The sequence below is a fragment of the Achroia grisella genome, unplaced genomic scaffold, assembly GCF_030625045.1.
Source record: "Achroia grisella isolate CSIRO2021 unplaced genomic scaffold, CSIRO_AGI_Agris_v1 utg540, whole genome shotgun sequence".
Lineage (NCBI taxonomy): Eukaryota > Metazoa > Arthropoda > Insecta > Lepidoptera > Pyralidae > Achroia > Achroia grisella.
In genome coordinates, this window is record NW_026712925.1 from 1,695,203 (window position 1) to 1,821,930 (window position 126,728).

Genomic DNA, 126,728 nt, shown 5'->3' on the forward strand with positions numbered 1-126,728 from the left:
ATACTAACTGCAAGTTGCTTGGATAAACAAGTTTTGCACTCGGTGTCGTTTGATGACTACATGTACTTACATTAAATAAATATAAAACCACAAAAGCGAATCGCTGCGATATTTATGTCTTACACATTTTGTTACACTATTGTAAGACTGTTCGCCGTAGGTGGTCTTTACAGCCTCGCCGGATGAAAATGGTCGCTATAAAACGTTAGATTATTTTAATATATATATTTACATTTGTTTTAGTTTACATTTGTTTCGCGTCTGTTATTTCTCATTGTATATGTACCTATATTATTGGATTTTTCTACTTTAGCCGCGAATTGATAGGTTGAAAGATAAGAAATAGCAATGATATTTCCGAGTATAGAGCATGACATTTTCTTCTTCCCAAAATGACAACGCATGTGTGATACTAAGTGTGTCCTGGCGATGATGATACTCACGTATATAGGCTAATTACCATCAGATAGTCCGTAAACTTGTTCGCTCGCTCGTTTCTTATTACATAAAAAAATACATTTTATATACCTATAGTTAGTTTAAGATAATGAAACACAGATGCTTTTAGTACTTCGTTTTAATACGTAACAGAGGTACACCATACAAAATGCTCAAACTAATGATATGAAATAGAAAGGAATAGAACTTCTTTACGTCACGTATGATAATCAACTTTAATGAACCATGAACAATCATGGTGTTCAAATAAACTAAATTCTACACCAAATTGGTGAGGTATTTGCCGTAGAATTTAGTAGGATTGCGAATAGAAGGGAGTCTAATTAAGTATGCTAGTAGAACCCTTCATTCTTGACACCCTTCTAAATGAATTCAAATTAACTGAAGTAATTCAAAGTCAGAATCATTTATCTTCTTCTTCTTAGTCGGTACACTCTTGCCAGAGTGGTCGTGGCCAACATTTTGAATCACGATGAGTGAGGTTTTTGGTAATACGGCGCCATTCGTCGCGGACTGTAGCTTTCCGGGTACATTCGTAAACTGAGCACTTAGTTGCGGCCTTGATCTGGTCTGTCCATCTCATTGGTGATCTACCACGTGGCCTGGTGCCTTCCACTTTTCCCTGCACTACGAGACGCTCTATGGAGTCATTACCACCTCGAGATACGTGGCCGAAGAAGGTCAGAATGCGTGATTGCACTGTGGTTGATAGGCGCTGTCTGATGCAGAGTTCTTTTAATATGGAATCATTTGTACGAAACTTTGTCCACGATATTCCTAGCATCCGTCTCCAGCACCACATCTCTAACGCATCAACTTTTTTCTTCTTCGTTTCACGAAGAGTCCATGTCTCCGACGCATATAGGAAAATGGGGAATATTAGGCAATAAACAAGTCTAGTTTTCGTTGCCTTGGTAATGTTCCTATTACGCCAGATCTTTTTCATTTTATTCATAGCAGACCTAGTGATCGCCATACGCCACTTGATTTCGTCTATGCACCCGCCTTCATTGGATATTAACGCCCCAAGGTAAATGTATGATCGTATAACCTCGCAATTCCCTATGTGTGTGATCCCTGGTAAGTTGTTATTGGCGCGGTCAACAATTATCATTTTGGTTTTAGAGCGATTTATTTTCAATCCATATTCACGGCTTATAGCCTCCATCTTATGCAGCAGATCTTCCATGTGACGAGCACTAGTTGCGAATAAGGTCGTGTCATCCGCGTATCGTAAGTTGGAGATTCTACCGCCAATTACTACTCCGTCCGTCCAATCCTCCAAGGCAACTCTCATTATCATCTCTGTATAGATGTTGAACAGTAGGGGTGAGATTATGCAACCTTGGCGTACTCCTGCATCAGGATGAAAATCATTCGACAGTGTTTCATCTGTTCTGACTGATGCTGATCCGCTCTCGTATAGACGCCTGAGTAAGTGCACAAGGTGTTTCGGCGTGCCTAGATCCAGCACAGATCTCCATAAGACTGGCCATTTCACCGAGTCGAACGCTTTCGAGAAATCAACAAAGCAAATGTACGTAGGCTTATTGAACTCTCGCGCTTTCTCGATGATCTGTCGTACAGTAAATATTTGCTCGCGGGTGCCTTTTCCTTTTACAAAACCTGCCTGTTCAGGGGCAATTTCTTTCGAGAGGAAGGTCTTAAGGCGCTCATTCAGAATGTGAAGCAGTATTTTACTTGCGTGGGATATTAAAGCAATGAGTCTATAATTACTGCACACTTTTGTGGAACCTTTCTTATGAATGGGTATGAAGATTGTATGAACCCATTCTTTTGGCCATGTACCGGTCTGCCAGATTTTATTGCATGTTGTATGAAATATGTGGACACCGTGATCTCCAGCAGCCTTTATTACTTCTATCGGGATGACATCTATACCAGTAGCTTTTCCAATTTTTAGGTGTTTGATAGCGGCACGTACCTCTTCTTTAAGAATGTCTGGTTCTAATTCATTCCCTGGTTCCGTTGATGGAAATTCACGTGAGTTTGGAACTTGAAACAAAGCCTTACAGTAAGTCCTCCATCTTTCAGATATCTTGTCTATTTCCGTAACCAGTTCCCCGTTAAGATTTTCTATAGCCCAGATCTTCGATGAAAGAGCCCTTGTTAATGACCGGATCTTCCGATGGAGGTCTCTGGTTTCGTATTTGTCTGCATGGACTTCAAGTTCTGCATAGATGTTTCGCAGGTTATTATTTAGATCTCGCCTGCATGCTGCTTGGATTTTAGCAGAGAGGTTATTCAATTTTTTGATGTTAGCACCCATCGCTTTAAGTCTTCGTCTCTCCTCAACAAGCCCCAGAGTTTCATCGCTCATCCAGTGTTGCCGCTTTAAAGACGTCGAAGTTGCATCACACTCCCTAACTGCGCTGTCCAAAAGGATTTTTGAACTGATCCACAGTTGATCTGAACTGTGCCCAGCCGACTCCGTACCAATCCATTGAACCCAATTTTTCTCAAGCGCCGTTATAAATTTAGTGTTGTCCTTCACCTCTATTCTACGTTGTTTATTTATTTTTCTAGCTGCTTTAAGTTTAAGCTGCATCCTTGAGACCAGCAGCTGGTGATCTGATCCGCAGTCGGCCCCGGGAAAAGTATGAGCATTTTTTATAGAAGTCTTCCACCTTGCTCTGATGAGGATATAATCTATTTGATTCTTATAATTACCGTCTGGTGATACCCAGGTGTATAATCTTCGTGGATGGTGACGGAAGAAGCTGTTTGCGATCATCAAGTTATTTTCGGCTGCAAATTGTATTAAGCGTTCCCCCCTCTCATTACGCTTGCCCAATCCATATGGACCCACGACATGGCTAAGAGTTTGAGCATTTTCACCAATTTTGGCGTTTAGATCTCCAATTATCGTAAGCATTTCCCTGTTTGGAATTTTTGAGATGGTTTTTTCCAGGTCTGAATAGAAACTTTCCAACATATCATTACTAGAAGAGCTCGTTGGTGCATAAACCTGTATATGTTTAGGTTTATGGGCATAGCCTTTAATTTTATGCTCAGTATTCTGTCACTCACTGGTTCATAACCCAGAATGCAATGTCTTAAAGAATTCGGTAGCAAAAAAGCGACTCCGTTTATGCTTTCAGTATCATTTCCAGAGAAATAGATGGTGTTCTTATCAGTGAGGAAGTGGCCATGACCTTTCCAGTGGATCTCACTAAGGCCGCAGATTTCGACACCACATCTAAGTATCTCTTCCTCCAAGATTTTAAGCTTTCCAGCCATGAGTAAGCCGCGCACATTCCATGTTTCTATCCTCTTGTTTTTTCGCAGTTTAATAAATTTTCCAGTAGCAGAATTTCCCTGCGATGCCTGGTCTACCACAGCCGCATGGCCGGTAACAAATTTCCCACCGTCTGCCCCGGACGCAGTACGGCGCCGGTTGCTAGGCGGATCACATAGCGATCTCTTATTCTTCTCTTGTGAAACTTTCATGATGACTTTCTATGGGAATTTAGTGCAGTAGTTTCCCCTTGCTTTCTGCACCAGACATTTTTGACGTTATTTAGACTTCAAGGTTGCTGCAGCCTCTTCCGCCCAGTCGCCCGGACAGGTGTATGGTTATACCGCCATTTCTCGGTCGCCAGAGCCTCGTCTGTTATCTAGCAGGGAGCGCCACGGTAGCTACTAGGGAACTAGAACTACCGTCGTTGGCTATTCATACGAACCACCGACGCGGGCAGGTGAGGTTGACAGTTGGGCCGACAAGATGGTTTGCGTCGTTATCCCTTTACTCCCCTTTTATACACAGAATCATTTATACACAGAATATAAAAGTATTTTTTTTACTATCTACTATCCCTACCATCCAATTTTTTTTTTCAAGAAACTTAATTCGGAAATTTTTTATTTAATCAGAATGTTCACCAGGCCATTAAACTTTTATCAAAGATCTCCTTGATTGCGTTTTAACAACTTAAGAAAACGGTTTTCTATAACCGTAACAAAATTAGTATGGTCGTGATCTTGTCAAAAAAATTATCATGATAAATATCCCGTTATACAATGTCTAAATATGTAAATAACCACGAAAAAGCAACTGTGAAATATTTTAAAACAAAGTTTATACATTTATTGACAGCAATTGTAGAGTCTGAAGGTTTACGGAGGCTGCTGTCAATTTTGATGTGTTGTCACATTTATTTTTGTGTAGCGAAACAGCCTTTCTTGACGTGTGACAATCTTAATTATATCGATGAGTGTTACGTTAAAGAAAGGACGATTTCATTGTGGTCAAGAACAATTAGTAATCGGTGAGACAACTTGAAAGAGTAATTAGTACAAATAAACATACTCATTAATATTGCTAATATTATAAATACGAAAGCGTGTCTTTCTCTCTCTTTGTTTATCTAATTAGTACCTTTTTACAATTAAACAGCCAAACTAATCTTAATTAAACTTGCTCTAAGATAGATTATACCGCGACCACGGGAACAAGGTATATGTTACCTCAAAAACAAACGAAGTGGCAGATAATAGAGTACTAACATCACAAAAACATCACAAAACATCACAATTAACATCACAATAAATATTTTTGTGATGTCCGTGGTGCTATTGAGTATTTGACAGTATTTTATGATAAAAAATAATTTCTATTGAATACTAAAATTTCCACTTCTGACCTTATATATTAAGTGAAGATTGTTTTTAAGAGATTGTAAACAAAATATGACTACAATTTTGTTTGTAAAATCTGTCACTCATCCATTTTTTCTTTTGTTTCCTTCAGATAGATCAACGGTATTGCAAATCTTAGAATTACATTAAACGATATTTCAATTTCGCCAATCAAGGTTATTGTTTTTTGACTGGTTTCTCTTTAATGTTTTGTCACATTTATAAATAGGTATTTAATAAAATAATGTGTATATTTTGTAATTTAAAATAATAGTAGTTGTCTAATTCATTACAAATGTACAGTACTCTGTATGCTTTACTCAGCCAACGGTAGTGGGTACTAAAATATGTTTCATGCTTTTTTATCTTTAAATGTATTAAATAAAATTATTTTTTAATACTTACAATACCCACAGTTTCCATCCTGTTTTACAGAGATAACACTAATGTTTTATAAAAAAATATTTAAATAAACCAGTGAAATATAAAATAGATGTATTAAATCCAAGTTGATTTCACAATATAAATTACTATGCATTTTCTATCGGTAATAATCTCTTTATAAAATTTATACAAAACGAATAAAATATAATTTTATTAATATTACAAAAAGGTGCACCAATGTCTAGCGTATGAGTTTTAAGGCTTTGCACTTCGTGCAGGCTGCGCTGGAGTGGATCAAGTCATAGAGTGTCGCCGGCCGGCAGCAACGCGCATAGTACACCCGCGTCGCTCTTTGTCGGCGCACGCGCACGTAGCTGATACGCGAGCCGTATATAAGGACATGCACCCTTCGCCTAGTCCATTTTACTTCTTCTACTTCTGAAGAAAAGTGTCAGAAGTTACATAAAAAAATAAGTGAAAAATGTCTGTAGAAAATATACTCTTGGATGATCGTCACCATCATGATGACACAGAAGGTGTGGTGCTGGCTAAAGGAATTTCTATGCTGGTACTGTTTATCGCCTCCATGATATGTGGCCTGGCTCCTCTGGTGCTGTCGAAGAAATTCAATTGGATCACAGCAGACGAGGCCGGCAATTTGAAGTCCACTAACAGAGTGGTCATGACTCTCCTGTCCTTTGGTGGTGGCGTCCTTTTATCTACCACATTCCTGCATCTGATGCCTGAAGTTCATGAAAACGTCGAATATTTACAAAGTGAGTGATATTATAAAAACTAGACTAATATATGTACATGATTCACTGTTTATTTCTTCTGTTATAAGTAGGTTCTATAAATTTATTACTAATAGACAATTTAATTGATTACTAAAGAAAAAATGTTTCTTTATTTAATATATTTAATTAACTTCTTAAATATTTAAGAGATAAAAGGTTATTGGCATAGGTATCATTATATCATAAGCATCCTTTTATTAATCATAGCTCATATTTTGTTCGTTTGCCCTAAAGTATCAATGAAAAACGTATACTTTTATTGAATTAAAAACTTTGCTCTATTATTTCGTAGTCGTAAAAAAAATATATTTGATTAAACCATAGATGTTTATACAAAATAAAACAGAGATTTCTTTATTAAGAAATCTAAAATTATGATTTAGTTACTTAATATATACAAGTAACTAAATCATAATTTATGTTTGATTAATACATTTAAGTCGATGTTTCTGTATAGAATACAGTAGATACGATCACGGAATACAAGAAGAATTAAAAGTATTGCATGCATGCAATGAAATCTCGATTACCTTGATGTTGTAGCGGTATTAAGCCATTCATTCGACCTCTCCTACAATTTACGATCACGTACGAACTTACGAAGAGATTTTTAAACGAGAAACAGGTGTCGTAACAACTCGCTAATGACTGAAAGGAAATAAATGAACACCGATACAAAAGCTGGTGTAATGATCTTTTGTAAAATGGCATGCAAAGATTGTAAAGTACCTATATAATATATTTAGGTACTAATAAAAAGTAATTCAGTATTTTTCCCAATTAGTAGTATAAAATATATAAAGTATTAAATTTGTTTTTTTTAATAATTCAAATTACGCCAATGGTGGAACTGCTAGTATCATCCGAGGCTAGTGACAAAATCACAGGATGGTTCTCTACTTTGATTTAAAACATACAATTTATGAAAATGCAGCACATTGTGGTTTCTTAAATTGATTAAAGTAAACAATTTTTTAGTAAATTATGCAACATATATATATATATATACCTATGTATATTATAAATATAAGTTAGATTCTTCCTGTGTCTGTGGTTTGATCCTGCAAAACACCAGTGGTATTTGGCCGGTTCTGCCACCCTATTGTTCCGTCATTACATTCATCACATTATGCACTTTCAATACGTATTTGATTTTACTGTAGAAAGAATCTTTATTATCATCATTATTTATTTGTAGATTATATATGTTATTTTAATAACAGTTTAAAGTTTATAAATAGTTTAAAACTTTAACATTGTATACAAACATTTTATTGAGACGACAGGTAAAATCTATTAAGCACAATAATTAACTATTCACAATTATGTAAATTATACTACACGTGTTAATTATTTCATTGTAATAGCCGTCAAGTTTTCTGGCTGTTGAAATAAGCGTATAATTTATACGCATAAGTAAAATGTAAGGAGATTATCTTTCATTTAATTCTGCGGAAACATCTGGCGGATTATCCGAGTTTGCTAATGGGAACAAGTTATATTGAACCTGTATGTGAACTTTGAAATATCTGTTGAATTATTCATCCCATCAGCCTCTGTGAACCCTTATAAATTAGGACACATATTGACTTGGTTTTAATTTATGAAAGTATCCAATATGCCTCGAGGGTAAATATCTTAAACAACAAATATCTAAATCTATGTACATATCCAAAAATGTTATTTACTTTTTATATTTTTTTATGTTATTGGAATAACAAACGAGCTGACGATCCAACTGATGAAACGTACGTCTATCCTATTTACATAAACAGCACTGTCACAGAAAAAGTATTAATATTCTATGGCACCACATACATTAGACAAATTATGAATCACCTTTTCTATAAAACTAAGTATAATCTAAATAGCATAGAAAACAAGCATACAATATATAATCACAGATCATACGTTTCCTATAGTTTAAAATTAAGAACTGAATATTTTTAATGTTCAATTGTTTTGATGAGAATATTATCTATTAAATTACGGCACGATTGTACGAGTATGTATTATACCAATGCTGAGTAATATTATATTATCGAATGCGCCGCCCACGGTACATATCATATCACCAGAGGCAGACAGAGACAGATATGATGACGTGTAAATAACTACAACAAATTGTATGAATACTTGACGAGTAGTCTAGCACTTTATAGGACGTTATGCCTTTATTGCTAGTGCTCCTCTGATCGTCCCCGGTCTAATTCAAACGCGAATCGAAATTATGTACTATGTCCTAAGCTTAGGTTCCAACTTCTAGCGGTGCCCTCAGACTAAAGTCGTATCCGTTAGATAGGAGTTGGCTCTCAGCCGCTGCATAATTCCTTCCGCGGGTTTGGAGCCATCTGCACTCATTCTCTATCACATAATGAAGCTGTAAGAGTCACACAATTTGAAGATTATTATATATTAAATAGGATAGTCATCGTTAACAGTCGACGTAAATTGAAACATTTGATTGTCATTTTTATATAAATGCTATGGCAAACAAGCTGAGAAACCGACTACTAGTACTGTCAACAAAATATTGTTGGTGTCTGACAGATTCGATACGCTACGCTCTCTACCTAATCATTAGAACTAAGTAATACTAACTATAAACTACTATAGTAATTTCATAACACATCCATATACCCATAGGTATATGGATGTGTTATGAAATTTTGTAATGGTAAAAATAAATAACAAGTCCATAAATGTCAATTACCATGTGTAATAGATACAACATTTAGGTCAATATGCATACTGTTTACGATCATTTTACGCAATCACAGGACTACATTATTAGCTTTACTAAATGACAAGTTTGTTTATATGGCATCTTCAGATGAGAAACACTAAAACTGTAGGTATCTAGTAGGTACAGAATATAAATGAGTGTATACATATCACTACAACCTGCGACTTCATCTGCGTTTTTTTGATACGTAATATATTAGTTCTAAGTCTGTCCTTGGAGTCCGTCATTATCTACGTTCATGTCAAATTTCATTACAACCCGTTCAACTGATTAGTCGTTAAAATCTAGCAGACAGACTGACAGACACACTTTCATATTTATAGCATTGTTGACTGTCGACTATGACTGTCTGCATTTTTTAAGATAAAAGATATCTTCATGCTAAACATTAAGAGACCCATTAAACCGATTAGGCGTGATTCGTGAATCCAATTAGTGACGGAGATATATATTTATTGACAGAAAAACATAACTCGCATTTATAACATTTTATATATATTATGGATATAGTAACCATAAACACAACTTTTATTTCATGTATTTTCAATTTCAAATCCATTATATTTCTATTTTTTTATTACCTACACATGTCTATTAACAGTCATATATGTATATATCACTGTATCCCATATACTTTGTATTATGTATAGTGTGATAACGGAAGAACAACTAATTGTTATTAGAAATAAACGATCTGGCAGACAAGACAAGATTCAGAGAAGACAGCGACTTACATAGATCTATTGTGCTCGCCTTTTTTCAGAGTTCGCTGCCTAGACCCATCAGGGACAAGAAGGATATTCTTAGGAACGATGGTTTTTATCTCCTCGGGGAAGGAGTAAACTTTCCAAAGGATATATTTCGTTTATGCATGAGTAGGCTACAACAACATAGAATGTGTAGTGGCGTTTCCTCTTCAGTTTGGCAAAATCTGCAGATTTTTGTTGTGCGTACGCCTAGTTTTGCCATATGCTTGTAGGTATACAGTTGGTTTGTTTTGCTATTAGATATCTATTTAATTGTATATTACATTAATGACACACCGGAGGAACCGGAGCTTAATGTTGAAATCCATCATATAACATTTGAGTAAATTTACAAATACATATAGGTACTTCATTGAAATAATGTTTTTATGGAAAAATACCACAGACTGTAATGAATTTCGTGTTTCTGTGGTCTCTGTATCTTTTCAATAACGATTTGTAATCGGTATTTTAATATTTATTTATTACAAACAATAATATTATTCATTTTATTCATGTTTAATATTTTTGTAACTATGTATTTCCTTCTATTCCATTCATGCGTCATCACAACACTTCTTGACACCTACTATTTTCCCCCTCTAGGTATCCAAAGATGTCTATAAAATATAATTTAAAAGTATATTATGTTCATTTTAATATATTTTATTTTTTCGAACTATTAAAATATTTAAATTAAAGAAATATTGTTATCATATTACTATTGCCACAGTTTTTTTTTTCAAAAGGTTAATCAGTCGATTTTTTCTTTCTCTATCTTATCTCTATATTAATATATTTCAGTGCTGCTTAATCCTAGATTGTTCTTGCCCTGTGCAATTTGTTTGTCTAGTCTGAATTCACTCGTGCTGTACGCATTTGATTGCGTCCTTGTGATTTTAAGCAACAGTATCGGATAATAATATTGTCTATTTCAATAACATCTTGTTATATTTAGCCAGTTCTGTCCACTATTGTTTTATCATACATTTTGCACTACTACAAGTATTATCCCGAGTACTATTTTCTATTCAGTATTCGGAGAAATTAGTATTGTAGTACTAAATTGAAAAGTAGTACTTTGAATAAATTTAATGAAGCTTCCTTCATTACTTTTATTTACAGTTCATTGATTATGTAACTGCATTGATAAAATAAAAATAAAACATAAAAGCTTCTCTATAGAGGTTTTACATAAAACGTAAACGTTTTAATTAAAATGTTCTCCAGATAATATAATCTTATGTTTCATAAGGATCTGCAACACACTCGTCATACCCCTGTATGCTACAGTGAACAGGATGCGTTCACTATCAGATTTAACCACAGATAACATAATATTACATAGATTTAACACAAGAATAGTTATGATGAATAATAGTTGTGATGATGAAAAATTCACAAATTCATTAACTATCGACCTATTTTATAATATGTATTACAGCAGCATTATACTGTAATCATTAGCAGGCGTTATATATGAGTAGTTATCATAGGATCAGTACCGTTTTCCGTAGTGCCCGTTGCAGTAATTTATCGATATCGATGTTATATTGATTTATAATCGATTAGAATATCGAATTATAGAGTTTCGTTACAAACTTTCCTAAAAACGTCATTCCGTGGCACCGGACGTAGGTGGGAACAATTAACTTATTACCAATTCAATGAAGGGAAACACCACAATCGGGGCACGGCACGCGTGGTGCATTGCAAGTCTATTCCCTGAGTGACTCATATTCGTATTTATCGTATCGATAAATACGTCAAATTGTGATTGTAGTCGCATTTTGTTTGTTAACTTCATATCTAGATATAATATTAATTAAATAATGTAATCTTAACATGCTTTTATGTAGTGTTACTAACAAAACCTGAGTCATTGTTAGACGAATGAATAAAATTCTTTTATTCATTTATTCTTTGGTTTCATTTGGGTTTATCCTTTAAAGAATATATTTATTTATGTAAATTAATTAGATATCACTTGCAATTCTGATTTATTATGTGTGGTGAAATAGTAACCAACATAAGAATAAACCGCATCGATTGCTAAATAATTATATATACTATAAAATTAGTATGTACTGATGATTAGTGAAGATATTGAAGTATATCAACTCAAACTAATACAGGCGAATCAGGAATCTTTTATGTTAAGTAATAATAGTCAGCTAGCCCTTTAAATTTATATTAAAAAAAGTATAAATAAAAACAGGTCTAAGAAGAGTATTTGTGTTGGGTACATAATTACTTAATATACCGCAACTTTAAGTAGGTACTTAATGTACTATGATTTTACACCTCGGTAAATAATAAGTGTAATTAATAGTTTAGGAAACTAACATGTTAAGTTACGAAGATGCAATTACCAACTGTGTGTACTGTCACTTACGGTATCAATTAAACAGTTTAATACTACATACGAGTACATTGTAACCAGGGATGCCAACTCTACGAAGATGAAAAAATACAATTATTAGTACAAGTGGGAGATTTTTATAATCCTCGTAATACATTAGTACCGTATTTTTGCCATTCGTTACGAAGACATTTTCATCTTAGTTAAAATTTGTACGAGATTTTCACGGTCAAAATACAATGATGTACGAGATTAAATAAGAAGTGAGTCTTTATCTGATTTTTTATTTAACAACCCTGATTATGACTCAGCAACATTCCATATATAATCTACAATTTTCCCCATAAACTAGAGTTTTAATAATTACCTGTGGGGTACATAAGTACTGGTTATGCTTTTTGCCTGTAACTTGGACGAATTGAAAATTATTAATTATATATTAATAAATACTAGATGTATGATGCTTACAATATATGTTCACTTATTACTTGAAAGTAGATATTACAACATAATATTATTATTAATATTTCTCATCAAAATATAAATAATTTTGGTTACATGCTAGGTTAAAAAATTCTAAAGTGATATTGCAACATACAAAGGCGTACCGTACCCCATATTCCATGAATAGTGGAGGTCAAACATTCTCTTTTTATTTACTTATGTAAAGGACAACCAACAAAGCGTACACTTCTATCACTTCGTCCCCTATTTACAAATACATATTTGGAATGACAATACTTTTATTTCATTCATGATATACGTACAAAGTTATGCAAAGCTGTCTCAATTATAAAAAAAACACAATGTACCTACATCGCAAAAACATATGATTTTAACATAGATATAAATTACCACGTTCTTTTCGCCCGTTTAAATACCACCAAATGAGTAGTAGTAATCTAAGTACGATCTTTTCTCTTTCTATTCCTATGAAATATATTATAAAATCACAATTGAGCCGTGTCTGAACATCTTGATCGTGATCTTAAAAAACAAGAATTAATTTGTACCCACTGAAAAATTTTTTTTTGTAAATTAGTCCGTGCGTTTATCTACGCTAACTCAGCAACGACCTAACTGATTTGACTGTGGTTTTCGTTGCTGTATTATAATATATATAATATTTCAGGACAATTCACATAGGGCCATCTTGTCCCAAGCTAGGCAGAGCTTGTATTATGGTTAGTAGACAACTGTTATAAATACATAGGTATATATATTTTTGTAAATACATACTAAATATGTATATAAAACACCCAGACCGATAAAAACAATCATAATCATGAATACAAATGTTTGTACCTTGCGAGGAATCGAACCCGCAACAATCGGACCTCGCACGGTAGCGTTGTGCTGAACCAGTAGTCCACCGAGGTCAACAATTGTATTGTAGCACATCCTGTTACATTTAGTGTTATATTATTCCAATTCGTTGACAAATAAAATAGTTGTAACCTATTGTTTTACCAAATACCTGCCATGTGTTCAAAGTCGAGGGCACAGTTAGTGGCTAATAAAGTATACATTTACATGACGTTATACGAATAGTATTCGAATTAACAATAGGTTATAACTTTCTGATTTAACTTAGCAATTTATATTATAGATACAAGATTTAATGACCCATAACATATGTATTTAAAACTTTTTAGCAAAATTGTTTTCAATAATTTTCTATTGCCAATATTGCTTATCCGTTTTATAACCACATAATATTGAAAGTTGCCGTTGGAAGTGGTTGTGAAAGGCGAAATCAGGAAGACGTTCGTATTAGAAATAAAGTATTGTAATATCTTAGTTCATTCAAATAATTAGTTTACTTAATTTATTTCTGTTTCCCTTTTTAAAAACTTGTTAATACAATTTGCTGTTAGTAAAGAAAAAGTAGTCATAATATTTATTTTATACTAAAATTGCGATCTCGTACTTTTATACAAAACTTTAGTTCTCAGTGATGGTAAATGAAAACTGATATCATAGGCAGCACAGTATATGTCCTTTATAACAGCATTGTCATGCAAATCTGGACTTAATAACCATTGAGAAGATTTTTGGGATTCTCTTTTAAAAGCGGGATATACTAGAAAATATATATGGTCTTCAGGGTCGCAATATTATCTCATAATTTTCGAAAAACGGGACTGGGCTTCTCCCACGCGGTTTATTAAGTTTAATCTAAAAAAAACTGCCGCGTCCACGCTATGTGCTTCCACAAAGCATACATTTGTACGCGTTTCATCATCATCATCATCATCGCAGCCCGAAAGACGTCCACTGCTGGACATAGGCCTCCCCCAAAGATCTCCACGACGATCGGTCCTGCGCTGCTCGCATCGCTGTTCACGTTTACCTAATTTGAATTAGAGGCACCAATAGAATATTATAGGCAGTTGTAATACAGAAGTACTACGTGAACAAAGTTCGATGTCCGCTTGTAGAACCATGAATATGATTAGAGTATACAAGTACTCAACATAACTTTTTATGTGTGCACTGATTTACGCTACTATTGAAAAAAAATATTGGCTGTAAGGGTGATATGACAAATGTCAATCTTATGTTTATTTATCACCTCATCCTTGGGCCTCTGCCATATAGAATAACTATATATATCTACAAACAAACGAATAAATAAAAATATATATTCACCTCTCTTATTCCATCCTCAAATATTCCTTTTGTTTTTTTACCGTAAAAATGATTTTAAATTAAATTCAGTTTAGATTATACAATTTATTATAATTCGCATAATCTCAGCTAAAACAGGTGTAAATTTATCGCTATAAAAACTTTTTTATTCAATCTTACAGCATTATAATGTTTATTAATTTCCAATAACAAAAATGACAAAGTTTGATTACTCATTCCTCTTGTAATATTTGTTTTTTTCAACTTTGACAAAGTGGATGATATTGTGTAATGAAAAGGTAACAATCCCATTCAGTGCTTAATGTACGAAGCTGTATTGCTAGCTTTCATTATGAATATGACTCGGAATAAGAAAAATAATTAATTCTGCATATTATCGTAATTATATATACCATACATATATATAAATTACGTTATCAGGTGGATTGATTCTCAAGCTTATTGATTCTTAAGTGTAATTTTAATAATAAAGTATCGCATAAATAATTGATTAGCTGTAGAAAGAACTGCACTTCTAAGTATTTATTAATAGATATCGATTAATGAACATATTCCTTTGCTCTTGATATATTAATATTGCCTCAAGGTGTTAAGTCCGCCATATAGGTACACCTTTATTTTTGTATTTGTGTATTGAAGTTTTCATAAAAATCAATAAATATCTGTTTAACACACATTGGAACAAAAGTTTCAAAAGATAAAGTAACATACAATATATTGACTAAATATTGAACATAGAGCAATAACATTTGTTTGACCAAATTCAAATTTTTTGCGTCATATTTGTAAGCTTTAATAGTGTTGCAAATAAAAACTTTTTTGTCAGTTCTATAGTAAAACGAGTACTTGTGCGGTTATTTAGAATTGCCCGAGGATGCGGGAGATACCGATTCAGCGTAGAAAATGCGGAATTTCCTTATTGTATCGTACTTGTAGAATTAAAGTAATTCTATATATTTATATTCAATACTGAATTTTATTACCTACGTAACTATTTTTCTTGCAATCATTATGGCCTAGTGGTTACTTCCTCAACTTTCGCTGAAAGGTCGCGAGTACGAGTCTGGGTGATCAAAACAAAAATGTAACAGTTACAGTACTTTTTAAACCAAATGATAGAATTTCTTCCCTAATTCAAGATAATTCTACGGCTTTAAAGTAATCCAAGTCCTATGTACATATTTGACAGTGTAATATAACTCTCAGTAAGGATAGAGTTTAATTATTTACATCACGTACACTAACTAGGTACTCGTATGTACCTGTGACACGTTCTTACTTATTTGTGACGCACGTTTATTCGAGTACATTATTGGGACGATTAACGGAACTGCACTTTCTTGTGGCTATAAAACATGTCATAAATGTTTATAAAGTTAAAATGGGATTATATAAACGTACATGCCAAAAATCCGGATGTTATTTTACGGATTTAAGGATTTCTGTTAGTGCAATATAGAATGTATCATAAAAATATATATTTTATTTATTTTAACATTATGCTAATTAGGTAAATTATTAGTTCAGCTAATAAAAATTATAAAAGAGAACAATTGAACTTGAGTTTAAAAGGGTTTTGATAAACATAACGTAAATATTTGACATAATTTTACCATATAGCAATCATGCTTTACGTTTCAAAATATCTTATGGCAAAGAATTCGGCGCCTCCCTGGCAACACCGGCCCACGTACTAGCAACGGACCTCCTAAAATAGACTTAATATCTAATCTAATTGTAATCTATTAATTTAACCATATAGAAGTTCACTTGTACGGAAGAAAGCATGGAATATCTATAGTTTATAACACAATAATCTCTTGTAAAGAACTCACAAATAACATAGTCTGAGATACGATATTACAACTTTATGTTCTGACAGTTCAGTTATGTTGCTCATAATAATTGCTCATCATCTTTTAATTAATTTTATTTTGTTTGTATATTATTATATGTACCTATTTATTATACATAGATATATAAATGCCTTATTTGTTTATAAAGTGACAACAGCAACAGAAAGATATTCAAAATAAAATTTGAACTAAAACGTATATGGTTATGGCATCCTTATTTTTATATTCTTATTAGAATGTAAGCAGTAATGACATAATGAGTGTTATGTCAAGAATGCAAGTGCCAAGTTAAATATAACGATATAAATTCATATATCTGTGCATAAAACCTTGTCAGTTTTGGGTACATACTCCCTATTTGAATAGAGAATGTATGGTATATGTATAAAAAAGACATAACACAATGGGTCACGTAACCAAAATGTAATTGCCAGTAATTGGTTATGCATCAGTACGTCTCCCTGGAACAATGGGTATAAATGAAAAATGCATGACGATTTATAAACGTTGTCTAGTCATTATAGTAAGGAAAACTTACAATGCAGTAAGTACTATAGTACTATGTGTTACGTACGGTGTGGCGCGTACGTCACAATGGTGAAACCTTTTTTGTATATTTTTTTTTTAATGCCATATATTATACTTTAAATTTAGAATGTAGCATATTAACATTGTCCTAATTTTAGATAACATTTGTTTTAGAATATATTAAGGTCCTTATTCCATAACCGTAACTACTAGAATTTTAACATGCTTCCCTCGAGCATTCTATCTGGATCCACGACATGATGCGTTTTGCTGTGTATTCATTGTTCTGTCCCTATATTTTACAATAAATACTGTTAACAGAAATATAGGATTAAAGAAAAGCCGATATTATTATACTAAGAACATTTTATTAGACACCGATAATAGAAAATACCCTAATAATAACCTACTAAACTTACGCACGTTATTGAATTTATTAAAAGTCACGATTAGTATTTATCCAGATACTCGTGGAACACTAATAAACATTAATGGAATATTTGATCGACAATGTATAATAATAACTGATTTTAAATCACACCTTATGTGTAGTATATATATATATAAGGTATGTTGTGTTATATAGGTAAATATGTATTAATACTAAATTTTATACATGTATGTATATACAACTTCAATTCTTTTGGTTATTGTCTACACTTCTTTAAGTACTGCACTGATATTCTATATACCTACTGTTCATCCCAAAATTTGAATACTTCGATCAATACGTCTGATCCTTTTTCAATGTTTTGTTATGTCAAGAAAGTTATTTAAATATGTATGTTAGTTATGAAACGAAAAATTAAAACTTATGTCATAAGTGAACTGTTCAATTTCCGTCAATCAGATCAAGGGGTCGCTTTGAGCTACAAACAGTCATTTAAAAGGAGATTTTTAGTCATGCTTTACAATGCGTGAACGTTAGACGATGTCCTCGCTAATGCTGAACGTATTTCGATATTTCTTTTTGCAATTGATAAGGATTCCATAATATTTTTGTATTGGTCGGTATTTTTGATTAGGATAATATATCTATTATGATTACATCATGTACTCGTAATACTTAGATATTAGTATTGTTTACCTTACATTTACGCATTTATTTCCTGTTTACCTTTTTATATTTTACTTTACGTATATTTTATTATAAAATTGAACAAAAACAATTATTAATTAAATTAATTACCAAAACGATATGGTTCAAATGTGCAAAAAATTTACTAACATCCGTAAATTTTTTGCACGATACTTGTTGTTGTTGTGTCAAGATGTTTTTATTTTCATTCAATTATCATTATTATAAATTAAATTTATATTATATTATTGTATAGACATTAACAAAAGCTAGTTTTCTTATAAATCTAGAATGTTACTGGCGCTGCATTTGATAGTACCTAATTGCACTTTATTTATTTCATAAACAATGTATTTGTGACCTTTTTGGTATTAGATCGCGTGTTGAATACAATTTATATAATTATTCTAAGCAGATTAAAGATAATTGTATACTTACTGCCGTTGGTTGCTGTTGTACTTATACTATGAAGGTATATATATAAACAGATACTTTAAGCCTATAAGACTATATTAGCCTTATATCAACAATATCGTTCAAGTGTCATTTATAAAAAGAGGTATCAATAAAACCACTCTCGCTACTCTTCTCGGAAATGGGACAAAAAACTCAACAACTAAAATATTTTTTTCGGTAATTTGACGTTTTTGTGAACAATCCCCTTTTAGTCCTATTGTTGTAGATTTAAGAATAATTTAATTTACTACAATAGAACTAAAAAAAATAAAAAATATTGTCTTTGTTTTTATGTATAACTTTTAACAATTGCGACTAAACAATTGTTAAACAAGATGGGCTTAAGTATTCATTTTTTAGAAAGTTGATTTGCCTACATGCTTAAATATATTCTATTATTTTTATATAATAATGCAACCTAAACCGAGCAGTTTATGTTGTTTGTGCATTTAACAAGCGTTGAAAACATTAACACTTGGCATACATTCATGATGGTTGGCAGACAGTTATGTAACTTTGTCACAGTGACATTATTGACAAGTTCTGGGTAGCATTTGACGTATTAGCATAAGTTGTGAATAGGACAAGGTACAAAAGAGCGCTGTGCAATCAGACAAATGACTCGACCCTAAATTGAGAATATATTCCAAACGATCCCATTTTATCTAATAAAATTAACTCGCGGGGAGATGTATTTTTTTAAATATATATATATAATAATATTTGCAAAGTATCCATCATCAGAGTCCCATTTTATAAGTTCTAGCTTTCATGTTGCAGTTGGCAGTTGGAAGGCAAAAAATTAGAGATGTGAAGTCACGAAACAGTCTAGTCAGCAGACTAGTAATCAGAATTGTGTAGAATCGGAAACAAGAATATGTTATATCTTGTTATATCTCTGTCGAAAAAAGTTAAGGCACATATGGTATATGCAATAGGCATTAAAATATGTTTTTTGCTGCTTAAATATGTATATAACGTAAAGTTATATTCCAAAGATAATAAATATTTTGAAGAACTGCTTAATTAATCATATTGCCTTCATTATTTTTTACCTTCTGTGTCATTTTTTTTTAACTTGGTAAGAGTAGTCTTGGTATAGAGAGTTTGTTGCATTAGGTATACAGTGTGTATACCTAATGCAACAAACTTTTTTAGCACTTTCCTATAAAAGTTAATAGTAATAATAATAAAAATGTTTATTATGCATATTAGGTTTACATATTTTTTCGTATAGGCCACGGTCCTGGTATTCACAGCAATTTTTTTTATTGCTGGGAGTAGTAGAGGCCCGGCCTATACTATATACAAATATTACGTCATTATATTGTATTTTATGTTGGTATATCCACCATTAACATATAAACCGCTTAGTGTCTATTCACGTCCCAAATAGTCTTCCATAAAGAACGGCCCTGAGTTACATTCACAGTTTATTTAAAGTATGCAAATATTTTATACATAATAGAGACGCACGTTTTATTAATAACTTCCTAATGTGTGAATAATTGTAGTACAAGCATAAGAAAAAGAATTTGTTTTCCTTATATTTGTATATAAAGACAAACAAAATTATTGTCTATTTGTAATTTCAAATTGACAGCTTTTCACTAAATGCATCTGAAAGTATACAGTATGTACATCAAAATATTAATTTAAAAAATATTCGTCTGTCTGTCTGTCCATTTGTTCTTGTCTCTCGTCTGTTTGACTTTCACTTGTAGATTTACAGTATTACATTGGGTATCTGCGAATCGTTTTAAATCTACGTTTCTAGAAGTAGATTAGAGTTACAATAGGTTTAATTCTAGCTTGCTAGTTGCGATTCTGTACATATTTATAAAACCAACATAATAATATAACGTTGCGGTTTTCTACATCATTATGGTAATCTGTTGTGAAAATTGTCAAATGAACAACTAATGTTTGAATAATATTTTTCTGGAAATCATCAAACACCCAACAAAACAGATTGCTAATTGATTGAAAATACATAGCATTTTCTTATTATTTTACTCCCATATTTTTTTTCATTCATTTCATTTTTTTCATATAATATATGTAATATGTATTTAAAAAAATCTTTTGAAAATTCAAAATTTGTGTTGTATCATGAACTTGATTTCTTTTAGTTTTATGCAAAGTTATTGTTTTGCACTATTAAAATTGAAACAGTTTGCAATGCAAATTGCTTAGCCGTAAAAAAATTACACTCCACTAACTACACATTTTAGTAGGAATTTTTGAAAATCGAATTATTCATTAATTGCTTATGTAACTATTTAAAATGTTATGTTTTCTTTCTTCCTTTCTGGTTTGTTGTTTTTCTGTCTTCGTAATAATTTTTAAATTACCAAATATTTAAAATAAACAAATTACATATAGATGACGATATTTGCTGACCATAATAACTAAGATTACGTAATATTAGCTATATCATTTATTGCGATATCAACAATAGTTTAGCGAGCGATTGCCATAGGATTAATTGTAAACTTAACAAAACAAAATCAGTGTTTGTCAGCCTTTTTTATTACTTCGTATTTTAGTTTTTGCTATATATTGCGGTTATACTTTGAAAACATTCGTGTATAAATCCCGAATGTATTTCTAAGAAAAATACAATCATTGATTCTTGCTATAGATAATTGAATTAAAGGTTATACCTATAATAGGTAAATAAAAAACAGTTCTAATGAAAAAAATAAACAAAATGGATATCATGTATATAAAGGATTCATGGCTCGTATGATGGTAAATTTCATCATCGTCTTGCATTTTTTGTACATACTATAAGTAGTTTTATTAATGAATAAAATAAAAGCCTGTAAGGTTGTTAAATTATTGAAGCGTTTAAGATGAACATCTGTAGAAATTTTGTTTGAAGTAACCAACCAAAATTTATGTACACAATAAAGTAAATAATACGTCATTCAATAAGAATGTAAATCGTTATGATAGTCTTTTCTAATTAGAATCAAATTAGGTACGTACTTAATTTTTGTTCAGTTCATATTTGTTGATTGATATTCAATTATTTCCTAATATCCGATTGAGTAACTGCTTTAACTCGACCTACTTCCGCAATGTCACGCACCTCTCACATCTTACTTGAAAACATTTGTACTCGTACTAGTTGTGACACGTGGTTTCACCTGCCATCTCATTCGAAGTAATAGCTTAGTTACTGAGATTAACACGTTTAAACAAACAAATTCTTCAGCTTTGTATCTAATTTACTTATAGGTAAGTACTGAATATTTCTAGACAGGTTTCTAGACGACTTTCTTGACGGTGCATAATTTTATATAGCCCAACAAAGCAAATAGGAGGCCGTGATGTAATAATGTCTCGCTTAGGTAAATGCTTGAACGAATGAAGCATAGAAATTAAGCTGTACTACATCTTAAAATTCTATTGTTGATCTTCTAAATGTGTGTCGGTTTTCAACAGCGTCGCTTATCTAATAGAAATACATACATTTACAGCTGAAAAAATTTAAGAGGTCTATAAAAAAAATTATCTATCTATTATAAAAAAAAAGAATTCTAGTCTCTTCAAAAAGAAATTTTTCATTTTGTTTCTTCGTTTCTTAGTGTGTGTATAAGTTATTACGTCTATTATTATACTCGGAATGTTCTAAAAATAAAAATGCTATTGTTATTAGAGATAACAAAACCACATTTACACAATTATACCTTTTCTTTTATCCGACTGTCCAAAATTGAAAATTCTCATTGCAACATAACGTCTGAAAGTTCTCAAACAATATCTTTGATATAACCAGACAAATTATATTATTTTTGCAATAGGTAGAGCTGTAACACTCTCAGTGTTCAGAATTGGACTTCTATTTATTTTATTGTTGAAATAAATGCAGTGCTGTACATTTCTTTTATTTTTATGTTATATTATTAGAATGGTAAACAGGTTAACTATTGCTGCTATTCATATCGCTAAACATCAGGTAGGCGATGTTTAGCGATATGAATAGCAACATGAATATAACGTATAATGTGACACTTGTGATACCAGTCATGCGTTGCCATTCCAGAGGTTTAAGATGTCATATCTCTTATCTTGTATTTTTTTGAACTGATACCTTATGTTTATCAAGCCAAAGAGACAGAACTCCACCTACCATGCCTCACAGGTTTTGAAAGGTTGACTGGAAAAAATCCCTCTTATGAGATAAGTCCGCCATTGTAGAAATTTATTACATAAGTTTATTGCAATCTTTTGTATTAATTTTTACTGTACAATAAAGTATTACGAAAAAAATATCGTTGTGGGATAAAAACTATTTCCTAATTCAGTAAAAGGACTATAAATAGTATAATAATTTAGTTGTACCGACTATAAAGTTCTAGTGAAAGATTTCCTTGTACCGGCGCGGCGGCGAGGCAGTTCCGGAGTTTACTTTGCCCATAACGAAATCCGCACTCAGTCTGTTTATACTATTAGTATAGTATACTTGTAGATAGAGAGATTTCCGCATAGAATAGAATTTATTAAGGCATATAATGTCTATGATAAGTCAATGATAAGATAAAACTGCCAAATTACCGAGTGATTACAATTTATTATCGCTACGTAATACCTATACAAAGGAAAGATTTCTTAAAAACTGCTAGCATTGTTTATTACTATGGTGATCAAAACAGAATGTATAGACAAATGGGTTTTGGGTATCTATAATTATATATATATATTTTTCATTTCAAAGTCTAAGTGTAGGTAGATCCATAATAGGCAATAAGACTCCTTTCCATCCATTGTGGTACTAACTATTTGAAACGGTCGACACTTTGACATCATGTGATCATAACGCCGCGCCGCGGCGCCGCCCTAAGCTAGGCAGTATTCTAGTGGCCGTAAATATCACAAAATATTTTATGCACTTATTTTTATTTAGGTATGACACTAACAATTCAATCGATATTAATTAAATTTACAATTCAATGGTTAATCTTAAATTATATATTTTTAAATAAAACAAATTTTTAAAATCTATTTATAAATAACATTAACTTTTTTGAAGTCTCTAAAAATAAATTAAATATTTAAGTTACATGTTTATTTTAATATAAGTTAAACAAAATTCGTCCCGCGTCTTCACAGTCTAATTACTCTGACTAACATGAATTAAATCCGTCCCCATAACATCTCAACCACAATTCCGATAACGTCGCCCCTTATAAAAAAAACTTTAAACAATAAAGTCGAGACGAATTCATGACTTTGCCAAGGCTGTAATTATGTATGTAGTTATGGGAACGACTAAATAGCGTGTTGATTTCAAGGCCAGCGTATGTCTTTCGTTGGTTGGCCAAAGTAGCACAATGCCGCGCCGCGCCGCGCCGCGCCGCGCCGCGCGCCGTCCTATATCGGTTAGCATTATATACAGCTGGTACAGGCGTGTTCCAGTAATTTGTAAATAAAGAGGTACCATCCATATTTAACATATATTATTGTCTCCATGTACAAATTTATTTGAAAAGAGATAAAGAAAAATTCCTTGGCCAGTTCTTCTAGGATCAAACTATATCCACATGTGGGTGGATTTAATTTAACTAATAAATAGTGTATGTAATAGACCTGCATGAGTTAAGTAATTTTGATTTTTAATATCGTACTTTTACGCTCATAACTTTGAATCCAGATAGGGCAGTCAGATGATATATATAGTTCAAGACTATTATATGTTTCCTTTGTGACTAATAAGACGCAAGCAAAAAATATTTATAGACATTGAGAAACTCTTCCTTTTATATACAACAGGTACGGAATGTACCAAATTTGTTTTATTAGTATAAGTATTATTTTATTGTCTCATTATTATTATACAATTAAAAGAATTGAATGTTAGTAAGTTTGTTCCCTGCGTTCCTAAACCATTCATCCAACTTTGATAAAACTTGACTAACTTAGATAAGTGCCCTGTTACTTCAGCGAAAGTATCTAGTAAAAGAAAGATTTATGTACGTTTATCATTTATGTTTTCCAAAATAAAAGCGACAATAATTAAAAAAATAATTACTCGCGTACAAAAGGTCACAAAAGTTTCATAAAAACAGTATGGAATTCTTCAAAACAAAAGTTAAAATTAAACTTTATGTGTAATTCATCTACTTATATGTCGGTATATATGTGTTTTACGGGCATTATGAGACATTACAATAACAATAATGAATTGTAATTAATTACCGTATTCAGTGCGCATCGCATATATATGTTTTATTAGCACAAACATACTTTATTTGCATATATGGGTATTGCTATCATAAATAAGTAGATACCACTATTGTTTTTAAACCAGCTTAACATATTTGCACAATTGATTTATGCTTTTTTGTCTAACAATTGCACACATTCATTCAACATACTTATGGAGAACAAAACAATATATAATATAATATCTATGGGAAATATACGTGTCAAATATTTACATTTATAATGGAAGTAAAATCTTTGTTTAAAAATAATTAATAACGATTTAGCACTACATAGAACATAAATTCTAGTACAGATGATCTTCACTATGAAAAAAAAAATACGGTATTTTTTAAATTATTTTAAACATATACATATAAGGTTATATATGTTTAACTGCACTAAGTAAAAATACTATCTACAAACACGTTTGATTAAAAAATAAATAATTTTCCTATACGATCGTAAGAAGTAGGATAAACGTGGATGGATAGGTTATGTTTATTTACTAATGTAAACTTGTAATATGACCTCTTGAACTGTGTTATTATGTAGCCGGGTATTTCCAATTAATCTTTAACCATGATCAATAAAATTATGATCACATACACATGATACCTAATCGCAAATTTTTATGTAGGTAATCATTCTATGTTGTCATTTTAAACTGTCATTTTTTCAACATTAAAAACCACAATTTATAAATTTTGATATGCTAGTCAATTTTCGCTAAGACTAAGAATGTTAGGGAATGCCGATGTCGAGTTCCTTTTTCGCGTTCTGTATTTATAAAATCTATATATACTATATAATATGGGACTGTTATACCAACGTGTTTTAGCTTTTTATATATTTTCTAATCATCATCATCATCATCATCGCAGCCCGGAAGACGTCCACTGCTGGACATATTTTCTAATAATCGTTTTAAATTGCATTTTGAAGGTTTATCCGCAATAAAAAAATATTTTATTTTATTTCTCTTTTTGGAAAAGGCATACAGCCGTTATTTTTAGATCTTTTTTACCCTTTTTTCTATATTAAAGCAATTTATCAATATACAATCTCTATAAGATGATGCATTGATTAATTGCTTTACTAGTTTCTTGATTATTTAATAGAGCCTGAATAGTGCGCGGGATATTCAGATCCTTTTCCATTAATTTGTCAATTACAGTTGAACGTAAATTAAATTTCTGTCAATCGAAAAGTAGTAGTCTCCAGTTGAGTAATTTTATATGCAGGTCTAGTCATTTTTATTCTGTTCAAGTATTCATTAAATCGTGCGTGTCCAATTATTAAGCGATTTAATGGCGTTTAAATTCTTCAAATTTTTCCTTAGTGAACCATTCGAGTTAAATATCCAGTGTTTTATTTATAAGTTATTATAGTAGATTCTTCCCAAAATGTAACACAAAGTTAGTGATTTTATCATTATAATATACACTAAGCGAAAACCTATGACATCCATATTATATCCAGGTAAAAATAGCACAATAAAATTTCATATGTAACAAGTCTCATAGTAGGTTTTGACGTGTTAAAGGTATTTAACTACCCTCTGACTACCCTTTACGCAAAAAACATTCAACAATTATTCACAGTATCGTATTATTGGGCAACATTGTCACTTAATACGTGAGTAAGTTATAGATGTGTCTTACATAATTATTTATCCCAATATTCCAACATATGAAAAATTTTCCACCGGTCTACGTAACCCTGTTTTGTAACCAATTGCAAAATGAGCTTTGATGGCTTCTTACATCGTAACCGAAACTACATACTTATTATAAAAGAGCAGCTCTATAATATTTGTAACATTTTGCAGCTTAATTAAATTCTAGTAACTAATTGAATTATATATCACTTAGGAGTTACATTATTAAAAAGACATAACAAAACAACACGATAACAAGGTAATCGTAAACATTCATCATTTAATTCAAATTTTATTTTAAATAGTCAATTACATCAATTATACTACTATTTGTATTGTACAATGCGTGGAAATTATTTGTACTCATCCTTATAATTTATACGGTATTATAAGTGTCCTATATTAAAAATAAATAAATTTTATATGCATTAACAACAATTTCCTTTTTGCGAATACAAACATTGTTCATTACTTTACAATTATTTGATTGACAATATTGTAAAACAACCTCACCAAGGCCTCTATCCGTATGTTCATGATAGGTAATCAGAAAAATGATGAAGCCGAGGTGGATTGGTAGTTGTTTTATAATTTAGGAACTTGAACAATGTTATTACATTCATTAGTATTAACTATCGCTTATCGCATAAAATAGTAATATAATGTACTTAATCGGGATAATCACATGCAAAATTATAAGCAGTGACGATGCTATAAATAAGTATACTGTATAGAAATTAAAAAATATATATATACAATATAATATATACTTGTATATAATATTTCATTGTGTGGAAACAATACAAGCTTTCTCTGTAATTAAACGTTGTTCTTTTCCTTATTTTTATTTGTTTAACTGTTTCTTTGGGGCCTTATCTCCTTACCGTATGTTGTTATTAAGTATATAAACTGCAATGGGTTTAAACATCAGTAAAGTAAGTAGACATGTATATGCAAATGTAGAAATAAAATGATTAGGCCTACCTTTTAAATTCTTTATATAGGAACAATGAAACAACCTGTTTTTCTTGTCAAATTTTAATTCACATAAATTATACTGTGAATAATTTTAAGGTTAAGGAATTTTTCAATTAGGTGCAGCGATTTCCTTGTTTACATTACGTATATTTGTTTATGAACTGGAAAATATGCTGACTGCACACCTGAAAAGATGAAAATTGCTAAACGTTGCCTAAAAGGGACAGTGCCATTTCCACTGACGACATAAAAGTTAAATTGTCTGTTGTAAGAGGACTAAGCTGTCATGCTTACGTACCCTGTATTTTTTTTAGCATATCTCATCCAGCATACTGTTATAAAGTAACCAGCTCTAAAGAGTTGATTTGACACAGTGTCTTCCGTGTACATAAACCTACAAATAACAACTACAAATAACATAAACATAAGTCTCTTTATATTAATAATCTAACGTCGTGGTTAATTACTTATTTTGCATAAATATTTCAAATCTTAATTAATTTAAGGTGCCCATAATACATAGAGCATGCATGCATTTAAAGTGATTGATAATAATAATGATTTCGTCAACACACTCAGTACCGACGAGGTAACGTTAAGTCGTATCGGCGACGGTCGTATGCGAAATCGCAGCATCTGTGATTGCTACATAGAACACTATATATCGATTAGGCGTACACACGTATAATTTTGAATGTCATATCGTGTGCTATATGTATATTGCCGATTGTCAAGTACATGATGTCGTAATTATACTGGGTATTTTGTTTTCTGATTTAAAAAAAATAGATATAATTCAACATCTGTGTATTATAATTGTATCTAGGTAGACTTTGTAAAAAGTTGTATGTGTATAGACTTGAATCTCACGCCTATTAGAGCGGCAAAAAGCTTGCTTTGAAAGCTGGATTTCAGTGGACGCTTGATTCACACGATAACGTGACATCCGTGCCGTGCTCATGTACATATATTGGGGATGGTAACCACTTACAACATCTTGTTCTGTTACCGATCAAACATTCGAAGATATCTTATTACGATTATTTCAATACATATGTACCTAGTTGTTTAATTTTTATGCTGAATCTAGAAAATCACTAGTCCGTTTTGATAATTCACTGTTAATTAGCATTTTAAATTACCTAGATAGAGTTTCTTAAATTATTCATATTATATGTAATATACTATAGTTAGTATGTGTGTATTGTATCAGTTGTCTAGTATCCATAACACGAGCTCTGCTTAGCTTGGAACTAAGGCTGTGTGTGAGTTGTCGTGGGTTATTACTATTATTACTACATAAGAATCATTATCAATAAGATCCTAAACTCCTTGTTCACAGGTACTGGCAGATTGAAAGAGTTCGATTTCGCATTGACGCCATTTCTGACATGCTGTGGTTTCTTTTTGATGTACTTGGTTGAGGAACTGGTACATGTATACATACATTACCGGGAGAAGGAGAGTAAGAATCAAAAATTAGTTCGCAACTTAAGTTTGCGAAGAAGTGGCCCGTCCCCTGCCGGGAACGGAGAAAAGAGCGTCACAAACTCTACCGCTGATCTAATTGAACCTGAGGCATTGAAGAGAGATAGGGTAGGTACACAGAGATGCAATTTGTCTGTTTATTTTTGCCTACTCCCCTACGTACGGAATACTTACTACTCTCTTATTTGATATTTGGTAAGAAAGAAAAGGATGTTTTATACATTTTTATGTAGGTAATATAAATGGTAAAAAATTTGATGCGCCATCTTATAGAAAGTGGCTACTGTTGCAGTATGTACTCGAACTATGACGACCATACTATATGCCTCACTCATTCCTGCTTTTGTTGTCGTGATTGTTTGATGTTGTCCTGACTGGCCCATGAAAAAAACCACTTCCTTTGCACAATTTCGAGTTGGTACAACCTACAAGTTGATCTTCAATATTTTTTAACAATAATAATAAAAATGGATCATTCTTCCACCACAAAGTTGTATTTGAGTGATTCGATATAGATGAAAAATTATTGTACAGATACGGAAAATTCAAACGATATTATGAAGGCTTACTACACAAAGGCAATAATATCGTACACAGAAAAATATATTTAAATTACTTAAATACTTTGAATTTACTATAAAATAATAACCTGACTAATTTACTATTTTTACAGGACCCAGAAATAAACGTTCGACATGCTCACTCACATCACCACAGTCACGCTCCGGTTGTAGAAGGGGAGGATGTGACGTCAGCTCTACGTGGGTTACTGATAGTGTTGGCCCTTTCCATTCATGAGCTGTTCGAAGGCCTGGCTGTTGGCCTAGAATCTAGTACTTCTCATGTTTGGTAAGTACTCATGTCCTATGAAAGTTACTCATATTACTGATGAACACAATAAGCAACATTATAAATCTGAAAACCGCCATCTATAGACGAGTAGTGAAACGATCTGAATTTAGTATTGTATGTGCTTGCTTTCATTTTGTCATCATACTGACGAACGATAGATGGCGTTTATGGTACATGAAAACTTCAGACTAAAAATTCCAATCTATAAATATATTACAGATTTCAAATAGAAATATATAATTTTGTATAAATTTTAATTAATATATAGACAGATATATGAATTAAATATATCTACGTATCTGTATATTAAAAGTTACTAACATAGTTTTATAAGTTTTTTACTAACACAATATGGATGTAATCCGAATTAAAATTAAAATAAATAAATATAGCATATGGCTTAACCAATCATCATAAAATTTAGTATTATTCTATCGTTTGGAATGGATAAGAAAAAAACTGCCCTTACTTATTACTATAGGTACTGTATATGTTCACATATATTTTTTACATATGTATGCTGTGGTAAATCGGCGAACTATAACATATTTTAAATGTTATTTTAGAATATCCTCATATTTGTAATAATTCTAAGTAGCTTCCTCTTGTGCTATTATTATTATTAATCAATATCCCTTATTCCGTGTTATATTAATTATAATGTAATATTTATTACTTGAAACTCGGCTTTGACACGCTACCGCGTGTCTAGATCATTTACTTATTTAGGTACTCAAAATACTTCGTTTTATTTACAGGTACATGTTAGGCGCGGTTGCCGCTCATAAACTAGTCATTGCCTTCTGTATCGGCGTGGAACTCATTGCCACTGGTACAAAAACTTGGCTAGCAGTTGTATATATAACTACTTTCGCCGTGGTTTCGCCCCTGGGTATCGGCATTGGCTTGATTCTGGTAGGAGGAGAGGGAGCTGCAGCTGCTGGAGTATACTCAGTTGTATTACAAGGCCTGGCTTCGGGCACACTACTTTATGTCATATTCTTCGAGATATGGAAAGGTGACAGAACGGGCATATCTCAGTATATAGCGTCAATCGTCGGATTTTTCCTTATGTTTGGACTAATGTTGCTAAGTGAGTATATTTCTTTCAAAGTGTTTCATAACCTTTTTCAGAGTAAAAACGCCGTTAAGAATATAAGTATAACTTTCAAAACTAATTAATAAAACTACACTTTGTAGTATTTATTGTCGTTAAATGGTCAAGTGATCAGCTATGATCTCCGTATATATGTAGAGTTTTGTTTTTAATCTATAGTCCAGAGCTTAAGACCACCAGACCAGAGTTTAAGAAATTATCTATATATTAATCATGTAATGTTATTAATCAATTTCAATGTAAATTGTTTAAAATTGAAAGGTTTGCTATTTTCTACTTATTTGAGAATTCCAAATGTTGGATTGGATAAGTTGTAGATACTGTTCACAATGAGAGCTGTTTTATGGTCAGTTTGAAATGATAATAGAACATCGTTATATAATGAAGACCCTGATATAAACTATAATGTTCTACTCTGAAATCAGAAAATTTTGCCCCTGATTTTAGTGTCATGCGTGTATATTCGTGCTAATAAAGCCACAGTAAACATGTATGTAGTTATGTTATATTTAGACAGAACATTCCTTAATTTGTATCTCGAGTCAAAGTATTTAGGTATTAATTATTATATTTATAACATTACTTATTATTGATATATATTTTTTGCAGCTGGCCACTCTCACAGCCATTCCCATGGAGGAGGGGATGACCACGACCACGGGCATTCTCACGACAAGTGAACTTCGGCAAAAACTAATTTAGTAATCTTAGTGATAATTATGTAGGTACTTAACCAAATTGTGATATTTGTATAGCTAGTATAGCGTAAATATAATGTTAAGGTACGCTTACACGGGTAATAAATTGCGCCATCTTTACAACATTGTTTTGTAAAGTATGACGTTATAACTTGGTCCACGATAATAATTTATAGCATGATGATACTGAGAATATTATAATACAGCATAATGACTGACATGCTGTCAATACAGAGCTGAAATATTATAATTATGGGTGCCTATTTTAATAACAGAACACAGAAAAAAAGAATTTAAATCTAGACTGATGCTAACTACGAATAATATACACCTAAAATCTTAGTTCTAAAACTTATTAATGTCATCCTGCGTACGTAGCTATAAGTACAGTTGCGAGCGAATGTATGTAAGCACTTTAATACTTTGTCACATTAACATTACGTATGACAACTACAATAATTTTTACACAATACCTATAAACTGTTGTGACAATTTATATAAGTTTGTAGGTACATATATTTCTCATAATTCTACATTGCATATATCTAACGTACTTTAAAAACACACGTACGAAAATGACGAGTATGATTAAGCAGTTAGATATGTAGATTAGACACTAAATATTTTATCAAAGGAGAAAGTGAAGATGAAGATTATAACTATCTAGTCATCATTATATTATACCACTTAGGTGTAAATATACACCTACGTTTAAGTATTAGAAAACATAATTTTACATGAGCAGTTGCAACTTGCGGCAAAATGGAGGTATAATATGTATTTACTTAGGGCGCTTTCTGACCGTGTCTGTGCATTTTCGTTACATGCTTATTGATCCCTCCGATTGATTGCACGTCCAATTAAAACGGGGATCGACATTACGACTGCCTGATCCGAGGTTCGAACCCCTAAAGGTGCCCGTCAGAAAGGTCAGATAAAAGTCGTATCCGTCACGCAGGAGTTGGCCTTCAGCTGCTCCATAAGTCCTTCCGTACGTTTGGACTTTGGATCTGCATTCACCCCTATCGTTCGGTGAAGCTGTAAAGACCACCTGCGGCGAACAGCATTAGAATAGTTCGAAAAAAAAAAATATCGTATAATGCTAATCGAAACGAAAGCGACTAAACTGGAAAGCACTTTACAGTTTATAGTATTACTGGGCACTGTATAAAAAATATTACTACTTACTAATATATTTTCTATGTTGTGTACAAAAGAAAATAATAGCTTATAATACCTAAAGGTCAAGCCAGAACGATATATAAGTAGAATCATTTTCAAATTTTCAATAGAGCACTCTGCATTTTGAATGTCAATGTTAAAAATAATGAAACAATTTTCTAATAAAACTGCAAATTTGTACAGACTGTCTTAACTCATTTTATAAATTAATGCAGACTTGGTAAACTTTGGTAGGAGTGATCCTAAACGAAATTTCATTATCGATTTTATATTTTATTAGATATATATACTTAGCGATTCATTATGTCTAAATGAATTTCTAAGTCTAAAGAACTAAATATAGTATTACAGAATGTTAATAATTATTACCTACTACTGATGTAAATAGTGGTATGTTCATGTATTATAATTATTTCATATAAACTAAGGCATATTGTATCAATAAATCGTATTGTATATTTGATTGGTATTGTTTTGTTTTTATATTGTATTATATTTACTTCTGATGATATTTACAATGCTGTCGGAAAGCGGAAGGTTAATTTTTGAGCTTGACAAACCCCGTGCAATTAAATAATGTTATAATTTTATGACAACACTCGTTGGACAAAGATGTTTAAAGTGTTGTAATTTAGAAATAAAGTGATGTTTCAATATATTCACCAGTACAATCATCCATCAGTACAACCTTTCTGATAAACTCTGAGTAAGGCATTTTTAAAAGTTTATGCTTACATTACATGTAAGCATAAACTTGTCGATATACGAGTATGTAGTATCTTGCCAGATATAGGCAAGAACAGTTTTTATTTTTCAGAATCGAGTGTCTTTCGCGAAAGTACATAAGGAAGTTTAAATATAACGCTATTATTAGTGACACTCAGACTTTGTCACTGTATAATGTTATGGTCTCACACATACCTACGTACTAACTGATAGCGGAATTAAACAAAATAATACTAATTCTATACTTGTACTCTTTCGTTTTCTGTAGTTATGTTTGAAGTGCAGTTTGCGCAGTTTAGAAAAAATACTTTCTTTATGCCACTAACATTTCTCTCCTTCATTTTTGTATATTTACTTTATCTATCTACTATACACATCTATAAATTATAGGCTACTTAATATTTCTAGTTGTAATCCGACAAAAGATTATATTACATTTTTAAACACCATGAATGATAATGTAATACCTACATACTTGTAATATTAAATGTGTCTGTGATAAAAAAAATGTAATTCACTTATTAATGGAAGTACAAAGTTATTGCACATTTTTATACTACAGGGTAGCGATTAGTTTGTGGGGGATGTTATTGACAAATTATGTAATGTAACAGTACTTAATTTATACACTATATATTTTTAAAGATTATTTTGTCAAAGGTAATTATAATTTTATCATATTCATAACTTCCTTTAAACTCAAAAGGATTATTTAATGAGACTTAAAATTTATAAGATATAAATATATAGTTATTAGTTTTTGTTATAATATGAACATTTGTAAATAAACTTATTACTTAACTATGTTTTGTACTTTTCTTTTTTACGATTTCTGGCAAGTCACCTCTTTATCGGATATGAGGGAATGGTACCTACCTACTTCCGCCGGCGCTAAAAATGTACTCACGCTAGGTGGGTAAGTATACACAGATAACATAATATTCTGGACATGTTTATACATGAAACTGATCACGTCTGTGCTAATTTGAATACTGGCGGCATATTACTCAAGAATGAAAACCTATTACAAAGCCTATTTACACAAATTTACCTACTATTGAGGCGGGAGAAAGATAGGGGGATGGCAATCCCAGCAATGACTTTCGAGCTCTTTAGAGTGTTATGTTATATTACTTACCGTCGAGTAACAATCATGTCCGCCTAGGTTGGACAGTGATTAAAGAACAGGGTCAACGAAGTGGGTTTAGAAATGTTGTTCAGTCATATAGACGGTTCAAAATGTAGGTAGCAAAACATTTCCAATAATGTGTCTGTCTTTAAATGAAACTAATTTGAAACTATTCAGTTCTAATTTACAAGTATAATTTAAAATTCGTTGTATTTCAATTAATATTAGGTACAGTATCGGTAATACAAAAATCATTCAAAAGGTAAAGAAAATAAACTGCAAATACTCTTGGTAGGTAATCATATTGGGGATGAGCCCTGTTAGTAACGTAGACTAGTGGCCCCATTGCCAGCAATATAGGTTAATTTAATCAATAAATAGGTTATTAAAGATCATAAAAATAATATTATAAATACTGAATACAATTGAATAATAATATAACTGAATAATATTATAAATATTGAATATAATATTATTTTTATGATCTTTAATAACCTATTTATTGATTAAATTAATTTATTTTTGTAAACACCTTAAAATGTATAGAAAAAAAAAATAGATGAAATGCCCGTGTCAGGTTGCATGAAAAAAGACTGTCTTTTAGAGTTAGAGAATGACACGTGTCATCACAATTGTTTTAACAATTTGAAATATTTGTCAATGATTCAAAAATACTTGAAACATGTCAATCAAAAGTTTGACTTATAATCTATTGATTGATAATGAATTTAAAGTACTTTAATAAGGTATTTATTTTTTATTTAGGTGTTTCATAATTGCCGCAAAAATTTCTAAACAGACCGTATTTATGGAACAGTATATTCAGTGTTCCACATCCCCCTCACATTCGATTTTCTAAGTTGTCCGTAATTATGAAACAGCAAAAAGTGGACAATATTTAGTTAATTTCGTGTTAATCATTGTTAATTAATTATAACAAAGCAATTTACGTTAGAACAGTTTATATTTCTAAAAATTTGCATTTAGATATGTACATAGATTGTAAAATTCTATGAAAATGAAAAACTAACCTCAAAAATGAATAAGCTGGATGATAAATATTGTTTTATATTAATTAAAACATATACTTCAGTGGAAAACCTGCCTGAAAAAATTAATAACACTTTATTTAATTCAAAATTTTTACGAAGCACCTACATATCACATTTTTATAGATGTTTTTAAATTAATAATTTTCGTAGGTAGATACATTTTTTTTATAGAATTTGATATCTTTATTCTATAGATTTATTTTATATTGTTATTTTTATTTTTGATTGTTTGGTATAATTTTTATAATTTGATATTGGTTGGTTTTCCTGAAATAAATAAACTAACTGTCAAAGAAGTGACGTTGGTAAATTTTAATTTTTAGAGAAAGAACAGAACAGTAAGAAAATAATTTGATTAATAATCAAGTCGAATGATAAAACTAATGATTACATGACACTTAACAATGATTGTCATTCTTCTAATAAATATTCTCCTCTGATAAATACCAGTACCCAGTCTCAACAAAGCAGCCATTCCTGAGGTAATTACTGTATGAAATTATAGTATATAATGAACCTTAGATATTGTTACTGAAGCTCATTCTGGTATTTATGAAAGTAGTAATTTAAATTGACTAAATTTAACTAATATTTTGAAGCGTAATGTTGGTGATGAATTAATATTTGAGTTGAATTTGAAGTCAAGAAAAAATGGATTAAAGTTGAGTCATCAGGTAAACTCAAACTACCTTCTGCTGGCACATATGATCAATGGATGCAATATGACTAAAAAAAAGAAACTGATCGTAAAACTAAAGAAGAAAAGCTACATAAAAGAAAACAATTACTAAATGAGAAAAAAGTGATAGCTGATGAACGGAAAAAGCTACTAGAGAACGCATTACTACAAAGGATCAAAGAAGAAATGAAATAGTTGAATTTTTGGTTTAATTTAATGTATATTTGGTTTTTATATCTTGTTTATTAATCCTAAGATTTGAAACTGTTTTTGTCATACTTACTTTGTAAGTGAATATTTATTTATTGCTTGTTTATTCGTATAATTTTTAAATCTAACTGTATTAATAATTAGTAATAAAACTATTGATACTATGAATAAATAAATTAGTAACTGAAAAATGTTTTTAATGCGAGTACTTCAGTTCATTTTGAGTTCCATAATTTGGGACATTCCCGATGGAACACCCGTACGTGTTGCTTTAGACTGTTTCATAAATACGGCCGTATGTACTTGTCTGTTATTTTATTCAATTTATTAGCATTTTCAACTAAAACTCACTTGATAATAATTATTATCACTTCAGTAGATATCAGGCAAACTATTAACTTAGAAAAATTCAATGTTTCAACTCTATTTTTTTTTAAACAATGTAAAATATTCAACTCCTACTCAAAAGGTGTTTCATACAATGGCCCTTTACCTTATGGTTCACCCGCCTGCGCTACTGGTTTACGCAGGCGGGGTACCAGTGGAGGATGATAGAATGAGAATGAGGTCAGGTCATTTAGCCCGTCGTGATAAATTCACCAGGAATTTATTTATTTTTATTTTATTTTAATAACTTTAATGCACGTCATACACAGGTAAAAATTACATATGGCGGACTTAACACCTAATGGCATTTTCTACCAGTCAACCATGAGTTTAACACGATGGTTTCCAGAGGGAACCGCGTGAAGGTCAACCTGACATGGTACTTTGCTAGCAATGGGGTCATTAGTCCACTTTACTAACAATTCCCTTCCCTCCTCTTCTCTTCCCCTATGGGTAACTGATCTAACTACCTGACTTCAGGTTCAACGTATTATCATCCACTAGTGCCTCGTGTATACCTATTGTTAGCCCGGGTGGGAGTTCCATTCCATATATTCATCCATAGAAACAATAGATCCGTAGAATTAGTATACTATTTTCTCTATGGGTTAAGCCCAAATGTTCAGTGAAATGTCAACTGCCAAAATCTGACAATCAGTCAAGATGACAATGTTGACAACAAAACTGATAAATAAAAAATGACAAATCGACGACAACGACTAGCGATCAAGTCCGATCAACGTTTACTTACTTGTTTATATTTATTTGATACAGTTTTTTCACTTTCACTTTATTTATTGTTTGCCGCAGTATATTAAAATTCGTTACTATAACATTGTCAACCTAGGTATGATATTAATTAGTCTCTAATTAAATGTAATCTTAAAAATCTATTGTAAAACCCGTATCTACGCAGGTATTATATTATCAATTTGATACGAGAATTCTCATAAATATTTACAAGTTGTTACGTGGTGTTATGTAAACACAAATACATATAGTTATAGACGTTATTTAATCCAAAAATGGTAATTCAATATCTAAAAAGTGAAATTGCGTGATGTAATGTAGTTGAAAGGTGAAATTGTGAGGTGGTTAACCTTCACACATTGCATTCGAGTAGACGCTGCTCTAATAGAAAGTCACGTCTACCATATATTTATTTTTATTTCATTAAATATTAAGTATATTTGTGGAATTCGTGTCGTATCAGTGCCATAATATAGTTCTCTGAAATGAATTTATTGCTTAATTCTTCAGTGTGTATAACAATGGTTCCTGAAGGCGAGTTAAATTTCAAATGTATCAGTAAATAGATTAGAAAATTATTAACAAATTATTATGTATTATAATAAATTATTATATTTTAACTTTAAACAACATAAGTAACTTATTTTTTTAGTATTGACCAATTTATGTATTTCATAATCCTCTGTAATTGTTCAAACAATTAAGTCATTAGAAGACTAAAAAAATGTCTAATGGCTTCTTAGATATCCTAATTATAAAGACAATTAACCAAACATTATTTGTAAATTCTAGAATAACTTTATGAACTCAACTAATGGTTTGTTATATTTAGAATACATAGTCTAAATAAATTTTAGAATGAGTCAGCACTAGCCTAGAATAGATTTTTTACTACAAAAACCTATTCTTAGGAATGATGCTTTGCTCTGACCATCTTGTACTGCATACTAGTAACATAGTTAAAGAATAAGTAATATTTATTTTTTTTATCATAACAATAAATGCATTTTAGTTCTTGTTATTTGTTACTCTTTCCGTATTGCTGTAAATGTTAACATATTTTTTTAACTCTGAACAGGTGCAACTCGTATAGTCCACAGAATGTCAGTCCCTGGCCTAACATCTGAAGCCCAACTTAGGTATATGCTGCAGTGGTTTGGGGAGTTCAGTGAACTTCAGCGTGAAGATTTTTTGCCAGTATTGGCTGCGGCACGAGGAGATAAACCAGATCAACTGGCAGCAACTCTGGCCAACCTCTCTTGTCAAGACAAGCCTGTCAGTTTGTTTCAATGCAGGGTATGATAAAATTATTCCGATATTTGAAGGAGTACCTTATTAACAATTTGTTATCAATCACATTTAGAAACTAGATTACATTTGAATTAGTTGTAGAAATTAATAATCCCTGGTCCAAGGTCTAACCTTTACTGCAATTATTCTCCTATAATTCTTATTTTGCTTTCATCATCATTGTGTTATTCTTAATAATTCATCTTCTTAATTCATACATATAAATCAATTTAGTCGAAACAAGATGTTAGTCTGGATTATTGGTGTTACAGATTAAACTGTTTAATGAATGGTACCCAACTTGGGCTGAGGAAGAACAAGATAGACTGATTAAAGGTGTATCAGATATGGATGGAGAATTTGGTGTAAAACTTCAAGATCTGATCATTAATGGGCCCCAACTGAATGGGGATACTAATGGTGTAGATGAAGCTCATCTTCCAGAAGATGAGAAAGTGAAGAATGAACCATATACAAATGGTGATCATGAAGAAAGTGTAGAGGCAAATGGTGAAGAACAAGGTGTCCCCCAAGATAATATTCCTGTTGAGATCGCAGCTGCTTCTTAAGTGTAGGTAAAGGTATATTGACAAGTTTTTGGAATCTCTTGTTTTTTAGTGTCATAACTAATCTATATTTATTACGAAGTATGCAATTATATAATTCATTATTGCATATGAATTTAGTTTGTATTTGAGATTTAAAGGTTATAAGTATTAGGTAATTGTGATATTTTCAAAAGTAAGTATGTAAATTTAATACCATACTTGCCAGAATATTCAAAGTATATATTACTGAGAAAGCTATTTAAATGTATTAGGTAAAAAGAATATGAGCCATTTGGACTAAAAATAAATAGGTAAAAAAGTGTCAAAGACATTCATACATATACATTTAATATTTAATATTCACAGCTTTGTAAATATTGCTAAAATATACATATTGTATTCATTGCTGAAACATTCCTTAATACATTCCAGAAATTTATTATCTTTAGTATCCTAATTATGTTCTTACTCACTTGCAATATTATTTTATTACTATTAATTTTGGCAAGGTTGTCTTTTGTACTTTTAGCTCTTTTTTTGATAATGCTGCTATTATATTTTAAGTAAACTTTTTGTCATATTAATTTAAGTAAGTTCTATACTTAAAATAGTATTTAAGTTTAATATTACATTATTTATTATTATTTCACTTATATCCCACAGTACCTTGTTTGAATCATCAATCAGAGTCTATAAAAACAGTATTATTTGTCAAAGTACATTGTTAATAATTTACGTTTTAATATGTCAGTACAAATCTGAGTATTACGTGCCAAGATACATTATATTTTTATAGGGTTTTAGAATCATCATAATATATTATTTATATTGATATTATATTAGGCAGTATGGATTCACTATATGCATTCCATAATAACAGTTATACAATATTAATCTTCTGTACTATAAAAATTACTACGAAAAACGTAAGTATCAAAATATGTTTCTAACTTTGAATTTATGATGATATCTATAAATCAGTTGTCAGTCATGTTGTGACTGGATGTTATGACTGATAGTACGACGTGCAGAGGTCCGTACTATCAGGAATAAATTTGAGCAGATGCCATTTTATCTGTACCTTAAATAAATCCTAAGAACTTTATAATAATATATTTACATATTTTTATTATTTTATTAAAAGTAAATTTTCAATATTTTCGTTTTATTATCGTAATTCTACAGGTACCCATTTATTTTAATAAAGTCACATGTTAATATAAAGACTTATACATCAAATTTATTTTTGTATGTCTATTGTCTATTTCATTAATATGTTACCCATTAAAATCCAAGATGGACATTATATATATATATATTGAAGTGACACTTTTAATGAAAATAAATCAATAACTGAATTAAATTGATTGTACTGATTGAATATAAATGTGATTTAGTGGTACTACCCAGAGTTGAACATACATACATAATGCCCATCATGCAAATATTTAAAAAAATCTAAATATTTGCTGTTTTTCTAGAGATTCTGTAAATTATATTAATTCTACTTTATAGAATTTCACGCATATTGTACACATTACTGTAAATTAAAAAAATAAATTATTTTGTTCGTCAGTAGAAAATGCAGTTGATCATAAATCGGAGAGAATTTCGTTATGTGCACAATGCATCAGTATTGTTGGTTTTTATCTTTCGTTGTGTATACTACGTTTTTTACATATCTATGAACCAATAATTTCAAACTTATTTAATTTCTGCAGATTTGACAATCAATCGTATGTTTTTTATACACAATTTTTTTTCGGAGACAGGATAGTATTAGTAATAAAGTAACTACTTACTCATAAAAATATTAACTAAGATTTAACACTTTATGTAAGGTGAGCATATTGAATATTTTATTTATTTGAGAAATATTTACCAACTAAATTGAGCGTCAATGCTCAATTTTCTTGGTAAGTATGTTGTAGCGGGTTTTTTTATTTGCACCTTTTCAGGGCTGTCAATACATATTTTTACTATTATTTACACTAACGAGTAATGTATCAGTGATAAGGACAAAATTATTTTTCTTATCAGATACTTTTATGCTATCCATAAAAGTAATCATTTTTTCTAGCAAATTAGAAATAACCGTCCTAAACTTATACATAATTTTATTTTCTATTCAACTATACTTCAATTATTGTTATTAGAAACATTCCTACGATAGCGACGTAAACAGTCTTAAAAGATTACAACATTCATAAAATGTTTACGTCGATATAAATTTATTTATGTTTTGGCAGCCCTATTGTTTACGTGACCATTTATATTTCAGTAAAAAGGTTTTAAATTCAGTCTCTTATACGTGCTAGTTTATTTTTGATCTTTGATCAGTCAATTGTTCTTAATATTTATGGGCGCAACTTCGAAAGAATCCAATCCATGTAAGCTCCAACTCTAGTGTACACTCCTGGCCAACCAGGCGTACCGCATGGCGAAGGACCGTATGACACAACACCGAAGGCTATCCAGTTGCTAACTTGTGCCACCTTTCCCATCAATGGTCCACCGGAGTCTCCGCGGCACGAGTCTTGACCGGAAACGCCGCCTGCGCACATTTGATTATTGGTGATTTCACGGCTCACTCTACTGAAAACGCGGGCGCAGTCGTTTGTGCTGACTACCGGCACGCGAACTTTTAACTTCACGTCCGATTCAGATCCTGAAAAAGAAAACATCATGATGAGTTGATGAATGCCACATGACTAGTAATAGTGGATTATATATGATATTAGATTATATCTAAACCTTGCAAGTCATATATTCAATAAGAGAGAAATTAATACTAATCTTATTAGAAAACAATGTTTTCCCAAGACAGGTACCTAAGTAGGTATAATTATTAATTATATTAAAACTTGTCTGTGAGTATAGATACGTAATTATAAAGATGTTTGTTTCTCACGCTAAGTCACTTGACTTGCAATTTATTACACGGGAAGACCATAATGTAGTCTAGGACTTGATTAAGAGTTGATTCAAGGAAATAGATTTAATATAGATTTGCATTCAAAAAAATACAGCAAATGTATTTTAGCTTAATTTACGCGGCAAAATCAAAAGGGTTAAATATATTACTCCTTTATGATTTTCCATATTCGAATGAAATATATTCGCTCCGCATAACGCGTAGGTTATGCTAGTCAGTAGCTGTGTAAGTAGTTAAAATAAATACATAGCTGTTTAGTCGATAGTTTAGTATACCCTTGTACCTATATATATATATTCCTCCCTCTTCATGTGGTTAGATTGCATGTAACTCAATTCTTATTACCAGTTTTCATTGGGAACTAAGGTTTCGGATATTTATATCCGTATATACTATTTGACAGTTACAATCGGATTTATATTGTATAACAATAATCGTTACTGTTAAATGGTAGGCACATTTATATCACATATAGTCGTAAAACCTGAGTATCAAATGAGAAATTGTAGCATTTAGTAGTAAGTTACACAATCTAACCCGCTGACCGTACTTAATGCATGCACTTCGCCTTCATGCATGTAATTTATTTCTTGTTGAGAGTGTTTGCTATCAGTTTCATAAAGAATGCATTGTCTGTCAATTTGCGGAAACCGTTGCGCAATTCGCAACAGTTACTTAAAAAGTATTTACTTTATTGGGTAACTGCGACATTATGTATTTACCCACTAGTAGGTAGGTATGAATATATGATCCCTCATTAAACCAATACTTATGGAAATATTTTCTGAGCAAAATAGTATTTGTACTACTGACTGATACTGACTATCAAAATGATTTTAAAACGTTGAATTGGTAGATTTATGTATAGTGTATACATATAATAAAAAAGTTAATGATCGCTCTCTGTACCTACATGAAATATATCGGGGAAAACCATTATTGTAGGTTAATTAACGTAATAGAAAACTAAGTAACGATTTTTAGAATTTATATCAGTTTCTCTAAGCGTTTGGTCGCGCTAGTCTTGTCTTGTGATTTGAGTGCGTTTCTTTTAGACACATATTGAAAACATATTACTTTTCTGTAGCAAAGGGTTTTAAGTTTGTAGTAAATACCGTAGCAGGTATGACCATGCAACACTGTAGGTATAGGTAACAGGGTCTTTTCACACGGCGCGACAGTAGCGGTTAATTTATCATGATCAAATTGAGTGGAACTACTTTAGAACACCATGGTGCCGTGTGAAAGAGTCCTTAATCTTTGCGATTGTCGAAATTGTTTTCAATCCCAATGCAAATAAATTGAAATGTGATTAAGCAGATTTTACTATTTTACTTTTTTTTTTTTTTTCATGCAATGTTCGAACGCACAATACTATTTATATATATAGTTCTAGATACCTATCGTTTCGTTTCATACTAATTTGTTATATCACAAGCAATATCCCAATAGCATTTTTCAAAGATGATAGTAAGACATCGCTTTATATAAAGTGGCGGCCAACCTGACTCCGGTAATGAATCTCTGAGAGCGCCACATTCTCCTTCTGTTAAATAACAGACTGACGTATTAATATTCTTATTGTCCTTTTTATTCTTATTGACGTATTATTGTTACCTATTACTTGTAAGAAGTTCAGGTATATAGTATTGACTAAATTACTGGTTGTTATGGCATGCGTAAATATTTACAGAGAATTAGAATTTAACTATTTAGGTACTTATTCTTGTTATCTTAATTTTCTTTTTATTTTATTTTACATATCCATCACAATTTGTTTACGACATCTGAGATGGCGGCCAGAATTACAAATCTCTGATCTAGTTTGGGGTCCAGTGAACTACAAATTTAATAGTATAATATTGCTGCTTAAATAAATATTTATTCATCCATTGAAATTTCAAAAAAGGAAATGCAGAATTCTAAATTTATTTTTATGTGTATTTTACACATATTTTACGCGATTGTTTAGTTTTTTTTTTGTCATTAGGTATAAACTAATTTAGTTGATTTTTTAACTCTAAAACTATTTTACTCCGGTGAAGTAGTACGAGAGAAGAGTACGGTTAAAAGAATTTTTTGTTGACAATTATTACTTAACTGAATTACATGACATCAAATTTATGTCCTATGTACTATGCTATAATTTTGATTGTTTTTTCTTAACTTACGTGATTCGGTCTTGCCCCATCCAGCCACTTCCATGTCATAGCCGACAAAACCAGAGTGTCTCAATTCATTGGAGATTGGCAAGCAAATGGGCTTCACAAAATCTGAAACGATAACAAATTTTCTTTATTTTCGTTAACACATAATACAGTACAGAGTTACTGTACTAATATTATTATAAAAACTATTCAATTGATTGACATCACCAAAGAAGCTAAGTACAGAACAGAATACATACATACATTTATGAAAATATTATGTATACAAGGAAAAACTTAGATAGTTTCAAGAAACTTAAAGACTGTACAAGTAGAAACTTACGCAATAAAAATAAGGTAATTTTACCTAAATGCCGTCTACACAAAGTTAGTAATTCATTTTATGGTAATTGCGTAAGATTCTATAATAAACTGCCAGAGTCTACGCTAAATCTTACAGAGCGGCAATTCAAATCTTATATTAAACAAATGTTATGTAAAAAAGCCTATTATAAGATAGATGAATTTATAGATGATAGCAATATATAGCAAGAATAAGTTTATTTGCGGACAACGTTATAATTTTAATTTTCATACTGCTTTCTTGATATATGATAGCGTAGCGGCTTTTGTATTGATTGCCGCATGCATCCTTATGTAAAGTGCGAATACTGTAACTACCATATAGTAATTTTTGTAGCTGTGACGTGGTCGTGTGGAATGAGTAGTCATGCTCACTAAAATGTCCAGACATGTGGCGGCGTGGTGGGCCGGGTCAATGGGCTCCCTAAAATATGGTCGAGCGCAGTGATGGCTGGCTCATCCGTCATACTCGTGAACGAGTGCTGCTTGTAGGGACTGGTCTGCTCTTATCACTACGACTGATTTAATCTTATTGCATGATTATATTTGACCCAAAAAATTAGTGCTTGTTGGTAGTTTGTATTCACACGTTTCGACTTGTAAATGTAAACTTACAAGGGTTATTTAAAAGAGCAACACACAAGTTTCTTGCTCGTTCTTCTTGTGATGAGACAGCTTTCCGAACGAGTGGTAGATAAAAAACAAATTGTTATGACTATTCAAAAGTGCTTAAATTAAGTTTATTTGAATAAATGATTTTCTATTCTATTCTAATAGGAAGTATTATATATGTATGACTAATGTAATAATTTTATAACTACGCTTATAACTAATGCTTGTTTTCTGGTCAGATTCTCAGAGTTTGAGGATACTGCAATAAAATTATTGAGAGTACGCCAGTGTAAATCTTATACCTAGGTGTCAAGAATTGCAACACATAAAGAAGACTAGGTCTCAAAATGCATTTTGTGGTCTCCAATACTGCATTCCATTACTGCGTTTCCACCAAATTACGTGATTGTTTGTTGGTAACATGGTAGACTTATTTATGTGGCAGAACGATACCATCAAACTGTTCTTTTATTAGCTGCAATCCGGCAGGCATGTTAAATAAAGTATGGTTAACGCATCAAGCGAATTGTTAGCTTGTTTGTCTTAATGCTCCGGAATGACGACGCATGAGTGCACCACTGACACGAGATTCACGTGATTACGTATCTGTGGTCCTGTTCATGTAAAATTTGACGCTTTCACTTACCATCATGTGGACTTGTTTGCCATTCCAATCGCATAAAAACGGTCTGTCAATGCGTTTAGTTCATATGCGTATTATTATATATTTAATTAAGGCTATAACATATAGGTTTTGCAGTCTTACCATTAAATTGTGCATTGCGTGACAACCTCAACAGCGCTATATCGTTTTGTTGGTCCTTATCAGACGGGTCATAGCCTTCGTGAGCGATAGTCTGCTCTATCGATATATCTTGTACTGGACCGCTGCAGTCATCACCCACACAGTCTACAGAGCTCGATGTGTTCCACTCACCGAGACGTACTTGAGATCTGTATAATATATTATTACATTATCTAGATGTTTCTAAATTAGTTCGAAGTTGTCACATACATCACATATACATTACCAGCGAGTTGGTCTTCTTTGGACATAGACTATATATTTTCACGCCTAATTTCATTAGGATCGGTTCAACAGTACAGCCGTTAAAGTAACAAACAAACATACTCTTACATTGAAATATCTACTATTCGTAATAATTTGGACTAGTTAATACCATTCTTAGCGCACCCAGGTAAATTAATAAATGTGTATAGTTAAATAAACTGACCCCATCAAATAGCAAATTCTTTATCTACAGCGATTTAAAATAATAAACGATCCCAAGAATTGCGCAGTTCATAAAATTATCTTCAACTTGTAAAAATACCTACTGTAGATGGAATAAAATCAACTCACAATCTCCAGTTAGTAGGAAGATCATCGCCTTTCACACAATGAGCTGCAGTCATGACGTATCTTGAAGAAATTAGGACTCCGCCACAGTAAAAACCCCACCCGTTAGCTATAGTATGGAGAAAATGAATGTTGAATTAATTTGATTAAAAATATGGGTGCTTATGAATTAAATTGAATAACTTTCGGATTATTTCGGATATAGTACTTTGTATTATTTTATTTTGAAACAAATATATCAGTATCATCGTCGTCATTATCACATTTCTTTCCTTAATTCAGATCGGTTAGAGTCGGCAGAAATATATAATGTAAGTATTTGCCATTCTTGTCAGTAATCTATCCTTTTCTCTCCATACCTATTATCTTTCATGCACTCCAGCTATCTCTTTTATTTGCATAGTACACTATATATAAATATATTAGATATAATACATTACGTTTATCATATCGCAATAGCACCATCCATGGATGTTCGTCAATATCCGCTTGAGTTCCTCCAACAATTTTATCTTCATTTTGTATGCCGCAGACGTTATACCCAGGTAAAAGAGATACAGGATCTTCATTTCTGCTAGAGATGCCACCAGACGGTTCCGCCCCAAATTCTGGGGGACAGCAAATCTGAAAAGCAAATTGGAATATATCACGTACAATCTTAAACACTGTTATTAAAATGTTGTAACAACGTCGATATATCGGAGGCTCAGAAATGATATTATCTCATACTATTTCATAAATAATGTGAGTTTATTTGTTATTTACGTAAGCACTAGTCAGTCTTTATGAAATTTGTTATGGTATATGAATTAACCACTAACTCTGGTGAGTTAAAAAACATTCAACTTGAGAGACCAATTTTTTTAATACATTAATTTTCAAGCAATTTTCAATAGTCAATTGGCTACCTACATGATGATATATTGCGCTTAAAACACTTGCTTACTTGATTATAATTTCATATCAATTTGATCTCTGCCCTCAAGTCTCGAAACTATAAAATATGAATACTTAGTCGCAATGATTTCCTACTATAAATAAGTACCTAGTTTATAGCTATAATTATTATATTTGTATATAAAAATATAGGTAGGTATATAATATTATATGTAGATGACTCGTTGTTTACCTTCGGGTTATCATATTCAAAACCGCAATGTAAAGTTCGCAGAAGCCTCGTTAGTTGTGGAGTGTTGCCTTGCTGCAGTTGATGGAACAGACCAGTACATTCTGACAGCAAAATGCATTGTACACCTCCATTACATCGCTCTGAAACATTGCAATTTGTAAAAATTAATTTAAGAGTAATTTTCGATTTCGTTTCATAAAAACAAACTACCCCAATTGTATTAAATGAATACCTATTCTAATAAAAATTTATTTGATTCATAACGTTATTCACACCTGTAGGCATTAAACTTTTACATATTTTCCCCGTTTTTGCGACATTTTCACTGAAGCTCCGTTTCTATAGGTTGCAGCGTGTTGTTATATGGATAGGAATTTTCAAAACAGTATAATTACTAGATACCGGAGATTACCATGAACATCTAAACTGACAAACTTTCATGATATTATCATATATGTATGTAGATGGTTTACAACATTCACAGTAGATTCCTAATTCTCTTTGTCTATGTTTTTAAATACACGCATAACATTAGCGTAAACAAGTTTATCTTGTTATTAAGCATGTGAGCGCTATATTTTTTCATAAGACCAGTGATGCGGAATATCAACCGTTATATTAAATGGTATTGGTAAATTATCGTCTTCATTATTATTTAAAAGGATATTCTTTGATTTTTCTAAATGGCATTATTTACATGGTAAACACTTATGGTAAAATGTTTCATAAAGTAAATATCTATATTGATATTACTTAATATTGATGTAACTTATTCCCATGAAAAATGGGAATGCATTTCAGAAAGTCTTCTTCTTTCAGTTAATATATTATATATGCAATTGCGAGTATCTAAAATTAACTTAATTTAATTTCATATTCTAAGTTATATAAATTTATTTATGTGTCTTTATAATGTAAGTTCTATAGGTAAGTTCTATATAGAATTTCATTAATCCTATCATTTATTATACACATGTGTTACATCTTTACAGAAATTAGAATAATTCGGCATTGTAATCCTAAAATAACAATTAATAAAACTAAGTTTATCTACCTACTTATTGTTACATCTAGTTCTAATATTTTATGTATAACAAAATAATATCAGTTTCGTCCTCTGTGCCATTTAATTTTTCTTATTTTGTACACTCTCGTTGTCAAGGATTTTACACGAAGTAGATCCATAAATATTGTAAAGGAAGTAAATCATCATACAAGTAACACAATTAATTTAACAGACAGTAAGTGAGTAGCAATGTAAATTACATTTACGTAAATGTAGGTACTGCAGTAGACTCGTATCTAAGTACCAAAGTAATTAATCGTAACAATTAATTATGAACAATCAAAACTATACTTAGACATATAAATAATTACTAAGGATCACACAATACCTCTTATTAATGAAATATCTACGAGTAACTCATTAAATAATGATACAAAACATAAAACATTACAGCACAAAATATAATGTAGTTTATCATTACCATCATTACTAAGAATGTTGTGATCATTATTTCGGGGATTTATTCTTATTTAAGTAATTGTACTAATATTATTGTAGAAAGAGTAAATTTATTTTCTTTATATATTTGTATTTTTATATCCTCTGATACTAGATCCTCTGAACTAGTTAGTTAAGTTTGTGTATTTTCTGTCTAATAACGGAGCAAGAATGCACAACACAAGGTTATCGCTTCCATTCATCCTCATGTCAGGATCTCGTAAGAGCTGATAACTTTCGTCCGCACGACGACCATAAATATATCTGTTTAATAAAACTATAAAGAAACGTGATATTGGGCTAAACCTTCCTTTAATTCTAATGAGGACAACCTGTGCCCAGAATATCTGGTATGTATTTGTGTTTCGAATAAAGACGGATGCAGTTTTTGTGCACGCGGGTTGTCTTACAAGATTTTCCTGCTTTAGCTATAATCGTGTACCGTTACCGAAGATCCCAGCCAGTGACCTCAGACGCTATATGTTGGTAAGTATTTCATATAGAAATTGTACGTATTAACATAATACGTAATAAAAAATACATTAGAATGTTAGCCAGCTATGAGCATTGGATAGATTGAATGAGGGTCTGTCAAAATCGAGAGAGATTTTAAAACCTGGGAGTTTAAAACCTGCATTTTAACAGAATTTATTTTGCAAAGAAAATGTATCATATTTTAATATTATATCCACAAGGTGAGCGGTGTATTAAACTCAACGGGTTAATATACAAAACAACGTCTACTATGAAAAGCGGCGTTTTAGTCATATGGAGAGGTGGCAAACCATTCAACTATTTTATAATGAAAATAGTATATAGTAACTTTACTTAGTTAGTTAGTTTATTAGTTAGTTTATAATAACTTGACTATAATTTTATAATTTACATATGTAAGTGTTGTTATTGTTTTTAAGCGAATGCTACAAGCAGGAGCTTCTCAATTTATAATTTAACATGTTACAGAAACTCTATATTTTTATGATTAGGTACAGCTGCAACATCAATATTTTATATTAGAATTGTAGATATCAAAATAATTATGATATGTATAAAATAGATGCAAAGACGTAGGTATACTTAACTCACAAAGCAATTAGGCAAACTATCCAAGTTCTATGACTGAATGTGAATGACATTATAATAATGACTTTGATCACTTCAATTGCTTACTTAGACTATAAAGATACTATAACAATATCTCTAACAGTATGCCATCACCTCAAAACAAACTTGCTTATTATTGGATTTAAGTATATTAATCAGATATTTTCTTATCTAAGTATTATGTTGAAAATTTCTAGAATAACTTACGAGCAACAGTTCCAGATAATGATATCACGAGTATTAAAGATACAGCGGCAATCTTCATGTACGTAAACTTCATCTTAGTGACTGAATTAAACAGAACGCTATTTAAAATAAGTGGTACTGTTGACCAGTGGGCGGCTCGCGGACGACTGATAGCTTCATTATCCGACCCTGACTTTGCCTTCGAGCATCTAACCTGAGGTTATCAACAATACAAATGTTTTTTTTAATATGGTCCCTCACTCTGCGGCCATTTCTGATTTTCTAATGACGTAGGTAGGTAGGTAGGTATATTTTGTAGTATTCACCCGTATGTCAAAACGAGGAAGTATATTGAATATATCCATTCAATAGTATATAGGTAATATATTTTGTAAGACGTTAAACGATATCTTCATTAAAACTAATCGGATACTGATGATTCTTTATGTAAATAATAATTTGCTCTGACATTGGTCTAACAGAATTGCAAGCACTTTTCAATGACTTCTTATGTGAGAATAAATATTATATTAACTGAATTGCCTCCACTTTAGCATATTACAAAAGTAGAAACGCCAAGTATTATGAAGTTGTGCCTATTCAGATAATTTTTGTATGTTTTGTTCATATAACTCATCTGTCTATATGCATACTATCTATTCCTATCATAATAGGTTTGAAATTAGTGTAACCGACACAAACAACTAAGTTAACTAAGATGATAAAAAAATATATTTATTTTAATTTTTGAAGTGTGCATATATTATAAATTCTATTTCATCCGCGTTTTGCTTTCGGTCTACACTCGCATTCAGCCAAATGCTGTCTGGCAGCACGTAGAAGTCTTAAAAATATAGAGTATATATAATATACAATAGAATATAAACAATACTTATTAGAATAAGAATGACCATGATTCAGCCAAAATCAGGCTTATTAAAGCAAATTCTACTGACCTAGACTTACAGACTACAGTTACAGATAGACGTCTGCGTAACCTATTTCAGCAGTCAAACGGCAAGCCGTCAAGATGAAGATATATAAGCTGTTTTTGCTGAGGGATGAGTGAGAGTTGGCAGAGAAGTTACGAGTCTTTCGTTTAGGGGGTAAAATATGACATGGCGGAGTAGTTACAGAGTACGGAAGCATTTTTAGTCCCAACGGAATGGCAACTCATAAATGATACCACTACAGTCGTCTCATGAAGATGTAATTTCCGTGGTCCTGATCATGTATATGGACGACGGTGACCACTTACCATCATATGGGCCATTAGCTTGTTTGCCATTGGAAATATTACATAAAATAACAATTGAGGTGACTGGCACGAAACTCAGTTACACTTAGCTTTTTTAAATAAATGTAGCGTACAATTATATATTTGTTTCTAATTGTGTGTTATAAAAATAATACAGATTTTTACGCAATACGGCAGCCCCGGTCGTCTTGGGGTTTAGCACATTACCCTACTACCGACGGTCACGGCTTCGATTACTCGAGCAACGCAAACATTTATTTTCATGACAATGACTGTTTATATTGATCTGGATGTTTTCTATTTATGTATGTATTAAAAAAACATTTTACGTATTTTTATCATTGATCTAGTATCCCTAAAGCTCTGCTTAGTGTCTAGATGGCGCAATGTGAATTGACCAAAGTCATTATAATTATAATTATATACCTAATATAGAAAACTTAGCTATGAACTGTATATATTATATTGTATTAACGAACCAATAACCATCACCCTAAAATTGAATGAATCAACCACGTGTAGTGTAATCTAGTATTAGTCACATATAATAAATATTTCGCTAATATTACGGTTTGTTCGTATGAAAACTCAAAAGTGTTCACGTAACTCTCAGGAACCTGAATTGTAATTTTTTTATTCTGTAACACGGATCGGTCCTAACTTGAATCTTGTTTGCGCAGTTGGGATTTTCCTCAAAGTTTCGCTCTACTACAACATTTTGTTTTACCTTAACTTTGTCCTCTTCGTTTTCTGTTTTGATACCGGTGTGTGTAGGTGTCACACAGGTACATATTACTCGTTTTTTTTTTATTACGAGTTTTCTGTTTTGTCATATGTGTGTTGTTAACAGAAATGTTGGTAAAACATGAAATATTAACTGTTTTTTTAGAAGGGTTTTTCTCTCTTCACGTCAAATTTCATTAAAATCTGTTGAGCTGTTTAGTAGGTTGCATTTCTCATATTATGTAGGTAAAATGAGTAAAATACACCAGATAACGTTTTATTCTATGAATAAAGAAAATTTGTGTCACTTAGATTGTACGTATAGATTCTCTAAAATTTCTAAATAGAAGTTTGCTCACGTAAAGAAAGAGGTATGTAGGGAGTACCTACATACTTCTTTCTCAACGTACAAGTTTTATTATTATTTTTGTATTATTGATTTTATACTATTTTCTGACATTAGTTGATTCTAGTCTCCACATTGCACCTATCTACACAGAAAGCTATTACCCAATAGGATAGATTGGGTTCTATCAATGTACCTCTTTTCTTACAGACAAGACTTTTTTATACTATGTTCTCGTACTAAATAATTATGTAACTTCTCATACTAAATAGGAGTAATAAATATATTGTTATATAAAATTTATAGGCAACATGACAGTAATAAGAAGTATGAATATTATTTTTAATTAAGCCTACATGTGTGTATTAAGATATCTACTAATAAAAATCTTATCTAATTTCCTGAATATTTGCCTACACAGGAGGAGAAGCATTCTAGGGCTACCTAACACTTCAATATTGTCACCACCAAACGCTTTTAATACTAGTTTGTTTTACCTTGAAACACAACTAGATCGCAGAATACAGAACGTGTGGAATAAACTTTATGTTATAATATAAACTAAGTAAATAAATATTGTATAGTTCAAAAGTCATACATCTGAGTCATATCATTGGGCGCGGGAAATACCGGTTATTTCTTGATTTAGATATTGCTGTTATTAACGTCACGAGAATATTTTGTTCAGAGATTTTGCATTTGCGATACCTAAATTATATAACTATGAGATCAATCCACTACAGATATGTTGGCCTGGTGCAGAACAAATAAAATTTAACCAGTTTGCACTGATCAAAGAGGCGAGGATCTAACATAATATACATATCTACGAGTAGAAAGTACAAGGTACTATATAAAATACTATATCACGGATTATCTAAAAGCAAAATTATAAAGAAAAGAAAGTTGTTAGTAATTATTTAATTGGCTTGCAATGTTTTGATACTTTTGCCATATGTCTAGATATATCCGCAAACAGTTTGAGGCCTAGTGTGAAGGAAAGAATACTTTTGATCAATTGCCATTTGAAACGATCGTCGCATAGTTTCTTCCAGAATCTGTAAATTTCGTCCCATTTCTTCAATAACTCACTGTTCATCGAATTGTTTCGTAAATTATGCACCTGTTAATATAAATTTATTTAATAATAATATGGATTACGTCAATATTCTTATTTACAATAATATTTACTATACCTATAAGCTAAAACATACTGGTAATATATTATATAAACGATTAAAAAAGTAATCGATTACAATTAGAACACTAAAGTGCAGTAACAAATACATCGCGATGACCTGTGATAAGGTAAATATCAAGTAAATATCATCTTTAGGAACTTTGAAACACGTGTCTTTATTTTATGTGATTATTAATACAGAAGAAAACCCATTAGAAATCGATTTCTTTTTACTTGTGAAAATCTTTACCAACTTTTCCTTAATATTTTTCCCCGACATGTGTCCGGCTAAGTAAGACTAGAGACGTTCCAGAAACAACATCTTATTAAGATGGAAAGCAACACTGTACAACAATGTATAACACTACAAAATACACTGTGTCTATGATATAGACATACTATCCATTATATTTATACCTTTTCTGAACACTAAAGTCTAATTCCCAGTGTATTTGTGCTTGGTAGTTCAAATAGGTGAGCCAGAAGTGTTTGTACTTACATATATACGATTATGTTTATGTCTCAGAGGTATAGACGCTAGCTATAAGTCCATAAATTTCCCTTTAAGATCGACAGAAATGAATATGGACCTAATCACAGGCTACATATTGAGTATATATAATGGAATAATGGTCATTACATCTAATGAAGTCACTCGAATATGAGATTCTGTACACTGCTGGTCTGAAATTGATGAAGTTTCTTATAATGTATATGTGGTTTCACTTTCCAGGGTTTACAGCTGGTGCGGCACTAGCATATAATAATTCTGATGCTGGCCTTGATGTTGTTTCTCTAGGAGACGAGAATCTTCGGTTTCCTGCAGTAGCTGCAAAACGAACTGCATTTCGTTTCGACTTAGAATCTCCATACTCCTCCTTTGGTCTATTGGAACATACCGGTTTACCGCATGCAGGACTTACCTACAGTTTTCACTGCTATTATGCTTTTTGATATCATAATTGACAACGCACCAAACTAATGTTATGACTACACCGTTATTTTGACATTATTATAGTAACAATGACTTTCTGAATTATCTAATAAATATGGTAAAAATGATTAAATTTGATGTTTATATACAAGGATGACATATCTGGTGACAATTCAAGAATCCAAAAAAATAATGACTACAAGAATGTTAATGATGTGGTAATATGATATTAGAACATATTTATTGATTATTATATATAAAATTAATTCCTAAATATTATTATACACATACACATATACAAGATTTTACAATTTTTAATACGATTTTATGATATTTGGTACTTACAGTAGTATTCTTTGACTATTAAAGATTAAGCAGTTATAAAATACATGTATATTATACGTAACTTACCTTTACCCAATCTTCAACTGAATAAACAGTGAAATCTTTTATAGTTTTAACAAAAATATGTCAGATTTTAAAGAATGTAACAATATAAAATAACATAAAAACTTGTTAATAATGGTGAATTAATTTGATCAAAAATAATTAAAAATTCATTTCATTAATTTGATTGTGAAATCGTAACCAACTAGACTTTATATGTAACTAGCTGACCCGCGCAACATCGTCTGCGTTTCATTTCTCCACTTTTTGTAATGTTTTTCAATGCAGGTCCGCTCCTATTTGTCGTAGCGTAATATCATATAGCTTAAAGCCTTCCTGTTCTAATGGACCAAAATGCAATTAAAATTAAAATGCGTTTAAACAAACAAATAAACAAACTCTTTAGATTTATGATATTATTATTAGGACAGATTTAAAATCTTTATTATTAGATGTACATACATGCACTGATGTTCTTTTTTCCCATTTCACCAGTTTGAGGCCAGTTTTTTTTGGTCAACCTCTTTTATTTTATAAACATTAATCCCTTTGTAAGATTTACTTAGATACATACAAGTAAAGATAAAGATAACTTAGGACCAGAAAGTCTTGGCATTCGCATATTTTACAGCTTTAATTCCCGTGTAATGAGTAATAATTAGGCAGACAAATAAATGTATTTTAACGACTTCTTACTTAAACAGGGTAGGATAGGTAGAGGTATTGTCAATTGTCGTAGTGAATGAAAAGTAATAAATGTATAGTTTTATAAAGTTTTATTTTTAATAAACTACGGGAACACTTAGCACACCTCTTTTTCATCCAGTTCTGACGTTATTCCAACTAAATCTTATTCATACAACTGTAGTCAAAACATGATATAAGTGTTAGTATGAAGTAGTTCCTTAGTTTTTACAATTATGCTAAGTATTTATTAAATATGTACACTTTAATTATCAGTCACTCATTTAATCACAACCGCAAGAAAATTATTTATTAGCAAATTAGTACCTACTTAAACGGTCACATTTGATTTAATATATTGTTAATAATCTCATTATATTCGACATATCTAATCTACAAATACAAAAAAAATAACGATGTAAAAAGATGTAAAAAGCTTTAGGGAAGAAAATTTCATAATCTCTATTACTTAGTGGTTATAAGCTTACTTTATTGAAATCGTAGTACCTACTCAGAATTATTCTTTTATTGGCCTCAAGAGTTGTGGGAGTACTTGAGTGGTTTTATACAAAATTTATCTTATTTTGACTCAATTAATGTAGGTTTTTAATTGTCATGTAACTTCAAATATACAATGGCGATTAATATTTCTATATTCTTAGCATTCTTAGTTTAGACAGATCTAACAAGTTCACATATACAAAACTGTAATCCGTAAGTACAGAATCCTCTTACAATTAGTATAAACCTAAAATATTATAAATAATGATTAATATTTTTTAAGCAAATTGTGGTTTGAGCACTTATCAAATCTATTTTTCTCTAGATAATTAATGTATATGTAATCTAGGGGTCCATATATTGTCAGGATTACTATTTTTATCTAAGTAACTAGTAAATTTATTTTTTATAATATCATTCTGTAAAGTTTACTCATAGAACAATGAAGAAGTCCTACTCATACATAATATATACCTATTATATATGTAATATAACAATTATAATATAAAAATTATCACTACAACTGTGGTGCCAGTGACATTACTTATGTTTCAAAGCAAGTGCCACTTATAAACATCAAATTGCTCTATACTGTCCAGTTCATCAGACTACCCCAATTGAGAAGAACTGTTAAAAAACTCAACTGGTATTATAAATAGAAATATTTTTGAGTGCTGACTCTGAATTCCTGAAAACTATGATAACTAACAATAGGTTCGAACCTATTAATTTCTCAATCATATCTCGTGCAATTATCATATGTAATTAAGTATGTATTTAAAATGTCCTAAGTCCTGTGCACCTAAGTATACGCATATTAAACTATTTTAATACGCGTATACTTAGGTGCACATAACTTGTACATATTACAATACGATTACGACTCAAGAGATACCTATTATTAATGTTAGATTGTTTCAGGCAACCATAACTATTTCGTAGTAATATTATTAACACGCTACATGAAGGCATCGAACAAAAACATGTTTGCTTAAATATTTAATTACTGTTTTTGGTACTTTTTAAAGGCCTAATCTCCTTTTACAAAATTTTGTTATTCTCATAATACAAAGCATTTAATATGTAGATATAGTGGTCACGTATCTAAGACTATTTGGGTATCAAAAGTGCTATCGGTAATAATGTATCTTATCTCATCGATTTCCACGCGATCGTGGTTAATCCCTAATGAGTTCATCAGGATGGGCTAATGACCTAATACTATCCTCCTATCATTCACTGGCTATCTGCCAGCGTTGTATTGTTCAAATAAATCATATAATAAATCTATTTCGGACTGGGTTAGTACCTACTAATTTAGTCCAAATTAAGCAGCTAAGCATGTCTGAACAATAGAATACCCTAATATTCTACTTGAGTATTACAACTAGGTATTCTATTAAGTTACTCCCTATTCAACTAAATCAGTACGAGATAAGCAGTAATGGAACGACTAGTCAATAAATTTGTTTTACGTATCGTTTACTTAATTAAAACTCTGATTATAATATCCATTACCTTTAACATCTGCAATTTATTCTTTTAAACATGTAATCAAAAGCACACAGCACCTCCTCTCAACCAGTGTCATAATCTAAGACCAAAATATAGGTCACCATCAAGGAACGAACAATTAAGAAAGTTGTAAAATTTCAGAAACTCAAGGACAAATTTAATTCACGCATTTGGTGTAAGTCTGCGCGTTCAATATGACTAGACACCGTCTGTTGGATTAGCAAATAATATGTACAATAATAAAGATTTCAATATTTTTAACATATCTACATATGGCACTATTTATGGGGAGGTGCGGCATATGGTTGTAATTTAATCCCGCATGTTATCCAAGATCCACTTAAGATAATTAGATACTCTTGTGTATATTCCTGGATACCCGCCCATTCCGCAGCGTTTAGGGCCATAAGAGACGATCCCTATTTGGACATTCCGTGCGCCCAGTTTCTCGAGAACAAACGGGTAAGTGAGTGGACCGCCTGAGTCGCCAGCACAAGAATCCTCGTCAGGAACACCACCCGCACATATTTGACTATCATATATCCGAAGAGTTCTGTAAAAAATATTTTGCTATTAATATTAGAATGGCAAACAAGCTGACAATATAGCTCTAAAGACATATCACCTCAGATGACAGGCGTCGCACTCCTCATGCGATGCTATTCTGAAGATCTACCTTAGTAAGATCAGTGACATGTAATGAGCCAGTAAAAGTTCCTTATGCGTCAGTTCCGAAACAAATTCTCACAAAACAAAACGAAATAGCAAAATATTAGTGACAACCCAACGTCATAATATTATCCATTTATTGGCACAATCTAGACTGGAAATTATTATTTCGTTTTTGTTTCGCAATATTTTGTCACTGTAGACATTTTTCAGTTTTAGACTTAAGATTTATTACATTCCATAAAATGAATTAATTATTAATATAAACCGAACAGACAAACATCTATATGACAAATATATACATGTATCTCTCTAACTGGAAAATAAAAAGCTAATATATTGGTAGGTACGTTGGTAACGTAATAATTATATTATTTATTTTTCAATACGGGAGAATAATTTGACAGTCTAATGTTAATACGAGTCCCTCTGAGCAACAATTTGTTCATTATAAAGTAACAATGTATGAATAAATAAATTCTTAGAACGTAATATAGAATTAATGAGACGCAGATAAGTTCGCTCTTCGAAAAAACTAGTTTGAAAATGAAACTGGTTACACGTGAATGTATAAACATTTGCTTTTATTATCATAAATGTCTGAGAAACGAACAATTATTTATCTCAGTAATTATATCAGTATGTATTTCGCTGTTTATTGAATACTAGCGGTTACACGCGACTTCGTCTGCTTTTTAAGATAAAATCTATTACCATCCTTATAGTATAATCTATCTTTGTGTTGAATATTAAGAACTGTTCAGGCATGTTGTAGTCATTCGAGTAACCATTAATTTTTATTATGTTTAATAATAATAATAATCTCAGGACTATTCACACAGAGCCATCTAGACCCAATTTAGCCAGCTAAAGGTTGTAATATGGTTACTAGATAACAGATAGAAATACATAGATTTTTTTTCGTAAATACATACATATTATACATAGAAAATACCCAGACCGATACAAACGATCATACACATGAATACAAATGTTTGTGCCGTGCGAGTAATCGAACTCGCGACCATCGGACGTAAAGCGGTGTGCCAGACCGCTAGGCCACCGAGGTCATCTTTTTACATGTATTTAATTTTTTATTAAGTAAATTTTTATAAAATTAATTTTAATTATATTAAACCACTGGTTGCCTGTGACGTATTTTAATTCTTCTATCGCTATACAATGATTTAAAATAAAATTAAGGATATTTGTGATCGAAAAATAAATTAAATAAATATTTTTAATACAAAATAAGTTGTGTACATACCCGTTATAAGCATTTATACAGATTTGATTTTTAAGTACTGGTAACTCCACGTTAAGTAACACGGGAGACTGCAGACCATCTTCGGTGGCTCCCCAACCAGCTACAGTTGCACCTAAGCCCACCAAGTTCTTATCCCGAAGTTTTTTAGTAAACGGCAAACAAATTGGTTTCATGCTGTCTGTAAAGAAAGATATCAAAATATAATTAGATTTGTGTCTAGCAATAATTTTGGGTACTTAATTAAAACTTATATAGTAATAATATATGCTATAAAATTTATTATGAGGATGTAACTAATTTATTTTTATTTTTCATAAACTGATTGACCTACTGAGTTCAATTGTGTTATCAATAAATCCAGGAATCAATTTAAATAGTCACAAAATTTCATCCAAAACGGTTTAGCCATTTAGAAAGAGTTTTGCTGACTAACACGCATGTAGATGATTTAGGTGTATAAGAAAAAGGTATTGGATTAATCTTAATATATATAAAACTTCTACATGAATGTTTCTCTACTGAACTGTACTGAATGAATGGAATTTTAATGCTTGTATTTAGTGTCAATTCTATTCTGTATATATTTAGGTATATATATTCTCTATTCTATTCTAATGTTTTATCTTTCCACGTCAAATACATCATATCATCTAGTGACGGATCTCTCTGCAATAATATACCTTCATGTGAACTAGTCTCCCCCCGAGATCATCATCAATTTTTATCCTCAACGATTGTCGTATTTAGGAATACAAAGATGTATAACATACAAGGAATGTAATTATTCTTCTACAAACGTACCCAAATTAAAGTCCGCTGGTTCAGACAACCTTACTATTGCAATATCATCAAACAGGCTTTGTGGACTGTAACCGGGGTGAGCTTTTACCTCCTCTATCCCCACATTCTGAAAATATTCAAAACATGAGATTTAGATAAACTTTTCAAAATTTTATATTATTATTAACTGCAAAATAAATAATAATATAAAATTATATTATTATGTGCAGTATTTTAAATTACAATGAGACAAGTTGATATGCATTTCCGAGGGGAAAAAGACATGCCCTAAAGCACAAACTTTCTATACATACCTATTGTGTGTATCTCTCTACCGTCCATTCTAAATACAGCTATAATATCTATGTAAGATAAATCTGGACAACTTTCGCTAGCGAAACTCGAAAGTTTAAAAGAAACTAAGTACGTACATATGGACTGTCAATTTATTTGTTTTGTTGTTTCTAGTTTAAGCTTAATTAAAAACTTGTTGCAAGGAAACTTTCAATTTCTTAAATCGATTTTCCTTAAAGTTCTAGACACATTTCAGCATCTGCTTCTTCCTTATGCCATTTACTTAGGGTCGGTGTAATATGTTCAGTTAGTTCTAGAGAGCTTTATAAGTAGAAAAAAAAAATACTCGAGAAAAATATGTATTTTCCCCAATACAAACTATCGCACAATCTGTCAATAAAAAGATTCTGTAGAATAATGCATTTTTTTATTAATGATAATGGAATGGTGAACCCGCCTATGATATGAACATAAGGCCATGTCAGTTCGCTCATGACAAGATCACCAGGAATATATCATGATTGTTTTAAGGGAAACCGCGTGAAGATCAAACTGACATGGTACATTGCTAGCAATTGGGTCCACAATCCGCGTTAGTAATGCGGATTGTGGACCCAATTGCTGTCTGTCCCCTTCACTCATTCCAATCCCAATCCATTAGAACGTGATAGAATAGGATTAATCAGGATTGAGCGGCAAAGAATATGCTAGAATGAAAGAAAACAGTATGGACTAGAACAGAAGAAGGGAAAGGAAGGAAAGTAAATAAAATGTTCAAGGAATAATTAGCAAATTCGAGTGTAAAATCAACTGAAGACAACTTTACCATATATTATCTTAGTCAAACAAAAATTGTAAGAACATGTATTATATAGTCATCGAGTATAAAACAAACACTTACCCGAACATTGGCTGCGCAGTTGGGTTTGTCGTCAATTATTTCGCAGTCTGGGTCCGACCTGACGTCGTGTTCTCCAAGCACCACACCTGACAACTTCAGTTTTTTTCCCAAAAACGACACACAGTGGGCCGCAGTCAACACGTACCGTTCAGAGATTAGGGTGCCACCACAACTGAGCTTTCTGCCTCGAGCTAAACAAGAAAATACAATTTCAAAAGTTAGTATGTCAATACGAGCATATACGAGATAAGTATGTCTGTCTTTGTATTTGTCACCTTTTCGCGACTAAACGGCTGGATGGATCCCAATGAAATTTGGCGCAATGATAGATTATCTGTCAAAAGTCAGATGGATAAAAATATCTAACTTTAACCTAAACTTTAAATTACAAATATATATAATTAATTATATAAAAATAACGCTGGTTTAACACTAATAAATTTACCATACCTTTAAGGTTAATTAAAGGAAGTATAGAAAAGTATTAACAAAATGTATTAGATATTTACCTGAGTCATATGCTATTAGCACCATCCAAGGCATTTCGAACAGATTGGTCCTTTTTCCACCAAGTACTCTATAAACGTCAGAGATGCCGCAGTCTTTAAGCGGCATAAGGTGAAAATTACGATGATTTTGGAGTTCATCGAATATTTCAGTATCCTCGTCTTCACCCGACTGCTTGTCTAAGGGATTGGGTTTGGGTTTGGCTCGATTTGGTGTATTGTTTACATTTGGCCACATATTATCCTCATTGGTATCTTTGGGTAAGACACAACATACCTGCGAATTTTAAATTTATATTTATTCCGTTTCTGCATATTTCGAAAATCTTGGAACGACCATAGAATATTAATAACTGGTTTAAATTGGGCTGATTTAAAAACTGTATATATATAAGTGAGATATGATTTATAGTCATCATTTTGAATTTTCACATAATATGGATTTAGTGAAAGTATTTCTTTATTATTTAATACTAATATTAAATAAAATACTGTATTGAGAAAGAATAAGTAAGAAATGCCTAAGTTTTCTTTTTGTACTGTATTATAAGAAAGGAATATTTTTTCCTTTTAGGGATGTCACTAAGAATGTGATGTTGGTGTTAACAAAAAAATCTATTTTCACTTGCTATTACAGAAAGAGAGAACGAGAAAAATAACTTATAAGTATGTGTAGATTCGATTACAAAACTTACCAAAGGATTATGAGTGTCGAAACCACATGTTACCGATTGTAGTTTCTTGTTCAAGATATATGGTATAGGATTACCAGCTCTTTTGATCTCATCTAAAATGGGCTGACAACTGTCCAGGGGACCACACGTTCCTGGCTGGTTGTCAGCTACACAGCTTTCGCCTGCGAATACTGTAATAAAATAGAAAACAAAATGTAGCGGTCATCTATGTTATAAAATAAATATTTTATTCATTAGTGACGTAGATTAATGGTATCCGAAGTGGTCTACGGGAGATTCGACGGGAGTTACACAAGTTCTAAGTGTGGGGGCTACGATCCATAGGGCTTCACTGTCGAAGCCTTATGGCAAGCTGTAAGTATGTTAATGCAAGTATAATCAAGGATCTACTTAAAGATCCACGTAAAGAGCTTGGTTCGATAGTAAAGAATTGGTTTGCTTTTGCCACTTGTATAAAAATTTGCTTGTTGAACTAAAGAAAATATACTGTATATTTCCATTTCACCACTCCGAATTAGGTTTGTAACTTAGCGGCGACGGTAATTTCTATCGTTAAATCTACGCACTTTGTCTTATTTTAGAAATATGGTAGAAATGTCGCAGCAGGTTTACCATAATCAAAGTTATCGACAGAAAAATGGGAAATAAGGGCGCAGTGGTAGTTTGTTTTGGTGAAGAATCAATGTAATAATTGAATTGTATATATTTTTTTTAAATAAAATAGTGTGCAACGGCAACTAACTACTGTGATGTAAAGTAGTGACTATCACATATAGTATCTATACATACGGGTAAACAACATCACAAAAACAACATGACGCCTATGGTAGAGATTCTGGTACAAAGTCTCTTATGTAATATTATGTATATGATATAAAGCTATAAAATTTGCATAGACATAAATAATACACAGAACAAGACATTTCAATGCTTTTCGTAATCCGTCCAACGATTGGCCAATTAATTATATAAAATTTAATAACTAACACAATAATTTTGTGTTAAATATTTTATTAAATCGAATGCTTATTTCGGAGCCATTCCATGTTTCAGTTTAATAGGTGCATTTAGTACCTATCTGAGAATAAATAATACAGAATTCCTCTTATGTGATATGAAAATGATCGCTAAATGTGTTGGTAAGCGCAATTTTTTAACTTTTGCTCTCCGTAAGAATTGTCCTCGTAATTCAAGGAATATTCTAAAAATAAATTAGCGAAATACACGTTCATTGCGAGTCACATCTTCGTAATCGATTGAAAATGGAACCAAACACTAACTGTACTACATAAATTAGAAGTACTGCGCTATTAGGAAATTCCTACTGACAAGAATTTTACATTACATTTTAATAATTTTACTTTAGTTCTATTCCTACCGAAACTAAGATTACATATATTCTATTTAGTCATCTCTGCGAACAAATAAATGTTTCCATGACAAACTAATAATTTAATGATTATTTATTTATTCAAATTTACATTAATTTTGTTATCTAATTAATTTTAATTATAAAGTTGATATTGACCTAGTTAGTATATTTATATACCTACAATACTATACATGATATATTTTTCTAAATTAATATTGGTATGTAATATTATGTTATCTATAATATTGGTATCTAATGTAACTATACACTTAAAGTTATTATGCGTTAGTTTCCCAATAGTGGGTACCTTACCTTTCCCACGGGCCTGGTCTAAGCATTCAATATAAATTATAGAATTAATTCACATTTAAATGCGAGTGTTTAATACAATTGCATAATATTTTACTTGTAGTGTATACACATATACGGAAATTAGTACAGTTATTCTATAACTGCACTAATTTAAGTATATGCGATTTTAAACGCCTCTATCCACGGTTTGAATTTCAATAAGCAGATTTTCCGGTTCACTTTAATTAACAACTGAACTTACGACATTTTATTGGCATCAGTAGAGGCACGAGGACATAAATATACAGTAAGTACTTCGCCATGATAAAGGTCTCACTTCCAGATCTATCTTCTCAACATCACTTGTTGTTCGTATGTCACAACATCACTATTTACAACAAAAGTTATTTGTATCACTAATTTAATACTGCACCGTAAACCCACACTACCAAGTCTGTACAAGTTAGTCGTATTATTTATTCATTTTATTATCCTACACACAGGTTATCGGGGGTCAAAACAAATGATGCCTTCGTATGTCCGCACGCCGCTTATGTATTGCCCCTTTTTCCTTATGGGCACTCCGATATTTCTCACTCAATTTTTCGTCTAAATATATATAGTTCCGAAGATGATACGATGTTATCTGAACCGAGATATGGACAGAATGACGAAGTGAGTGAACATTGGCGACGGACATAACGAGATGACGGTCATTACCATACTGGCTCCGCGGAAATCACAGTGAATGGTGCGCGCGCGCAGTCAACATCTCACCTCCCATAAAATATCAATTATAATTATATCATTGAATATACTGCTTGCATTGTTTAATTACAAAATGCATACAGATGACTTTTTAGATAGTCTCCTTATTGGAAATTTAGTTAATTTTATTATAGTAAAATATGAGTTGAATCGGTTTATTCTACTTACTATACAACAGCCCTTAAAACAAGACAGACAAAGTCATGTATATAATAAATTCTTGGTTATGTCGACAAAGTCAGGGGAAATATTATTTCGTAATATAGTACCGGAATTACTGAACCGTAGCAATCATAAATTTCCTATTGCATAATGTCATTATGGATGATGATGGTATAGTGCTACCTTTGCTAATAGCTTAGATATACAAGACAACAATAGAAGATGAAGTCTGGTAATTTTAGACCTTATACAAAGAATTGAACATAACGGTTTCCAGAGTGGATATCCGCCTTACCTCTAATTTGTATTAAAAGTAATAAACCCAAAAGTTCCCGATTTTGACAACCCCTTTCACAAATGTCTAAATAAAGTAGGAACCCGATACTTAACCAAACAACTAGATCAATTTAAACAGTTACTGCTTACAGAAACTTAGAAGTCGATTTTTAATTTAGTGATGACCACAACATCAATATAACCCATGAAAATAAATGTACCTATGAATTGACGTATTCGTGGAATATATCGGAAGTTGTTTTATTGCGTTAATTGTTAGTTGTGGTTACCGTAAAAAATTTAAATCTTGTTAAGAACTTTGTAGATCCCCTACTGACTCACTTACTTAGAATAGAAAAGGTTTCCGTTGCAGTAAAATGTAATTATTTATATATATATATATATATATATATCTATAAATACCTAACTGCTTGTGAATAGTATATGATGGTTTATTAAGGTCTATTTGAACTCAAATGTAACAAGGAATAAGAATAATAATATGCCACCACCGATAACATTATATTTGGTAGTACCTAATATTCGTGAATTCTCAAAATTAATCATTTTATATTACAATAAGCTATTTTTGTACAGGGCGATTAGGTATCTACTGTATTTTAAGTTTCTTGTACTATTATTATAGTAAACTAGTACGGTAATTTAAATATTTCCATTTCAGAAAACTTCTTAGGTATTCTATTTTACGTACGAGTAGTAATTAGTACAGAATAGGCGAAGATATTTCATAACGTACTATAACTAAACGTACGTACTGAAACACGTGTGCTATGTACCAATAACTATATTTCTTTCGTTTAATGTACGAAAAAAAATATATGTACCTATATATTGTGTAAATAAATAAATTAAGATACTACAAACATAAGAATGCCGTTGTTGAAATATGATCCAAGATCATATGATTATTTTTAAATCCAATTTGATATGAATTGATAAAATTATATAAAGCTGAATATTAACAAACATAAAGCAGAAGCAGCAAGCAGCGTTATAGAATTTTCAGGTTATGGCAAAACACATATGGAATGTGACCACCTAAGCGAAGCCGAGATGTTCCAACAGTTAGTAATATATAAAAATACCCATATTAAATAAACTGGTAGGTTGGTTTAATTTACTTAAACAAAAATCCTGAATCAGTAGGAAGGAAACAGTCGTAACTTATTCTACAAATGGACAATCTAATATCCTAAAGCATAAAAGAAAATATATTCTGAGAAAATGATTCAACTTTAAAATGATATCATTTTCTATAGGTAATCTTTGGAAATATATACCTTTTTTTTTTGGGCATCCAAACCAAAAAGTAAGCATCCTTAATGATGCAACTTTATGTTTACAGCTTTCAAAGCTCATAAACTTCTTACTTAAGAATTCAAGTTGTTGTAGTTATTATATGTATATACAATATATGTATATATTATACGTACATTTTTTTAATAATTTTATTTTGTGATATTAGAAATTACATTGATAATTAATAGTTGGTTGTTTTGAGTACCTAAGCAAAATTCCAATATAAACTTGAGTGAAACAAAACTTTAGTAATTTATTGATTCCCATGATTCAATGCCAAATTAATAACATACATAGACGTTATAATCTGTCTATGATAGATTAAAATATTGACTTTTCTAATTAGCGTCTAACGTTTCGGCACGATTTGTTGTTAACTCGCGTTTTTCAGTCGATATCGCGCGCGAATCCAATTGTTTATCGCAGTCATTTTAACTTCATATACCGTTATTACTGCGAGCTGCAACCATGAAACCTCCAGTCATGAATCTGTACATACAGAAAGTACATGTTATTTAGAACACATGAAATAAAAACGCGTTTATCCATTATCCATTATGATCCAGTGGAAATTCTACTTAATGCTAATATTTGTGATGAGGAGTAATGGCGGTAATGAAACAGCGTCATTAAATAGTAAGTTGAACAACTTAATGATCTATTCAAAATAGGTATATCCCCAGCTATAATTAATTTGGTGACTATATCGAATTAGCGATTCGTTATTTCATAATATTCCTGTGACTAATTCTGATTGGCTTTGTAATGGCTACCTACTTCATATTAATTGACACGTATTCAATTTATAATGATTGATGCAGTTAACCTGTACAACGTACATAATGTCACATATTAAAAACTATAATGTGTGACTGTGAATTCGATAATTGTATGAGTAAACATGACAGTGAAATTAGAGGGAACAGAGACGCCCTAATTCTACAGACTGACAATACACTAGAGGTAACACACGATAACGTGATGATCGTGGTGTGCTCATGTAACTGTCAGATACCACTCGCCATCTAAATTATATGCTATCCTCATCGATTTGTTTTGTACATTTTTTGTATTTGTATATAAATCTGCCTATATACATATTCTCTCTAGCTTCTGTATAGTTCTGCCATACCGTTTTTGCCTTATTACATTCTATTCTGAAGCCTAAGAACTGTGAGCTTCAGTCAAATGGCTCCAAAAATGTTTACCATCGTCTATGTTAGATGTACTATTTATTTGGTTTTTCCCTGTGGCTCAAATGTGGATCAAAAGTAGGTAATGGATATATTATGTCAATATCATATGGAGGCATATGATATTGACATAATATATCCATTACCTACTTTTGACGTGGTCGAGTGTCATGAGTCATTCTCACTAAAATGTCTAGACAAGTGGTGGCGTTGATAGGCCGGGTCATTGGTGTCCCTAAAATATGGTTGAGCGCAATAATGACCGGCTCATCATTATACTTGTGAACATGTGCTGCTTGTAAAGATTGATCTGCTCTGATAATCATAATAAATTTTGATTCTTACTAACAATTCATTATTAAGTGTCGTGAACAAGAACGACAAAAGTTTTATACTATATTAATATTTTTTTTATACCATAGTGGTGACAAACAAATATACACCACAGATAGTAAACGGTTACTGTAGCCATTGATTGTAGCCGACCTTCAAAACTTAATATATCTACTCATTTTAAAAACTCTGTGCAGTCTCTAGAAAAAGCGTAGGCAGTGAACCTGCCTAAATTTTCTCTCCATTCTTATGAAATCACTCATTCACCTGAATCTGAAATGTTTTTCGTTTATAATATTTAATTATGTTAAATGAACCTGTACATATATAGACACGTGGTTGGAGGTTTCACATCACCCTGCTTGGAACGAGTTAGACGCGTTCGATTGTGGAGACAGCGCCGCTGACCGTATCATAGGCGGGATGAATGCAGCTCTGGGTCAATTCCCCTGGATCGCTCGCCTTGGGTATAATAGTATGTTCCATATTTGTTTTTGTTTCATTTTATTTGTATTAAATCTCCAAAGTCTCAAGTACTCAACAATTTATATTGTTTTATGCTTTTTTTGTGTAATCAGAATAGCAAACAAACTAAGCGGTACAGATATCATAATATTAGTGAGCCATCGGTCACGTTATCATGTGACACTAGCTATACCACTTATGTGTTGCCATTGCAGAGGGCTAAAATATCATGATTCTTATCCTGTAATTAGACTGCCTAATACGCACCGAGTCACAACTCACAAAGGAAGCTGCATGGTGGTTGAAGTAAGTAAGACTGAGGTGTTTTTTACAGTTTACCTGTGGATTACAATTTGGTAAACATGAATAGCTCTAAATTATAATACGAAAGTTATATATTACTTGCTTCTTAATTTTGATTATTAATATTAAGTATTAGTATTGAGAAACGAATATTGATTACAAGATTATTTATTCAAGAATTATACAATTACGCAATCAATATTTATTGCGTAATTGTAAATATTATTATACTATAACTACTGCTTACCAAGTCGAATTAAAACAAATTATTCATTCAAATACAAATAACCACCTTAAGCTACCGTAGAAAACTGATTCCATATTAAAAACAATATTATGTGTAACATTTGTAGGTACCTGAGAAATCATAGAATCAATGTAATGCATTCAGAATTAGAATATCTATAACTAGATAAAGGTTAATTTAAAATGTTTTTAACATTTTAAATTAACTATTCATTGAATATGTAATTTTTAAATTGAATTTGGCACATTTGCAAATAATTTCATTTAGCATTAGAATAGATTGTATCAACGTAAGGTACACCTAAAAGTATTAATGCTAATAAAGGAAGCCGGGAGTTGACCATCAGCCGCTCCATGAGTCCTTCCGCGGATTTGGAGTGTCATCTGAACTCACCCGCTATCGTCCGGCGAAGCTGTAAAAGCCAGCTGCGGCCAACAGCATTAGAGTAGTCCGAAAAAAAACCTAATAGGTGTGTGATATGACGTTGTATATTGGTACGTCATTATACACCTATTAATATTTATTAGTGAAAATTCAACGAACAAAGTCCTAAATGGATTTGCATTGGTCTATTATTACTACATGGTACGTTAGTTATAGTTATATGAGCGGATTATTATGACGTAATGTCTATAGTGTTTCTTATACGAAAATTCCGTTTTTAATGTATGTAGGCGATAGTTGCCACTAATAGCCAGGTGGGCCCTACTTGAAAAAAAACCACTCATGTCCTAAATCGTACTTAGAATAAGATGATCAGTGAGGCCTTCCTATAACTAAATTCCATGGAAAACAGTCCTAACAAGAGACCGTATTAAAAATAAACTTTTATAATTAATTATTTTGTTACCGAGTTGGAGTTTATACAAAATCCTCTGCACAAGTGAACTCAATCTCGCTAGCTCTATGATATATATATATAGCTAGCTCTTACGACTAGGTGCTAACAGCGACTATGTCTGTCTGTCTTTTTATGGTAAATATTGTATGACTATATACTCTTGATAGTTTATATTCACTTTAAATTTCATTAAGTCCGTGCGTCCTTTGAAATTGCTGAAACATTGGTTAGACAGACAAACAGGCACAATTTTGATCTTATATTATACGAAGGTACTTTGTAAGTTGCTTACGTTTTTAAAAAACCAATAACAATGCCTAGTCGTATTTACTACCCATAATTGTAACTTTTCTGCTTACTGACTTCCAAGAAGTTTATAGAATTGATGACACTAGGATTCTACACTTACATCATCTTGCGGTTTCTGGAGTTCAAACAGCTACTTAATTCAAATTCAATTATAATTAATTTCTTATAACCAACCAAGTTTAATAAGCATTTCCCAATGATGTCATATAACTAACGCAATAGTACTGTTTAATCGGGCGGGTTATAAGAAATTAATATTTTGGTGAATCGAACAATGTGCTCACTGGCCGTTATAGCCTGTAATGATCACTTTCCCGTAATGAATCATTTACTTTTAGGAGTTAAACAAAGGTATAAATTGGTATCAGCTGGGTTTTCTCTTAATTAAATGACCTCACGAATTTGGGTTTTCGTTTGGTTCTATTTAATGACCTCACAAATTTAGTCAACATAATTAATCATATTCACACTATTAGAGTTCGATTAGACAATGAAAATACAAGATATGCATAAATCTAAGTCCTCTGGAATAAAACGCATGAGTGATATTATGGGTGTCTTGACGTGATGAAATATGAACTATTGTGTAGTTAGTTCAAATGTGATCGACGTAAAAAAGTTTTGTGTCAATTTATATTTCTTATTAACTTTACAGTAATGGAAACACCGATAACAATTCTAATTAATCCGCTACATACAACGTCTAGTATTGCGTTCGCTACAACACCAACACGTCTCTTACTACGCTATTGAATGTTGTACTTTCCGCATTGCCTCTCTATTTAGACGTGATGCATGCCACATGGTCACACAGGTCGGTTAGCATCTATCTAACCTATAACATCTGATATACTATCACATTTTGGATAATATATTATCGCATTGGTTGGTACTAAATAGTGCAGTTAGGAAGGTAATTCCTCAGATTTATATAATTAATTCTGCAATCTATAAGTAGTTTCAGATGAAGATGATCTGGACTGGTTGTGTGGCGGAGCGCTGGTCTCCGATCGACACGTCATAACAGCAGCACACTGTCTCCAATCCGCCGATGATGGATATGAACTGTAAGTCATAACATGTATCATTGTTCAGTTCAATTCAGTTATGAGAGCGTCATTGTTTTATTACGTGGTTTATTGAGACCTCAAACGTGTCTAACAGACACAAAATAATATATGCGTGAGAATTACTTTTGATTGTCTCTCCAGTGATGGAAACACCGATAACAAATAAAAATAATTAGAAATACGGCGGTAAACTCGCCATTTTTATAAGAAATAAGTTCCTTGATAATTAATTAATATACTATAAAAATAAGTCAAAATCTAAATATCATATCATTTATTACACAGGACATATTCGGCTACTTATCTGTAATAGCTTACAGTTATATTATAATTAGATATAGTATAAGTCACTAACATAATAATAATACACATGTATACTAAAATAGGTTTACAAAACTTATACTGAAAATTTGTAAGCACGTGCTTACAAATTTTCAGAAGACCTCACGTAAGAAATGTAGTCTTCTGATATGATTTACCATAGAGAACAGAAGACTAAAGACTTTACACGAGTCATAATAAACTTAGAGATGAAATTATTATTTATATTTTAATAAATATAAATGTATTTTAATAAATTAAGCGCAAATGTAAACACAAATCTACTGCAGCTAGTGGAAATAACGTATTTTCCCATGTTTAAAAGTCATAACATATAAAGGAAAACCTGTTTATTGTATTGATAATATAACAAAATAATCATATAGTAAGTACGTATATAATCTATGGACGAGTTGCCACATGTTACATACAAATATGGAAAATATTTACTACTAATATTCTTATTATAATAATACCTATTCACGTAGAATTATCCAGTATCCATTAGTATGTAGGTAAGTGTGCTAATATTAATGTCCATTTAGCAATTAGGTATATCTAATGTATAACGGGCACTATTTTATTTCCTTAATCAACTATAACGATGACAATTATGGTATACGTTAATACCTAATGTACCTCGAACTGATAAATATATTTTTTTTATGTAATCGAAATTACATATAAGATGACGGCACACTTGATGGTACGTTATTACTGTCGTCTATATACATGAACACCATGGACATCACGTTATAACGCCATTATAGAGGGCTGTCATGATGTGCCGGATTAGTAGTAAGAGTAGCAAATGCTACGAGCCCTGTGCAATAAGGAGCGTTTTCTAAATAATTAATATTTAAGATTGTAATAAACCACCCCCTTGCACGATTAGCATTTAGCATTTTCAGAAATGAACGATACAAGAGTGAGTTGAACTCGAAAATCAGACCAAATCTATTTTCATGTCCGAAACAGACATAACATGATAATGAATTCCGTAAATCGCCAATCAGAAGTCGTCCTGGTTAGGTGGCAAAGTACGGAAAGTCACAATGCAAAATAGCTTCAGGATTGAGAATAAAAATAAAATTAATCTAAATGAAAAATAATCTCAGGTCTGAAAGGGATAATGCAACGAAGAACGATAGAGCGCAGGGCTGTACAGATACTACTAAGAATGATATAAAAAGTTAAAAAACACAACTAATCAAAAGTCAACAATCTATGTTTTTATTTATTTATGCAGAACCTCTGTTCGTTTGGGAGAGCATGACACGGAAACCGACCCCGACTGCCAAATGAGCATATGTGCGCCAAAAGTCCAAGACAGAAAAGTGAAGACTGTCAAACAGCATCCACTATTTAATAAACCAGCATTCCACAATGACATCGCCATACTTGAATTGGCAACTCCGGTGGAAATAAATGGTAATATACGAATTGTAATAAATCTAGGTCTAAGTCCCTTAGGTAGGAATGTAGGAAGCAGGAACTTAAACTAAGTTCGTAGACTATTTTTATGTAATGGCAAACCCTCTGATTATCATCCGTCACCAATGTACATAAACAGCGCTGCGGATATCACGTTATCACGGGACACCCGTGCATTGCCATTCCGGAAGAGTAAGATTGCAGAGACTGTTATACTGTCATTTTTCTGTGTCATGTCATCTAATGCCTGCATTCTAACAGTTAGCAATAAATTTTTTGTACGCATATGCAAATGACAAAACAGAAGCCTGCCCTAGATCGATCACAAAGCGTGCAAGCATTTTACAGAAGTACTTTTCTATTGTAAATGAAATTTTATTATATTTGTAAATGGTAGTTGCCTTTTTCCAAAAACAAAAACCACTACCAATTAGGACGAAAATTAAACGTGGTCCAATTAATACATTCTCAGTTAAAACAAAAAATCATCCATCCATAAAATATTCCCATTCAATTTTAGGCGAAGATGTAGCTTAATATAGAAGTTCTTTAATGTTTAAATTACTGCCTGACTAAAAGAATGCAGTCTATTAGTAAACCTCCTTTTGGACACATCAATGTATTATCTGGCGCAATGTGAATTATATATGTGTGTTTTATTAATTATCTTTGAACATTATATTTATTTCTGTACAGATTACGTAGCACCAATATGCTTGCTTCGCAGTAAGGATCAGTTGGTCGATTTAAAAATCGGCGAACTTGTAACCGTTGCTGGATGGGGTACTATGAACATGACTACGGAACAAAGGGCCAACATTTTGCAAGTCGTCATTGTTAGTATCATAATTTATGACATATACTTATAACAAAATTTTATTTCAAACACTTCGAGTATTTGAAATAAAATTTTGTACAATACAATATGTTGAAAGATTCGTTCGAAACTTATTTGAGTTGTATATATTTGAGTGACTCTCCGATGGTAGAAAAACCAATTAAACACTAATATAGTCATCAAGCACGTGTATATTAGAATTTAATTGGTTTTATCAAGCAATCAAAATTTTCAAAGTATTTACACCAGTCAAAGATGGCCAAAATTAGTGTGCTTGTAATGTTTTTGTTCAGAGTTCCTATTTTCCTTCTGTCATCAAACTGATTTCATCCACTGAAACAGAGACTAAAGTGTTATAAAATATAACGGTATCTTTCTATTTTTTTACTATTCAACTTCAACGCTTAGCTTGCAAGCAAGCTTATGATTCAAAGGCTTATGCCAATATTATACATATATATCTATAGAGAATTATGATATAGATGATGAAAACATTTATATTCCTGAGTATAATTATTTGTATTGCCCTAGGTGTTTACTATCTATATTATATACATATATATTTAAGTATTTCTAACAGTTGTCTGGTAACGATAACACAAACTCTGCTCAAATTGAGGCTGGTTGGCGCTGTGATAAATTGTCCAGGGTTGTTATTTTTAGTATTACCACAGATAACATAATATTACATAGTATTGCCTATATTCAGTGACAGACATGTTGTGAAGACATTTTTTTCGAATAGTGTATTAATTATCCTTTCTTAATAGTTGCCAATTGTGAGTCCAGATAAGTGCAGCAACTTTGGATCTCAATTCAAAGTGTCCCAGTCGGAAATATGCGCCGGCGCACAGCACAACAAGGATGCCTGCGGGGGAGACTCCGGAGGTCCGCTTATGAAGGTCAGCAACCATCTTTTGTTATTATCAATACATCCGAGGTTTTTCCTCATAAAAACTGGACTGATAAGTGTACACTTTCACAATGCTAACGAATAATTGTAATACAAGCTGTTTATCGGGTCATCGCCCACGTAAACTTCACATGGTAATTTTTGTATGGGTATATAATTAAATATATATATATATAAGTTACGTTAAGTTAAGTTAAGTAAGTCAGAGAAAATATAAGCAGACGCTTTCTATCACATAATTTTCAAATGAGTCACAAGGTATATACCTATTGTTAATCGGATTGTACTTGTATTATATGGTACCGGGACATTGCCGTCTTTTTATTTTTCTTTAGCTCCGTATTTACTGCTTACTACTACATATGTACTATAAATCCAACAAACTTAAATAGTAACTTGCAAGGAGGCAGAAATACAAGAAGTTATGTGAGATACCCAGTCAGGTGCTTTTATTTAAGGAATTGTTTATTTATGCTAATATAAATAAACTACCAAGAAAAAGCAACAGCATGGACCAAAAGTCATTTACTCGACGCGTTTTGAATTCAATCCTAATTCAATTCAGCATAATTATCCGAGCACATACATTTGTGAATAACATAACATCACTTGTATGCAAGGTTTTAATTCCCCATCTGATAAAATTATGGACCAACCTATATACTTATTTACCTATTATGTTCATTTCAGGTATATGACACGCCCGACGGCCCGAAACACTTTTTAGTGGGTGTGGTGTCGTTTGGTCCGTCAATATGCGGCATCAAAAAACCCGGAGTGTACACTTCAGTGTCATTCTTCCTAAAATGGATACTTGATAATTTATATTGAGTGTCTATTATGATTGTATAGATTTTTATTTAGTATTTCCTTTATTGTAATGATTAAGATAATTTTTTTGTTGTATTTTTTACGTAAATAAACATAAAATTTTAAGTTCTTATTTTATCTTCATGAATTTACAGCATGTGTGTATTGACCAATTAAAGAAATAAAGAGTAAGAAACACCAAACATTAATGTGGAAATAGTTGGGAAGATATCACGTAACTCATGCAGGCATATAACTACAATAAATACAATAAAATTGAGAACTTAGAACCTACAGCTAAGCTTGTCTTTATTTTTTGTTCCATTGTCCATTTTTATCCGCAAAGAACTGGCAAGAAACTTATTGCTCTTATATCAATCAGATTTGTTTATTGTTTAATAGTTCCTCAGTTCCTGGTATAGTCCCATAAGTAGTCTAGAAATTTTTAGCTCATTAAAAACCGTCAGGCGTCGTCAATCATAAAATAACTATGTCGATTTCTTTGCTAATTTATATCTGTACTTACCTATACTACTTTAGTAGTTATTTTTTAGATAAGATCAGTAAAGCGGAAAGTGTCATTAAACTGGATGTTGATGTCAGTATGTCGAACAATGAAACCAGTTTTGACCGATGAATCAGCACCTTGCACGATATAGTCAGGACTGGGTAATGAAACGCACAATGACAATTATGAAGCTTCTCTAGTTAAACAGGTCACAACTACCACCTTAACAAACTAGTTTATAAAGTTGAAAAAAACAAAACGGGACTTTATGTGAGGTTAACTACGTATATCGACCGGATTACCCATACTGCAAACATGTGACATAAAATAAAAATTCTCAAGGATATGAAAACGTTTATATTAATGTGCAATTATAATTATAATTTTCCTCCATCTAAACTATCGACCGCTGCCTCTGAATCTGAGTACAGTTTGTCGTCATTGATTCTATTAAGATATTCTGAGACATCCCCATTAAATGTTTCAGCCGTGTCATTTATAGAAACTTTTCTAGATCTGTTAGGACTAATGAACTGGTAGGATTTCTTCTTATTTTTCTTTTTAGATTTTCTTGGCGACAGTTGTATGCTGTCTACAGGTGCGGCGTAAGGTCTTGGTGCGTAGTATCTTTCAAAAAGCATGGGTTGATCGTGAACTCTGCCATACATAAGCTCCATCTCATGAAGAAATTCTTCCCTTCTCATTTTTTCTTCATCACGGCGTGTTTGTAATCTCATCGCAATATCTTCCTCATGACTGTAAATATATATTGCAAATATTTTAAAAGTTATTACAATAGCGAACAAGCATGTAAATAAGAAGACGACAGTAGATGGATTGGTTTCTTTACAATAGAATAAACAATTATTTTTGTAGACCAGATTATTCCCATTCAACTGACAGCTAAAATCCAGACTTAACATAAATATGAGACAATAAAATCAGTTGCTACTATTTAAAATTGAAAGACATACTTGTTCTTCACGAGATGCCAGGCAGGTTTAGAGCGTAACAAACGATCTCTGTGCCTCATCTCCATACGCCTTCGTTGCTCCGTGAGACGACGTGCAGCTTCCATTTCAAATCTACTTCTCACAGCCTCCGCTCTTAATAACGCAGCAAGATTAGATCTGCCTGATGCAGCAGCACGCAGTTCCAAAGCAGAATAAGCGCGAGCTTCTGGAGCACCGCTACCACCGACACTACCTGTACTTTTACTCTCCTGGTATATTTTGTTTGTTAATTCTGTTATCTGAAAAAAACATGCATTTTTATGAGAGAAAAAATATAAGAGATTTTTTAAAATTAAAGTAGATTACCTTAAACTGAAGTTATACGCAATAGCCTATAAGTATACATGTAGCTAGGATTAATATATTTATTATAATATATTATAGATAGAAATGTTTTATTTAGAAGGAGTTAACAACCTGTACATTATGTAAGGAATTTTTGACAATTTAATTTTCTAAACTTCGTTTCGGCTGTGTTTCATACAATTTCTTTGATCATCTGTACTGTCACTGTCAATCACTACATTAATTGATTATTGAAAATAACAGATATTAGATGAGTAAATGTAATATAAGTTTATTTATATTCTTTCCTTTTTCATTTCCTCAAGAAATCCTCACAATTTTACTAATGATTAATATAAAAACATATTACTTTTTTAGCGGCACGCTCAGCTGTATTGAAACGAAATGGTTGCGGGCTCGTGGTAATAAAATCTTCCTTATCAGTTTTGTAGCGTCTTCTCCGATTTTTCGTAGGGCTGCTGCATCTTTGCCGGTCTGATGATGTAATTGAAGGAACCGCGGGCGAGGGATCAATAGGTAAATCGCTATGAGCAGCTGGTGTGGACAGCCGACTGCGCTCGCGTGTCCCCATTGTGCCTGGGTAACTGGAGTTGCGTAATAACTCCTCTGATCTGATGCGACGATTCATAGACCTATCGCCAGATTTTGTTTATGATTTATTGTATTTTATTTTACAATTTTTTAATAAAGTATCTATAATAATATTCCTATATGTATTACAACAGCATTAAGAATATATACATATATACAGGACATAATACCTCGCCTAGGTTGCCTACAGCTAACTGAATAAGCAGTATTATTACAGGCTGACATGGCTACGATGTAATGCTGTTCATGTAGGCGACAGCTACAGCTTACCATCAGGTCATTAGCTAGTTTCCATTTCAATAACATACGAGTAACCTACTTAATGTATGTATTATAATAAGGATATTTGTGAGAAAAAAATAAAGACGGATATTTAAGTTGTTACTAGAATATAGAAAAAAAAATTAATAATATACAGTGTCAATTTCATCACCAAACTTTAAATATCAACATACCAATAACAACATACAAATACCATAAACGTTGATATATAATCATCTCGGGGATGTTAATGTGACTTTTTGAATACAAAAAAGCTCGTCTAATAATATCATAATCGATAAATTGATACCATTCAATACTCCATATTAATTTTATTCTCATACAAAAGCATTTCCGTAAAAAATATTGCAAAATTATGCTCATCATTGAAAGAAATAATAATCTAGGCGGATATAAAAATCTGCAAAATTTCGCCAATGAACCAAATTAATAAAATTATGAATGTATTAACAAACAATATACCTAAGCTATCGAGGCACCAGCGCTGTAAAAGAAGATAAGTTTCATCTGATCGGTTAGACCGAATTAAAGTGTCGAATTTACCAAGAGTTAACTACGATACCACAGTTAGGCCGAATTCGGTACGTACTCACCGAAAGAATTCATCTTCTTTTATTTTATCATAGAAGTAGTTAGAAAACAGATTTTTAGGCACTGGTCGTGCTTTGAACCGCTTTTTTTTCTTGCTCTTAGGAATGGCATGGACTGCTTTTTCACATACTCCATCGAGACCTTTCTCCTCCCTCTTAGTAAAGCTGAACGGTTTCATTTGAGCTCGCAAGTCTGCTTCACTATTTATTTTTGTAATCGCCCTTCTATAATAATCATAAGTAATAAATAATATAATAGTATCTACCTAATATCTAATTATCAAAGCATCGCACACAGCAACTCACAGCGCCATCAAGACCGAAGCTAAGCAAAGCTCGTGTTATGTATACTAAACAACTGATAAAAATATATTTTTATATAATCTCTTATAATTACTCGTGAATACAAATATTTATACTGTGGAGGAATCGAATCTCGGACCAATCGGAAATAAAACAGCTATCAAATATGATGCAATTAGCCATATAGTATAACAAGACAATTCTAATGATTTCCAATAAGTTGTTTAGTTTACAAATTTAGCAAATAAATAGGTCGTCAGATACCTATTAGCACGTTATAATTATGTATGAAACTTTTTATAGTTACTGACTGAAAAGTATTTTATAGTCACTCTATTTATTCAGAAGTCGAAAAAATAATCAACTTTTGCTACACACTGTGAATAAGAAAGTATAGAAAACAATAACAAAGTACATAAATTTAACAAATTAAAACAATAAATTTATAATAATTTCAAAATTTAGAAATAAAGACTTACCTACGTGTAATACTATTAAAGTTCAGTCCGTTTTCTTCATTTTCTACAAAAGAAGCTGTGAATGTGAGAGATTTGAGTGATTTGTAAATTACTAAGCTCGTTTAGATAACTAATACAAAAATTGTGGTTAATGTCTTGCAAACAAAATAGAATAATAAGCACAAAATATATATCCCCCACTTATTATTAGATAGAAACTGAAAGAAAATATTATCTTTCTTTTTGCATTGGAATTGTATGTAGGTATAAAAAAAAATCCGGAATAAAACATAAAAAGCGTGGACTATCTATTATGTTGCACTAGAAGTGTGTTGTTTAACCTCATAGCTTGATCCTCCAAAATCTTCTCATATAAGGGAATTCGCGATTCTATTGGCACAGGGTTGGCTTTAAATTGTTTTCTCTTGCACTTTTGATGAAGCATATCTTCTGAAAATGATTTCCGAAGGCTTCGTAACTCGTTTACAATTCGTTCTTCCTCATCTCTAAAGTTACAAAGTTTCATGTTAATCGATATAAAAAAGTGAGCTGTTGTCAATTCAATTGTTTTTATTTGTAAATAATAATTAGAGGAGGGCACATTATGCCCTATTATTAGTATTTATATAGTATTATTAAAAAAAAAACTGTTTTAGAAATTAAAAGCTTTTAAATGTGGCTATTACGGTAATGCATTCTAAAATATTTAGAATGTATTAAGCTTAATCTAAATCTGTCTGTACAATTGAAAATCAGTATAATTAGTATACAAGTGCTAGTGGTAAATTTTATTGTAAGCATATTAAAAAAATCCCTTACCTCTCCGTCATTTTAAAAGGCTTAGGAATAGTAACACTTCTGCGTCCTCTTGTAGGTGATATGGTACGCTTCAGTCTTAAAGGACTTGACGGCATACTTCTAGTTTTAAAATCATCGTCCTCGTTACCTTTTCTTATTGAATACTTTTTATCATCGAAGAATTGTTCGAATTTCTGATCGATATCGTCCTTCCGTTCAAACTTTGTATCATTCCAAGATATGGAACAAGCAGAGTGATTTCTTTTCGGCCTATCAGCTTTGCTCTTTTCTCTGATAGAGCTACCTTTTTTGGGAATTCTTATGTCATCACTACTTTGTTCATTTTGTTTCGTAACTTTTCTTGTTGGTCGTTTTAACGTAGAGTCAGATGTTGGTATAGTAACTTTAGCTATTTCACACTTAACCTTGTCTCCTTCCTTTTTTTCTGCTGAATATTGTCTTCGGTTACTTTCTCTATATTTTAATTTCGATTTTAAAAATGCGTCTATACCAGTATCCTGCTCTGTCTTACAAAACGCCGTATCTATTTCTTGATTCTTACTTTTATTTTCAATGCAATGGTCAATACGCTCGACAGCCAAACCTAACATAACTTTTTTTCTCTCTCTCAAAGACCTTAATGTGGAATAAAACTCATCTTCTGGTAGATGGTGGATGTCATTGTAATCAGGTATACTGCGATAAAAGTCTTTTAGTTTCTCGGCATCTATATCCACCGCTACTACGGAGCCTACAGTGGATGTCGAATCAATAGAAACCTGATCTATTATTGGTCTAGTTTTACGTTCATATGCGGTTTTCGGCATCTTACTTACAGGATCAACGGGTAGTTTTAAACATGAGTTTATAAAAACACTATACCGATGGCTCATCCCGGACTAATGTGAGTTTAAACATAATTATTTTCCTTCTATGACTGTGTCATGATTGCTTGTAATCATGTATTAGATTGTATATTTTTGTGTTGTCATGGAAACTTAATACACATACTCATATTGTTAACTTTACCTACCTACTATATCCACAATTGGAAAACAAATCAACAGTAATAAGTGGATACGTTTTTAGTTAAAATCATAGGATCTGACCACGATAAGTACTTGAGATAGCATCCTTACGGGAGCCAGTGAACTTAAGTATAAAAAATATTTACCTATGCCAAAATAAACTTAAAATATTCAAAAATATCAAAGAAAATTATTTATATTATATTAAAAATAACTACATCATTGAAGGTAGATGATTGAGATATACCTAACTCGTAGTTAGGTATATCTTTAATTTCAAATTAGGTATTTACCTTATCTCTATATAAATAATAAAAAAATATAAATGCTTTCGGATTAGTCAGTGATAGTCACTCAGCAAAAAATTCACTAGTTAGTTACAGTTAGTATAGTGATTGTCTTCTCGATATGCCCTAGTAAGTACTATTATGTAATATTATATTAACTGTGGTACTATACAATAAATTCAGCTTGTGTAAACTTACCTTACTTAAAATACCGGGTAAAAAAGCAAAAAATTGACATTTACGTCATTCTTTTTGGTTCTATTTTGCACTTGGCAGCAAATATTTTTTTTTTTGCCTTTTTTCGAAGTAAAAACTCACTCCACAGTAAACCCATACCCGTATTGTTTTCGTTCATAGGTGAATGCTATTTCTTTGTTTTATTTTTCTAAATAGAAAAAGCAGTGTCTCACAGCCGTGTGCCATATAAAAAAACTACGTTGTCAGAAATGTCAATTTATGTGAATCTCTGAATTTCACGCTAGATTCAATAGTCATTTGTGCCGAATGAAAATAATTGATTCAAATGCATGTCAAGAGTGCAATAACAGCAGTCAGACCCTAAATCACATATTTTTTTAATGTTCCGCTTATAATATTCAACGTTTGGTCTTTATTGATAATTTACTGAACATTTACAAGAAACCGGAAAAAATCCCGCGCGACATCCAAGACATGCTAACTAATTTTAAAACATATATACCTATATATTTATTCGTTACCTCGATATCGATAAAACTTTAAATAATTGATACAAGGATATGGACTATGGATAAGACTTAAATTTTGAACACGAATGAAAACATAATGAATAAACATACATAAGAATTGGCCTTTGGCCTCATCACTTGTTGTTGTTGTTGTTGAAGAAGTTTAAACGTAGACTAGGCTGTGCGGTCTAAGGATCTTTGCCTGTTCCATCACTGAAAAGGAGATGGACGAATATGGGGAAAAAAAAAAGAATCTCTGAATCAGAGGAAGTCAGTCACGCATGACATAATGACGTATATCTTTCACTGTCATTTGACATGTTTAATGTTTTCATAAATTTAATTTTTAAATATTAATTTTGTTTTTATTTCATAATCTATTAACAACATAAGTTGAATATTTTTCTTGTTTTCTCACAAACTAAGCCGATACTTTGAATCAATTATGATACTCTGTAAAACTTATACTGTTCGTCGACTCCTGCTAACTACGAGCAAAACATACACGAGAACTGTGTCTACAAGTAATACAGAGAGTTCTTCGAATGATGGTCAAATAAAACAGAAATACGATGTTATAATAGCTGGTGGTGGCATGGTGGGCTGCACCTTAGCTTGTGCTATCGGTATGACGTGATTAATTATAATACTTATTGAATCATGTATTAGTATCATAATATTTTCTTACAGAAATACACACTTAATGCGGGTTCAACAATGGTCAGAGTAGGAAGGGTATCCCGCATCGGCAAGGGGCTCAGACACACAAAAAGAAATTGCAATTATGAGCACACAAATCTTGTTAGCTTTTATTCATTTTACTTTATAAATTTGAAAAATGCTCTAAAGTGAAATTATTCTTATATGACTGAAAAGCCCTGCTTAAAAACGATTTTATATTTTATCAATATATATAGATATAAAATGGTAATGAGCTACCTCTTTCCAATAATTTCTGTTAATGTACAATGTCACATGACTTCCACCTGGCCATCCCTAGAAACAAATTGGTTAATTCCAGATGAATTTGCTCTGATTTGCTAACTGACCTCACTGACGATGATGATGACATCCTGTCATTCTTCATCCACCACTGGTAGTGCTGGTTACCACAAGTATGTGTCATTATCATTGAATAAAAAAAAATGTTTTCAGGCAAAAATTCTCTATTGTCACATTTAAAAGTATTGTTATTGGAGGGCAGTCCACAACAGAAATATGAATTGAAACCAGAATACAGCAACAGAGTAGTAGCACTAAGTCAGAACACAAAATCTTTGATGAGTTCTTTGGATATATGGCAGCATATAGAAAATGCACGGCTTCAGCCTGTTAGACACATGCAGGTGAGTTATAAAACAATGCACTTTTAATCTTATACATAAAATTCTCATGTCACAATGTTAGTTACCATACTCCCCTGAAACAGCTTGACCAATTTTTATGAATTTTTTTGTATACAATAGTATACATACATATGTATTCAGTGGGTCTGAGAATAGGCTACTATCTATTTTTCATACCCTTAAGTGAAAAGGGTTGTCCAACCCTAACGTCTAAAAACAATGTTCCCTGGCAAAACAAGGTTTGCGGCATCAGCTAGTAAATATATATTATCTTGACTATTGACATTCTCAACTGTTTATGATATTATGAATGCATCACTTTATATCCTCATATTTTACTGGAGATTTTTAAAGAATACAATGTAGCAGGGCCTTGGAATAATTATTATTAGTGATGGTTCTGATCACCATTGGGTCTGTCAGATATATATTAATTCTTAAATATGGCTTAAAACTTGAGTGGAGTGTAAGTGGAATATCTGACCTGCCATCACTACTATAGTTTGAATAATTACAATTTTTAAAATTAACTTTTTATTGTCATGTAAATACTTACCAGTTTATTTAGTTATTTAGTAGAGGCAATTTCTTCCTATACATATTCCAGATCTAGGCTACTGTTTACTGATTTCAGTTTATTCTGATGTACCAAAACAAAGTGATGTAACATAACTTTATGGGTTATTGGCTTTATATATTTATACACACCATGTATATACTATTTTTATCTATATTAAAGACATAAATAAAATCAAGTAATTTATTTATGACTAATATACATAAAATAGTATATAAATAGTGTATATATATTTAATATGTATTATAACATCAGAAGATCAAATCTAGCAAGTACCCAATACTTTGAGTGACAGTCTACATTGCTAATTGTCCTGTTATGACAAATACCTAAAAATATTATTGGATCCCTATATTCTCAAAAAATTGTGAGCTATTTTGAGAATATAGGTTTTCTTTACAATATCTCTGTTCACCCCATTAGATTCACATTTTTTGTTGTAAATATTTCAGGTGTGGGATGCATCTTCTGATGCATTGATCTCTTTCAATAGTGCTGACATCATGGATGACGATGTTGCATACATTGTTGAAAATGATCTATTGTTACATGCAGTCAATAAAGAATTGACTTCGACTGATATTAAAAATGTAAATATTGTGTATGGAGCAAAAATATCTGGATATGAATTGTCAAAACATGAAGCATCATCAAACAATATTGTAAAAATGAATAATGGGGATACATATTCATGTCAACTACTAGTAAGTACTAAATAAATAAAATACACATCTACATGGCATAGTACAATATATTCCAAATGACTATATTTAATAGTAACAATAGTCCACTGAATTATATCAAGGGCATTTATTTTTTATAACCTTATTACTTAATAAAATTTAAACTTTAAAGCAACTCCAATAAAATAGAAAACAAATAGTAATTTTAATAAACCTTAAAGTATAACATATTTAATAACTTAAATTAATACCAAATTCTGTTAATGAAATATTTCCTTCATAGAGAGTTATGTGCTGTTTATGACCTTTTTCTTTTATGCTTGTAGATTGTAAAGTCTAAATTGGTTCTACAGACTCATTTTTAATGTTTGTATTAAATGAATGCTATTTGTGCATCAAAGCTATGCTATTTAATTCATTAAAAATACTGCATGCTGTGTAATTTCTACACACGTAATTTTCTCTTCCAAAGTGTATATTCTTCATACACTCATACTAAAAAATACACATAGGTACTATATTCCTTAAATTAATGATCTACAACATAGGCAAATCATAGTCTTAAATTACTTTTTAACCTTTTTCAAGTTTATTTTGGACAATTTTATATGTTTATTAGATTAAAAATGAATTCTTATGTCAACATTACATTTTATGGAGGTTGAATATCATTTAATTTCTTTTCAATCACTTTGAACCTTGTTTCATTAGTTTCAATCAGCCTATTGATTTTTTTTGATAACTCTACTAATTGATTCTTAATATCAACCATACAGAGATCCTGTACTGTATTGATGTTTACGGAAACTGGTCTACCCTTATTATCACCGGATCCTGAGGTAGTTTTCTTTCTTCGTTCAACATGTTGGCTCTCAAATGAATATCGATCGTATAAATAACTTTTTCGTTTAACTACTTGCCTCGCAATGTCTTCGTCTATTTTACATTTTCCTATTCTGAATTCATAATTGTTGTTCTTCCGAACGCTTCTTTTTGTATCCTTGCGACTGGCTACCATTTTGTATATCGAAGTTATTAAATCTTTTGGTATCTGAAATTTAAATGAAATAGATTAGAAATTTTCCACATTATAATAAACTATATAACCTTGTTGTTTTTTAATAGTTAGGTTAATGATTAAATAATCAATACATATTTAGCAGAAAGCATTGTGATTATATGAGAAATGTATGTATTGTGGCTGTCTATTTATTATTTATTATTATTTTAGAGTATCGTAGATCTCGATTTACATTCACTCAATCTTAATTATTTAAATAAAATTATGTATATTGAAACAGTTTACTAGATTATACTATTATATTTTAGTGAAAGAAAGACTTGCAATAAGTAGTATATGTAAATAGTATAATAATTCAAACATTTTAGAAGTGACACATTTACTTTTCGTATAAATTAGGATAAATTCTGATGTAGTGACTGTGTTTTGCTAGTGAATATCATAACTGATGTATCATAGTCACTGATCGAAAGTTGTATAACAGACTCCACCTATTTATTAAATAGGCCTGTCACGATTTAGCGTCTTCCAGAGTTTTTGTGTACGACATCGGTGCAGCTTACCCTGCTTTCCCTCGGGTCGTTAGGTCTAATATTCAATGTTCGTGTCTGGGATGCTGTTAAAAGGGCACCCCATCTCAGTACCGCCAGCAACTGCTTCGGAGCGCAGGTCAGCAGAGAGCTGAAGAGCATACTCTCGAGGTGGGATATTAGTTGCGTTTGCCGCACCAATCGGTCCAAGCCAGCACCTTCTTGTAGAGCCTATAATAATTTTCAAATTACTTTTATTAATGAAAACGTGTCTACCATCTAATTAAGGTTTTTGATATATTGAACAGTTTGATTCTTTCCTTCACGCTTAAGAAAAAGAATATGGTTAAAATAGCTTTTTTATTGTGTATAATACTTTTGTAGACTTCGACTTATTATAGAGATATAAATCTCTTTCCCAGAAATTATCAAATTTTAGGTAAAAATTCAAAACTATTTCTCACGAAACACCGAAAGAAATATATCGATTAAAAATAGATATTAAATACTCGCCTGAATATCGCTAACAGCTAAACCAACCAACAAATTAGTCAATATAACAGTAACCAGCAAAACAAATATTAAAAACATTCCATGCGCCGTCAAAGGATATTGAATCTGAGAGTTGGTACAGTTGTTGTAGAATATATCTTCATATTCGAGCTCTCCGGACATCATCATAACGGTCTTAACCAAACCAGCAGGGAGGTGGAATGCTGGATAGTTGCTGAACAGGACGCTGAATGCCAGACCGAAAGCAATGAGTAGGCAACTGTACGCCAAAAGAAATGTTGCAAAATTTACTGTCACTGCAAAAAAGAAATATTCTTTCGTAAATTTATTTTTAAGTAGATAACCGTCAAGTTAAATTGACGTCCCTTTTAAGGCCAAATTCTTAACTTTGTTGTTGGGGTATCATAATCAACCTTACATATGTTACAGATATTGGGTATCTATGCATGAACAACTAGTGTCATGATTTTGCTACCTTCAAAGTTTTTAGGGTGGATGGGTCTATGTTACTAGTTCATGCAAAAGCTACTGAACGGATTTTGATGAAACTTTACAATAATATAGCTTATACTTCAGAATAACACATAGAGTATAAATTTCACGCGGGGGAAACCGCGGGCACAGATAGTACGATACAAATTACATAGTCAGTTACGATTAGGTGAGCCGTCAACTTGTCATTCTAGTTACATAAAAAATCGTTTGTTACCTGTTGTAAACATTTGTACATATAATCCAAAAGTTGGAAACCGTCCTATGATCATCATCAGCTCCAACCAACAGAAAAATATTGTTATGGCCGCTACGTCGTGTTGCCAATCCGAGGTATTGTGCCTTACAACTCCATTGTCCATATCCCAACTAGGTATCTGCGAAAATTTTTAATATAATACATAATAATAACAGATAAAACACTCGTTTATGGATCAAAACTAAAACCTCATACAAACCATTTTTAAGTACTCGGCTATTGTGGGTTATGAGTATTGGTGAAACAAACAAGAAAACTAATAAATAATATTGCTAATTAATAAGTAAAATCTTTATTTAAGTCTATCAATTACACAATATTAGCACCAGATCTGATGTATATAAAATCGAAAGTTTAATTTGAGAAATCCGCCTGGGAAAATCGAATATACCAAGCAACTTGCCTACAACCGCGTCATTGGAATGCAGAATAACAAAAGAGATAAAAGAAATACTTACTGTACATAAGAAAACACCAAGAATTATTCCACACTGTAACCAATTTTCCCATTGTCGAAAATAAGCCGACCAGCCGAGAAACGCTTGAAAAATTTCCTTTGATAAGAAACACGTGTTAAGAAGTAGAATTAGATACTGCACCGGACGTAGGTAAGGTGGTACAGCACAAGTGACGTCTTCACACAAGAATATTTCTGGAAAGAAAGCGTAATACATACAAATAAATTATTTTACTAACACGATCTATAGCCATTCTACATATAATAATGTAATACTCACGTAATATATACAGGCTATATAGTGTAATAAATAATGCGTGATATATGAAACTGAGAACAAAAAACTTTCGGATTCTTCTCCATTTTAAATATAAAAATGTTTCCGCTACAGGATGTTTTAAAACGTCTTTATGGCCTACCTGAAAGAAGAACGATAATACGTCGCTAGTATATATTAATACTACTAATATTTATTTCGTGTCACAAATACATTCTTCCTTTTGAAGTAGACTCACAAATTAAAAATTATTAGAGAGTAATATAATAATATTATTTGAGTAAAAATGTGATAATATTGTTTGTTGAACAACTTTTATTCTGACGATGTTATATGTGAGGGACTATAGAAACAAAGTGCTAATGTATTGGTATAGGAGAAAGAAACTTCTAAGTAAAACCCTGTATTAATTCGAATAACAAATTGCTATGAAACCATATTCGGGTAAAATAAAGAAACAAATACTAAAAATACCTCAATAAAAGCTAGCAACAACTCAGATTCACCCCTCGATAGACATGGCACTAGTGGTCTAAAATCAATTGTCAGTTCACAGTCCACGTCCCCTAGTTCGTGCTCACTCACGTGCACAGCGTCATCAAGTTTACATAAATATCGAGGAATGACATCAGGTACTCGGCGGACGATGAACGAAAGAGCCGATACACCGCCATTGGTACGAAGTGTGACATCTCCACCATAATCTAAAAAAAATTAACAAAAAAGTCTAATGACTTACAAAATTCGTTAACATAACAATTGTGATAAATTGTTTACCTAATAATAACAATACGCAAGCAGAAAATTCATTTAAAGCTGCTATGTGTAATGGAGTGTATCCGAAATTGTCTGGTGCGTTTGGATCTGCACCGACTGATAGCAATAATCGTGCCACATCACAAGCTCGGGCTCCCCTTACAATGGCTCCATGTAATGGAGTCCTTCCGTCACTGTCTCGAGCTCTCACATCCGCATTTCTTCCACCTAAAAGCTCCACAACCTCCACAGATTGCGCTAGAGCCGCTGTAAAAAAATAAAGTCTAAATAAGAAGTAATGTGATTTCTTTAATTTGATTTCGTTAACATTGTTTATGTTAATTTTAAACTCACCTAAATGTAAAGGTGTCTGTCCTCTAAAATTAGCTTTGTCAATACATGCTCCATGATCAAGGAGTAATTGTGCACATTCAGCATGGCCATCTTCTGCGGCTAAATGTAACGCAGTCGCGCGTCCTGGACCCATCGCAGCTCTAACATCGGCACCCGCATCTAATAGCAACTTTGTACAAGAAGCTGAGCCTAAAGATGCTGCCACATGAAGCGGAGTTTCTGTAAACACCTGATTGTAAACCAAAGTATAACTAATTAGATACAATTTAAAGTGTAATCTACATCATAGTTTGTAAAAATAGCGTTTGTAATCGATCAAAAATGATTGAATTAAAACAGATACCTGCGGAGTATCTGGACAGGCTCCTGCTTCTAATAATGCGCTTACTACATCTTTTGCATCACTCAACACTGCGTAATGCAATGGAGTACGTTCTTCTAGACCAGCATTTACATCAGCCCTATAGTCAAGTAACATCTGTAAAAAGTAATGTTCAATATTTTTTATATAAAATTTCATCAGTGTTAAATTAGATCGGTTATTGTTTTAATTTTTACCTTCACGCAGGGCAAGGATTTTGCGCTGGCAGCGCAATGCAATGGCGTAGCTTTTCTATCCGTATAGGAGTCCCATTTATTTGGATCAGCACCGCGTTCTAATAGCAGTTTGACGCATTCTTCGTTACCCACTAAACAACTTAAATGTAAACATGTCCTAGAAGCAAATTGCAGTATATTTTTACATTTCATTGATTCATTACATATGTATTCAAATTTATTCGATTAGTTACCTCCCCGCTTCATCACGACTGTTAGGGTCGACATCCAAATTAATTATTAATCTAGAGAGTAATGAACTACAACCAAGCCAACAAGCCCATAACACTGCTGTCCGCTCTCCAATTCCTCGAAACGTTTCAGAAAGCAAGCAGATGGTTTCGTCATATTGTCCTGACTCTATTAGCACTAATATTTCTTCAGCTTGTGGAAGTCGGCGTAAACTATATAAGATCTCATCTGTAGACAGTATAATTTAACATATATTTACAATAATTTGATTAATCCATTATAATGATGGAGTATATTTTAATTTATTAATGACTTTAGTGTATACATGAAGCAATGACAGTCCAAGCATAATAAATCATATATTTCCTACTATCTAAATTTATCAGTATCTATCTATCTAAATATCGCTGTATACTTACCTACTTCCCAAATATCCCTAGATGGTTTAACCCTCAGTCTTTCTGCAAGATCGGCAGCGTGACCCGACTCGTCGCTAGAAATGTAACCTGCCTCGACATCATCGTCGGAGTCCTCCCCCAGCTGGCTCATAGCACACCATCGTGCGCTACCTTCACGGTACAGCTGTAACCAGCAAATATAAAAAAAGAGATGTTGGCATAAAAAGTATAGGGTTGAGACCCATACCCGGCAGCCCCTATTAGTCTAGCGGATGTTCAATCAGTAACAATGTTGTTAAAATTCTTATAATACAAAAATATAGAGTAAAAAATCTGTAGAGTATACAGCTCCTCAGTTCGTTCTCTAAATAGAACAAAACTGTAATAAACTATTCAGCCTGTGTTTCCGCTAATTTCTATATCACGTAACTGATATTCATATGGGTTTATATACTGTCATTTATTTATTTTTATTTGTTTTATGTATGTTTGGTTTGCATTTTATTATTACGTATTGTAAAACCTGAACGTCAAACCGATTCGCTACGTTATTAAAAGAAAGTGTAATTTCATTGCTGTACATTCTAGTAACTAAATATTTATTTTTATCTGTTGTTAACAAATTTAAAACATTAAATATATATAATCATCATTAGAATAATGTTATGGTCAATTATTCCACAAACCTCATATAAAAATATATTTTCATGGGCTGTTTTTCACTCACAACATATTTTAATAACACATACGATAACTGTTAAAATTACCAAGTTAAAAAAGGAATTATATTAAATGACATAAATAGTGACCTTTTTCTTTATGACTTTTTTTTTCTTCGCGTTCGACATGTCTGCGCAAGAGTGCTGCCCGTGTGGGCGCTTCTCTTAAAACTGAAAGCTCTCTTAGTTGATAACTGTCTAGGCCGACGTCTCACATATTTTGGGAATTATAATGGAACGCAAAGTTCATATAATTCACGTATTATCAATTTTAGAATAAAAAGTATCTTTTCAGTTGTATGTATTGGCAACGGCGTAGACAACGATTTTCTTAGCGATTACATTCTTTTGATTTACGACCTTACTTGTGTTATAATAGCGTTATTTTTAAAACACACTCATGTTGATTTCAACAGACCATGATGATTTAGTATAGGTGTTATACTAAAACTTCATCAAAATGAGTAATATTCAAATAACAAATCTCTAACAATGTCAATTGAACTTTCGGTTTTAAAAACAAGATTTCGTCTAACAATATGACATTAGATTAACTTTTCATTTTATCATTGTATTAAAATATAGCTATATATAACTATAAAATATATGAAGATACGTAATATTTTTTATCGACTGCTTATAATAAAATATGTTGAATTGTTTTCAATTAAAAGGAATTTAATGACGTCCTCTATTAAACTGTTTTCTTATACTATTCCCATCTATATGGCACAATATGACATTTTATAACGACGCCACGTGTCACGCTGTTTGGTATCGCCTACGCAATTATTTTTAACATCAGAACTGTTTATTTTCTTAATTTCTGATATGGTTTAGATTTCTTATCTAGGTCACATAAATGATTTATTGTAAATCAAATATGACAAACATATATATATCGTGCAAATCTAGTACCTACGAATACTACCAAAATAAGCGTGAAAGAATAAATATTACTGTAAAAATCAGAGCTTTAAGAAGTATGACAATAAGATCAAATAAGTCTTAAATGAAGATTGAGAAAAGACATTTTGTATCGCTTTGATAATTTAATAAATAGTAAGAGATGAATATTTAATCAATCAATTACAATTAATTGTCAAAATTAGTATGAAACTTTCCGTACTTATCAATCCAGGAGTAAACATTTTTTAGACTAGGTTTAATTATAAGCGAACCTTATAGATATGAAATCTGTAAGATCTATACGTTAATACCTAAGAACTAAAAACCGTCTCGAGGTGACAATAAATAATTACACAAAGTTAAATACGTATCCTCAACAGTGTGCATTCAAAGAATTCTGAAGCGTCTATCTTTGATCTTTTGACGTGCAACAAATTTAGTCGTCTTGCTATTTACGAATTAAACCAGGATAAATGTAATTTATCTTAATTTCCGTTGAATAATTAATTTAAGAACACGTCACGGTTCCAGAGAAATCTCTACAAATTATATTTGCAGTATTTTCATATAATGCTTCAACAATATGTATTACGACATATAGTACGGCAATATTCTAATATACGAGTATATTGTTGGTTGTTTCGACTCGCTATCAACAGGAATTTGTTAACACGTTCCAGAATTAAAATGAACAAGGTGTAGTTTTAGAGAACTTTCCTCAAGAGAATTTTGGTTATGGAACGAGCTTTTGTGTCGCCGATTTCCTTGAAGACAAAAGCATTCTGATACTTAAAATAAATTAAGAACCGCAAGTTAATTTCATTAGTAGTAAAAAATATTAATAGAAAAAACTTGACTTCTATAGATATATGCCTAAAATGTCCTATGTTGAATAAAATTTTGCCTAGAATCTTTCCACCATTTCCAGGATTTTAGTGCTGAATGTCTATTTCATTCAGGAATCCATTGAAATCTACGCACAAAATGTCATTCAAAAAGTTCCAGCAGTATAAGAGCAGTTAGGTGACAAAAACACGTACATGTACTCTTCTACGCCTCACTATCTACTATCGTTGAAATCCGTATCCATTACTATGATAAATGCGAATTTATGTGTCTGTTTGTTACCTTTCCACAACTAAACGGCTGAACGGATGTTAATGTTCACCATGAAGATAGATTGTATCACGAGGAGGGATATAGGCTAACTTAAAACTCATACTTACTTAAAAATCATAACAGTTATGATGTAATTAATGTACCTACACGCTTATTTGTCTTTAAAAAATCATAGGCTTATCATTCAACAATAGCAAATAGAAGAGACCCTAGACAAACTAATACTCTATTGGCGATATTACTTGTAGAAACAAATTGTTGACCAAATAGCATTATATCGACAAATAAGTGCTGTTGTAAGTTTGTATCCAAATTTCATCCATCCATTCAGATACGAGTACTTTGTTGTGAAAAGATAAGAAACAGACAGACGCAGTTTTGCATTTATGATATTAGTAGAAAATATAGGTCACTGCATTCATACAACGTCTGTTCTAAACATGTCATTAACTGTGACTAAAACCATATGCTTTAGGGAACGTGCAAATACAGCCAAATATCCGACCATCTCATAACCGAATGCATACATACCTATCTACTGCTGGAAATTTAATATGAAATTTACAATTTATGGTGTTCTGTACAGAAACCTAAATAGCGCAAATTATTGGAAATAATATAATAGTAGATACAGTTCACGAGTGAACTGTATCGTGACATTTCTTTACTTTGTCAGCGTGAGGTTTGTATTAGGCAAATAAGAATATAGAGAATAATATATTAACGTAAGCAGCTATTACCCGCTACTTCCTCCACTTAAATTGGATTAAAAGTTAGCCTATATCCCTCCTCGTGATACAATCTATCCTCATGGTGAACATTAACATCCGTTCAGCCGTTTAGTTGTGGAAAGGTAACAAACAGACACATAAATTCGCATTTATCATAGTAATGGATACGGATTTCAACGATAGTAGATAGTGAGGCGTAGAGTACATGTACGTGTTTTTGTCACCTAACTGCTCTTATACTGCTGGAACTTTTTGAATGACATTTTGTGCGTAGATTTCAATGGATAAATAAACTCAATTAAACCAGGTAGATGGCGTTGCAAGACGTTGTCTGCTGGGTCCGCTAGTACTTACTCGCTTACATTTTGAGCACATTCAATTCTAATTTCTATTAATTAATAGTACATACCACATGGATACTGAGTATTATATCCTTTTGTTGGCCAAGATAAGTGTTTACGTTATTTTGTATTAAAGTAATGGTCTATTTTAAACTATGTTTAGACATACGTCGAGTTGATCGGTGTTGCTTTAAACCATTTCAGCGAAACATTTATCAAACCATGAATTCGGTTTTACGTTCTCGGTGATGATCGACTAACGATTTGTTGGGCAATGAGTGTACCTATACACCCCTCAAATTATCAACAACGTTATTAGTCATTGTTTAAAATCCCTTATTTATAATGTCATGCTTCTAAATCATTAATACATATATACATTTAAAATTTATGTGGAGCCCCTGAACTAAAAAGGTGTATAGTTCACATGATAACTATTTTGGAGAATTTGGATTCATTGTTCTGTCTAGGTTTACGAGTTTTCTTTATGCATAATTTTGCTCACAAGCATAGACAAATAACTTTAATATAATGACTAAATATTTAGTTCAATAAATGTTGTGATTATTTATATCATTATATTATTGAAGCTTATGTCTTGATGTATCACGTTGAGTCTTAAAATTATGGCCATCAAATATTTATATTATTAATTTTGCTTCTATGATATTTTAGGGATTATTATGGATTTTTAATTAAAATATATTTAAGTTAGCTTGAAGTAGTTAACTAAAGTATCTATTTTACAATAATTATGATTGTCGTAAGAAACAAATATTGTAGTTATTAAATAAATTAATTATGATGCTCAATAAAAATCGTATACTCGTAAAATATACACTCTAAGCACCAGAGATAAAAATAATTAAAGTTTTACTTGGCTCTCGAATGTTTTCTTTTCTACTTCTGGCTACCCATTAGAATGCGTATAGTTACTGGCGTAGTTAGTTTACAGTCGTCTTTAGCTTTAGTAAAAAAAATATAAGAAATATAGCCTTGAAATAAATAGTATGTCTCTATATATATACCTCCTTAGGTAATGGTAATATAAGGTACTAGTAAGTACTTAAAGTAAAACATTTGTTATAGTCTTAACAATATATAAACACAATCAACCTACGTGTTAATACCTTAAAATATTTCCAGAAAATTATCACAATAACAAATAATAAAGATAATTTAAAGAAACAATATTAATATCTTAAATGTTTCTAGCAAATTATCTAAATATAGCAAATATGTAAATTGTAAAAAGAAACAATAGTAATACTTACCGGCTGTATGTTGTCAATTACAGGATCACACAACATAGTCCTTGCGTGAACATTAGCACTATCACAAGCCACTGGACACGGGTGATTGATAGAAGCACTCACATTTATTTTTATCTCACTTTTAATAAAGAATCATTTGTGTAACCCCATTAATACCATCGGCAGCTCACCGCGTCCCACTTTGGCGGTAAATGCCGGTGTATTAACAATCCTCCTTGATTTTTCTCAGAAAGCAGATCACTTATGACGCAATGTATAATATGTATATACAGATATGCTGATCCATATGAATAATTTTCGTATTTATAATTTCTGTACAAATATGTATATGTACAGGATATGAAATATAGTCATACAAACAAAATGAAATGAATGCGTTATAAACAATAGATTCTATTTTGATGCAATGATTAATAATAGATTAAGAAACAATATTCACTGGAGACACCTATAAAATAACAATTTTGACTATAACCAATATCTTTTCAAAGAAAAAACTCTGCATAAATTATCTTAACGTACATTTTACATTACATTTATACATTGTTTCACGTTAGTATGAAGAAAATAGCAAAAATATAATTTAAACAAGATATCGTTGCTTGATATCCTCTCACTGAAATTTCTTACTGAAGATTGGATACAAAAACATACTACAGTAATTGCGAACCGATCATTGCCTTTGTTTATATTATGATTTTAATATAAATAGCATCTGTTCGAATAAACTTACCTATTCTACCGAAGAGGTGGATGTTTAGGAAAACGTATGTATTGAATATGATGGTTAAATGGTAATTTTGAATCTTATTGGTAACTTTATATTTTACATATTGTACAAGGTCAATTATTATAAGAAAAGCCAAATCAAAAAAAATACAACGTATACTTTTCGCTGTTATTAATGCTTTTAGTAGGTGAAAGAATGTTATTGTTAAAAACTACAATAAAATCCGTTGCATAGTTTAAAAGAATTAAGCGAGCAGACCGTGGAAGCGACTTCCATTTTATACAATGTAAAGATGACCCGACCCCGAAACGCATCCTCATCTCCGGCGCATGTTTATTTCTCCATAGGAATAAATATCCAGTGCCGAGGCAGCGGAGAGTCATAATAATCTGATAACACTTAACTTTGCTAATAGGTCCCAACCCAGTCGACTCATGACCATCCACCATTCGTATCATACTAGCTGGAAAACATAAAAAAAGCTATAATATCTTTTTACATAGTATAAACAGTCGTGATATAAGTTTAAATCAGTAATTATACATTAACCTATTATTTTTGGTTTTCAGATAGGCGCAGACGGCGCCAACTCCGCCGTCCGGAATGCAATGGGTGTACAGAACTTGTCATGGAATTACGACCACATGGGTGTGGTAGCTACTTTGCATCTTGCCGAGGTATACATAATATGTTAAGTATGTACTAGTATGTATAATAGGTAAACATATAGATAAATCTATTGTTATACTTCATTTTTCCAATTTTGAACTGGAATAACGAAAAGTAAGTAATTGCTTCAAAGCTAAAGATACAATATACAGTTTAGCCTCTTCCGACCGTTACTGTTTCATTCCAACGCAGATCTAATTTACAGCAAGGCCTAAGTCGAGGTTTAGACCCATAACGATGCCGTCAAGATAAGTCATATCCGCGGTTATCCGGTAGGCGTGGACCTTCAAGCGCATCATAAGTCCTTCCTATTTTAGATCAGTATTAGGACAACTAATAAAATAAGTTTTAGTACTCTAATATAATATAATCCGTCCATAATCTGCACGTCAAGGCATAATACAATAGCTCCAGTGCACAATGACATTAGAAGAAATCGGTACTGACCTCATGCTCATCTTATTATTATATCCACTGTTGCCTCGCCAGCATAATCCGTTAGCAAAGTCGTGTGAACCATTCCATTATGCATGAAAAAAAAATATTCTCGCTAAACGGTCCTTACCAGTTAATCTATAAACGGTTGCTGCCGTCTATCTACATATTTTAATCATAATTATATTATCTTACTGGCTAGTATTTTTATTTGCAATTAGTTTTCATAAGCAATCGCCAAAGTTTTTCATTAACCGTCAAGAGAGGGCGGGAATAGTAACATTAACATTGAGCAACATTTGCGCGGGAGTTTTTAAAAAAATAGAGCTATATATTTTGAGAAAGATTTTTCACCGCCAAAATTCACAGCCGTACAAACACATAACGGGGGATGATAGTTATTTTTGTTCAAAGTACGTAATGATAATTTTTATGGAACACACAGTTGTCTTTAATATATTCTTAATTCCTTCTTATGGAAAATCTTTATGTAATAATATATTTTGTCGTCTTTGTATTCATATATGCATTTTACTAATAGAGTACCAAATTTAATTCCAATCCATCTAGTATTTTTCCATACAGGAACAAATCCATCCTTACTAACTTTTATGTTTATTATCTTTCTTATCAATGTTAATTGGTGGAACTTTACAGTGTATTGTAAATTTACAAATATATAACAGTTAAATGACGTCGGCATTAAATTAATTCAAATTGTTTAAGGTTAAAACATAGTATATATTAAGTGGTAAATAAATGCATTTCAAAACATAGTATTGATTCATATTGTTAATTAAACTTAACGTTCTACAAATGGAAAGATAGACAGCCTCGATGGTCTAGCGGTTTAGCACTCTTCCGATGGTCGCGGATTCGATTCGTCGCACGGTGCAATCATTTGCATTCATGAGTATAACTGCTTGTATATCTCTACTCGTATATATACTATATATGAAAGTATATTGTATTAAGTAATTTAAAAAAAATAGAACGAGTTATTTCCTACGTATATTAAGTATGTATTACAAAAAATATATATCTAAATACTTAGGTATTAGCTGACTCTGTGTGAATTCTCCATGGTAAAAAAAAATCATACCATTCATACCATTATTATCATTAAATCTTTATTAAATTCTTAAAATACACAGGAAACAGAAAACACAACAGCATGGCAACGGTGGCTGCCAACTGGTCCCGTAGCGCTGCTACCTCTCGACTCGAAGCGCAGTTCATTGGTGTGGTCCACCACAGTCGAGCACGCCAAGCGGTTGTTGAAGCTGCCTGAAGAACAATTCGTAGATGAACTCAATGACGCTTTGGTAATTTACCATTAACTTTTAAAAAATATATTTTCTATAATATACTTAACCAAACAACAAAAAACATAACATTAGTTTATAAAAAACATTCGCCTACAGAAAGATTCAAAATAATTAAATAGCAAGTGTGGCTGAATTTTACTTTTCAAAAATTTTATCTTCCATATAATTTTTATTAAATAATTTCTTGACTGAAAGAGTTCTCTTTCCAACCCTTGCCAACTTTGTCAAAAGATTTTTTTACGTTTTAATTTTAATTAGAATATGAAATGGCAATTATTTTATATACGTCGAAGCAGAGGCTTCGCTATATTCGCTAGATGTATTAATTTAAATATTTACGAAATTCCTAGTCCAATGTATTAGTAGCTTAATTAATTAAGCTTTATAAATTGCAATAATTCCATTGACATTGTACTAAAACGGGCCCACAGTGGAAGCATTACCCACACAGCAGTGCAGTACAAGCGTGTACAGCTTGGTTCGGGTCATGTCTAAAGAGCTTCGGGCTGCCGGATGGCGCGGCGAGGCAATTGCCACCGTCGATAGAAAGTGTCGTACCGGCCTCCCGCGCCGGATTTCCGCTCGGTTTTGGCCACAGCACCAGATATATCGCCCCTGGTGTAGCTCTTGTCGGGTAAATAACTGTAAAGATATTTTTTTACTTAACTGTAATGCTAAACACGCTGACGGCCCAGCTGATGGCAGATGGCAACCACCTGTATATATATAAAACTACAATCATCACATCGCCATGTGACGCTTGTACCCAGCATGCGTTAAAAGACCGGAGAAGTAAGATGTAATGATATCTTGATAATGGCATACCGTTGCAACCTATAGATTGACTGCCTAACCCTTTAACTGAAACGGCTTACAAAGCAAGCTGCTTGGCAATTGAAATAGCTGAGCCAAATGTACGCAGATAATTTCTTACCAAAGTCTACCTCGTCAATTAAAGATATTTATTACTCTGAACTATTTACTAAGTGTCATCTAGTCCTAAACAAAGCATAATTTGTGCTATGACAAGTAGACAAATAATAGACATCCTTATTTCTTTTTTTTTAAATACTTAATATACAGACGAGAATCCAATGCAACAACCGTGTTGATGAATACAAATGTTTGTATCGTATGAGTATCGAACCTGATGCAATAAATGGTTAAACTGTAGATATTTATTTGCAGTGATGCAGCGCACCGTGTGCACCCGTTGGCAGGACAAGGTGTTAACCTCGGCTTCGGGGACGTAAAGGATCTCACCGAATTTCTCGCAGATGCCATCTATATGGGATTAGATATAAGTATGTAAAATCATAGGCTGCTGATATACAGTTGATTAGTCAAGTTACTTAAAAAATATTCTAGTCTGAGCTCATATAATCACGTATATTTATTTGAGCGTATTAATATTCTGACTTTATATTGGTGAAAGCTTTTATGAAATTGTATATTAAAATAACACTTGTCCACAATTTTAGTACAAAAGACGAAGTGACAAAACGCCTGTATTATCAGTTAATTTAAAAAATGTCTTTCTATATTTCTAAATTATTAACTAAAAAACAATCATAACTAACTAGCTATTTGCTTCAAACGGCTGTACATGCATTATATATATGAACCTTCCACTTGAATCACTCTATATCTGTTGCTAAAACTGTATCAAAATCCGTTGCGTAGTTTAAAAGATTTAATCGAAGAGTCATCGGAGACGGAAAGGATGGAAAGCGGATTAGCTGTAGCCTACTTCATCTGGTTTTTGAAAATAAAACATGCATTATGTGTATTGGGATATGGACATAATCTTTATTTTGTATGTGACAAATTTCATTAAAGTTAAGCAAAAGATTACAACGAAATCAAAGATAATGTTTAGTTTACAGTATAAAATGTTTTATAATCTGTTGCTGTCCAATGCCTTCATATTGAAATGGTACTAATTATTTGTTTACATACATTAAGTATTTACTATTATTACAATAAACGGTCAAATATAAATTCTTGTAGCATACTGATAATTACTTTATTGGTTCTCTGTTAATGAGTCTGTTGTCAATTCCTTGTCATATCTACGGTCTTAATTACTTAATGGGAACATTTATTAATTATTTTTAATTTTGCATTACTTAAGTATAAGCTATTAAGAATTGAAAAGACAATCATAAAAATTATGTATGCCTCTTGTCTTAAGATAACTTTTGTTCCAACGTAGTCTACGTTGGAAAAGTTATCTTGTACATCATCACATGCGTGGGTACATAACCTACTTGCAGATTGCTGAGATGAGTATTATACTATTTTAATATAGTGAGTTTCAGTTGAGGCAGGAGACAAGGCAGTAGAAATATATCTTAGTCCTCTGGAATAACAACGCATGACTGGCATGACGGGCGGCACAAGATCATGGTGGTGCTGTTCATGTATATACCGAGATATCGTTTACCATTTACATTCAGATGAACCTTATGTGCCATTCCAGCTATTTAAAACACTACATATTTACTGCTTAACTATTTACTTTCCGTTACAATTATTTTTTGAGAATTGATGTAATATATGTGATGTTGATCCATCCATGAGGCGATGGATGCCACTTACCATAAATTTGTTTACCATTATATAAAGAAAACCTGGGTATTCTATGTAAAAAGGTACTTTTATAAGGTTTAAAGGTACTACTTACTCTTGTAGTCCGAAAAATGCTGTAATGGCAGAGTATGGAGGTGTGTCACCTAAATATAGAGGAATTGACAATGCATGACCGTACTACAGGCGTCACATGACTACTGTTCATATATATTGACGGCCTCAGTGTTCTGACGGTATAGCACCGCCATACCTCCGATAATCACGTGTTCAATATCACGCACGGTATAAACATTTATATTCATGAACACGGTTGTAATGTCTTGGTATTTTCAAAAAAATGTATATATCTATCAGTTGTACCCATTGTTGTCTAGTACCCATAACACAAAGTCTTCATAGCTTGGACAGTCCCCAGCTAAGAAGACTTAGATGATGCTCTGTAAATTGTCTTGGGTTATTATTATGTAGACGACTGTGCCGATGTTCTATAATATGGCCCTGTCAGCTTGTTTGCTATCTTCATAAAAATTATACTAACTTTACTGATATTATTAAACAGCTCATGATAGCTGGCTACAAAAGTACGAGACTTCGCGCCAGAGACACAATGTACCAACGCAGATTGCAGTCGATGCGCTATACCGGCTATATACTGTGGATCTGCCTCCTGTTGTCCTCGTTAGGAGTTTGGGAACTCAACTCACCAACGCCTTGCAGCCTATCAAGGTGAGGAAATTGTGCTCTCAGTTATTAAAAGAACTAACTTTGTGATGAATAGGGGTGGAGTACTCAATAGTGTTCATCAAATGTTTTTATATTTACATGTGTCTACATCCGACCCTACCCTGCTTGCTGCCTGCCTGCTTTATTTTTAGACAATGGTCCCTACCTGAGTGTATTGTTTAAAAATAAAATGTAACAAAACATCTTTATTATCTTGACTACTAATAGTAAAGGCAAAAGTAAACAATAAGATTCTTTTAATTCTTTACGCACGTTTTAATTTTATTAGCTTTTAGAACTGTTATGCCAAATGGGGCTGATATAGGCGTCACTCGACATGTTTGGTTTTACAAATATTTCTATTACTGGAGAATCAGTCAGAAAGATATCTGACTGATTGATGAAATCGCTAATCGCAACGGTATAATTTAAATGATGTTGTCTATCATATATATTATAGTACTAATGTATGCAGAATAAACAGTATAAAATTTATATTCACCGAATAAGATTCATATATTCTAGTCCTGTATAAATCAATATTAGAGTTCTCTTATCAGTGCCAAGCGTTACAGCGGTGGTCTTATCTATCGCTGGTGACATCCGTCACGCTTTTTCTATCATCACTGAGTTTGTTGCGACTACAGAACTAATACATTATCTAATTGCTTTAACATTTATTATATACTAGCTGGTCCCGCAACTTTGTCCGCGTGGAATGGTGGCATTAAGCAAATAAAACAAAAATTTTATAATCTAACCCAAAAAAGCAAATAAATTGTTTTTCGCCCTAGCTTCGAAAATAACGAATTTCCATACAAACCTTCGTTATTTAGATTTTTTACATGGCAGTTTTACAATAATTAATTTTATTATAACTTAGTATTTTTATTGGTTTTCATAGAATTGTATATCTGAATTTATTTGTTTTGTTACAGAAATTGATCATGTCACATGCTACGACGTAAATAAGAAGACAAGGACCTAACTACTGTTCGTGCTATAGCAATGTAGTACATACAGTACTGAAGTACATAGTATGTACAGAATGTGGAAGTTGTACTAAAAAGTACAAAGGATATATTTATGAATTAAAAAGTAGTTTTGTATACAGCGATTTCTAAATATTGAATTGTATTATGCACATATTGTTACTAGTCAAATATAAGAATTGTTACCTCATAACTATTTTTATATCTATATTAAAAAAATTAAATAAATGTATAAACCTTCCAAATTGCGTTTTTGTATGTAAATGTCATCTACGAAGATGTGGAAAGTCTTTGATTACATGCTTCAAAGGGTAGCCAGCGCCTGAATCATTCAATAAAAAAGGTAATCCCCTCCGATCGATCCCCCGTCCAATTCAAATGGGGATCGATATTACGACGGCCTCAGCCGAGGTTCGAACCCCTAGCAGTGCCCTCAGACTAAAGTCGCTCGCTTCAGCCGCTCCATAAATCCTTCCGCGGGTTTGTAGTGCCATCTGCACTTGCCCCCTATCGTCTGTTGAAGCTGTAAAGGCCAGCTGCAGCTAACAGAATTAGAGTAGAATCCGAGAATAAAAAAACGATAACACCTTTTTATTAAACGATATGTTCAATCGCTAGTAGTAGTATTGCGCTTCAGTGACATACTCTATACTAGCTTGCCGGATATGTAAATTAAGATAAAATAGGAGTTGATGGTAGAAGGGTGAAACTTTATACTAACCGTATTTATTTCGTAAAGGCGTCTCATAAAAAAGTATGTCCAAAGGATAAATGTAAATTATATATTGTGAGCCACTCTTATCCGTAAAAATTAGATTCCTCATCTCAAACCTACCAAGTACACATAAAACTTTATCAATAAACTGTTAACTAACACTGGCATTATATTATATACTAGCAGACACGGCCACGCGTTGCTGTGACTAATATTCTTGAATAAAATAATATTGCGACTATAAATTGAGATGTAAGCTATCCTATCTTAAGTTGAATCAAATTGCACACAATGTTTTGCAAATTTACAATCGGTTCAGTAATTTAGGAATCCATCGTGGACAAACAACGTGACAATTAATTTTTATATATAAAGATTATCTTATTATTAATATTATAATACGCAATAACTACTGAACGGATTTTGATGAAACTTTACAGTAATATGCTTTATGCATCAGAATTACGTTGTTTTGCCGGGTCAGCTAGTAGGTATATAGAATATACATAAATCGATATCACTTTTTAAAAAAGGGGTTATTGGTATAACGGTGCATATTTAAGGGTTGTATGTATTATTCAAAATAAAATAACAAAATTATCAAAAGAAATATATCTACTTAGAAGTGGACCGCGTCACTCTTATTATTAATGGGTATGAAAAATAGATGTTAGCCGATTCTCACCCACCCACCTGATAAGTATGCACACAAAATTTCATAAAAATTGGTAAAGCCATGTTGAAGGAGTTTAGTAACAAACATCGCATGAAATTTTGTGTGCATACTTATCAGGTGGGTACCTGATAAGTATGCACACAAAATTTCATAAAAATTGGTAAAGCCATGTTGAAGGAGTTTAGTAACAAACATCGCAACACGAGAATTTTATATATTAGAAAATGAATAGTTATAAATTTTTAATGGATGAACTTGTTTATACAAATCTTTCTCTATTCGAAAGCAGGCGAAGTCATCCTACTAGTTTCAGGGAAATTTGCCATATCTATAATAAATTTTTGAGATAGTCATTACGAAGAGTATTGGCGATCTCAAAATTTTGTTTTCAGAGAATTGACTAAAGAAATATATTTTATTTTACTGTCGACTTGATTTTAGTTCAGGTTACTAGGCCACAGCGTTCTTTTTATTAAAATTCAACAAATTCTTAAAAGGAAGTCAAATAATATTAGAGTATGTAATTAGTTAATTATTTAAATAAATTATACATTATATTATACGTTCTTAGACTTGATAATCGACATTAAAATGAACGAAGTTCTCAGTTTTTTAAGAGTTAATGTTGTTTCCTTCTTTCAACCTTGCTCATTGCATATTGTCGGTTAAATTGTGGCGGTTGAAAACGATGATAATTATTGTCATTGGGTAGAACAGCTGCCAGCGAAATCCAACGGCCATGACAAACCGGTCCAGTTCAGTCGATCGAGGCATGACGTCAGCGCATAATAGGACGCCGCGCCGCTGCAGAGGTGGAGTGGGGAGCGTGCGTCACAGCGTCAGCTTGGTTTTACGCCATTGGTCTTGACGTTCACTTTTAACGATATTAAGCTTTAGGCTGAGTGCCTTAAGGATTATTTCAGAATATGATAAAATAAATTCCAGATATCTGTCTGAATCATTTGTAAATAACTGCGCCAAATGAAATTATTCATTGTTATTTCTCCGTATTGAGTCATGCTAATAATTATAAAGGTAGATTAAAGAATAATGTCTTTTCCTGTAACATTCTAATATATTTAGACTAACTCAAGTATTGTTACTTATAGTAATTGTTGTATTATATTGAACACATTTTATTATACCTATATCCTATACGTACGTAGTATGATAGACTCTCGTGGTAAAAACTAGGGAACAAAATTCCCACGTGCAACAAAGCACCCTTAACCCGAAGAGTTTGTAGGCATTTGTTTCCCTCTAGTAGGGTACATCTTTTGTCCGTAAAATTTGGTATTTTTACCTGACCCCAGTTTAGTATGGCGCATTATGAAATGTGCCATACATAGTTGATTTCAATGGAATGGGTTATTTATTTCACAATCTTACCTGCCGTCTTGAGATTTTAGATGCCATATTTTGTAACGGTTACTTTTCTATTGTTTGTACCTAATGGGATATCTTGCTAAACATTAGAAGTAAAGAAGTAATTATCGTAGAAAATTAAATACGTCTTTTCATTATTATGCAAGTAACAGTGTTCATAATATTTTAAAATAAAAAATAAATTTGTTGTTGTTTATATATATATATATATATTTATTATAATTTGTTCTTACAACTACGTATATATAATCGATGTCGGCAATTGAACTGCTTTTACTTTTTCTTACGATCTCTCTTTGTAATTTCAGAATTCAGAATTAAAGTTTTTGAATAAAATTAAATTGAAAATGATCGATCGAAGAAACTAACAATGTAGGTATTATTATCTTATCTGTGATGTAGGTAAGCAGATGTCTAGAAATTTTTGGTGTGTGTGATACCAAACATCTACACTTTTTTTGTGTAAAATTTTTAAAGCTAATTAATGTAATTACTTCGTATCAAACACGTAGATAATTTTTTTAAATCATGTTTGTTTATCTATGACACCCTGTGACATGGCCTATGACATCACTAGAATGTGATTTAGATTCTCGTGATGATCTCAACTTAAATTTAAAATTTATGCCTTATTAAATTGGTATAGTTGTTAGGTAATCTAAAAATAGCTATTATTGTTATTTATGAACATTTGACTTCTCCAAAAGTTAATCAACTATAGGTGCCTCATAATAAGTAACCTGTTTTTCGAAAAATGGAATTTGCAGTTGTTATTGCGGGTTCAGCTGCCTTGCGTTCAGGTCGATACTCCCCCGTCCCGAGCTCCATACTCCCGCTCTTGGTTCACCTTCTATCTTCAATGCGGATAAAACATGTGTTTCGGATTTATACTGTTGATATAAAATTGGTATTAATATGTGTATTCTCTTATCCGTGGTATCTACGAATGAATGGCTTAAAAAAGGTTTTTAAGAAGAAAACCAGATAAGAATGGACGTAGAGAGTTTCTTCGAATATTATAAATTATGATATTCAATATATACTGATAAATAGTGACGATACCTATATATGTATATGATATGAATATAGTGTTGAATTATTAATTAAAACTAGAATACCCACTATTAGGCTTTAATAAACTAAAAATTGTATACAACTATTTGACAGATAAAATGTAACTAAAATCTTTTCTTATATTTAATGGCTTCACGACAGTAGGTATATGTTGTAATGATACGAAATATACAAATTAAGTTTATATTTTATTAGTGCGTTATGTAGAATCATTTGACATATTATACCTATTTGATAAATCAAATTCAGTTAATGATATCCATCTATCAATTGTCGTTATGACATAAATTCCATCAAAAATTAAAATAACAAAAGAAATATATTTTAGTACCTACCAATTACGGTGTCATAAAGTTAATTTAATATTAATGATATTGTATTAAATGTCGATTATACGATATTTAAAATTATTATGCAATACGTTCAGTAATAAAATTCCCAGAGCATTATTCCGAAACATATCCATTGATCGTCTATTCTTGCACGGTTTCGTCCCCCACCTCGGTGGAACGCTGTGGAAGCCGCCGCAGGTCGCCGCCATTTTGTAGACAACTGCGCAGCTTGGCCCCGTTTGCCCGCGGCTATATAAGGCCCCCATGACGTCAGCGCCCTCATTGATTTCCCATCCTCGGTGTAGTTTGAACGTGCGCTTGTGATGTGAAGTGACCAGTTTTTCAAGAAGTGAACTCTCTATAGCCTGTCGGATTCAGGTGTGTAATATTGTCTCACAGCAATATCTAACCCATTTTAATCTATAACCATGGGTTACATTACAAATGATAAATCTGTTGTTGATTTTTGTGAGAGTAAAACCGAATCTCTCTCCAATTGGGTACGTCAAGTTAAAAGTAAATCTCTCAGTGTCAAGACAAAGAAAAAACGTGATCTCAGAATAATCGCCATTTTGAGCAACTCTCTATCACGTGCCGAGAGCGAGCTCGTTACGAAACAAAGGGAACGTGCCAGAAGGTGGGCGCAAATGCAAGCAGACCTTGGACTATCAAATAAGGAGGAGGAAGTGGCCAGGCAGCAGCGAGAAAAAATCGATAACATATGGAAGAATGATCTCAGCGGTCTAGATAGTTTTTTCAAAGAATTAGACAATGTCAAACCAATGATAGTGAACTAAGTACTTACTACTAGGTAATGTAAAAATCTTTATCTGTGATATACTATGTAGGATGTTTTTCTAAATTACAGTCCCATTGCGTTTCGCGTGGGTCTGCATCCGTCGGCCGCCATCTTGGCTGCCGCTGGGCGTGGTCGCTGCTAACTGCAAAATGGGTTTGTAACGGTATCATGCATTTATTTATTTAGTCTTTTAATATTGTACCTTAATGTTTCAATTTTTTTCTATTGCTTAATGGTAAAATTGGAATCAAAGTTTTATTCATATTGAATAAGAAAATTGTAACATATGTTTAAGTATGAAAATAAAAGAATTTTTAAAAAAATATTGTCGTATTTCTGTACTTCATTTTCTTTTTATTTACTTGTGATTTCACCACGCACAAATGTATTATTCCATGAGTCATCGTCACAACGTGGAGAGATATGGACATGTTGCTGGCGTCACGTGATCGAGTTCGAGTGTTAGTCTGCTGAGTGGCGACTAGCTGTGGCGCATCGGTTGCTTGCTGCACATGCTACACCTGCACACTGGTGCTGCTCGTGGTAAACGCCGCGGAAACGAGTCCCTATAGTCCCGGTTGTCAGCCCACTAGGTAAACGTTAGGCGATTGCGTCACAATTACATTCTGTTTAGGAAATGTCAAGGGCCCGCGCGCGGGCCCATTCGTATAACCTTGTCTTTAGACCTCAGATGACAGCCATTTCTACTTGAAACGCTGCCGCATCGGCCTTCAACAGGGCTACGGCTGACTACTGCGTGAGCGCACGCGGAAACTTCCATAGTATCGATCGTCTATACCTATGACTAATAAGATGACGTAGATGGTGAGTCGTTTGTTGTTTACAAGAATTAACTATTAGAAAAGTTGAAACAACTTGGTTAATTTTCAATATAAACATATCTAGTTAGTAGCTATATGATTGTAGCATATCTGTCATATCAAAAGGAATGCCTGCGGGCATTATTAGGTAAATAATGTTACACCCATACAGGCATACGAAAGCACGCGTTCCTACTACCGTGGTGGTACCGTTGCAAACGTTACGAAGACTAGAAACAAGCTGTAATTGGTATTCGACCAACTGCTGGTGTTTTAACGACCCGGCAGTCCACAGCGGCCGTCATGACGGCGGCAGCTTTCACTATTTAGGTAATACAGGTCAATGAACATTTTACAATAATGATTATAATTTTGCATGCTATATTGAAGTTACAAGCTTACTTGTACCTGGTAATTAGTGTTGTCTGTCTCTCACATGAGGCAAATATATATTTTAATACAATTCTAAGTAGAAATAGTATAGGATTTGAAATAAATGGCACATTAATACCATAATGAAATTGGAATAAACCGCACATTGACGAGTGGGCTGATTAACATGAGGAACGCAGAACGTCTACAAATACAAACACTGCAAATATCTATATACAAATAAAAATAGGCAAATATACCACAACATTATCCTTAAACAATGGAAAATAAAATTAGTATAGGAATCCACTGGGTTGAATATCTCGGATGAGAATATAATGGTAAGTTACTGGTTTTAACAAACTGATTTATTTTACAATCTTGGTACTAATTTCAATAAGACTACTGAGAAATTATACCTGATTAAATTAACACTATTTGTACAACGTTGAGTTACAAAACTACGATTTATCAACGTATGTTTGATGTAGTAATCTTGAACTAATTTCTGTTCTTTAAAATAATCTTATTTTTCTACTAATTTTATTTTGGGTAATTGCAAAACTTCTAAAATGTATTATATAATGTATGACTACCTTTCTGTGTCGGTAATATATGATTTTTTATGTGCAAACTTCACAGCTGACTGGATTGGGAACTGAGGCAGTCGTGAACCACGAATTCACGTCTCCCACCCATAAAACAAAAGCAAGGTGAAGCCCTCAAGCCGAAGGCTAGCCAGAATCCAGTTGACATTAGAGAGGACCATCGACACCTCACCCAGATAAGTCGTATTGGTCATAGTCGGTTACATTAGTTGCAATCTATAGCTTTCGCAAAAAACTATTAAAACACTGCATTCAAGGAAAAAAGTCCCAGTACACAAAAATAGAAAGTTATAGCAATTCTTCGAATATAAAGTTAATATAACACTAATATTTGTGAACGACCCACCAAGTAATACTAAATTTATAAAGGAATCTCTTAAGACAAATGTAGGTAAGTGAAGTTCTCATTTATACTAAGTCCTATTTAGCCGTGTCAACAATATCTATTGAACCGATATCAAACTGCAGTTCTTCACTCTAATAGACTTGTGTTAGAAAGGCAAGCTGTCCATCTGATAGAAAGTAGTAACTATCGCTTGCAATCTTATATCAATTTTCTCTTTGACATATATTCACTTGCATTCACTGCGTAAATATTTTGGTATTTTGTCTTTATTCTACAAATAAATAAAAACAATTATAGATTCTTTTTTATTGAGGGGGCATTTAAGTAGGAAAATAAAATCTATTAGCAATAAGTAGTGACAATATTGTCTCGAATGCAAGAAATTCTGCATTTTAGAATGATACCCATCAATAAAAAGTATCTACCATATTTTTTCTTTACAAATTCTGTGAAACGTATATGTACGCTATCTAATTCTTGTTGTAATGAATATCTCCTAATTAATAGGGGACAAAGATGTGTATAACATTTAGACCTTTGATTTTCAGAATGAACGATATATTTAATTAGGCAATAGATATCATTTGGACTCGTGGTGAAATCGCACAATCCCAACTATATCTTACATAATGAATTAAACTTATCCTTACAAAATATTGAAATTAAGTCATTAAATAAAACAAACATCTGATGATCGAGGAATAAAATTTGGATGAACATACATCATCTACCTGTACACATCAATTCTTAAGTATAAACAACATAACGTGCACTATGCGACGACAAGTTGTAATGCATATCTCCAAATAATATATTTTCTGGACGGATGAATAAAAAAATCATACGGAGCTTCTTCATTGTTATTGTTAACTTCGGCCATTTCTAACAAATGGATAGTCCCTTTGAAAATCTTGGCAAGTTCTCGGCTGATACTTAGCTTCCAGGTATCCAGAAATACTATAAAATACACATGCTGATATAAAAGGATGATAAAATGTTATTAATAATGTTCAAATGACGTAGTCTACGAGGTCCGAGGCTGTAATTAAGGACACTAATAAATTATATAATCATATTTTGAAAAGCATCAATAGTGGAAAACACAAAAAAGGAGTCCTAACTAAGTCTATGTAACAGGCTCAATTCCTATACTTCTTTTGTGAGTACAATGAGTTGTGAAATGAGTTAATATATTTATACAAGGATCTTAATCATTTATCATAATATAACTATTTAAGCATATATTACTTTCTTGAATTTTTAATAACTGTTTGCATAACCCATTTTTTCGTGTCTATAATCTGTACCTACAGCTAGGTAGTATTATTGGCTCATTGGTTGACAATAATTGACAATCTTGCTGCGTAAGATGTGTGAATTGGTCGACGTCACAGTACAAATAAGTAATACGGCAGCTACGGGATGATATTGAACTTTATTGCCTAAAATTGGACCCATAGCATCTTGAAAACTGCATACTGTAACTACACACGCCTTTCTGTTTCTGTTTGTGGCTTGGTGGATGGCATTGAAGTTTTGCTGTAAAGAATATTGTTGGAGGAACTGAATTATTCACAGCGATACATACGTGTAGGCTTGCGTTAAAATTTTGTTTCAGTAAGGTACTGCAGTGTTCCTGTAATAAAATTAACATAGAAAATATACTACCTAATAACATAAATACAACAGAGAAATATAATTAAAATAACAAAGAAATAAATGGCAAATAAGGATGTAAATGTTGTGTGATAACTTTTGTAATTATTACCAATGACACTAATCATTGTGTGACGAAATAATTTGAATAAGTGTTTCGTATATGTTACTGATTGAAGGGTCCCGAATTATTTTGCAAACCATCTAATTATGATGCTGAATGGAAGTATTTACGAATGTAAAATAACTCATCATGATTTAAAATTGATTTGTTTTCTACCCGTTGGTAAGCTTCTAACCTGTAAATAATATTAATTATTTACCATTTTATTTATTTTTATAAATATTGTAAATAGACAGTAATACATATTTATTTAGACTGCTCCAGCAGTCATTTGCTTAACCAAAAATTTCTATTTGTTTAGAAAGGTTGTGCAGTTTTGCGATGAGGAGTTTTTGTGTGAAGTAACATTACGTGCTTTGGAAATCCAAAATTACAGCTTTGGAATACAATTCTTTAAGTACATCTGCAAGCTTCAATGACCGATTGCATTGTAGAAGATAGAACTGGGCACACGTTTATCGTTTCTTATTATGTTAATAGGTATTTTAGTATACTATTATTTGAATGTATTTCATTATTTCTTATCTAAATATTGAGATGTGATTTAATTTTATACTAATGATATCTAAATGTTTTCGTTTCGTGTATTTAATAAGTTTACTATTGCACGTTTCTCATAATGCATCCTGCTTTATGACTGATCTTTGTGTACGTAGTTGATATAATATATGAACAAATAAAAATTAGTAGGTTAATAACATAAACGATCTATGGAAGTGTTTGTCTTTCTGTATGATTTAGCTAGGGTCTACGTCCCTCATCACAGAATGATAAACTACTGCTCTACGCAAGGGAGGAGCTTATTGCAAACATCAAAATCTCGGTAGACGATCTGCACCACACAGTTGACTAAATAGTACCACCGCGGCACCGTGTGCTAATACCGTCTATTCAGATGAATTTGCTTCACGCTGCTAATCAACTTATACTACAAAATAGAAGATTTGACATCTTCGCATAACGATCACGGGAGCTCGCGCTACTTACCAACCACCTCGCAATCTGGTAACTCTGCCAGGTTCCTCCCCAGGCGAGGGTGAAAGATCACGCTGACCTTCAATCTCGTTGCTGACTGCGTGCTGTCACGTTCCAGCACGCAACGTGTCTGCACTTCCCAAACCAAAACGTGTAAGACTTTACAAACGTTTTTTATACTCTAGATTAGACTACATATTATTATTATTATTTCTTACACACATTTAGATAATGATAAAATTTATATAAATAAATCTATACAAATAAAACAATGTAATATAAACATAATGTACCGTATTGATACGGTCTGTAAATTCAACTTTCACATCCATGAACAATTACGAATTTGAGTAGTGTCGGACATTTGTCTGCTTTTTTTCGTAATTTTATCTTTTAGCAGCATGTCGTGATCATGGCTGTGTCGGAGAGTAGCTTCGGCAGATTACCCACGCCTGCCCATTCATGGCACGCTATGAAGAACGGTGATGGGTTATCGCAGCGACCGCTTGATGTTTGATGGCCATCTCATTGATCACTACGTAGCTACAGTAGATTTCATCGTGGCGCATCGACTTCCGCCAGCCATCCAGGAAAACCGTCATATAGCCTGCGTAATTCAGGCTACTATTCTACAATTAGCTATTGTTTCTATAATATAGCTATAGAGGTAAAAAATATTTATCTAACAACAATTAAGTACGTAATTGTAGTATATCTTAATATCATGATCGAGGTATGGTACTTTTTTTTCTGTATGATTTAGCTAGATATGTCGAATTGGCCTACTTATTGCTTCTGATTACTCAAGAGCAACAGCCTTACTCTGCATTGAGTGGTATGATACTGACTCAGCGCCGCAGCCAAATCTCCCAAAACGTCGTGTCGTCCACAAGACTGGTATATGTTAATAATATATGTCAATAATAGTCAGCGGTCCTCACCGTTGCCTCGCTATACTAATGCCATCTATTCATAGCAAATTGTCCTACCCGACACGTCCACTGCGTAAGATATCTTCACACGGCACCGGCAAGAGCGAGACTCGCGCTGCTTACTGACCTCGGTTCGCTACCGCGTTCTTCGCACAGCGGCGACGAGATCTTTCGCTACGTACCGACCTCGACGCTCGCTGCGTGCTACCACGGTCTTCACACAGCGACGACGGGTGCTCATGCTACCTACCCCTTGTTACTCGCCGCTTCGTTCTTCGTACGGCGACGAGAGCTCGCGGTGTCTACCGACTTCGACGCACGTCGTATGCTACATTCCTCGCTACGACGACAGCTCGCGCTACGTTTCAACGTCGTCGCTCGTTGCTCTTCGTTCACGTCGGCGGCGACGTGAGCCCGCACTACCTACCGATCTCGTCGCACGCAGCGTGCTACACGTTCCTCGCGTGGCGGTGACAAGAGTCCGCGCTGCTCATCGTACTCTCCGCACGTCGCTTGCTACTACTTTCCTACGCGTCTGCAACGTGTCTGCAATGCTCTTGCCAAAAAACTACGTAAGATTTAATTGTTTAATACTCTTAAACTAGACATGTACTGAGGTTACAAATAACTAATTCATTATATAAAATATAACATCTAGATCTATCAGAGCGTTAATCTAAATATAACACTGTAATATACTATAATAATATTATAATGTCTTATTTAGATTCATTGTAATACTGAATAATTATTTTTCTTTCTGACGATAATCAAACATTAAAAGTAGGTAGGTATGCATAATAACATAATCTAGCTATGGAGGTGTCATTCTTCCTATATGATTTAGCTAGATACTGCGTTTTGAGGTGACTACTACATTTTGCATCTGACTACGCGATGAGAGCAGCAGCGCCCTCGTATGCAATGATGACATCGCTGTAACACTAATGCTGTCCCAACTCGGCGGATAATCCTGTAATACAACGTCTAGAAAACTTCGTAGGCGCCCTGTATCGTATGACTACCACTATAAAGAAGTCAGCGGACCTCAATGTTGTCTGGGTATGCTAACGTTGTCTCTTCAGGGAAATTTGTTCTACGCCACTAGCCACGTGAAATCTCGTAATCTTTCCTGGAGTCGTCATTGATATTTTGCTGCCACATATCTGCGTGCAACGTGCCGCCTGCGCCACTTAACACTTCACCAACGACTGTATGTGAATTGTGTAAGACTTTATTTTGTACATCCTAGACACTATAATTAGATTACCAATCTATTGGTGTATATAACCAATAAATCAGTTGATGATATCGCAACTCTTGGCAAATTATGACTATAAAATTAAACAACATATAGGTACCGTTTCGATACGGTCTCCTAAAATTGTACTACTCATCGTATATTGAATTGTTACGGACATCTTCTGTCCGCTCTTTCCGATGTTTTATTCATCTGTCATCAGCTTGAGTCGTACGGGTTTGGAGAGCAGCTCTGTACGACAGATTGCCAGCACGCTTCAGCTCATTGATCACAGCGCTGCTACCAAGTACATATCTAACCTCTGGCATCACTACAGTTCCCATGCGGTGGCCTACTCACTCACAATGAATATGATACGACCTGCATATCCAGACTTCAGTTCCACTATAAACTATCAATCTGGTAATGATCTACCTACTATATAGTCATAAGCTAATGACCATGTGGTCACTCGATTACGCCATGCACGTATAGTTATTGTCAGCTCGCTTCGTTACCATCCGCCGCGCCTGTACCGATTCTAAGTATTCAGGGAGGTGCCTCCATGGTTCTTCAAACACCTGTATCTACTGCGACGGGTGCGATTAGAAGATGACCAACGTAGATGAAATCAGCTACAAAGGTGACAATCACTGCAGCAATCATCCTAGCAGCTGTCAGCACTACGAGTCACTGGGTGTCATTCTCCACTGTGAATGCTCTGCGAGGCACTGCGAAGTTAATTACCAAATCATTACTAGAATTAATCTGCTAAACATTATCGAAGCATTATTATAAGAGCCAGTCCTATACCATTCTGCGTTCGTCTGTCAACAAACTGGTGAGCATATTATTCTTCAGAATTATTACGTAATTACAAGCTACCCGAGGAAGTACTTCATTGGACTTCATTGTCTTCCAAAGTGTCCTTTTTAACATCTACAGGTGGGAAATAGTTTATATCAGTAGCAGTAAGGCTATAAAGTAAGCTATAAAGTTTATGATCCATCAATATGATAAGCAGAAATTGACAACCATTGACCCTGCAAGATGTTATTAGATGGACACTACAGGCTGCTATTACATGGAGTCTCTAGGCCGCTATTACATGGACTCTACTGCCAGCTATTACATGGACCTTGGAAGCTGCTATTAAGGTGACCATTATTATAATTTGTTAAGCAGATACTACACTAGAAATGCTACCAACAAACAGATATCATCAGTCCGGACACGTGACTATTTAGTACTTCACATCGGTTGTTGCCAAGAACCAACGTAATGAGCTAGCGTTGGCCACCTGCTATCCAAAGACGGTAAACTATTCTTAATAGTTATTGAACGAGGAGTAGTACTATCCAGTGACATCCTGTGTCGCCGTTTATCCGGTACGTAAACTACACTATTAGTGCATTATGCCAATATGAATAAATTACAAAATCGAATGCTGCTTTGCCGATTTGCGAAGTCTGGACGAAAGCTGAACCTAACGATAGTATGAAATGCTGATGTAAGAAGTTCAAATATCATCCTCTTGGTATACAAGCACTAATCAATTACTTATCTGTGATCAATACTTCTTTGAAATTTAATTCAGAATATGCATGTATTGGTGTGCTATTTTTTGGGCGTCCATTCGCCCCTTTACCGTGCTGTCTTTAATTTGTTAATAGTTGCCGCTCATCTATCGGTTATAAATATTATCATAAAACTCATGACGATCGCTGTTATACTGCTTTTGTACCGAGAAAACAGATTTTAATCGAGTCACCAAGTATCTCTGGCCCTCTCCTGTTATTAAGTTGCCGACAACTGATAACTGCCTACGTCCCTTGAAAATGGAGGAAAATAATAATTGACACAAATCATATCATCATTTATGTAATTAAGAACTGGTGAGCATATTAGCCATAGGTGTGATACTAGTCTATAATTTCTTATCTGTATAATATTTTACTTAATAGCTTATGTCGTTATGTATAAAAAAAATCGATTTTATTACTATTTAAACAATAGCTTATACAGTGCACGCTAAATCTAGTCCCTTTCAGATAAATACAAAAATACATTAAGTATTTTTGTTCCTTTCCAAGTAACTTTAATTTTCAGATATTAACTATATTACAAATTCATAAAAAGTATTCGTCAAAGCTATTACTGAAGTCAAATAAATAAATTAAAATATTCAGAAAAATTAATATTCATCAGCAAATGTTGAATCTCAACAATGTATCTATTTGAACAAAATCATGTTCTATCACTTTAATTACGGAATGGGTAAGTAAGCATAGGTATTAAGTCTCGGTTTCAGGAATAAGTAATATGAAAACAATGATACGACTCCGGAAATAATTAGACAAAAAGAATAAAGTTACAAATAGTAAGAAAACCTAAATACAAGCTCGCAGTAAATTTTTAATAACATTTAGCATAAAAAACTTGAAATAGAGATATGTATAAAAGATTTCAGGACACAAAGAATAAGAAATCTTATCGGGCCATACATGATAAATAACAAAATCATACTGCCGTCTCGGATATATAAATAGTTGGATTTAAATTATTGAAAATATAATAAATGCCGATGGTATTAAAATTTCAAAGAACATTGTGATAAAATAATGTATTGTTATAAGTATACGACGATTCCTTACAAGTAAATAATTAGCAGGGAAATATTTTCTCCGAGGTGAGTTAAATACTTACAGGTTTCTACAGGAATATGAAACTGGAAGATTAGGAGCCATTACAAATATTCATTTAATTAAATATCTTGCTACCTTATCATTCTAAATATTTTTATGTATTTTATAAAAAGTTGGTTACAATGGATACAATACAACAATACAATTAATTGGTATACAATGAACAACTAATAGGTACGATCAAATGAATTCACATATCGGTAAATTATCATTTAAAAGAGGTAAGTTGCCAAATCTAATCTTTGTCGGCAGGACATAATTACATTGCATTACAGGACAAATCATTACACAGTACACAGATGAATGAAATATTAAATTAAAATTAAATAATTTATTACCAAAAAAGTAGAAAGCAGCAGGCAAAGTCTCGAGTAATAACGGCGAAAAATATTGATTTATAATCGCTGGAATAATCAGTTCTATAATAGACTAATATGATATTAAAATCACTTGGAATTAAAACAAGGCGAAAGGTGAAGCAACGGATCCAAAAGAATACAAACAAAATCTGCCGCTAAAAACAATTCTTTTCAGAAACTAGCTGCCTACAGAATTGAAATATGGCCAACATTAAATGTCAAGACGGATGATGGCGTCCTGCAAATTCTACACTAATATTTCTATTTTCACAGGCTAAAGAGTAAATAATGACAAAACAATTATTACCATAATGTTATATGAATAAAAATTATGTAAAAACATATAAAAAAATAAATCATTTACAAACTTATAACAAAAAACAATTGATAAAAAAATATAAACTATATAAAAAACAATAAAGTGTTTAGAATAAAAAGAGAAAATATGGTAACAATTAAACAAAATGACTATAAAAAAATATCAATATAATATAAGATATAAAGCGAAGAGTCTGCGCGACGATGAAAGACGAGAAGAAGAAAAGAAGAGAACACTTGGATGAGCAGCGAATAGATTGGGGCGGTGAACGAAGATGAAAAAAAGCCAGAAGCGACATGGGGGAGAATGAAGACTTGGACTGGAGCAAAGAAGATGAAGAAAGAAGACTACAGATGCAACGTGCGGGATAGAAAGGACTGGAGGCGGAGCCTAAAGAAGACAAACCTCTCCAAAGCGAAAATTCGAAATCTTAAATGCGACATACCGATGAAATAAGACTATATACAGCGAAGAAGAAGAATAAAAGACAACAGAAGCAACGTGTCTATGAAAGGTCAGTACGGGTAGCGGAAAGAAATATAGAATGAATACCGGATAATGAAGACAAAAGGAGACACCAATACTTGACACAATACTACTACTTTAAGACGATAAACAAGAAGAAAGAAGACTACAAATGTTGTTACGAAGAGAAAATACTTGACCTGGCAGTGAAGATGAAGAAAGAAGTGACTTGAAGAAGAGAGAAGACTTGTTCATGTAGCGAAGAAGACTACAGAAGATATTTAACGAAGAATGAAGACCGAAGGAAGTCTCCAAAAGATGAAGAAAGAAGACTGGACGGGGAGCGAGGAAGATGAAGAAAGAAGACTGGACGGGGAACGAGGAAGATGAAGAAAGAAGACTGGACGGGGAGCGAGGAAGATGAAGAAAGAAGACTGGACGGGGATCGAAGAAGATGAAGAAAACAGATTCGACGAGGAATGAGGAAGATGAAGAAAGAATGGGCGTAGAGCCAAGAAGTTGAAGAATCAAGACTGGACGAGGAGCGAGGAAGATGAAGAAGGAAGACTGATCGGGGAGCGTGGAAGATGAAGAGAGAAGAATGGACGTGTAGCCAAGAAGATGAATACAAATGACTGGACGGAGAGCGATGAACAAGAAGAAAGAAGACTGGACGAGAAGCAAGGAAGATGAAGAGAGGAAAATGAGCGTGTTCCGAAAAGATGAATACAGTTGACTAGACGGGGAGCGAGGAAGACGAAGAAAGAAGAATGGGCGTGGAGCCATGAAGATGAAGAAAGAAGACTGGACGGGGAGCGAGGAAGATGAAGAAAGAAGACTGGATGGGGAGCGAGGAAGATGAAGAAAGAAGACTGGACGGGGAGCGAGGAAGATGAAGAAAGAATAACTGGCGTGGAACCAAGAAGACGAAGACCGATGACTGGATGGGTGGGGAGCGAGGAAGATGAAGAAAGAAGACTGGACTGGGAGCTAGGAATATGAAGAAAGAAGAATGGACATGAAGCCAAGATGATAAAGATAAATAACTGGACGGGAAAAGAGGAAGATGAAGAAAGAAGACTGGGCGGGTAGCGAGGAAGATGAAGAAAGAAGACTGGGCGAGGAGCGAGGAAGATGAAGAAAGAAGACTGGACTGGGAGCTACGAAGATGAAGACAGAAGAATGGACATGAAGCCAAAATGATAAAGATAAATAACTGGACGGGAAACGAGGAAGATGAAGAAAAAAGACTGGGCGAGGAGCGAAGAATATGAAGAAAGAAGCGTGGACTGGGAGCTAGGAAGATGAAGAAAGAAGAATGGACATGAAGCCAAGATGATAAAGATAAATAACTGGACGGGAAACGAGGAAGATGAAGAAAGAAGACTGGACGAGTAGCGGGGAAGATGAAGAAAGAAGAGTGGACATGAAGCCAAGATGATAAAGATAAATAACTGGACGGGAAACGAGGAAGATGAAGAAAGAAGACTGGACGAGTAGCGGGGAAGATGAAGAAAGAAGACCGGGCGAGGAGCTAGGAAGATGAAGAAAGAAGAATGGACATGAAGGCAAGATGATAAAGATAAATAACTGGACGCGAAACGAGGAAGATGAAGAAAGAAGACTGGACGGGTAGCCAGGAAGATGAAGAAAGAAGACTGGGCGAGGAGCGAGGAAGATGAAGAAAGAAGATTCCAGAAGCGATATTACGAAGAAAGTTGACTGGGCGGGGAGCAGAGAAGAGAAGAAATTAAATTCCAGAAGCGATGTGACGAACAATGTAATGGGGCGAAGAAAATGAAAGGAGCGATGTATTGAAGAGAGAAGACTGGGTGGGAACGAGGACGGCGAAGAAAGAAGACCTCAGAAGCGACGTGACGAAGCGAGAAGACTTGTCCGTGAGGCGAAGAAAATGAAGAAAGAAGACTTCTAATAAAGATTTGGAAGGGAGACGTAAAAATGACGTATCAAAGAGACAATAACCGGCGGAGAGCGAAGAAGAAGGCAGAAGACTTTAGAAGTAACAAGATGACGAGAGAAGACTCGACTGTAAAGCCTTCAGAAGTAATGTGAAGAAAAGAGATGACTTGACCGTGTAGCGAAGAAGATGAAGAAAAAGACTTTAAAACGGAGACGACGAAGAATGAAACATGGACGAGAACTGAAAAAAATAGAAAAGGAAGACTCTAATAGCAAAGTATAGAAAAGAGAAGACTTGACCATGCAGCAAAGATGAAGAAAGAATACTCCAGAACCGACGTGACAAAGAATGAAGAGTGAACAAGAAGCATGGAATAAGAAGAAAGAAGACTGCAGAAGTGACGTAAATTTGGACTGCCCGCGAAGAAACTAATAAACGATGACTTCAGAAGCTATATCCAAAATATAATAAAAAAAAAGGAAATAAAGAAGATTTACGATGGAAACGGAGGTAATATCCTGATTAGAATATAACTAACATAAAAAATGAGGATAATAATAATATCAATAAAATATGAGATGCGGGGTACAGTGAAGAAAGAAAACTCAAAATGGGATGGAAAAGAAAAAGAAAATGTAAGTTATAATTTTTTAAAAGATTACTTTATAGATTTCATGTCCAAGATACTTTATACAAATTATCTCTTTCAAACAATTTATGTAAAATTATTTTAGAACCATTACTACCATCCTAGTAGCGTCATAGTGTAGTAGAGTTATAAAAAAAGGCATGGTTATAAAAAAAAACTTACATTTTTGACCTCCGCATATGAAGTCCGAACCCAAGTTTAAAAAAGAAATGGTTATGAATAACGAATGTTTTTATTTATATTTCAGTATCAAATTACAATCCGGAGGTCTCCGAGGGTTCTGCACTCCTAATACCTGCTACTTCTAGCAGACGGATCAGTTGCCAATTAAAATTATACTTATTATACAACCAATAAATTTTATCAAATTCTTCATTATTCAATCAAATTAATGTAATTAAATATAGTAATTAGGATTTGAAATTTCATTTATAGCCAAATAAACAATTAATTTGTATTAGTATTGTACTTTAATTTTGTTCTTTATTCTTGGTTAATTAACTACATTGTACATATCACTGTGCTTACACATGTAATTTTTCTGTCAACACTCGACACACTCCCATTAGGTTACCTCTCCAGATAACATGTGTAAAGTCAGTCTATTCGGGATGTAGAATTCGAGTCGAATGTGCGCGTTATTAATAAGTCGTGTACCACTCTATCCATAAAATTATTCTACCTCTATTATCACTACCACAAACAATATATATTATGTAGCGACACCTCCTCACATCACACCTATAACACTAGTGGTGAGGTGATAACCTCATCGCTACGTCACGACAGTGGCAAACAAGCCGTATGCTTGTTGCCTATCTGATGGTAAACTGTTACCCGTACCCTATACGCTTTACACTGAAACGAAGCTCCCGGTCTTATAGAAACACTTGGATTTTCTGATACAGAAAAATGATTTTTTTTAATTTTGTGTACGATAAGGAAAAAAGAATACAACTTGGCTTACTAGAGTTGCAGATACTTTACTAATACATATTGTAATACTGAGAATTGAGATTGATTCTCATTTTTATTCATCCTCAATAACACATTCCCTTAACATACACATCCCACATAACACAACCCCTTTTTTATTATAGCGATTAGTCGATGTCTTCCAAGGGTCATCTATATTTAAATGAAAGAAAAACAAACACTAAATTAATCTTATATTTCTAATATTCACATAGATTTAGGGAAAAATAAAACCATATATGTATAGTCGTATTTTTAATTAGACGAAGCTAGCTGACAGTAGCTAATGTCACATTGTAAAATAATGTTGCCATATTTAAAGTAATAGTGATGCGTTCAGTTCTCAGTTAGATGAATGAACAATGAGTGTGAATAGTTAATCATTACAAACTACAAAAGAAAATTGTATAAAAGTGCTCTGATATAAGTTACTAGTAACTACAATCAGTTTTTTGACGGCTTATTACAAAGCGCGCGGCTACTAGTGCCAACACAAATCAACGTCGCGAGCGTCGGTCGCCATTTTGTTCGTAATTCGGCTTCTAACCTCTGGTCTGAGAGCACCAATGTTTTTTTTTGCGCTCACGCTGTTTTATTAAGTTTTTCCTCATGTTGTGTTTGTGGTAATTGTTGGGTATATTGTATATTTACTATATTGTTTCATACAAACAATATGGATCCTCAACCAAGCACGTCAAGCCAAAGCTTGTCTCCAAGAAAGACGTTACCGAAAAACTTATGATACAAAACGTCTACAAATACGTATTTGAGAAAGCTGCTTCACTATTACCTATTGAGGCTCCCAAAAAAACAAATGTATTTCGAAAACAGCTGACATTTTGGGAATTGGTGTGACCTCAGTCTACAATGTATTAAAATAATACAAAGTGAACAATTTAAGTCTCCGGAGAAACGTGGAGCGAAACACTGTTTCAAAGATAAATTATTATCAATTTTTAGACAGATTTATAATTAATGTCACTGAAAGCGACAATGATTTTTTTATCTGATGATGAATAAAAACAAATTTTGTAATAAGCGCAGTTTTTTATTTTTATTACCTAACTATATTATGTTATATATTGTTATATTTTGTACATCTATAGTTTCAATTACATTATGAATTGTAATTAGGACAGTCTTAAAAGTTTCCACGCAATTTTTTCTTTACGTTTAAAATACTCGGTATTCAGTATAGGTAGATACAATAGGAACATAATCGTCGTAAACTCGTTGGTATGTATAAAGCACGGCTAAAATTCAAACCCCGTACCCGATATCGGCAGTTCGGCACACTAACTATTCACTAGACAATCGAGGCAATTCCATTAATTCAGGAGTTTTTTCAATGATTCACTTTGTCACAACACTATTTTTATTTCATCAAATACTGACAACACAGTAAACGTCAGTTGACTTCGTCTAATTAAAAATATGACTATACCTACGAAGACCTCGTTGGTCTAGCATCATCTTACTTCAATGGCCGCAGATTCGACTTCGCGACGCAAACATTTGTATTCATAAGTATGATTCTATCAGGTTGTCTACTAACAATTACAATAGCCTAGCATGCTAAGCAGACCTAGTTTATATATGTACATACCTTCAGAAATCATGATGAAATATGATAATATTTCTATATAGATATAATATTTCTAGGTACATATGTACCTATGAAGGTATATAATATTTTACACAAATTTAACATGACAAATTCTCCAGGACCTTTTTTTTTTGTATGTGATAATGGAATGGTGCATCCGCCTGCGCTAACGGTTTACGCTGGCGGGGCACCAGTGGAGGGTGATAATATGAGCATAAGGTCAGGTCAGTTAGCCCATCGTGACAAATTCACCAGGAATTTAACACGATGGTTTCCAGGGGGAACCGCGTGGAGGTCAACCTGATATGGTATATTGCTAGTAATGGGTTCATTAGTCCACATTACTAACAATCCCATTTCCCCCCTCTCCAGGACCTTATCACGACGATTTCCAGAAGGCATCGGTTGGAGGTCACCCCGACCCTGGTACCCGCATTGCTAACGATGGATTATTTAAGGGTTAATAGTATGGCTTAATTCTACCGATATAGAAATAGCTTTCTAAGTACAGGAAAATTGCATCCGCTATATAAAATTGTTCCACTATGCTGCATGTATATTATTGAAATTATTGTATTTGATTTGATTATGAGTGTATTCAAAAATTTTCCTATATGCTAAAGAACATTACCCGCGAAATACAAGATATTCAAACAGATATATATTCCCAAGAACTAATATGTGTAAAAAAAAGGTTTTTATTTCTGTACACAAATTTATAAACGTCTTCCTGAAGCAAAGAAATAAAGAGATGGCTTTTGAGTCAAAGCCATATTATACAACTTATAATAAACTAAACTGAAATTTTAATATAAATTTCTAATTCTAATGAATGTGTTCTATGCCTGCTGTATAAGCCA

The 126,728-nt window shown here is 32.5% G+C and overlaps 9 protein-coding genes and 3 long non-coding RNA genes across 20 annotated transcripts; 8 read left to right on the forward strand and 4 right to left on the reverse strand.

Moving 5' to 3' along the window:
* The first annotated feature begins 5,855 nt into the window (after nt 1-5,855).
* LOC131847612 (zinc transporter ZIP1-like) lies at nt 5,856-32,086 on the forward strand. Its single transcript, XM_059197217.1, has 5 exons — nt 5,856-6,278; nt 28,917-29,170; nt 29,736-29,911; nt 30,673-31,007; nt 31,641-32,086. The coding sequence occupies exons 1-5, from the start codon at nt 5,984-5,986 to the stop codon at nt 31,709-31,711; spliced, it is 1,131 nt and encodes a 376-aa protein (XP_059053200.1). The 5' UTR covers nt 5,856-5,983; the 3' UTR covers nt 31,712-32,086.
* Nucleotides 32,087-35,319: 3,233 nt separating this feature from the next.
* On the forward strand, nt 35,320-36,833 carry LOC131847726 (uncharacterized). Its single transcript, XR_009357731.1, has 3 exons — nt 35,320-35,512; nt 36,142-36,300; nt 36,418-36,833. It is a non-coding gene; the product is annotated as an uncharacterized LOC131847726 (long non-coding RNA).
* Nucleotides 36,834-38,901: 2,068 nt separating this feature from the next.
* LOC131847769 (uncharacterized protein C14orf119) lies at nt 38,902-40,837 on the forward strand. Its single transcript, XM_059197417.1, has 2 exons — nt 38,902-39,140; nt 39,407-40,837. Exons 1-2 carry the CDS (start codon nt 38,946-38,948, stop codon nt 39,701-39,703), a joined length of 492 nt encoding a protein of 163 aa, XP_059053400.1. The 5' UTR covers nt 38,902-38,945; the 3' UTR covers nt 39,704-40,837.
* A 155-nt stretch (nt 40,838-40,992) lies between these two features.
* Nucleotides 40,993-51,214, reverse strand: LOC131847767 (CLIP domain-containing serine protease HP8-like). Of its 2 annotated transcripts, XM_059197412.1 has the most exons (8): nt 51,044-51,214; nt 48,229-48,368; nt 47,540-47,723; nt 47,103-47,208; nt 46,506-46,693; nt 44,789-44,890; nt 44,122-44,163; nt 40,993-42,350 (listed from the first exon to the last, which is right to left on the reverse strand). In XM_059197412.1, the coding sequence occupies exons 1-8, from the start codon at nt 51,114-51,116 to the stop codon at nt 42,040-42,042; spliced, it is 1,146 nt and encodes a 381-aa protein (XP_059053395.1). In that variant the 5' UTR covers nt 51,117-51,214; the 3' UTR covers nt 40,993-42,039. The 2 variants fall into 2 exon arrangements, with proteins under 2 accessions (XP_059053395.1, XP_059053397.1); XM_059197414.1 differs by lacking the exon at nt 44,122-44,163 and having other exon boundaries at nt 51,044-51,211.
* Nucleotides 50,144-77,001, forward strand: LOC131847768 (CLIP domain-containing serine protease HP8-like). Of its 2 annotated transcripts, none has more exons than XM_059197416.1 (7): nt 50,144-50,218; nt 69,709-69,852; nt 72,501-72,609; nt 74,183-74,364; nt 75,064-75,203; nt 75,976-76,107; nt 76,809-77,001. In XM_059197416.1, the coding sequence occupies exons 2-7, from the start codon at nt 69,801-69,803 to the stop codon at nt 76,947-76,949; spliced, it is 756 nt and encodes a 251-aa protein (XP_059053399.1). In that variant the 5' UTR covers nt 50,144-50,218; nt 69,709-69,800; the 3' UTR covers nt 76,950-77,001. The 2 variants fall into 2 exon arrangements, with proteins under 2 accessions (XP_059053399.1, XP_059053398.1); XM_059197415.1 differs by lacking the exon at nt 50,144-50,218 and adding an exon at nt 68,379-68,487.
* On the reverse strand, nt 58,250-66,034 carry LOC131847766 (CLIP domain-containing serine protease HP8-like). The gene is made up of 7 exons (XM_059197411.1): nt 65,588-66,034; nt 63,663-63,832; nt 62,971-63,244; nt 62,462-62,652; nt 61,288-61,393; nt 60,487-60,664; nt 58,250-59,103 (listed from the first exon to the last, which is right to left on the reverse strand). The coding sequence occupies exons 1-7, from the start codon at nt 65,646-65,648 to the stop codon at nt 58,863-58,865; spliced, it is 1,221 nt and encodes a 406-aa protein (XP_059053394.1). The 5' UTR covers nt 65,649-66,034; the 3' UTR covers nt 58,250-58,862.
* An 812-nt stretch (nt 77,002-77,813) lies between the features above and the next one.
* Nucleotides 77,814-82,726, reverse strand: LOC131847688 (protein FAM161A). Its single transcript, XM_059197317.1, has 6 exons — nt 81,799-82,726; nt 81,321-81,485; nt 80,222-80,443; nt 79,105-79,387; nt 78,411-78,688; nt 77,814-78,192 (listed from the first exon to the last, which is right to left on the reverse strand). The coding sequence occupies exons 1-6, from the start codon at nt 82,668-82,670 to the stop codon at nt 77,814-77,816; spliced, it is 2,199 nt and encodes a 732-aa protein (XP_059053300.1). The 5' UTR covers nt 82,671-82,726.
* Nucleotides 82,727-84,101: 1,375 nt separating this feature from the next.
* LOC131847617 (ubiquinone biosynthesis monooxygenase COQ6, mitochondrial) lies at nt 84,102-105,035 on the forward strand. The gene is made up of 9 exons (XM_059197223.1): nt 84,102-84,425; nt 84,955-85,145; nt 86,175-86,426; nt 98,644-98,751; nt 100,333-100,503; nt 100,938-101,140; nt 101,695-101,810; nt 103,658-103,824; nt 104,760-105,035. The coding sequence occupies exons 1-9, from the start codon at nt 84,245-84,247 to the stop codon at nt 104,787-104,789; spliced, it is 1,419 nt and encodes a 472-aa protein (XP_059053206.1). The 5' UTR covers nt 84,102-84,244; the 3' UTR covers nt 104,790-105,035.
* LOC131847615 (transient receptor potential channel pyrexia-like) lies at nt 86,859-97,671 on the reverse strand. Of its 3 annotated transcripts, none has more exons than XM_059197221.1 (14): nt 97,345-97,671; nt 92,273-92,435; nt 91,856-92,081; nt 91,623-91,779; nt 91,408-91,542; nt 91,065-91,293; nt 90,732-90,977; nt 90,429-90,658; nt 89,958-90,096; nt 89,679-89,872; nt 89,179-89,338; nt 88,470-88,765; nt 87,990-88,187; nt 86,859-87,456 (listed from the first exon to the last, which is right to left on the reverse strand). In XM_059197221.1, the coding sequence occupies exons 1-14, from the start codon at nt 97,378-97,380 to the stop codon at nt 87,058-87,060; spliced, it is 2,808 nt and encodes a 935-aa protein (XP_059053204.1). In that variant the 5' UTR covers nt 97,381-97,671; the 3' UTR covers nt 86,859-87,057. The 3 variants fall into 3 exon arrangements, with proteins under 3 accessions (XP_059053204.1, XP_059053203.1, XP_059053205.1); XM_059197220.1 differs by lacking the exon at nt 97,345-97,671 and adding an exon at nt 93,061-93,194; XM_059197222.1 differs by lacking the exon at nt 97,345-97,671 and adding an exon at nt 92,938-92,989.
* Nucleotides 105,036-109,065: 4,030 nt separating the features above from the next.
* Nucleotides 109,066-112,704, forward strand: LOC131847677 (uncharacterized). Of its 5 annotated transcripts, none has more exons than XR_009357728.1 (5): nt 109,119-109,374; nt 109,865-110,388; nt 110,480-110,946; nt 111,631-111,987; nt 112,491-112,704. It is a non-coding gene; the product is annotated as an uncharacterized LOC131847677 (long non-coding RNA). The 5 variants fall into 5 exon arrangements; XR_009357727.1 differs by having other exon boundaries at nt 109,121-109,374; nt 109,865-110,620; nt 110,789-110,946; XR_009357729.1 differs by having other exon boundaries at nt 109,127-109,374; nt 110,789-110,946.
* On the forward strand, nt 109,381-109,858 carry LOC131847676 (uncharacterized). Its single transcript, XM_059197303.1, has one exon. The coding sequence runs from the start codon at nt 109,425-109,427 to the stop codon at nt 109,791-109,793; it is 369 nt and encodes a 122-aa protein (XP_059053286.1). The 5' UTR covers nt 109,381-109,424; the 3' UTR covers nt 109,794-109,858.
* Nucleotides 112,705-123,124: 10,420 nt separating the features above from the next.
* LOC131847772 (uncharacterized) lies at nt 123,125-123,747 on the forward strand. Its single transcript, XR_009357733.1, has 2 exons — nt 123,125-123,273; nt 123,535-123,747. It is a non-coding gene; the product is annotated as an uncharacterized LOC131847772 (long non-coding RNA).
* Nucleotides 123,748-126,728: the final 2,981 nt, after the last annotated feature.

Bases quoted from the DNA above. Each gene is read 5' to 3' on its own strand.
- LOC131847766 (XM_059197411.1), bottom strand. From the start codon at position 65,648: ATGGCGAAGTACTTACTGTATATTTATGTCCTCGTGCCTCTACTGATG. The intron at 63,245-63,662 runs GTAAGTTTTGTA...TAAAATTCGCAG, and splicing joins TCGACACTCATAATCCTTTG to GTATGTTGTGTCTTACCCAA. The intron at 62,653-62,970 runs GTAAATATCTAA...TTTCTTGTTTAG, and splicing joins GCTAATAGCATATGACTCAG to CTCGAGGCAGAAAGCTCAGT.
- LOC131847676 (XM_059197303.1), top strand. From the start codon at position 109,425: ATGGGTTACATTACAAATGATAAATCTGTTGTTGATTTTTGTGAGAGT.
- LOC131847767 (XM_059197412.1), bottom strand. From the start codon at position 51,116: ATGAAGTTTACGTACATGAAGATTGCCGCTGTATCTTTAATACTCGTG. The intron at 44,164-44,788 runs GTAAGTTAAGAA...GTTATTTAACAG, and splicing joins ATGGGGCAAGACCGAATCAC to AAGGAGAATGTGGCGCTCTC. The intron at 42,351-44,121 runs GTTGGCCGCCAC...TTTCTTTTTCAG, and splicing joins AGATTCATTACCGGAGTCAG to GATCTGAATCGGACGTGAAG.
- LOC131847615 (XM_059197220.1), bottom strand. From the start codon at position 93,099: ATGTCGAACGCGAAGAAAAAAAAAGTCATAAAGAAAAAG. The intron at 90,097-90,428 runs GTATTTTTAGTA...TTCTTCTTTCAG, and splicing joins TGTTGCTAGCTTTTATTGAG to GTAGGCCATAAAGACGTTTT. The intron at 87,457-87,989 runs GTAAGCTGCACC...TTTAAATTTCAG, and splicing joins ACGACCCGAGGGAAAGCAGG to ATACCAAAAGATTTAATAAC.
- LOC131847688 (XM_059197317.1), bottom strand. From the start codon at position 82,670: ATGAGCCATCGGTATAGTGTTTTTATAAACTCATGTTTAAAACTACCC. The intron at 78,689-79,104 runs GTAATATGTTTT...TGTTTTTTTCAG, and splicing joins CTGAGCGTGCCGCTAAAAAA to ATAACAGAATTAACAAACAA. The intron at 78,193-78,410 runs GTATGTCTTTCA...ATATATTTACAG, and splicing joins TGGCATCTCGTGAAGAACAA to TCATGAGGAAGATATTGCGA.
- LOC131847617 (XM_059197223.1), top strand. From the start codon at position 84,245: ATGATACTCTGTAAAACTTATACTGTTCGTCGACTCCTGCTAACTACG. The intron at 85,146-86,174 runs GTGAGTTATAAA...TAAATATTTCAG, and splicing joins AGCCTGTTAGACACATGCAG to GTGTGGGATGCATCTTCTGA. The intron at 98,752-100,332 runs GTATACATAATA...TAAAATACACAG, and splicing joins CTACTTTGCATCTTGCCGAG to GAAACAGAAAACACAACAGC.
- LOC131847612 (XM_059197217.1), top strand. From the start codon at position 5,984: ATGTCTGTAGAAAATATACTCTTGGATGATCGTCACCATCATGATGAC. The intron at 29,912-30,672 runs GTAAGTACTCAT...TTTTATTTACAG, and splicing joins TCTAGTACTTCTCATGTTTG to GTACATGTTAGGCGCGGTTG. The intron at 31,008-31,640 runs GTGAGTATATTT...TATTTTTTGCAG, and splicing joins GTTTGGACTAATGTTGCTAA to CTGGCCACTCTCACAGCCAT.
- LOC131847769 (XM_059197417.1), top strand. From the start codon at position 38,946: ATGTCAGTCCCTGGCCTAACATCTGAAGCCCAACTTAGGTATATGCTG. The intron at 39,141-39,406 runs GTATGATAAAAT...TTGGTGTTACAG, and splicing joins TCAGTTTGTTTCAATGCAGG to ATTAAACTGTTTAATGAATG.
- LOC131847768 (XM_059197415.1), top strand. From the start codon at position 68,409: ATGATCCAGTGGAAATTCTACTTAATGCTAATATTTGTGATGAGGAGT. The intron at 68,488-69,708 runs GTAAGTTGAACA...GTACATATATAG, and splicing joins TGAAACAGCGTCATTAAATA to ACACGTGGTTGGAGGTTTCA. The intron at 74,365-75,063 runs GTAATATACGAA...ATTTCTGTACAG, and splicing joins AACTCCGGTGGAAATAAATG to ATTACGTAGCACCAATATGC.